The sequence below is a fragment of the Sminthopsis crassicaudata genome, chromosome 1, assembly GCF_048593235.1.
Source record: "Sminthopsis crassicaudata isolate SCR6 chromosome 1, ASM4859323v1, whole genome shotgun sequence".
Taxonomy (NCBI): Eukaryota; Metazoa; Chordata; class Mammalia; order Dasyuromorphia; family Dasyuridae; genus Sminthopsis; species Sminthopsis crassicaudata.
The window spans coordinates 47,622,431-47,766,609 of NC_133617.1; the positions used below are offsets into that span (position 1 = coordinate 47,622,431).

Consider the following 144,179-nt stretch of genomic DNA (forward strand, 5'->3'; position numbering starts at 1 on the left):
TACACCTGTCAGATTGGCTAAGATGACAGGAAAAAATAATGATGAATGTTGGAGGGGATGTGGGAAAACTGGGACATTAATACATTGTTGGAGGAGTTGTGAAAGAATCCAACCATTCTGGAGAGCAATCTGGAACTATGCCCAAAAAGTTATCAAACTGTGCATACCCTTTCATCCAGCAATTGCTGCTTTTGGGCTTATATCCCAAAGAAATACTGAGGAGGGGAAAGGGACCTGTATGTGCCAAAATGTTTGTGGCAGCCCTTTTTGTAGTGGCTAGAAACTGGAAAATGAATGGATGCCCATCAATTGGAGAATGGTTGGATAAATTATGGTATATTAATGTTATGGAATATTACTGTTCTGTAAGAAATGACCAACAGGATGAATACAGAGAGGCTTGGAAAGACTTACATCAACTGATGCTGAGTGAAACGAGCAGAACTAGGAGATCATTATACACTTCAACAATGATACTGTATGAGGATGTATTCTGATGGAAGTGGATATCTTCAAGTGGATAAGAGTTAATCCAATTCCAATTGATCAATGATGGACAGAATCAGATACACCCAGAGAAGGAACACTGGGAAATGAGTGTAAAGTGTTAGCATTTTTTTGTTTTTCTCCCCAGCTTATTTTTTACCCTCCGAATCCAATTCTTCCTTTGCAACAACAACAACAACAACAACAACAACAACAACAACAACAACAACAACAACAACAACATAATTCAGTTCTGCACATATATATTGTACCTAGGATATACTATAACATATTTAATATGTATGGGAATGCCTGCCATCTAGGGGAGAGGGGAAAGGGAAGGAGGGGAAAATTCGGAACAGAAGGGAATACAAGGGATAATGTTGTAAAAAATGTTATAATTATAAAATTAATTAAAAAATATAGTAGAAAAATAAATATCTGCCTCTATAGCCCTCAGAAAAGAGTTCCTTTCACCATTATAGTGGATGATTTCTCATGTAGATTCATGACATCATTCCTTGGAATAAAAGCAACTGCTTGATCTTAAGAGTTTAACTCCCTCATTTTTGAGGAGAGACTTGTATTTCTTTCTTAGTTTAAAATGTTCATACTTCTTAAAACAGTGATTGCTACATTTTGCTGTTTAGTTATTTCAGTTGCATAAAATTCTTTATAATCTGATTTTGGGATTCAAGCAACAGACTCTTACACTATTTCATCACCACCACTTCAATGAATATTCTGTCATCCTCTTGTACATCAGGGTTTTATTATTGTTGTATGATATGCCTGATTACATGGTGGAGATGAGAGACCCAAGTATTATTCTCTTGTTTGCTCTAATAGATCATTTGCTAAATATCAGTATTCACTGCTTCCTTGTGTATAAAGAAGTACAGGAGGATCCATGGGGAAACATATGGCTTAGAAGACTTTTCTCTAGCCTAAGAAGCAAGTGGAGCAAGAAACTGTAACCGCTTAAAGGATATGCTCAACCACTTACCACCCATATATATTAAGCAACTCCTTCAGTTAATCAACCAATCAAAAAGCATTTCTTAAGGATGAATTACATGGCCAGGCATTGTGCTAGGCAAATATTAGAATGATACTTTCCCTTCCTGTACTACATGTTCATATATAAGAACATACACAAGAACTACAAAATGACTTGAAAGAAGGAAGGCATTAAAAACAATGGGATATAAGGAAAGTTCCCTAAAATGTGATGATCAAGTATGAATACCAGACATGAAAGAGAGCCTATGTAAAGTTAAGGAGTATACCATGAGTGAAAAATAGTATACCATGAGTGAAAAACAGCAAGAAATTTAGTTTAGCTGAAGTATAGAGTGTATGAAGGGAAGTAATATATACAATTAGGACAAAAAGGCAGATTGGAATCAGACTGTGAAAGAATTTAAATGCCAATATGAGAAGTCTGTCTTTGAACTATGCGGTAACAGAGAATCACTGAGATTTCTTGAATAAGGAAGTGTTTTGAGAAAATGACTCCATCCAGGGGTGGTACTCCATCCACTGTGCCACCTGATAGCCCCCAGACTGATGATTTTCAAATATATCTATGCTTTCCTAATCTTTTGTTGATCTCCAATTACTTTTCAGACATTTCAAACTGTATGATCATCTTCAATTCAATATTTCCAAAAGAGAAATTATTATTTTCTTTCTAAATCTTTCCCCATTCCTATCTTCCTCAGTACTGGAGAGAGCACCTCTAACTTCCCAATTGTCCTAGACTGACATCCATCTAGGTGTCATCTTCTACTCCTCTCGCTCCCTACATCTAATCTCTTGCCAAGGCATCTCTTTGAAGCTTCTCTCAAATACATACCCTTCTTTCCACTGACACTGATTCTCTGTTGGTACAGGCTCTCATCCCACACATGGACTATTACCAGGTCATGCTAACTATATGATCTCAGATTGGACTGTACCTACTAGGTCACAGTCCTAGGGGCCCACCTTTTGGCAGGTCACACTAAGTAGTGCATAAGGCCCTACACTGTATATTGAGCAAGGAGCAAGTTTAGAAACAAGCAATAGCTGTATGGCTCTGACCCCAGGAGAAAGAGGAGTATCTCAGCTATAACCTTCAGCCTAGAAACATGCAAGAGAATAACCAGGGCAGGAATCTCATGTCAAAGGAGTCTATATCTCGGCCATTTGAATTATCAAACTTTCCAGATGACTGACAAGAGCTGAGTCTAGTAAAGGGCTATTGGAATTCTAAATGAAGCAAGCTTTCAGGCATGTTGCTCAGACTCCAACCAGGTCAGGAATTTGCATAGCTCAGACCAGAAGGAGCAGCATTGAAATCACTTTGGGAATACTGGGAACTTCCAGATGCCCAGCCTGAGTTATTGCTGAGATCCCGAAATATATATGCCAGACAGTTCTTCCAGAAGAGTGCTAAGTTTAGCTTTAACCTGACTTTATCACAGTCTTATGTCAGGAAGTAGACAGGGAGAATGAGCAAGCAAAAGCTACTATGGTGACAAGATATTCAAGACAGAGAAAGAGAAGAGAAAGACCCCAAAACCCAAGCCTCACTCTCAGACAACAAAAAATGTTTAAAGCAAAGTCAAAAGACTGAAAAAAAAAAAAGCAAATGTAAGTATCTTATAACAAAAACAATTGAACTGGAAAATAGATTGAGGAGATAAAATTCAAGAATGGACTTATAAGAATCATATAAGGAAACAGTTCAGATGTCAGACCAGAAGTTATAGTCAAAAACAGAAAAAAATTAACTTGTCATCTTCTGAAAACAAAACAAAACAAAACAAAATGAATACTTTAACATTATAGCCAAACTTTAGAGTTTTTCACGTCAAAGAAAACACTCTGCAAGCATTTTGAAAGAATTCAGTACAGGGGAGCTACAATACCGATTAAACAGGACTTTGAAGCCACCACATAAGATGTGGAGAGCTTGGTATTCTAGAAAGACAAAGAAAAAGGTTTTGTTGTTGTTTAATCATGTCTGATTCTTTGTGATTCCCTGAACCATACCATGTCAATACTGTCTATGGGATTTTCTTGACAAAGAGGCTGGAGTGGTTTGTCATTTCCTTCTATGGTGTATTGAGGCAAACAAGGTTATGTGACTTACCCAGGATCCCATAGCTAGTAAGCATCTGAAGTCAGATTTGAACTAAGATTTTCATGACTCCAGGTCTAACACTCTATCCATTGAGCAATTTATTACCTCACTGAGTCATGTAGCTGCTGCAAATATGGGCTTATAATTAAGAATTAATGTATCTAGCAAAACTTAGTGTATAATCTTATAGAGGGGAAAATAGACCTTTGTAATGAAATAGAGAATATCCATGCATTCCTTTGAAAAAAAGATCAGAATTGCATAGAAACTTTGAAGTACAAAACAGTCTTCAAGAGAAACATAGAAAGATAAACATAAATGACTAATCACAAAGGAGTAAACAAGAGTAAACTACTTACATTCTAATATAGGGATATACATATTTCTCCTCTGAATCTTGTCATCATCAAGAACATAGAGAGTCTAATTAGACAGGAGGACTGGGAATAGTTCTGTTACATTTTACTGATTAAAAAAAAAAGAAGAGAGGATTATATTGTGGGTGGTGGTAAGGGGGAATAAGGTTAGAAGACATTATTTCATAAAATTGTGGTGTATAAGTAGAAATCGAGAGAGAGAGAGAGAGAGAGAGAGAGAGAGAGAGAGAGAGAGAGAGAGAGACAGAGAGAGAGAGACAGAGAGTGGTGGAGAACCTTAAACTTGAAACTTGCTCTCATCTGAACTGGTCAAAGAACATACTCACATACACAAAGAGTTGTATACAGACTTAAATTTTGCTCTATGAGGAAATAGGAGGAAAAAGGGGAAAGGAAGGAGGTAAAATTAAAGGGAAATTAGATTAAGGGAGAATTAGTCTTAAGCAAAATAACCTCTAACCAAGAATACATAATAATGTACATAGCAACTCTTTATGAGGTGTCAAAGTTTTGAAACTGAAGAGAGTACTCATCAATTTTGGAAGGTGGAAAAGCTATGATATAGAAATGTGATGGGATTCTATGTGCTGCAAGAAATGATTAAGGGAATAGTTTCAGAAAAATCTGAGAAAACTTATATGAACTGATGCATTGAGAAAGGAATGCAATCAAAAAAAACCATTTTGTATAATGGGACAATATTATAAAAACTAGTAACTTAGAAAGACTTTTAAAAAATCTTCCCTTCCTTTGGCCTATGCCAGATTGGGTCCTGGGCACTAAAGTCTTAAAAGTATTGAGGACAAGGTAGAAATAGAATGCAACAGTATTACTTCTAGTTTTCATTCTCAAAAGGTTTGTTGTTTTTCAGTCACATTCAACTCTTCATGACTCCATTTTGGGATTTTCTTGGCAAAGATGCTGGAGTGTTTTGGTATTTCCTTCTCCAGGTTTACAGATGAAAAATTATCGGAAAGTGGATTAAGTGACTTTCCCAAAGTCATATAGTTAGTAAGTGTCAGACTTGATTTTAATTCAGGAAGATGAATCTTCCTTAGCATTTTATCCATTGTGCCACCTAACTGCTGCTTCCCAAAAGTAACATCCAAATATCCAAAATACAATGAGTAGCTTGAGATGTTATGTAAGATGTTGAGATGATATACCATGTGAATTGAGACACAGTCTCTAAGGAATTTGGATTTCTCTTTTCCCCCAAACAGGGAAGAAGTCTAGAGGATGCAAAGGTCAGTCCTACAAGATCCAAATTCCTCTTATTTCTAAAGGGAAGAAAACCAGAAAACATTACATGTGAAATTGAAGATGATTTTCATTAGGTAGGGAAAAATAATAAGATCATACGGAGCAGATACCTTAATGCTGAAATAGCTTGTTTTGGGAAAGTAGATTTACATTATTTTCAGACAAAAGAAGGTGGGGAATGAGTTAGTCTGAGGAGGGAAGTGGGAGTTATGAATTGAAAGCTCTAGCCATGATGGGAAGTGGAGTGCCAGGAAGCAAAGGAAATGAAGAATTCCAGGGACAGGGGCTTTAACCTAGTGCAAGGCTTGCAAATAAACAACAAGATAAGTGGAATATTGGATGAGTTAGGATAGCTCCTGTACTCTAAGGCTAGCTGATAGATTATCTTCAGAGACCCCAAAAGATTGGCTTGAACTAAGTGGTAGTGCCATTGATTCTGCATTTCCAACTAGGTTTAGTCTAAGTTGCCACAAAGGATTACTAGTATGTCAAGCCATTCTGTACCCTGATTAGTCAAATCAGGTCCATACAGTTCCCCTTAGTTACCTGGATAATTGCGGGGGGGGAGGAGGGGCTCAAATATATCAAGGTAGTTAGCATATCCATTTTCACAGTTGGAACAACTTGGTTAATGTATAGGTGAAAATGGAAAATAACATTAACTACTAAAAATATTTGTAGCCTAAAAAAATTATCATTATGGAAATTGAAAATTTCAGACACCATTCTGTCATATATGTATGGCCTACAATCTTCTATGAAGTTTTCTATAGGCTTTCAGCTTTGTAGCTAAAAGACCCAAATCATTATTGAAGAGCTCGCCCATGTTATGAACCAGAATCTCATCTTTTCCTCCCACTTAATATTATTTTATTTTTTCCAATTACATGTAAAGATATTTTTAAATATTAATTTTTATAAGATTGAGGTCCACTTTTTTCTTCCTCCTTACTTTCTCTCCCCCTCTCTAAGACAGCAAGTCAGATGATATAGGTTATACAGTATAATCATTTACAATATATTTCCATATTAGTCAAGTTGTGAAAGAAAAAATAGGAAAAAAGGGAAAAACCATGAGAAAGAAAAAAAAGTGAAAATGATATACTTTGATCTGCATCCAGTCTTCATAATTATTTGTCTAGATTTGAATGGCATTTCCAGTCCCAAGTCTATTGGAATTGTCTTGGATCACTGTATTGCTGAGAACAACTAAGTCAATCATAGGTGATCATCACACACTCTTACTGTTACTGTGTATAATGTTCTCCTGGTTCTGCTCACTTCATTCAGCATCAGTTCATATAAGTCTTTCCAAGCTTTTTTGAAATCAGCCTGCTCATCATTTTTTATAGAATAGTAGTATTCCCTTGCATCCAAATAACTTATTCAGCCCTTCCTCAATTGATGAGTATCCACTCAATTTCCAATTCTTGCCACTACAAAAAGAGCTGCTACAAACATTTTTGCAAACATTTTTGCACATGTGGGTCCTTTCCCCTCTTTTATGATTTCTTTGTGATATAGAGCCAGTAGTGGCTCTGTTGGCTCAAAGATTATGCACAATTTATTAGCCCTTTAGGCACAGAATCTCATCTTAAGTTATTTATGTAGTTGTATGTATGTAGTTGTATGAACTATGTAGTTCTCCCTATACTGAGAACAGTAGGCTTGATGTGGAAAGAATTCTACTTGAAACTGGACATCAAGAAGTATAATTTTTAAGCCCTAATTCCCAATACCAGAACAAACTATTCTCTTTTCATCAATATATTTTAGCTCACACATTTTTCTTGAGTTCTATTTCTTTCCTCACTTGCAAAATGAGTTGTATTGATTCCATCTTATGAACCTCTTAATACCATTCTAGCAGTAATTTTAAAAGTTAATATTAGTCATCCATTCAATACCTGTTGTTAAACCCAGGAACCTCATTTTTGGTAAAAACAAAACAAAAAAACCTACTAGGAAAACTGGTCATATATTTGGCAGAAAAATTTCAGATTAGAACCTGCACATTTCAACCATAAAGTCCCAAATAGATACTCAACTTAAATATAAAAGTAACAATGTTTTTAAAAATACCCACACATTGGGGTGAGATTAGGAGAATGAAAGGAGCTGTCTTTCATAATTATAGTTAGGAAAATTCAAAACCAAAGGATAGCAGTCATAAAAGAAAAAATGGAAATTTGAATTATACACAATTAAAAAGCACTTGCATAAACAAAACCAAGAGAAATGAGTAAGAAAAGTAGTTTATTCAAATAACTGAGAATAGAATCTATTACAGAAAATTTACACAAAAATTTGAGAACCCAAATCATTTCCTAATAGCTAAATGGTCAAAAGTTAAGAACAATTTTCAGAATTAAGAAATACAATTAACAAATAAACATTACAGCAAATCCTAAGAAAAATGAAAATTGTTACAGCACTGGCTTCATTTTGTGTTTAATTGGCAAACATGAAAAAAACCACAAACCAGCAATATTGAATGAGTCATGGGAAGATAGGAACATTAATATAAACTAGTAGAAAAGCTTTGCACTGGTTTAACAATTTGGAATTTTAACATCACTAAACTATTTTCACTCTTTGACCCAATTTGACCCATTTACTACCTAGGCACATGACAAAATGAGGTTAAAGATTGATTTATTTGGGGAAAAGCTCCATGTTTTTGTTGTAGAGACAACCAATTTGAGGTATTCAAAGAAACTGGGGAAGACTTGTATGAACTTATGTAAGGAAAAAAAAAACAGAATTAAGAGACTTGTTAATAGAAATAAATTATTAAAAAAACTTCAAATTAAGGTAAATAAGTAATAATCAGAAGATTGAGGAAACTTTTTTTTTTCTTTTCTCAGCAGAAGGTTGAAGGTTTATGGATGTATCAGTACTGTGCCAGTTTTACTTGCTTAATAGTTTTTTTTTTAATTATAAAGAGGGGTGAGGGCAGAGATATATGTATTAAGTAAATGCTGCTTTTTAAACTAATAAACTAAAAATAAAAAGAACAGTTCAGTAACTCTGATCAACATAATGACCAACCATGATTCCAGAAGATGTATCATGAAACATGTTGCTAGTTTCTTGATAAAAACATGAAAGAGTACAAGTTCAGAATGAGACATTTATTATTATTATTTTTTAGACATTGTATATGTGGAAATTTGTTGACTATCTTTGTAAGGATTTTTTTTTTCTTTCTTTCTCAAACTGGGGGGCTGGAAGTATGAGGAAGAAAAGATGGATTTTTGGCGATTGAAGAAAACATTCAATTAAAAAATCCTATGGTCTGAAATAAGAGGGAAATGTCTGCTTCCTAGGATTATAGTTGATTAAAGGAGATAGTATTTGTTAAGTGTTTAATACAGTGCCTGACACATAGTAGTATTTGAATAAATATTTGTATCTTTCTCTAAGGAGACCAATGAAGTTGCACTGAAAGCTCTTTAATGGATTTAGACCTTATCAAAACCCAATATGGAAAAGAGAATGAACACAAAATATTGACCTGAGAATTATGTTAGGAAGATCAAAGCTCAGAATGTACTGAGGATTGTGACAAATGTTAAAATGATCAAAAAAGTGAAGTAGTGTTTAAAAATAATTTGCTCTGCTGGAAGTAACAAAAGAAAGGAAGCGTCTGGCCTATCTCTTGGAAAGATGGAAACAAATGAATTACAAAGAGAAACAATTGGATTACTATGTTCAGTTTTGGATAATATACTTTAAGAAAGGCAATGATAAGTTGGAAAAGCTATTACTTAGAAGAGAAATTAGGCTAATTTTGTTTGACACCAGAGGGAGAAACTGGGAGAAATGAGTAAAAGTTGTTCAGTTACAAATTTAGAATCCATATTATGAAAAAGTATATTATTATTAAAGTAATCAGCAGTGGAATGAGCTGCATTGGTTAGTAGAAGCTCCTTCCTCTTTAAGCCAGAGATAGATTGACTTGTGTTAGCTACTGTTTTTTTTTTTTTTTTTCACTTTTTAAGTAACGATTTATTTTTTTTCCAGCTTCATCCAACTTTATTATTATTATTATTTTATATTTTAATAGTTTTTTTTTTTTTACCAGATATATGCATGGGTAATTTTACAACATTGACAATTGCCAAACCTTTTGTTCTAATTTTTCCCCTCCTCCCCCCCCCCCCAAGATGGCAGGTTGACCAATACATGTTAAATATGTTAGAGTATAAATTAAATACAATATATGTATACCTGGCCAAACAGTTGTTTTGTTGTACAAAAAGAATCGGACTTTGAAGTAGTGTACAATCACCCTATGAAGGAAATCCAAAATGCAGGCGGACAAAAATAGAGGGATTCTATGTAGTGGTTCATAGTCATCTCCTAGAGTTCTTTTGCTGAGTGTAGCTGGTTCAGTTCATTACTGCTCTATTGGAACTGATTTGGTTCATCTCATTGTTGAAAATGGCCACATCCATCAGAATTGATCATCATATAGTATTGTTGTTGAACTATGTAATGATCTCCTGGTCCTGCTCATTTCACTCAGCATCAGTTCATGTAAGTCTCTCCAGGCCTTTCTGAAATCCTCCTGCTGGTCATTTCTTACAGAACAATAATATTCCATAATATTCATATACCACAATTTATTCAGCCATTCTCCAATTGATGGTCATCCACTCAGTTTCCAGTTTCTAGCCACTACAAAGAGGGCTGCCACAAACATTCTTACACATACAGGTCCCTTTCCCTTCTTTAAGATCTCTTTGGGATACAAACCCAGTAGCATGTGTTAGCTACTGTTAAGCTACCAAGAAGGATTGTTGTTCAGGTATGGGTTGAATTAGATGATTTCTGGGATCTCTTTCAATTCTGACATTCAGTGAAAGTGGAGATACTTATCTCCTACATAGAGTCAGTTCAACAAGCTTTTATTAAGCATCCACTATAGATCAAGCACTTTGCTAAACACTGGGATTATAGAAAGGTAATAATAATAATAATAAACCCAAACCCATCACAGTCTTTGGTCCCAGTGAACTCATATTCTAATGGAATGGAGACAACATGCAAACAACTATGTGTAAACAAGCTATATACTGGACATCTCAGAAAATGTCAATCATCTTAGAAAGAAGACACTAAGAATAAATAGGAGTAGGAAAAGCTTCTTGCAAAAATAAGGTTTTCATTGAGACTTGAAGGAAGACATAGAAATCAAGAGGTGGTGATAAAGAATGGAAGCAACTATGGATGTTTAGCCTGAAGAAATGTCCCAGAAGGGACATGATTTCATATGCCTCTAAATTTCAAATGGATTATTATAGAATAAAGGAAGTAGACTAATATGTTCTTTGTCACTCCTGGAAACCTCTTGATGAATAGGAAAGAGAAGAGTATAAAAGCTGGCTTGAAGCCTAATATATATATATATATATATATATCCCCCCAAAACAAACAAACAAAAAACCTAAGATATTGGCAACTTCCTGGAAAAATTAAATAAAGTAAGGAGAAATAAATGGAAACAGTGTTGGGTTTCATGTTCTAGGGCTCAAAAGATCAATGCAGATAGCAACTACACCTATAAAATTAAAAGATCTTGCTCTCTGAAAGGAAAACTGAGTCAAATCTGGACAGCATACTAAAAAGCAGACATAACCATGCTGATAAAGCAGAGACAACTGTGACGTCTATATAGTAAAAGCTATGGTTTTTCTAGTAACAATATATGACTATGAGAGTTATACTTTAAAGAAAGTGAATGCCACAGAATGGACACTTTTGAATTGTGGTGCTGGAGAAGATTTTTGAATGTACCTTGGATAGCAAGATCAAATCACTTGGTACTTAAAGAAATTAAGTTAGGCTGTTCACTACAAGGCCAAATACAGAAAGTAAAGCTTAAATACTCTGGTCACATAATGAGAAGATGGGATTCATTGGTAAAGACCATGACATTTAGAAAGTTTGAAGGCAAAAGGAAAATGGGATGGTAGATGATGAGATAGCTAGATAATATCAAAGAAACAAAGAACCAGAACTTGCATAGAATTGGAGAGATAGTGAAGGATAAAACAGTTACAATCCATGGAATCATGAAGAGTTGGACATGGTTGAGCACTGGACAACAACAAAAGCACCTATTAGGTGTCAGGCATTGAGATAAATGCTGGAGATACAAAGAAAGGCAAAAAAGATACATATAGTCTCTTAAAGTGGAAAAAAGGTGGCTCCCCACTGATTGGGAAGTGGTAAAACAAATTGTAGCATATAAATGGAATAAGATATTACTGTGAGATATTAATTTTTACTGTTATTAAATTACATTACTTTAGAAATTATGAATATGAAGAATATAGAGAAGCATGGACATAATTATGTGAATTAACATATAATGAAGTAACTAGAAGTAAGAAAACAATACTGAAAATGACTATAGCAATGGCAATGGGAAGAACAAAAAGGAAACTAAATGTTGTAAGGGAAGAGGTATGGGACTATAGTTTCCTTCTTGGAAAATATGGGGAATTAGGGATTTTAACTGGAATTGGCTTGAAACATTTTCCCCAAACCAATTGTAACATTTTCAATGTGAGAGGATTTATACCTTGAAAATTGTCAAACTAGAAATTAAGGCTTGATTTATTGCTTTGTGGATTGTCTAGATTTAAGAAAATCTTGATGATATAAATTAATCTTAAAGATATGTTCTTCCCTTCCTCCCCCCAATATCCCTCTCCTCCAGAGAGCAGTTACTTAACATTTACTAGCACATCCCAGGAATAAAACACTGTGTATAATGTTTGTTTAGTTGATAAATGGTTTGCTTTTTTGTTTGTTTGCTGAGGCAGTTGGGGTTAAGTGACTTGCCCAGGGTCACATAGTTAAGAAGTGTTAAGTGTCTGAGGTCAAATTTGAACTCAGGTCCTCTTGACTTCAGGGCTGGTGCTCCATCCACTGCGTCACCTAGCTGTCCCAATGGTTTGCTTTCTAATTAACTTTTTTCTTTTCTTTATTTTTGTGATAGAGAATATATAGGAGGTATATTAGGAGGTGAGGATGATAGAGAAAAGATACCAATAAATTTCAAAAAGGAAATCTTTAAAAGAAAGAGAAAGCAATGTGGAACTTCTACTTTTCATTTCAAGCTCATGGTTAACAAGAAAACAAGCTCCAGCTCATTACCAACCTAGCAATATTTATAAATTCAAAAATACTTGGCAGACTTAGCAACTTTATTTTTTTCTTTCTCAAGGGTTTATTGTCTTTAACTGTGTTTTTATGTTTGCTCCCTGAGGCTCCAGGTTCCCATCTAAGCTCTAGGACTTAAGCCTCTCCCAAGTATTCTAACTTCTAGTTGCTTCATGCTTATAAGGCTCTAGCTTCTGGGCAACACTGGGTGATGTGTCCTTACCTGCCCATGTGCTTCTTAAGTCTTATGTAGCAGTAGCAGCCACAAATTAGCTATAGTCTGAATCACTTTCTTCTCTGACCCAAAAGTCTGAATTACAAGGGAGTAGATGTAAGGAACTGAAAGAGGATTTTGTAATTTAAATATATAACCTGAGTTCCAAACCCATTCAATATGGGACCCTTTTCTTATTAGTGGAAATCAATGATTTATACTTTGTGAAGTGAGGGGTAAAAATGGAGATTTGGGAAGAGGAGAGCTCCATGCTTTCTTTAATGCTTTTGAGTTTATTCAATCTCTTCAAATCTCTTGAGGAGGTCTTTAGGGCTCTTCTGATTTTTAGCTTCAAGAGAGAAGATAGCTTCAAGAGAGAAGATGGTGGATGCCAAAGTCATTTCAGGTTACTGAAGGGAGAATAAGAATCTGGGAGAATGCTGACACAAGAGGAGCTAGCCATCTTCATTATGTTTGCTACATTAGAGACCAAGGGAATTTCCCCTTGGATGAAAACTGGGACTCTCTCTTTCTTGGTTGAAGAGTTAAACAATTCCCAATGGGACAATTCCTTCACTATAGATAGGTATAAGTTTTCTATGTATAATGTCTGTTTGACTATTTATTTAAATAGTTTTTTTCTTTTTTCTTTTTTGCTAATTCTATTTATGTCCATATTAAATATATCTAGTATTTGATGGGAAGAGACAAATCTTTGATATAAAGATTGAGTTCTCCTTTTCCTCAATTAATGAACAGCAATCAGAAGTTAGCTTGCATCTGAAAACCAGATCCCCTAGGCTCATAATATTTAAGGAAGCAGATAGATATATCCCTAGTTTTAAAGTATCTCCCTTTCTCTGAAGAAAAGCAGAGTATTCAAACTTCTTGCCCCAAATTAATATTTCAACTCCTCAAAGGAATTAAAGTCTCCCTTGGAGAAGAATAAGAGTGGAGGGAAAGGAGGTGATGCTAGAGATTTCTATTCTGTCTCTCTTCAAGTCACATAATGACACTCTTAAGTTACATGTGAGGGAATGGTTCTTGCAATAAATATAATCTAATTTTCCTGCCTTGTGACTTACTTCCTGTGGCAAACAAGCTCCTTTGGGCCCAAGATGAGAGGGTGGAGTGGAAATAACAACTCTTCTGTATCAAGATCATTAATAATCTTAGTTTCTCTTAGTGAATCATCAGCCCTGCAGGGAAATTCTAAACTGCTGAGACTGCCAACTGTTATTCATCTCATTTTGTTAGTAAGCTAAGGAAGCCCATTTCTTTTTTTTTGGTTCTTGAACTTGATGTGAGACATAGAAACTCCTCACCATTTCCCCCACTTTCTCCTTTTAATTCATGATCTAAGTCTTTTACAAATCATGGATCAGGTATGCTGACAGATCTTAGGAGCATACTTCTATTGACCACTCTGTGCACTCTTATGTCCACAATTCTAGAAACTGGGGAATGAAATAGTTCTTCTCTTTTTCTTCTTAACAAACCATAGAGGTGAGTGTTAAGGTTTCTCCATTCCCAAAGATCTGGAAGGGAAATGAGAAGACATCTAAGAAAGGGGAGTAGAGAATAATACATTCTAAATAAATCTTTGCTCAGGTTTCTTTTTCAATCTATTCCTCATATAATAAATTTTGTGATTACAACCTGCTAGGCAAATAGAGCATATTCATGGAAGACTGGTGCTGCTGTTGTGGAGGCTGTTCATCTCTTTTCAAAGTTGCTTTCCACTTTGGTGTCTACTTGTTTCACTCACTCTTATCTATGGCTCCAAGAAACTGTAACAAGCTCAGTGTTCATACTCTGTTTTGGGCAAATGGGACAAACCAGATTGAGGGTTACTGAGGGGTCTCTAACCCTTTGGTTAGTTAGAGAGTGTCTACTCCAACATGCAAAGGCTTTCCCTGATGGAATTGCTGGATGAGAACAATTTGTTCCAATGACCATGAAGGCAACTGAATTGGGGATTGTGAAGCACTTAGAGCTTGGCTAGATACCCAAAATGCCAAGGTCATCTACTGCATCATGAGTCAATCCTAGTTGTCTTGACTTTTGTCTTGCTACTGGAGTCTAAGGACTCCAAAAGAGAGTGGTCCAAGATTTTGCCCAACTTTGCTACACTTAAATCCAATTTATCCTCAAGTTAAAATATCACTAATATAATTTTACTTTTTTAAAACCAACTTCAAAGTCCTGTGATGACAGACAAGTGATGGAGCAGCAGGTGAGAATACACTGGGAGCTATAGTGACATCCCTACATACATACATATAAATCACAGGATTGTCTTTTCACTAGAAGTAGTAATGGGAATTGGTAACCTCCTGGATGTTGGAGCACCTTTTAAGAACTGCAATGCTCACTTCCTTGTGTGAAGAAGGAGCTAGAAGAGGCACCCTAAAAATTATCTACTTCACTCCAAACTGGTCTGCTCACTATTTATAGGTAAGGATTTTAACATGCAGTTAAATACAATTTTTTTGCAAAGATGATTCCATTAACCATAGATGCATGGAATATGTGCACACATATAGATAATGCACAATCCAGTAGATCTCATTCTCTTGTTTTGAGAGCTTTCATCGGGTATTGCTTCCAAACAGCAATTAGGAGTGAAATAAGGTTGGCAAATGAAGCCCAGCTTATTGACATCAGAGCTCTATGCAAATTTTTCTGGATTAGCTGGAGTGAAGAGGAACACTGACACTGGCATAAGTTTTACAATCAAAACTAATCTATTCAACAAGCTTGTATGCCCACCCACAGGAGGGAATGATTGACTCATGAAGATGGGATCACCACTTCAGGAAACTGCATAATTGCATAAATTCCTACCATGATGAACCCTGAATATTTTAAAGAAGAATTTTATGAAGACCCAGAGAGATCCATCATTATCATTCTTGCTAATGCAAGAGTTGACACAGATTATGAGACATAATAGGAAGTCCTTGGGAGGAATGGAATCAACAGATAGCAACAACAATGGTCACTGGATGTTAGTATTACTAAGTGAGAACTGAGGTTTTCTGGACAATTACAAGGTGAGAACTCAGGTTGACTTGATAGAGGGGGCAAGCTCATTGGCTGGGGTGGTTCTTCCCAGAAGCCCTTGCATTATTCCACGCCCATTCTCTGGGAGGATAAAAAGAGACAGCACTGGGCGCAGAGAGCAGATCGGCCTGGAGAAGGATAAGAGCTGGAGGAGATTCAGAGCCAGGATTCAAGAAGGAAGACTCTGAATTGCATCAGGCTTGACGGGGCTCTCTGCAGGAAGGGAAGTCACTTCTTTGGACAAGAGTTAACAGCAACTGCCTGGAGACAACGGTTCATTACAGGAAGAAGAATCTGTCGGAGAGATTTGAGTAGAAGACACAGCAGATCTCTTCCCAGAGAGCGATCCAGCAGCTTCTAGAGACAACAGCTCGCTACAATTGGCGTCCACACGTGGGGCAAGGACTTTTGCTTATCCTGACAAGAGGAGCTAGACCAGACCTTTGCAATTTGGCGCCCGAACAGGGACAGACACAGTCCTGATTCCAGTGGAAAAGCTTCCAATCTAGATCTCAGTCTCTCTGACCCAGAACCGTGAGTAACGAGGAAACTTTGTTAAAGATTAAGTGAGCGTGCTAATAGATAAACAAGGAACTTAACTTGTTAAGGGCTAAACGAGGAATCTCTTATAGCTGAAATGGGGCAGATGTTAGCTATATTCAATCCCTGGACTTCAGCCGACTCATCCCCAGCCCCAGAAGCAACCTCAGCTCCACCCCCATTCAGGAGTGGTACTATAGAGAGTATAATCAACATAATTGAGGAGCAGAGTTTACTTGTAACCTGGGTACAGATTGCTAAACTCTTGGCTGCATTAAGACGCACATCTCCTTGGTTCTTAGAGGAAGAAAAGATAGATGTAGATAAATGGAAGCTAGTGGGATATGAAATGAAAGAATTTCAAGCAAAAAATGGGCCTCGTTCAATTTCTGCAGAAGTATTTTATATTTACAACATAGTTCAATTAGCCTTAAACTATCAAGCAAGTTGTAGGAGAAGGAAAAGTTCTAAAAATGAACAGAGGAGGAAGTGTGAGGAAAAAAGGAAAGATCAAGATCTTTCCCTAGAGCAAGAGGATTTAAATGAGGAATTATGGTATGATTCTCTTGAAGAAGCTTCAACCCTGCCTAGAGAACAGATTATTGACAGGCCCACATCAACCCCACCTTCAGAGATGGAGGAAGAAAGAGGGGAAGAGGCAGAAACACAAACAGAATTGCCTGTGAAGAAGCCTAAGCCTATGACAAGATTAGAAAAAGCATTGGTTAAAGCTAAGAGAGAAGGACAGGATATAAGTGATTTTATACATGCATATCCTGTGATTGAAAATACTGACTCTGTAGGTAAAAAAAGGAGAAGATATGCACCTTTAGATTTGAATACAATTAAGGATTTGAAAAAAGGTTGTACCCTTTATGGGGCTACATCAGCTTATGTCAAAATGTTACTAGATGGTTTGTCTTATGAAGTCCTAACCCCGAATGATTGGAAATCCATAGCAAGGACATGTCTGGAACCTGGAGAAAATTTATTATGGCTTGCGGAATTTCATGAATTATGTAAAATTCAAGTCAGATGCAATTTGGAAATAGGAGTTAACACACAATTCACTTTTGAGCACTTAGCTGGTGAAGGTCAGTATGGAGAGAATTCGGAACAGATTAATTATACCATGACAATATATGAGCAAATTGCTAAGGCTGCAATAAAAGCTTGGGGTGTCCTTCCTGGACAGAAAGATCGTGGAGAGGCTTTCACTAAAATACAGCAAGGTCCCAATGAACCATTTGCAGATTTTGTGGGACGTTTGCAAACTGCTGTCAAAAGAACTATTGGAGAAAATTCAGCTACAGAAATAATGACCAGACATCTGGCTAAGGAAAATGCCAATGAGATTTGCAAAAGAATTATATGGGGATTAGACAAAGATGCTCCTTTAGAGGAGATCATAAGACGCTGTGCTACAGTGGGAACAAATGCTTTTTACACCCGGACAATGATGAATGTGGAAAGACAGGGTCCCTCCTGGCAAGGGCCTTCTAGAGAAACTCGGCGATGTTTTCAATGTGGAAAAATTGGGCATCTAAGAGCTCAGTGTAGATATGGAGATACAGTGAGAAGACAGGGTGAGAGAAGACCTAAAACCCCATGTCCAAAATGCAACAGAGGACTCCATTGGGCATCAGAGTGTAAACTAATTCAGGGAAATAGGATGAGGGGCCCAGATCCAGGGCCCCAGGCAAAAAAGACTTGGGGCATGATGGCAGCTGATGTTACACCTAAAGAGCCTTTAGAAGGTCAGGACTCTGATTTGATCAACCAGCAGAAAAGCAATCACATGGCAGAAAGGGATTACCTGATAGGTGAGTCAAAAGGCAATCAGATTGCAAAAATGGATTACACTTGGGGAGAATACAGGCCTTTTAAACCAACAGGGCTGTGCCCAGTGCAAACAACTCCAATGTAATTGTCAGATGATGAGAAGAGATTTAGAAAGTGGTAAATAGAAGGTAATTAGATAGGTTAAATGCCTGGGAGAGAGGGTTTGCTTGTATTTCTTCAGCAGGAGAAGGAATCAGATGGGTGCCAACGAGTCATATTCGCCTTGTCCATCAGAGAGAGACAGAAAAAGAGATAAAGGCCTCAAAATAAAGGAGAAGATCTAAGAAACATCTGACACTGAAAGAGCATGGATAATAAGAAGACTGTTAAAGAACTTTAAAAACCAGCAGGAATCATTGGACTTCCTCACACAAGATGAGACTAATGGACAATGGACTTATGGACATTTATAAATTTTCAATTTATGATTATGTTATATACTTCTAGCATGTGTTACGTTACTATGTTACTATGTGCTTATGTAATTTATGTAATTATCTGTAATACTTCCCATATTGATGGATTTATGTTTCAAGGTCATGACTGTCCTATGTTCTAAATCAAAAGAAAGGGGGAGATGTTAGTATTACTAAGTGAGAACTGAGGTTTTCTGGACAATTACAAGGTGAGAACTCAGGTTGACTTGATAGAGGGGGCAAGCTCATTGGCTGGGGTGGTTCTTCCCAGAAGCCCTTGCATTATTCCACGCCCATTCTCTGGGAGGATAAAAAGAGACAGCACTGGGCGCAGAGAGCAGATCGGCCTGGAGAAGGATAAGAGCTGGAGGAGATTCAGAGCCAGGATTCAAGAAGGAAGACTCTGAATTGCATCAGGCTTGACGGGGCTCTCTGCAGGAAGGGAAGTCACTTCTTTGGACAAGAGTTAACAGCAACTGCCTGGAGACAACGGTTCATTACAGGAAGAAGAATCTGTCGGAGAGATTTGAGTAGAAGACACAGCAGATCTCTTCCCAGAGAGCGATCCAGCAGCTTCTAGAGACAACAGCTCGAGACAACTGGAGGCATGCATTCCATTATCTTCTCATCACCAATATTGTCTTCTGATTACGTAAATGAAATTAAACTACATGGAAGTAGCCTTGCAGCAAACATTAATATTTAATTGACTATGTCATTGTAAGAAAAAGAGACAGACAGGATGGGAGAGTGACAAAAGCACTGTATAGTGTGGAGTGCTGAATTGATCATAGACTTATCCTTTCCAAACTAGATATTTTCATTCAGGGATTGCCTGTCATCTAGGGGAGGGAGTAGAGAGAGAGAGGGAGGGAAAAAGTTGGAAAAATGAATACAAGGAATAATGTTATAAAAAAAAATTACTCATGCATATGTAATAAAAAATTATAATTATAAAATTAATAAAAAAAAAGATATTTTCATTCAGCAAAAGAGCCCTCCTTCAAACAGGAGCAATTCATTGCAAACTGGGAGAGAAAGCAGAGCCAACATGCAGTTGGCAACAATGGAGTAGAAAAGGAGTGAGCAGCTTTCAGAGATTTGGTATATAATATTGCATTTACTCATCTGGGCCAGAACCCTAACAAGCACAAACACAAATTAGTCACTAAGACTAATTTGATGAAAATAATGGAAAAATTCAGACAGCTTCTAAATAAAAAAATGAGAAGTCCAGAAGGTTTACCAGCAGAATACTTCATCTGCCTCTAAGAAGGTGTCATTTAACTCCATCAACAGTGAAATGCAAGCAAAGGTTAGAGAGTTCTTGACTCAGTGAAAAGGAAGATGAAATTCAATTTTGTGCTCATAGTTACAATCCAAAATACTTTTAGGATATCCTGAAGGTTATTTAATGGCCAGAGATCTCTGATGCATCTCAACCAATCAGTGCTTATGGAGCCATATTGATTAGTGATTAGGACATGATCTTGGAGATATGGGCTGAACTTCCATTATGTTCTCAACTGAGAATATCATTCATTGATGAAATCTTGACCATATACATCAATTAGAAGTCATTCCCTCTCTAGCCAAATCTCCAAATGAAGAAGAGGTTTTGAATGCCATTAGGCTCTTCTATAATAATACATTATAATTTTTGGTTCCCAGATGATTGATTCTGTACCCAATGCAGCTTCTGAAGCCAAAATGCAACAAAGTATGAATTTATTCTTTGTTGCTTGTGCTAATTTTGATTTAACAATTAACAACAACAAAAAATTCAGATTCTCCACCAGTCAGCACCACAGCACTCATCCATGGATTCATAAATTATAATAAATGGAGAAAATTTTAATACTTACCCACAGTATTAGTCATCTACCTTGGCAGTATATTCTCTAAGGATGCACATATAGATGATGAAGTTGATGCATCCAGTGCCAGAGCTATCTCAGTGTTTAGGAGGCTCTGAAGGAAAGTATAAAGGAGGTAGTAAGCTGCCTCCTAAAGTGACAATCTTCAGATTCATTGTTCTGACCTCATTGTTGTATGCTGGTGAAATCTGGGCAGTAAATTGCTACCATACCAGGAAAGTGAATTACTTCCATATGAAATTTTCTCACCTAGCAAGGTAAGGTACCATGTGAGGTCCTTTTTTGACCTAAATTGTCAAGCATTGAAACTATTGCAGAGAGCACAAGTATGATGGGTTGGTTACAGTGTTTGAATGTTTGCCTAAAAATCTATTTACAGAAAACTCACAAAAGGCAACTCACAAGGTTATTAGAGGAAGTGATACATTTTTCTGAACTCTCTGAAGAACTTTAGAATTAATCGCATTATATAGGAGATACTGGCAAAGGACTGCCCAATCTGGAATGCCTGTATCAAAGAAATTATGAAATATGATTGAAGCACAATTCAGTAGCTCAAAAGAAATGTGAAATGTATTTGGTATTGTTTAAGAGATAGATTAGTTGATCAGTGGAGTAGGTTAGGTTCACAAGACAAAATAGTCAATGACTATAGCAATCTAGTGTTTGACAAACCCAAAGATCCCAACTTTTGGGATAAGAATTCATTATTTGACAAAAACTGCTGGGAAAACTGGAAAATAGTATGGCAGAAACTAGGCATGGACCCACATTTAACACCACATACTAAGATTAGATCAAAATGGGTCCATGATTTAGGCATAAAGAACGAGATCATAAATAAATTAGAGGAACACAGGATAGTTTACCTCTCAGACTTGTGGAGGAGAAAGGAATTTGTGACCAAAGAGGAATTAGAGATCATTATTGATCACAAAATAGAAAACTTTGATTACATCAAATTAAAAAGTTTCTGTACAAACAAAACTAATGCAAACAAGATTAGAAGAAAAGTAACAAACTGGGAAAACATTTTTACAGTTAAAGATCCTGATAAAGGCCTCATTCCTAAAATATATAGAGAATTGACTCTAATTTATAAGAACTCAAGCTATTCTCCAATTGATAAATGGTCAAAGGATATGAACAGACAATTCTCAGATCATGAAATTGAAACTATTTCTACTCATATGAAAGAGTGTTCCAAATCACTATTGATCAGAGAAATGCAAATTAAGACAACTCTGAGATACTACTACACACCTGTCAGATTGGCTAAGATGACAGGAAAAAATAATGATGAATGTTGGAGGGGATGTGGGAAAACTGGGACACTGATGCATTGTTGGTGGAGTTGTGAAAGAATCCAACCATTCTGGAGAGCAATCTGGAATTATGCCCCAAAAGTTATCAAACTGTGCATACCCTTTGATCCAGCAGTGCTACTACTAGGTTTATATCCCAAAGAAATACTAAAGAAGGGAAAGGGACCTGTATGCCATAATGTTTGTGGCTGCCCTTTTTGTAGTGGCCCGAAACTGGAAAATGCCCGTCAACTGGAGAATGGTTGGGTAAATTGTGGTATATGATTATTATAGAATAGTATTGTTCTGTAAAAAATGACCAGTAGGATGAATACAGAGAGGCTTGGAGACACTTACATGAACTGATGCTGAGTGAAATGAACAGAACCAGGAGAGCATTATACACTTCAACAACGATACTGTATGAAGATGCGTTCTGATGGAAGTAGATATCTTCAACAAAGAGAAGATCTAATTCAGTTCCAATTGATCAATGATGGACAAAATCAAATACACCCAGAGAAGGAACACTGGGAAATGAGTGTAAACTGTTTGCATTTTTGTTTTTCTTCCCAGGTTATTTTTACCTTCTGAATCCAATTCTTCCTGTGCAACAAGAAATTTGGTTCTGCACACATATATTATATCTAGGATATACTATAACATATCTAACATGTATAAGACTGCCTGCCATCTAGGAGAAGGAGTGGAGGAAAGGAAGGGAAAAATTGGAACAGAAGTGAGTGCAAAGGATAATGTTGTAAAAAATTATCCATGCATATGTACTATCAAAAAAGTTATTATAAAATAAAAAATATTATAATTAAGATAAAAAATGTGAAATGTTTAAATTAATAGACATCTCTACTCCAAATGTTCATATGCACTATTTGCATGCTATTTGCATTCAACAAATAGTCCATACGAACTTCTTCCATATGGACTATTTGTATTCAATAAATAGATTGGAAGGTAAAGTCTTCCAATCTCATATTGGTCTGATCAGCCACAGTTGGACCCAACAAGTACCTTGACTTCAACAATATGGTGTCATTTTAATTCTCTGTAAAAATAAAGGACAATAACCAGCTAATACTAAATATTTGAAGTTATGAATGCATTAATTAGATTTCAAATTTTGTTACAAAATTGTAGTGTTCAAAACTCTCCAAATTGGTTAAATGGAAAGGTAGATCACTGGAGATAAGGTAGAATTAAAAACAAACAAACAAAAAAACCCAATTTCAGTAACCAAGAATTTGATAGACTTAGAAACATTAATTATTTGGGAAATAACTCGCTACTTAATTAAAAAAAAAAAAAACTACTCAGAATACTAGAAAGTATTTGGTTGAAATTAAGCCTAGGCTATATGCTTACCATATTCTATGATACATTCTAAATGGATATGAGAGCTCAATATCAAAGATTCCAATTTTCAAAGTGATCAGTGTGGTTATATCCTTAACAAATTATTGGGTAGGGGCAAATGCAAAAGAGAATAGGTCTTTTTAATGACTGAAACTGAAAAGTTTCTACAAAAGCAAAATCATTGAACCTAAGGTAAGAAAGGAAGTAGAAGCACATGGGGGAAAAACTAACACAATGAAGTTAACAGAGACAACAAAACAATATACCTAATAAACACAGCAATGTCAATGGAAAGAACAACAAGAAAAAAGACAAAAAATGACATTTGCAAGATTATAATAAAGAAGCATGGCTTCAAAGAAGATATGTGGTAAGACACTCCTAACCACTTCTTTGCTTAGGTGAGGGTCCATGAGTCCATTTTGCACATATAATGCATTAATTTTGTTGATAAAAAACTTTTTATTTAAAAAATATTTGTTATATATGCTGGCTTTTTAGGAAGATTAAGAGATATTCTAGAAGAGGAAGAAGAGGACAAATAATGGGAAATTTTTTTTTGGTGTTTTTAAAAAAAGACTTAAAAAAGAAAGAGATCTGAGAAAGCAGAAGTCACTATAAGGTAAGAAATCTGAATTAGGATGATTGAATTTTGTATTTTAATATAATGAGCAATATTCTATTCCATACTCTTGATTGAATTAAAAAATGACTCATGAAATGTTAATCAAAGCTGTTTTTTCACTGCAGATGCTAAGAGTATTGGGACTTTGGTGTTTGTAGTATGAACAACCTCCTACCATCAGATGAGATAAGCAGCATTTTAGGAAAGGATGATCTTGTACCATATACCAGAAAGAGTACTTTGGAAGGCCTGCCTAAGTAGCTTGAGTCCAATACAACCTGATACTGTGATCAGTTATTATACTAAGATAATGAAAATTTTTGGTTGAATAATTTGTACAATGTTATAATGTCTATCTGGAGGCTTAAAGAAGGCAGCCTTTGAATCAGCATAATCAAAGATCCCAAATGTAGGGTCAGGGTGACACAGTTTCCTTACACTGTGACTTCAGGATTCTGTGACTTGAAAAGAAAAGAACAATGTGTATTAATAGAATTTTTGAAATATGGCATCATCTAATGCATCACCTGGCAAGCTACTTTAGGAACAAAATATCTATGTTACTGTAAAAGACAAAGAATATACAATACAAGAATATGATTATAGCCATAGTACACAGCTCAAAAATCACTAACAGCAAAGCAAAACTGACTCCTTGTAGCAATTACACTTTCGATAGATGTTTATTCAAAAAGTATAACATTATTATCATTATAGGTATTAATTAAATAGAAATAAAACAAGAAGTAGACAATGTTATAGCAAGAACATAGTCGAATGAACTTAATAGCTAAACAATATCAAAAAACCCTCAATGATTCAAATATGCAAATAATCAACATGTGCAGCAATAAATATGCAATTACATGTGAAGTATGATTCACATAGCCAATCACCAGTATTGTTGCCTCATATATGTGTAACTATTCTTCAGTTTTACCTGCAACACCATAATATTAGCATTTATATGCTGCTTTAAAATTTGCAAAGTATTGCATAAATGGGATTTCATTTTATCCTTTTAAGAAACCTGAAAGAAAGATGTTATATTCCTATTTTGTAGATAAGGAAACTGGGGCACACAGTGTCAGACTTTCCTAAGGTCATACAGCTAGTAAGTATCTGAGAAGTGAATTTTTTTTGACTTTCACATTTAACTTTATTTTCTTAATTTAATGTAAACAATATTTTAGAACATTTTACATTTAATTTTATTTTCTCAATTGAACATAAAAATTTTAAACACTAATTAAAAAAAAAACATTTGAGTTTCATATTCTTTTCTTTCCTGCCAACTATGAGCCTCCCCTCACTCTTTGAGGAGAGTACTTTTTTGTAATGTTCTGTTGTCTCCAGAAACTGCTGATCGCTCTCTGGGAGGAGATCTGCTGTCTCAACTCAATCTCTTGGTCAGATTCTTCTTCTTGTAGAGAGCCGCCAACTCTGACCTAGAGTAGAGTCCTACTCCAGAGTGCTACCTTCTGACTTAGCACTTAGTAAGAACCTATCATCTCATTATCTCTTTAACACTTAGTAAGAACCTAACATCAGTGGTCCTCACACTTTTAAAATAGGGGGCCAGTTCACTATTGGAGGGCCAGACTATAGTAAAAACAAAACCTCATATTCTGTCTACACCCCTCAGCCCATTTGCCATAACCCAATGGGCAGCATAAATGTCCTCAGCTAGCTGCATTTGGCCCACAGGCCATAGTTTGAGAACCCCTGATAGATTATATAGATATAGTCGTGCCAAACATTTCCACATTAGCCATGTTACCAAAAAAAAAAAAAAAAAAAAAAAAAAAAAAAAAAAAAAAAAAAAAAAATGCTAACCATGGATAATAAAGGTTTTTTTTTTTTTTTTTTTTTTTAAGTATGCTTCTATTTGTATTCAAACTCCATCAGTTCTTTCTTGTGTATAGACAGCATTTTTCGTCATAGATCCTTTGGAATTGTCTTGGATCACTATTATTGCTAAGTCATTTCACAGTTGATCATTGTACAATATTGCTTTTACTTTATACAGTATTCTTCCCATTTCACTTTGTACCAGTTCATGTAAGTCTTCTAAAGCTTTTCTGAAAGCATACTGCTCATCATTTCTTGTAGCACAATAGTATTCTATTAGAATATTGTTCAGCCATTCCCCAATTGATGGGTATCCCTTTAATTGCCATATATATTTTGGTATAAAAATGTCCTCTTTCTTTTTAAAAAATCTCTTTGGGATATGGAAATAGTTACATTGCTGAATCAGAGGATAGGCACAATTTTATAGTTCTTTGGACATAGTTCCAAATTGTTCTTCAGAATGGTGGGATCAGTTTACAATTCCATCAGTTGTGCATTAATGTATCATTTTTCTCACATCTTCTCCAGCATTTATCATTTTCCTTTTCTATCATTTTAGCTAATTAGATAGGTGTAAAGTGGCATCTTAGAGTTGTTTCAATTCACACTTCACTAATCAATAGTGATTTGGAGAATTTTTGCATATCACTATAGATAGCTTTCATTTCTTCATCTGAAAACTGTCTTTTCATATCCTTTGACACTTAATCATTTGGGAAATGACTTGTATTCTTATAAATTTGACTCACTTCTCCATATATTTGAGAAATGAGGCCTTTATTAGAGACAATTTGCTATAAAAATTGTATCCCACTTTTTGATTTCTTTCTAACTTTCATCACATTGGTTTTGTTTGTATAAAACCTTTTAAATTTAAATTGTCCTCTCTCCCCATCAATCTTTTGATACCTTACTACTTGTCATTACATATTATGATTTCTTTATTATTCAGAGAGTATTCTTATCTCAAAGCTGTTAGCATTTTCCCTGCCTATCCCTCAATAATTAGAATTCTCTTCTTTTTTATTTTTATCTCCTATTTTCCTGAGTTTCTTTTAAGTTCTAGCTAAAATTCACCTTCTCCAAGAAGCCTTTCCCAATCCCATTTGGCACTAGTTCCATTGCCCTCAGAGTATCTCCAATTTAGCTCTTCCCAATTTATCTTGTATATATCTTGTTTGATTCCTTATTACATTGTGAACTCCTTGAGAGAGGGACTATCTTTTTCCCTTTCTTTGTAATCACAGTGCTTAGCATAGGGATTGGCACATATCAGAATCTAATAAATAAATAAATAAATAAATAAATGTTATTGATTGACTGAAGACTAGAATCTAAGAAAAAACTTTCCCCAAATCCCTCAAAACCTGAGGATTTACTTAAACTGATAAGAATCCAAAGAGACATGATACAAGATTTTACCACAATTTTAATTGAAATTAAAAGATGGACTTAAAGAAAAACAAGAAAAATAATGTGGAAGTTACATGGAAACAAGAATTAGACTTTTATCATTCTTTCACTGAAGACTGATAAATTAATTTTTTAGCATTAGTTAGAAAGGTAAATTCACTCCTGAAGAAAGAAAAAAAAAATAGATTGTCATTGGCAGTTTAAATTTATCTCGTACTTAAGAACTGCCTCTTATAAACCCCTTCCTTCAACCTGAAAAAAGAGGTTTGTTTGAATCAGGAAGCAACTAAAAGTAATTGAAATTTAATTCAAAAAAGTCTTTTGATGTTATTGCTGTATTTTTCTGTAAATAATAAAACAAAATTTGTTTTATTGTTCAGGTAGAGTAGAAACAAGGTCACCAAAAGAAATTGCATAGGACCATGTGTTTGGTAAGAACCCCAAAGTATTACAGTATTACAATTAGCTGGGGTTGTGTAAGAAACATTTTGTGCCAAATTACAAAGGAGAAATTCAATAGAGTGAATGAAGATGGGCTCAATAGATAGTATGACATGTAATTGAGAAATTAAAACTGGAGGAATTGAGAAAGTGGGAGAGGAGTCAGATTAGGACAAGAAAGAACAAGAGAGATCTACTTTTAAAGGACTTTGTTTAGAAATAATTCAGAATTTTAGCAAAGTTGCAGGATACAAAATTAATCCACATAAATCCTCAGCATTTTTATACATTAACAACACAATCCAACAGCAAGAGATACAAAGAGAAATTCCATTCAAAATAACGGTCGATAGTATAAAATATTTGGGGACATATCTACCAAAGGAGAGTCAGGAATTATATGAGCAAAATTACAAAACACTTGCCACAAAAATAAAGTCAGATTTAAATAATTGGAAAGATATTCAGTGCTCTTGGATAGGCCGAGCAAATATAATTAAGATGACAATACTCCCTAAACTAATCTATTTATTTAGTGCTATACCAATCAGACTTCCAAGAAACTATTTAAATAACCTAGAAAAAATAACAACAGAATTCATATGGAACAACAAAAGGTCGAGAATTTCAAGGGAAGTAATGAAAAAAAAAATTAAGTGAAGGTGGTCTAGCTGTACCTGATCTAGAACTATATTATAAAGCAACAGTCACCAAAACCATTTGGTATTGGCTAAGAAATAGACTAGTTGATCAGTGGCATAGGTTAGGTTCACAGGGCAAGATAGTGAATAAAAATAGCAATCTAGTATTTGACAAACCCAAAGATCCCAAATTTGGGGATAAGAATTCATTATTTGACAAAAACTGCTGGGAAAACTGGAAATTAGTATGGCAGAAACTAGGCATGGACCCACATTTAACACCACATACTAAGATTAGATCAAAATGGGTCCAAGATTTAGGCATAAAGAACGAAATCATAAATAAATTGGAGGAACATGGGATGGTTTACCTCTCAGACTTGTGGAGGAGGAAGGAGTTTGTGTCCAAGGGAGAACTAGAGACCATTATTGATCACAAAATAGAAAATTTTGATTACATCAAATTAAAAAGTTTCTGCACAAACAAAACTAATGCAAACAAGATTAGAAGGGAAATAACAAATTGGGAAAACATTTTTACAGTTAAAGGTTCTGATAAAGGCCTCATCTCCAAAATATACAGAGAATTGACTTTAATTTATAAGAAATCAAGCCATTCTCCAATTGATAAATGGTCAAAGGATATGAACAGACAATTTTCAGATGATGAAATTAAAACTATTTCCGCTCATATGAAAGTGTTCCAAATCACTATTGATCAGAGAAATGCAAATTAAGGCAACTCTGAGATACCACTACACACCTGTCAGTTTGGCTAAGATGACAGGAACAAATAAGGATGAATGTTGGAGGGGCTGTGGGAAAACTGGGACACTGATGCATTGTTGGTGGAGTTGTGAAAGAATCCAACCATTCTGGAGAGCAATCTGGAATTATGCCCCAAAAGTTATCAAAATGTGCATACCCTTTGACCCAGCCATATTACTACTGGGCTTATATCCCAAGGAAATACTAAAGAAGGGAAAGGGACCTGTATGTGGCAAAATGTTTGTGGCAGCCCTTTTTATAGTGGCTAGAAGCTGGAAGATGAATGGATGTCCATCAATTGGAGAATGGTTGGGTAAATTATGGTATATGAATGTTATGGAATATTATTGTTCTGTAAGAAATGACCAACAGGAGAAATACAGAGAGGCTTGGAGAGACTTACATCAATTGATGCTAAGTGAAACGAGCAGAACCAGAAGATCATTATACACGTCAACAATGATACTGTACGAGGATGTATGCTGATGGAAGTGGATATCTTCAACATAGAGAAGAGCTAATCCAATTCCAATTGATTAATGATGGACAGAATCAGCTACATCCAGAAAAGGAACACTGGGAAATGAGTGTAAACTATTATTTTTACCTTCTGAATCCAATTCTTCCTGTGCAACAAGAAATTCGGTTCTACACACATATTATATCTAGAATATACTGTAATATAATTAAAATGTATAAAACTGCCTGCCATCTGGGGGAGGGGGTTGGGGGAGGAAGGGAAAAAATCTGAATAGAAGTAAGTGCAAGGGATAATGTTGTAAAAAATTACCCATGCATATATACTGTCAAAAAAAAGTTATAATTATAAAATAAAATAAAAATTAAATTAAAAAAAAAAAGGACTTTATAATCAAAGTCCATTGGAGGCATATAGAGAGATTGAAAGGAAAAGAGAGAATTTAAACAAGTAGGATTTGAAAGTAAGACTTTTAGCATTTTGAAAAGAGATTTTTAAGGAAGATTTTGATTTTGTTGAAATAAGGATATGATAGACTATTTGATTTTTTATTTTTTTTAATTAAAGCTTTTTATTTACAAAACACATGCATGGGTAATTTTTCAACATTGACTCTTGCAAAACCTTCTGTTCCAAAATTTCCCCTCCTTTATCCCACTGTCTCCCCTAGATGGCAGGTAGTCCAATACATGTTAAATATGTTAAAGTATATGTTAAATCCAACATATGTATACATACTTATACAGTTACGTTGCTGTACAAGAAAAATTGGAAGGGAAAAAAACCAAGAAAGAAAACAAATTCAAGCAAACAACAATAGAAAGAATGAAAATGCTATGTTGTGGTCCACACTCAGTTCCCATAGTCCTCTCTCTGGGTGTAGATGGCTCTCTTCATCACTGAACAATTGGAACTGGTTTGAATCATCTCACTGTTGAAGAAAGCCATATCCATCAGAATTGCTCATAATATAGTCTTGTTGCCATGTATAATGAATGTGAGAGAATTTATGTGATCATTCTTTCTGATACAGAAATATGATATATTTGAAACATAGAATTATTTGAAGATAGTATGTTAAAATTAGAATGGTATGTTTTAATATTTATGTGAGGAATATAAGATCCTTATGAACTCTACAAGAGGGGATAAAAATACAATACTGCCACTTTAAATCTTTGACAATAGACTAACTGAAAATATTAGGCACTATAACATAAAGTGCCAGCAACAAATGGCCGTGGACATTTTTTTTTAGCTTTTAAATTGTACCATTTGTGATTAGAAATCCATATTTGATATGATCAAATTTTGTACTGAAATTAAATAAATAGGATTATCGTGGTAAATTAGACCCAAATACAAACTACATTTACTACATAGCCTTAAAATAATCATGGTTCAGAAAAACCAGAGTCAAAATTTGATCTCAGAAATTTGTTAGCTGTGTGATCTTAAGAAAACTGCCTTACCACTATTTCCCAGTTCTCAGATCTATAAGGGGAGTGATTATCCATCTCCCCAGGTTGTTGTAAGAACGACAATAATATAATGACTGAATTGCTTACCAGTGCCTGATATATGGAAATGTTAACTACTGTTATTATTGTCATTATAAGTTCTTCAACTGAATATAATTGCTCCATTCTGGAAAACTATATATTGGGTTTCACATGTGATTAATATAAAATGCAAAGGATAATAAAATTATTTTCTATGTAAGATAATTTAGAAATGTATTAAAATTGATGTCATTTGACTGAAAATAAATTTTTCATAATATTTTAATCTCATGATACTGTTTATGCTATTATTGTATTTCTAAAATTTCGTGTATTGTGTATTTGGGGAAACCCATTATATAAGAAATATTGTTAACAGTCTTGATGCTATTACAACCATGTCCTTGAGTTTTCCTGTCATTGCAAAGCTTTCCAACTAGGCAAAGTCAAATTTATTTATTTTATTTTATTTTGCTGAGGCAATTGGGTAAAGTTGTAATTAAAAAACAAACAAACAAAACTACGATGACTCTTTTAAAAATACTCCTACACCTTTGAATTTCTAGAATAGAATGCAAGTCTTTTTTCCATTACGAATTAGTAGTCAAAACCATATGCTAAGCAACTAAGTATATGTAACTGAGTTCTTGGTTTGCTATCCCCCAGCTAATAGTTATGATATGGAGATAACACAAATATGGGTTATATGGGAGGAATTAAGACCAAGACACAAAAATTTTTCAATATGACAAAGATGTAAAAACATTTTCTAAAACTAAATGGAATGGTAAACTTTGAGAAAATAACAGTATTTAACTATTTTATCTAAGAACTAGAATATATAAATGCATATAATTGGTTTCCAAATGTTTATAATGGCATAATACATTTTAAAAATAGGATTAAGGATTCTACACATAAAATTAATAATTGTGTTATTATTATTATAGTTTTTTAATTTACAAAACATATGCATGGGTAACTTTTCCCCTCCTTCTCCCCACCCCCTCCCCCTAGATGGCAGATAGTTCAATACATGTTAAATATGTTGAAGTATATGTTAAATCCAATATATGTATACATATTTATACAGTTTATCTTGCTGCACAAGGAAAATCAGATCTAGAAAGAAAGAAAAAAAAACCTGACAAGGAAAACAAAAATGCAAGCAAACAATACCAGAAAAAGTGGAAATGCTATGTTGTGTTCACATAGTTTTCTCTCTAAGTGTAGCTGATTCTCTTCTTTCCTGAACAACTGGAACTGGTTTGATTCATCTCATTGTTGAAGAGAGCCACATCCATCAGAGTTGATCATCATATAATCTTGTTGCCATGTATAATGATCTGGTTCTGCTTATTTCACTTAGCATCAATTCATGTAAGTCTTTCCAGACCTCCCTGAAATCATCCTGTTGGTCATTTCTTACAGAATAATAATATCCCATAATATTCATATACCATTACTTAATCAGCCATTCTCCAATTGATGAGCAGCCACTCAATTTCCAGTTTTTTGCCACTACAAAAAGGGCTGCCACAAACATTTTTGTACATGTGGTCCCTTTCCCTCCTTTAAGATCTCTTTGAGATATAAGCCTAGTAGTAACACTGTTGGGTCAAAGGGCATGCACAATTTGATAACTTTTTGAGCATAGTTCCAAATTGCTCTTCAGAATAGTTATGATTTGTTCATAATTCCACCAATAATGTATCAATGTCCCAGTTTTCCCACATCCCCTCCAACATTTGGTGTTATCGTTTCCTGTCATTTTAATCAATCTGACAGGTGTGTAGTGGCATCTAAGAGTAGTCTTAATTTGCATTTCTCTGATCAATAATGATTTGGAGCACCTTTTCATATGACTAGAAATAGTTTCAATTTCTTCATCTGAAAATTGTTCATATCCTTTGACTATCAATTGGAGAATGGCTTGATTTCTTATAAATTTGAGTCAGTTCTCTATATATTTTGAATGTAAACAATGTTTTCCCAGTTTATTGCTTGAATTAATAATTGTGAAGAGGATGAAATTATTTTCCCATCTCAAGCATTTATTTGATAATTTTAAGAAATGGAAGGACCTATTTCACAAGTTAGGCCCTCAAAATTATCTTGAATATTTTTTTTTCAACCTGTTAATAGCAGTTTCTTATCAGGTATAGAGGTTAGGTAAAGAAAGAAATGGTAAGTCATATATAATAAGTGAAATTCTATGAAGTTTCAGATGAATTATGTCTTCTTAATTTGTTTCTCTTCTTATATCTTTGTTGTTAACAGGATTAGAAACATAAGACTTGCTCTGGTTTTCACAATAAAGTAGTAACTAGAAAGGTAAATTTAAGAGGTTGCATTAAATTTTATTAAGTCTTGTCACTGGCAATAATACCTAGGATCCTCTGCAACTTGGAACCAGAGAAGCAAATTGATTTAGGAAGCATCTTCTTAGAAGATGCCCTGAAAATAAATTCATTTCAGAATGTCCAAGAGATTCCTTGTCTGATCTACCTTTGGGACAAGATATTCCTAAGGAAAAAGATCCGTATCTGGGCCAGTTTGGGCTGTACCCAGCCCCCAGTTGGTTTGGGTTTTCAGCCCCCTTTGATACAAGATCTGGTCAAACTAGTTTGGGCTTGTACCCAGCCCCACCACCAGATCTGAGCTGGCTTAGATAAAGCCTGACAAAAATCTGGCCTTCAAAGAATTAACCTGAGCTCCGCCCATTGCTTCTTCAAACAGATAAAAAAGAGCAAAGCTGGAATCATCGGGGGGTCAGAGATTTGAAAGATGCCAGCCAAGATGCTTGCATCAGAGATTCTCTGTCCCCGCCGCTTTCGGTGTATATCTTCCTCTATCTAATGCCTTTTACTAACCAGACCTTAACCTTGCTTCCAAATCTGGCAATAAACATCTTTTTACCCATCTAGGTTTTCGGCCTGTAAATTCATTTACAGGGGACTCTCGCCACCACTAGACCTGATTTAACTTTGTATCCTTGTGCCGAATCCTAAGGGGGTTGCAGGGGAGCTCCATGTGACTCCCTGTACCCTGAATCCTGCCACTAGACCTCACTTAATCCTGTTGAGGTATATACCTCATCATTAGGTATTTACCTCATGATTTGGTTCAAGTTACCTCATCATTTTGAGGTTCCCTATTACCTCATCAGTTTGACTGGTTAAGACTTGATTTATGAGATTTTAAAGTAATATATAATTAGTTAAAGAAGATATTTAATTTACAGAAAGTGTTCTCTCCTTCCTCAGATTTCTCTGGAGTCTTTCCTTTTGATTTTTTGTCCCCATCACTCTCTTCTTATTTATAAATGTACAAGCTTCACTCATTCCTGATAGAATGTAAGTCCTAATCACATTGCTTTTTTAAATACCTGACACTATCTTTGGTGCATAGGGCCAAGAAGAAGCTTAACTTCATTGATTGAATTTGGTCTTTCCTTTGTCCATTTTGGTAAGGAGTATTCTAACCCTTCCCCCCATGCAAATTAAGTCTAGTTTTTTTTTTTTTTTTTTTTTTTTTTTCTAAAAGGCTGTAAGGCTATGAGATTTGATTGACCCACTGGGTCAACAGTCAAACTGTGCCTCCTTTGATTTAGTTTCCTTGTGCTTTTGACCTTAATTACATGGTTTCCTGGCCATCCAAGCATATAAAAGGCTTGTTCAAGTGAAGTTAGACTTGCCAAATATCCCAATGCTGTTCCAGTCACCAAAGCCTGCCCTATTGACTCTTTTCAAAATGTAAGTAAGGTCAAATTATTTCCCCAAGCCAGGTGCTATAGTATGCATAGTAAATATCCTTTCTATGGTATGGCTAAGTAAACTTCCTTCCTATAAGATCCTCTGTCCCACTGTCTCTTGTGTTATGCTTCCGTGTGTCTTCATTGCAAGATTATCCACTCCTCAAGGGAGACATTATCCTTTCTTTTCTTTTCTTTCTTTCTTTCTTTCTTTTTTTTTTCATCTCAGTTATTGGATTATAGATTTAGATGGAAGAGACTTCTAGATTACATAATTTCACCCTTTCATTATATAGATGAAAAATTTGAGGGCTAGCCAGTAAGGCTAAGTGACTTGGTCAAGGACACACAATGGTAGCAGTAGGATAATTGAACCTAGGTCCTCTGAACCCAGTGTCCAGCTTACTTTTAGTTGGATTGAATCATGTTTCCAGACCAGAATGAGTTCACAGCATTATCTGTGGTCAATCAACTGACAGAATTTATATCTTCCAATATCTTGCTCTCTTCTTCTATTGGGCTTTACCTTCTTGGGATGGTTTTCTGAATACTGTTTGACCCCAGAGGAAGTTATAGAGCTGTTTCTGCAGCTGTATCTGGAAAAGAAGAACTGGGAAGGCTGTTCAGGGAATAAGGTCAACTGTCTTAACTTGGTCACCCTGATTTTTGCCTCCCCCAACTTTGCTTCCTCCTAGACAGTTAGAGGGGTGTATGTGTGTGTGTGTGTGTGTGTGTGTGTGTGTGTGCGTGTGTATGAGTGTTTTAAAGAACAACCTTCTGAAAATTTCTTCTAACTGGCAGCCATCTTCTCTTTCCTTCTATTTCTCTCTTCCTTCTCCTTTTTTTTTTTCTTCAAGAAGCCTTTCAAAGTTAGCTCTGTTTTATTTCCCAGTATCTCCCTCTCTAAAACCCACCCTATCCTATTTAATTGGCTTCAGTACTTAATAGCTGGAGACAAATACATTTCTCTCAGTGTCTGTTTCCTTATTTATCAAATTCAAACAAAAATCCACTTCCCTCAAAGAATTCATCTAAGGAACATTCAATCAGCAAACATTTATTAAAGATCTACTATTTGCCAGGTACTATGTTAAATGCTGTGGATAGAAAAATAGACAAAAGGCAATCTCTGCCCTTAAAAACCTTATAATCTAATGGGGAGACAAGATACATACATATGCACACATATACATATAAATTTTTTTCAAAACAAGCCATTTACAAATTAAAAATGAAATAATTAAGAGAAGGAAAGCAGAAAAAGATAAGATTTTAATTTGGATTTAAATGAAATCAGGGAAGTCAATAGGTAGAAATGAAGATGGAGATTGTTCCAAAACTAGGGGAAAACCAGAGCTTAGGGAAGTATTTTGTTTGTAGAATAGTCAAGAGTCTAGTGTCACTGGATCAAAGACTACATGTCAAGGAATAAGTTATAAGAAGATTGGAAAGGTAGAAATGATTTAAATTAAGAAGGACTTTGAATGCATTTTATATTTTCTCCTGGTAAAAGGGAACCAATGAATTTAGGAAAATTATTTGTTGGTTGAATAGAGGAGGGATTAAAGCAGGAAGAGACTTGAGGCAGGCTGGTGCAATAGTCTAGATGTGTAAGACCTGCACCTGAGTGGTGGCAGTATCAGTGGAGAGAAGAGACCATATCAGAGATATCATAGGTAAAATTGACAGACCTTGGTAATGGGATATAGGGGACTGAAAGATAGTCTGAGATAATTCTTAATTTATAAGCCCGAGGTACTGGCTTGCTCTCTGTAGTAATAAGGAAGGAACGGTTTAGGGGAAAAGATAATAAATGCTTTTTTGGACACATTGAGTTGAAAATGTTTAAGAAGAAATTATTTTAGGAAAGTAGCATTATGTGTTCTGTGCCCAACTCTTGGCTCTGCTCATTTACCTTCCAGGATCTTTAGCTAAATGCTCTCTGATGGATATGAAAACTGATCTAAATTATTATTGATTAGAGAAATGCAAATTGAAACAACTTTGAAATATCATCTCATACCCTTCAAGTAGACTAAAATGATACATGGGAAAAATAACAAATATTGGAAGGGATGTGGAAGAATTGGAAATATTAATGCACTGTTAATGAAACTGTGAACTGATTCAACTATTTTGGTGAACAATATGAAATTACACCAAAAGAGTTATAAAATTGTGCATACCCTTTGACCCAGTAATACCATTATTAGATTTGTTTCCCAAAGTGATTGGAAGATAAAGGAAAAGCACCCATATGTCCTACAATATTTATAGTAATTCTCTTTGTGGTGGGAAAGAACTAGAAATTGAGGTGATACCCATCAATTGGAGAATGTCTAAAGAAGTTGTAGGTATATTATTGTGATGGAATACTATTGTCCTTTAAGAAATGATGAACTGGTTAATTTTTAGAAAAAACATGAAAAGACTTGCATGAAATAAAAAGTGAAATGAGCAGAACCAAGAGAATGTTATCTAAAGTAACAGTACTCAAGGAATAATTGTGAATAACCAAGTCATTCTGAGTGCTACAAATATTCAAATTAATTATAAAGGTTCAATGAAAGAAGATGCTATACACTTTCAGAGGATAGTTGTACATGTTTGTAAATCTTGTCAAATAGTGGCTTTTCTAGGGTAGAGTGGGAAGAGAGAATGGGAGATTGTTCAGAACTTACAATGTATGGGACAGTGACCCTTACCCAAATTAAAATCAGACTCTCAAGGTAAAAAGCAAAAAGGAATTTTTACGATCTTGTGAGAAAGGGGAATTCCCCACAGACAAGGTGTCATCAATAGAGAAGCAAAAACATAAACTGCAAACACAGGATTATATAGATCCTAATTGTAAAAGCCCCTACCACCTGTTTCTGAGCTTTTTCTCATTGCCTGGGGGAATTCAGGATTACATCCTAATGCAGAAATCAACCCAGAGATTAAAAATCTGGCCTAGAAACAAAGAATACTAGCTAAGGACACACTCTTCATTATATTAGGAACCCAGTACTAATTGTGGCAAAAAGGGAAAGGGAAACATGAGGGAAATGTATGTTTATTTAATATAAGTGAACATCTGTGGCTTTTGGCTATAGCACAAGTAACAGGTTATAATTAGAATATAGGTCCAAGCCACATTCTTATGAGAGGTCTTCACTCAGTTTATCTCATTCATGTAACAAAAAAATTATAAAGAGAAAGAAAGGAAAAGAAATGAGTTGGTGGACAAGTCCAGCTTTCTTAGTATTAGAACTAAAATAGAATAAAAATCTGAAAAGACAATGTTGAACTTTATTCTGCAACTTAGAATCATTAACTAATTGGGAAATCTCCAGCTCACTAGTACAACAGGATTCCCCATTCAAGATAGTTGGCTGCATGCTGCATCATTCTTAAAGCTATACTAACTTTCCCTATGCTTCTATCTGCTACTCAAGGCTCCCTTATTGGTGTCCAAGACTAAAAACATCCCCCAAGGTTACTGGCTTCTAGTTGCCTCACTCTTTTGGTGCCCCAACTTCTGGTGTAAGTGTCCTTGTCTTTCTTAAACATCTCCCTAAGTCAATGGCAGCAGCAGTGGCAGGAATCACAATATCCACAGCTGCTTTCCAGTTTGAGAGACAAGGACATTTTTATTTGTCCTAGCCAGAAGTTGTGGCACTGGTATTTGCCTGTTTCTTCTAAGGGTCTGAATCACAAGAAAGCAAAACAGAGTGGAAGGGGGGACATAAGATATAAATGCAATTTGGTTACTCTTTAGGCCATGTGATGATTTTTGTGCTGTAGTAAATAAGACTTCACTAATGGGTAGAGAAAAGGGACTTACCAGACTCTTCTGAAACCTTTATGGGAGTTTCTTTCTTGATAATTCATTATCCCTGGGGGAAGTTGGGAGGAAACAGAGCTAAATTGGTGAGGCTGCAAGCAAATGTAAATTTTGTTAAGCTACTGGATTTGAGGAAACCGATTTTTCTTTTAGTCCATGAGACTAAGATGGGGATGAAGAAGGCAAATGAAGAGGGTGGTAAACTCTGGGCAGAGATGGGTCAGTGGTTCTTTCCTGGCTGTCTATCTCTCTCCTCCTCCCTCCAAAGTACCAAGGTCAGATGTGTAGCGAATGAATTCGCCTACTCAAAGCTGTGATAAAATCTTTATTGATTAGGAAAGGAACCCCTGATTAGGAAAGGGACACCGCAGGGTCGGTGGGCAAAAAGTTTCCAGGTAGAAAGCCTAGTGCAAAGAATAGAATTTTGGAGGTTCATTTTATACACAAACAGGATCATAAAACAGAATTTGTATTTACAAAGGACTTTTCTCCTTTCTTTGGATATAGAGAAGTTTGTATATCAAAGAAGTTCCTCAGGAAGCTTGTAAATCCTTTGAAATTTGTATAAGACAGGAATTTCTCTTGAGGATGTAAGATTCCGTTAATCATTTGCATGTTGGGCTATCCACTTTGACCTCTTCAGGGAGAAGTCATTCACAGCCTTCCTGACATTACCTTTTGGTCCATGATTCCATAAACCATAGAAGTGTGTGTTCTAGTTCCTCAAACAAAAAGATCTCAGAGGGAAATGAGAGGAAATCTAGGGAATGAAGCTGATGAGGAAAATCTCCTTATAGAGTGTTCAATCTAATCTCTTTTCTATTTCATTGTAGGTACAGCAAATTGTAATCACCACATGTCGAATCTTGGAACCTGTAAACATATTGGAATTTGATTTGAAAGAGCAGGGCCCACTATGGAGTGGGAGCCCTGATTAAAAAAGAGGATTTCATATTTTAATATCTTGAGCAATATTCCATTCTATCATGTAAATCAAGGGGTCTTAACTTAGGGTTTAGGGATGGATTTCAGGGGCTCCATGAACTTGAATATGCATAAAAAATAATATGAGTTATTTTAATTAACCTTTAAGTAAAATTTAGCATTTTCTTCAATTATGAATGCAGGCAACAAATATTGCTGAAAGAACTCTCTAGCTTCCACACTATAGGCTCCTGGACTTTGCCAAAAAGGTCTAAGATAGTAAGATTGCATACCTTAGATTAAAATTGAAATGATCAAAGATATTTTTGCAGTTCAGCTGCCCAGTGACCCTGATTGGGAGAGAGGGGGGAAGCAAATTGAAAAGTCTGTGTTTGCAGACTGATTCTCTTCTGATGGTCTGAGTTTCCTCTGGTAGGGATATCAAAGGGTCTTAGAAAAGTGCTCTCATCCAGAGAAAGGAGCTTTCTTCCAAGGTCTGACTCAAGTGGAGTGTCACTTGATGGACCAATTCCAATAGATGTGCTCAACTAATTAAACTCCCTTGCTGAATAATTGACACAAAGACACAATTGTTTTTCTAGCACCATAAAGATAGTTTCTCTAGAGCCACACAAAGGGCTACATGTGAGGTCAGTGTCACACAAACATTTTCATATTGTGATGGGGTAATTCAGATATGGGAGACAAATAATTAAACTCATACTTCATAATTGACAGAGAGACACATTGACTTTCTATAAACTTAACAGTGAACTAAATTAAACTAAACATTGGGGCCCCATATGGACTCTACGTCACAGAAACATTTCTGTCTTGTAACCTCAGTATCCTACTCTGGTTTAAGATTGGCAAAGACTTCTGTGTGTGTTTATATATGTGTGTATGTGTATACATATATAAGTGTGTATGTATATACACATATGTATATATAATATTTCATTGGATCCTCACAAAAACCGTTTGAATTAGCTGCTGTTATCATCCCCATTTTACAGATGAAAAAACTGTGTCTGAGATTGTGCCCTGCCCAGGCTTGTACAGCTATTAAAATATGAACTTATATCTTTCTCACTTTTAGTGATCTCATTTTAGGTGAGATCATCTATTTTTGGCACCCTTTGCATCTCTAGTTTAGCTTTCTGCCATTGTGCTAATGTTTCAATAACCTACCTGTACCCAAGATGTCTTTGCCAACAGGGGTAGCAAACATGATCTCAAAGCAAAAATCAAATCAATAAATAATTAAACAAACAAACAAACAAGCAAATAAGTAAATAAACAAACAAATAAATGGGGGAATAACATTCTGGTGAAAGGTATTACAGGCAATGAATGAATATAAATACTAGACATATATGCACAAAATAGCACAGTGCCTAAATTTTTTTTTTTAAACTGAGGCTGGGGTTAAGTGACTTGCCCAGGGTCACACAGCTAGGAAGTGTTAAGTGTCTGAGACCAGATTTGAACTTGGGTCCTCCTGAATTCAAGACTGGTGCTCTATCCACTGCGCCACCTAGCTGCCCCCAGATGAATTATTTTTAAAAATCCATACTAAATAAGTTACAGGGAGAAAGTAAGTAAAACTATAATAGTGGCAATTTCAATTTATCTCTCTCCAAGCTAGATAAATCTACATGCCTCCTAAACAGTCCTAAAGAATGGGTAAATAATAGAAATAATAATAGCTATGAGATACCACACCAACATTTGGGAGATATAGACAAAACAGTACAAATTTATATCTTTAAATATTTTTTTCCATTAAAATTTATTTTATTTTTTTATTTTTAATACACATTGCTTTATGAATCATATTGGGAGAGGAAAATCAGAGCAAAAGGGATAAGCCATGGGAGAGATAAAACAGAAAAAAGAAATGAACATAGCATGTGCTGATTTACATTCAGTCTCCTTATATCTTTTTCTGGATACACATGGCATTTTCTGTCCAAAGTCTATTTGGATTGCTTTGGATAAATATTTTTGTTAATAAAGAGAAAAAACTAATCAACAAAATGGACATGAAACTAAAAAAATCTAGAAAACAAATAAATTAAAAGTATCCCCTAAACACCAAAATAGAACTCTCTAAAATCAAAGAGAAAATTGAAAACAAAAAAAATTTTTCATTAAATTAATAACTAGAACAAATAGTCAATTCTTCAAACAACAATAATAAAACAGACAAAACAATTAGATAATGAGTTTAAAAGTCAAATTACTAGCATGAAACATGAAAAATATATTTATAATCAATAAAGAAGAAATAAAGGAAATATTTAATTTCTATCCTATCCAATTATATACCAATAATTATTCATTGTTCATGAGTAGGACAAAATAATATAATAAAAATAGCATAGTTACCCAAATTGATTTACTTATTCAGTGCTTTATCAAAATATCAAAGAAAAACTTCATAAAATTAGGGGGAAAATGACAAAATTCATTTGGAGGAGCAAAAATGTTATTAAAATTAAGGATATTAATGAAAAAAAGTAAAGTAAGAAATAAGAGAGCTTAGCAATAACAGATCTTAAACTATATTGCAAAGCCATAATCATCAAAATAATTTGGTACTGGGTAAGAAATAAATTGATAGATGAAAAAGATCAGGTACAATGCATAGAAGCCACTGATCCCAGTAGCTTAGCATTTGCAGTTGATAAATCCAAAGATCAGGCCAAGCACTCACTATTCTATTAAAAAACTGTTGGGAAAATGGAAACACAATCTGGTAGAAATGGCATATAAACCAATATCTCATACTATATTTCAAAATAAGCTCCCAATAGGTATGCAATTTGGATATAAAGAGTGACATAAATTAGAGAAATATGAGAGAATTCTCAGAATTATGTGTAGGTGGAGAGTTCATGACCAAAAAAGAGATTGAGGGTTCCTGGGAAATCAAACAGAAAATTTTCATTATATGAAATTTAAAAGTTTGTGTATAAATAAAATCAAGAAAGCTAAGGTTAAAAGAGAAATAAGAAGTTATAGAAGGTAAGTGAACAGAAAAAAAAATCTGAATTTTTTTCATTGCCATAGGTAGAATTAATTCTTCTGAAAACTGCCTGTTCATATCCTTTGACCACTTGTCAATTGCGAAATGGCTCTTATTTCTAGAAATTTGACTTAGTTCTCTATGTATTTGAGGAATGAGGCCTTTCTGAGGGGAATTTGCTGTCAATTATTTTTTTTCCCAAATTTATGATTACTATATTATCCCTCCATCCTATTTCTCCCACATTTATCCTATTTTCTCTCTTGTCTATTCTCAAAAGTGTTTTGTTTCTGACTTTTATCTCTCCAAATCTGTCCACTCTTCTATCAGCCACCCACCCCTATCATCTTCTCCTACTTTCCTACATGGTAAGATATGTCCAAGTGAGTGTATGTTAGTCCCAGTTTTGATGAGAATAAGGTTCACTGTCCCCCACCGCTCTACCTCTCCCATTCTCCCCTGTACTGTAAAGGCTCTTTTGTACCTCTATTATATAAGATAATTTATTTTATTCTATTTGTCCCTTTCTCCTTCCCCTAGTGTATTCCTCTTTCTCATCCCTTAATTTTTTTTGTTTTAGATTACTATCCCATCATGTTCAATTCACACCCTTGTGCTCTATTTATGTACATTCCTTCTAACTGCCCTAATAATGAAAAAAATTTCAGGAGTATCATTTTCCCATGTAGACATATAAATAGCTTAACCTTATCAAATCTCTTATGATTTCTCTTTTCTGTTTACCTTTTTATGCTAGAGTCTTGTATTTGAAGTTAAATTTTCTACTTGGATCTGTTTTTTTCATCAGGAATGCTTTAACAATCCTCTATTTCATTGAATGATTATTTTCCTGCCTGCAGGATTTTATTCAGTTTTGCTGGCTAGATGATTCTTGGTTGTAATTCTAGCTCTTTTGCCCTTTGGAATATGATATTCCAAGTCCTCTTATCCTTTTATGTAAAAATAACTAAACCATGTGCTATCCTCATTGTGGTTCCATAATAGGTTTTATTAGGGTTTTTTTTTTTTAATTTAAAAAAAAAATTTTCTTTAGAACATTTTTTTCCTGAGGAAATTGGGGTGAAGTGACTTGCCCAAGGTCACACAGTTAGTAAGTATTAAGTGTCTGAGGCCAGATTTGAACTCAGGTCCTCTTGACTTCAAAACTTCTCTATCTACTGCACCACATAGCTGCCCTGGTTTTATTTGGTTTAATTGGGTAAGAAATAGCAAAGTCTGGAATTAAACCCTTGACTTAAAAGTAGGTTTTCTTTTCACTTTGGCAAGAATGAGTAGAGGGGTGTGTGTGTGTGTGTGTGTGTGTGTGTGTGTGTGTGTGTGTGTGTGTAGGAAAGAGGTAGGTAGCCTTTTGAAAGATAGGAAGAAAAGTTCAGATTGGCTAATCATATAGATCCCTTTGAGGAGAGAGAGAAATGGAATTAGAATTGGGGAAAATGGTCTGTATTTATAATCTGGAAATTTTTGCCATTCCACAAAGCAACTTGGAGAGTGTGCATACTCTGTATGCTATGGTACTACTAGATATAACCCCAAAGTGGACAAAGACTTGGCTGAAAGAAAATATTTAAAGTCGTTATTATTGTACCAAAGAACAAGAATAAAGTGGGTGACCATCTGTGGGGAAATGGTTATATAAATTGTGGCATATGAATGTAATATATTCCTAGCCCATAGAGACTATGAGAGAGGGTATCAGAGGATAGAAGATAGTATGTGTATGAGGGGGGAATAAAGGGAAAAGTGGGGATGGAGGAAGGGAAGAGAAAAAATTACAAACATGCCAGAACGGGACTAGACCATGACTAAAAAATTGAAGGAACAAAGAAGGCATGCTATACTAAAGTAATTTCATGCTGCAAATTTATTTCTATGGTTTCCATTTGGTAAATATTATAACTTCATAGAATATAGTCTAAGATTGTTAATAGGCATTCCCCTGGAAAGATTTTATAATGTCATATTTCCTCTATAAAACAGGAAAAATATTTCTGTCCTTTTCTTGTCTGTCTTCATCTCTGTAATCTCTAATCTGGCCAAGGCTGTGAAAGCAGGGAGAAAGAATCTCACTTTTTTCATAATAGGGAAGGATCTTATCATCCAAGTCCAAGGATAATGGTTCAGAGAGAAAGGCTGTTCAAAAGAAGTTCAAAAAATTCATCATAAAAATCCTCTTTTTCCTTGAGATCCAGTAAAAGTGGAGACAGACATGGGGATAGAAGTGAAGGGCTTCATTCAGCACAGGTCTGGTTCTGTAGAATCCATATTCAATCAGAAGCTGGGCCATTTGCAAAGGTGATTCAGTTATCAGGAAGTCAGGAGAGCATTCGCCCAGGGATTCCCATTGAGCTAGACTAGGTTATGCCACTGGAACAGTTTCAGGGGCAAGCTGATATTCCTTGAATGCTCCTCTCTCCAGGCTCATATGTTTGTGATATCATTGCATAAGTTTCACTGTCAATTGCTCATCACTCATGTCCTCCTCCTCTAGGTCACTTCTCACATCATTTGTCACCTGAGAACCAATAGGGACAATCAATAAGCATCTATTAAGCCCCTACCATGCACCCATCACTGTGGAAAGCAATGGAAAAACCAAGACAAAAATACAATGAATCCTGCCCTCAGGAGAACCAATCTGCACTTATAAAATTATATACAAAATATATGCAAAATAAATAAACAAGGAAATTTTGGTGGCAGTAGAAATTAGGAGTGACGAGGAAATCAGAAAATGCCAAATTTAGATGATGTTTGAGCTGAGTCTTAGATTAAGAAATTCTAGAAGTGAAGGTGAAGAGATAGAAATTATATTTTCAGGCATAGACAGACAAAATGTATACAGCGATGAAGATAGTGTTTTAAATGAAGGACAGCAAAAAGCTGATTTGGTCAAAAAGAATCATGAATGAAACAATAAGAGCATTTATAGTGAGACTGGAAAAGTAGACTGGGGCTCACTGGTACAAGGTTTTGAGTGACAAAGAGTCTATACTTTATTTTGGTGGTAATAGGGTGTTAGGGATGGCCATTTTTATGTTGTCATTGATCCTGCTTGCTGTTCTACCTTCTGAACTACTAGACCTTATATTTTTCTCTAGCATTCTATGGGTTCTCAAATCCCCTTTTACTGATTTCCAGCTTTGCAACATGCATTCAACATTCCATTGCTCCTGGATCCATATCTCCAGTAGAGGGCATGTTGATTGATTGTGACTCCATTCACAATCTCAGTGGGTTCCCAAATGAGATAATATTCATAAAAGGTTTTTACATACCTTAAAGCTCTACATAAATCCTATTATTCTCAAACCAAAACATCCCTCTCTGGCCACTACTGCTCTCTATGTATTATCTTCTACTCTTTAAGATAGGCTCAGTTTTGTATCAATATCCCTAGAGTTTAGTACAATAACTGTTTAGCTTAATAAAAATTTTTCATCCATTCATTGAGCAGGAGAGTTTATTCTTTACTCAGTGAAAGAATTTGTTACCCAGTCCAGGTCATTGTGACTGTTATCAGTCAACAATCAAATGATTATTTTTCTTCCACCTTGGATGAATTCAATGTTTCCACAACCTCCTACTCACCATAAACTTCTATACTTTTACTTCCATACATTTGAAATTCAATATACCGATGATATTCCCTTAAATACCCTAACTTTCCAACTCAACTGCTCAACTCCACTCTTCTTCACCTTAGCCACACATAGAAATAAATGGTCACACCTTTGACCTTGTTATCCACAAATATTCCACTTACTTGTATACAAACTCTGAGATTCCCTTATCCAATAATCAACTTTTATGATTCCATCTTTCCCTAGGCTTTACATTGCCCAAACTTGTTCATCTTCACTGTTACCTCCAATTCCTCTCTTTCTTCACCTTCTTATCAGGTACGCTGATAAGACTACATCTCTTTCTTTACTATTTTGACCCCTTGGTAAATCAGCCCAACTCAACAGTGTTTTCTCCACTTGAATTTCTTGCTTCCTTGTCCTATTAGCTATCAGACATTGTCAATCCCTAACTTTGGATTATTTCCAAAATCCATTTTTTTCCTATTCACATGCTACTGAACAGAGTTTGAGAAAAACCACAAGACCATAATAACTAAGATTCCCCAATAAATTTGTTATACACCCTCAATTGAGGTTGTAACTGAAGAAGAGAAACCTGTTGTGCTTTCCTAATTGATTTGCTAGACCACTCACCATGACGGAAATTCCAAACCTTTTTATCCTTCCTCAAGACTTTTACAGTGTTTTTCCCTCTATTCTCTCAGCTGAGTACCTCACCTCCTTCTTCACTGAAACAATTAAAGTCATGCAATGATATATTCCTCTTCTTCTTTCCTCATATCATTCAGGCATCTTCTTCTACTATCTTTTCCTTCATCATTCTTTCACATAAAAATAATGGTCTTTATCCTTGCCAAGGCTAACTTCTTCATAAACCTTGGATTCCATCTCTTTCCAGCTTGTTCAATATACAGTTCATCCTATTATCTCCTTTCTCTCCAGTGTAACCTGGGCTTTAAGGAAACCAGTTTTCAGGTCTGTGAAGGATGAATTAGATACTTCTGGTGAAAGGCAGTGAGATTCTGCACTAGGATGATGGGTGTTTGAATTGAGAAGAAGGGCTTAAAAGGGTGAGATATTGAAGAGGTAGAAGTGACTGAATATGCAAAGTGTGACAGAGTGGAAAAGAAGGAGGGAAAGGTATGGAGTGAAAGAAATTAGAGAGAGGCAGGGGAGGAAGAGAGGAGAGAGGAGGAAGGGAAGTAGAGGAGAGAAGAAAAAAAGAGAGAGACAGAGAGAGAGAGAGAGAAAGAGAGAGAGAGAGAAGTACACATACATATACAGAGACAGAGAGACAGAGAGATAGAAAGATACAGGCAGATACACACACAGAGGGACAAAGAAAGAGAGAGATAGTGAAGAGAGATTGACAATAGGTAAGATGCTTGCTGGCACTATTGGGTGCCTATTGGGACTATGATACCTTGAGTCCCTATATCACCTTCTATCTCCAGATAATTTCCCCTTTTTTTCTAGTCTCCTTTGATGTTGGTCATGGATTGGGGGAGGGGATGTCAATGGGTCAGAGCTAATATTGTACCTACCTGACCTTCTGATAAAAACTTGCAGACCATTTTGAGGATGAGGAAAGACCAAAAGACATTGAGACCCTGCAGAGCCATCAGGAGGGCAATGGAAAAATAGTATCCAAAGAAGAAGGTCTTTTTTTGCTGGGCAACATAGTACGTTGTGTAGAGGACTCTGGAAGAAAGTAGTCAGGGTATGAAGCAGGCTACCAGGGTTTAAACATCTTAATCATCAAAAATAACCCTCTGCCCCCAAAGAAATGGAAGGGGAAGAGTAAAACTCCTCTGGGATGGGAGGAAGGGTAGAACATCCTAAAAGGACTCCTAGCCTCCCCTGACCTGATCTCATTCCACTTTTTTCATAAATGGAAGGACTTGTCAGGGAGCAGGTTTTCTTCTCTTTCTAGGAGGCAGCTCTTTTTCCTCCTCCTTGTCTTCACTCTACTCCACCTCCTAGCCCTGGACTTACTTGATTGGGAAGAGAATGAGTCTGGTAACCAAGAACACCAAGGTAAAGAGGATGAATATGGCTTCCCGGGCTTGCTTCCACTGTGCATAACTTAGCATCTTATAGGCCTGGAAGGGGACAAAAGAGATAATTTTAGAAAACTAAACCCAGAATTGGGAGAAGTCTTAGAAGCTATTTAGTATAAACCTACACATGTCCAAGAGTTCTCTTGGATAAGGAATCATTTCCCCTCGAGGCCTATAATAATGGATATCTCCTACATCTTGCAGACCATATATTTTATTTTCAGACGCTTTGCATGTTAGGAAAGTGTTATGGGCCAGAAATCTTGTACTTAAAACAAGGATTTTTACAAGGTGTAAAGTCAGTGGAATTGATGAAAAATGGTTATCTAGTTTAGCATGGTGCTTAATAGTTCTCTAAGTTCAGTATGACTGATTTAATCTGGTTTATACTCAGTGTAGAGCATATAAGCTGAGACAAACTCAGCCAAAAGAGGCAGAGACAGATTCATTCTATGGCCCACCTTTGTGGTGGCTAGAGGTTGAAGCAAAAGCCCTTGGACTGAGATTCATTCCATCATCGATCAGGCTCCTGGTGGCCTGGCCTCCTGCACTTCCTCCGCTAAGACCATGCTTGGTCTGAAAGGCTCTTCAGAAAGCTGTCCTGAGCCCCAAGTGAAGGAGATAGGACTTTCAAAGAGAAAATAAAGGAAGGGATTACATGATCAATCAGCTGAAAAGCAATCAGATGGCAGAAAGGGATTACAATTGGGGAGAATATAGGCTTTTTAACCCAACAGAAGGGCAGTGTCCAGTGCGAGCAGCTCCAATGTAATTGCCAGATAATGAGGAGAGATCTACAAAGTGGTGAACGGAAGGGACTAGATAGATTAGCTGCTTGGGGGAGAGGGTTTGCTTGTATCTCGACAGATAGAGAAGGAATCAGATGGGTGCCAATGAGCTGAATTCACTTTATCCATTGGAGAGAGATAGAAAAAGAGAAAAACCTCAAAACAAAGGAGAAGACATAAGAAACATTTGACACTGAAAGAGCATGGCTGATAATGAGACTGTTACAGAACTTCAAAACCCGCAGGGATCATTGGATTCCCTGAGATAAAAAATGGTTGATAAGACTGTTGCAAAACTTTAAAACCAGCAGGAATCACTGGATTCCTTGAGGCAGGATAAGAACACATAATAAGACTGATGCAGGACTTCAAAACTTGCAGAAATTATTGGATTCCTGACACATAAAATAATGGACAATAGTTTGGACAATTGGTTTGGAACTATTTCTAGGACTTATGGACATGTACAATTCCTCATGTTGTTTGTTACATCACTACTAGCCTGTGCTATATTGCTATGTGCTTATGTAATACCTCCCATGTTGATGAATTTATATATACCTGTTTCAAGTGAGACCCTTCAGAAACTCACTAATCTGTTTTGATTCCCCATTTTCCTTTGGTTTTCATCTCCCTTCCTGAGACATCAGGGAGGGCATGATCACCTCTTCTATTGGTGTTTTCACCCCTATTTCAAGGAGTCAGGGAAGGTGTGATCACCTCTATTTTGGGGTTCTTGCTTCCTTGAGAAGTCAGGGAGGATGTGACTACCTTATGTTCTAAAACAAAAGAAAGTAGGAGATGCTATGGGCCAGAACTCTTATACTTAAAACAAGGATTCTTACAAGGTGTTAAGTAAATGGAATTGATAAAGACAATGGTTATCTAGTTTAGCATGGTGCTTAATAGTTCTCTAAGTTCAGTATGACTGATTTAATCTTACAACAAATAATGGTTTCCTAGTGATATAATGATTGGTTTATACCCAGTGTAGAACATATAAGCTGAGACAAATTAAACCAAAGGAGGCAGAGACAGATTCATTCCATGGTCCACCTCTGTGGCGGCTGGAGGCTGACGCACAAACCCTTGGACTCAAATTCGCTTCATCTTACACCACTGTGGTGGCCTGTCCTCCTTCATTTTCTCCACTGAAACCAAGTCCCCTCTGGAGGCCACAAGAAAGCTAAATGAACACCAGGGGAAGGAGACAATAAAGACTTTTAGACTTTAATACCTGGCTGTTCTTGTGGTGATTACTTTGCTGAAAGGAAGGCTAGTGCAGAGACTCCAAAAAAACCAAATAAGAACATTACAGGAAGGTTTTCTTTATATGTAGCCTAAAGATTCCTCTTGGAGGATAGACTGAATTTCAAGACATTGACCAGTGAACCCTACCCCATCCTTTAAATTTTGGGTAGAACAGAGCTAGTCATAATATAAACATACAATGGATGAGTTGTGACATTCATCATAGCAGTGAATATATTTCAATATAGCAACCTAGAGCAGTGGTGTCAAATTCAAATAAGATCATAAGAGTCACTAAATTTGACATCAGGTTTTCTTAGCTTCATATTGATTTAGAAAACCATATATTAACTTTGTCTATTTTTCTATTATGCTTTTATTTATTATGCTAACTATTTCTCAGTTATATTTAATATGATTTCCACTGGACTGTGGACTGTTGCTTGCTTTCATCTCTTGTTTAGAGCACCAAAATATTGAGAGCCTTGGCCAAGGTCACAGAGACTGGGTATGTGTCAGAGGTGAGACCTAAACCCAAGTTCTTTTCTTATTAACAACCAAGGCATAGATGGGATTAAAAGCAAAAAAGCATAGTCAATTGTATTGATTTCAAGAGAATAAGGGTTTTTGTATAGTGACAAATAATTTTTAAAATTTTTATTTAATTTTCTCCATTTTTTCAAAGTTTATATTTGTGTGTTTTGTTGATATAAGTCAAAGGGACATGAAAATAATTTATTAATAAACACACATATGAAGGAGATGTAAGCTCAAAAAATGTTTTATTGAGAGGGACATGAGCTCATAAGAACTTGGCAATTTCTATGCTAAATGTACTTGAGTTTGTCAATTCTAAAGCTCCTACCTGACTACTGATGATCCTCAGTTAGTGACATGGAAGAAGATGCAGCAAAGAAGACCAAGAAAAAAATGGTTATCCAGGTGGGAGGAAATTCAGGGGAGGAGAATTATATAAATCCAGAGAGGGGAGTATGTTAAGGAGAACTGAGCACAGTATTCTGTATTGGACATTGGATTTTTCTGAATGCAGCCCAAACTGCATTAACTTTTGTGACTGTCAATGCTCTAACTCATTTTTGATTAAAAAATGCAAAGTAAAACAATTCCGAAGTATTATCTTATACTTATTAGATTGGCTAATAGGACAATAAACAAAAATGACAAATATTGGAGGAAATATGGAGAGAATAGATTTTTGAACTAATTCAGACATTCTGTAGAGCAATTACTTTCTATCTGTAAGGGTTAAAAAGCCTCTAGGAGCAAGGAATGCAGTTCAAGACATGTGGGAGGACCTGAGGGATGAGAGGTACTGAGACTCAAGAGAGTCCTACATGGAGGTGGGGCATCACCCCAGGAGGCGGTGTCTGACCCCAGGTACCACATCTCCTTCCTTAGTGCTCTCAAAGCCTCTTCTCTGGCCAATCCCATTATGTCAGGTTCCTAGAGGACTTCCCCCTTCCCCCGGATCCTGGGTGTGTGTGTGTGTGTGTGTGTGTGTGTGTGTATAAATATATGCTATCTAAGAATGAAGTTCTCTTTCACTTCACCCCTACCTCCTAGTGGTCTGTCTCTATGTTATCTGGATTGGTGTCCGAAGACAGGTAAGTGTGGCCTAGCCGTGCCATCGACAGACTGGCATTAAAAGTAGCTTAAAGGGGAGCTACAAGGTTAGGGTAGCATTAAGGAGACAGCTACATCTATCCACTAATAATTAGGTTTTTCAGAGAAAGTGTTGCCCACACACACCTGACTATCTTCTGCTTGCAAAATTTATTTTTGCCTTCTCATCTACATCCCTTTGCTCTGTGCATCCTCTGTCCTAATGCTGGATTTTTTAGGACCCTGGTGGATATCCAACTTGTTATCCAGCCTCCTCCATTTTCTGCTATGAGCACATTATTTAGAACCTATGTAGGTCTGCCCACCTTACCCAACTTTTTCCCTTTTTCAACTTTATCCCCTGCCCAGACTTGTATGTCTTCCTTTTTAACCCTGCCTTACCCACAATTCCTGCCATGGCTGACTATATAGGGAAGAATAGAAGAATCCTGGGCTAGAAGAGGTCTTAAAACACAGATGCACAAGCCCACAAGAAGGCAAGAGGTCTGGTGATTACACTGTTGAATGACTCCCTCAACTATAGGACTGGTTACTAGGCAATTACTTTGGCCTTTTATGGAGATTCATAGACTATTCTAGAATGATACAGCAATTTATGATTAGTTTTTATAACTGGTGTGTTGGCTGTCCCTAGAAAATGAGGAAGACAGGCTTGAAATTGAAACTTATTTCCTAAAATGAGCCATAATAATTGTGGAACCATCTGTTCCCACTTTCTTTTGATACCCTTCACGATTGGGCTCTTTGCTAACACTTTTGCTCCCTTGGACTTCCAGAAAGAGATTTCTCAAATATCCATCCTTCAATAGCACAGGTAATAGACCAGTGATCCCGAGAAGTAGTTATTTTCAAACTTAGAAAGTTCCAGAGTTCTGAATTCAGGAATCAACTTACCAGAAGGAGAAGAGTTTCTCAAAGATAATTATTCTTATGATAGTCCTGTAATCAAAAGACAAAAGCAATACTTTCCCTGGATGGTTAAGAGATCTGGACCTTGACAATGAAAGCCTTTATGTGAATATCACATGTGAAATATCTCACTGTTCCATAAAGGATATGTGCCTTTCAGGAGAAGCAAAATGAGTGCACAGAACTAACTGATGTTTTAAATTTCTGTGTGATCAGTTCTTTATAATGAATCTTTTGAAAATAATTTGTTCTAAAATAATAGATATGTTAGGGAACACTTTCAGCAGAACAGGAATTTCAAGTTTTTTACTCAATCCCTTCTGCAGGAAATAGTGAAACAACCCAGAAAATGGCACCCCTTCACAATGACTGAGAAGCTGCAAACTTTCTTTTTCTTTTGAATTTCTTTTGCATTTTATTTTCTCTTAACTACATGTAAAAACTAATTTAAAGACCTTTTTTTAAACTTTAAGTTCCAAATTCTCTCTTTCCTTTCCTCCCTCATCACACTTTTCAAAGAGAAAGCAAACAATGTGGTCATGTAAAATTTTCCATTATGAGTCATGTTGTGAAAGAAAACATAGACCCAAAAATCCCTCAAGCAAAATAAAGTAAAAAAAAAACAAAAAAAACCAACAACTTCCATCTGTATTCAGATCCCAGCAGTTCTTTCTCCGGGGATGGATAGCATTATTCATCATCAGTCTTTCAGAATTGTCTTGGATCATTTTATTACTGAGAATAGCCAAGTTACTCATACACTGATCATCTAGCAATATTTCTGTTACTTTGTACACAGTACATTACATTTTGCATCAGCTCATGTAAATCTTTCCAGGTATTTCTGAAAGCACACTGCTTACTCATCATTTCTTATACTACAATTGTATTCCATCATAACCACATGCCACAATTAGTTCAGCCATTCCCCAACTGATGGTTATCCTCTCAATGTTCAATTATTTGCTACCAGAAAAAAAAAAACTGCTATTAATATGTATTTTCATATAGATTTATATATATATATATATATATATATATATATATATATATCTTTTTTGGGATATAGATCTAGTGGTGGTATTGCTAGGACTTGCTAGGACAAAAACCCAGTCACTGGCCAAAGATTATGGCAAATACCCATATGTCTGGGATAGGAGGATCAATAGTAGCTAAACTTAGTGCTACCCCTTTGAGATGGAAATTTGAAGATAAAACAGGAGTTTTATCACTTTTGTAGCAAAAAAAAATCCCCATCAATCTATGGGAAAGAGACATCTTACAACAGTTAGGATTACAATTAAGTACTTAGGCTTTTTAGGTACGGCTGCTATCCAAGGCCTATCAGCACTCTCATCTGTTCCCATTCAATGGAAAATTGATTGCCAATATGGGTGGAACAGAAGCTCTTAACAAGGGAAAAAATTCAGGCCTTATTAGATATAGTACAGGAGCAACTTGACCAAGGACACTTACAACCTTCTCTCTCTTAAGTCCTTGGAATTCCCCTGTATTTGCTATAAAAAATAAATCAGGAAAATGGAGGATGATAACTGACTTGAGAAAAGTAAATGAACAGATGGAAATTATGGGAACTCTTCAGCCTGGATTTCCGTCTCCTATTCAATTGCCTAGAGAATGCCTCTTTGGATTATAGACATTAAGGACTGTTTCTATTCTATCTCTCTGGATAAGGAGGATATGAAAAGATTTGCCTTTTCAGTGCCCAGTATTAATTTAGCTGAGCCTTATAAAAGATTTGAATGGACAGTTTTGCTATAGGGGATGAAAACTAGCCCAACCATGTTCAAATGTGTGTGGTGGCTGCTCTTAATCCTGTAAGAAAAGCATTTACAAAAGTTATGTTATTACATTACATGGATGATATCTTGGGATGTGCACTGGAGGAGCAAACATTAGAAGCATGCCTACAAAAGACAATAGAAACACTAAGGAACTACCACTTGCATATAGCTCCACAAAAAATTCAAAGGCATGCTCCATTTCAATATTTAAGATATGAAGTATATCCTAAGGTACTCATAGTACAAAAACTCTTTAAGAACAGAGAAGTTGAACATCTTAAATGACTTTCAGAAACTGATAGGAGATATCCAATAGATGTGTCCAGTGTTAGGCTTAACTACCAATCAGTTATAACTATTACATGACATTTTAAGGGGAGACACTGCTTTAGACTCACCATGCCAGCTTACAAGAGAAGCTCAAGAGGCTTTGAGAGTAATTGAACTTCACCAAGGAGACAGTGTGATTGAGTGGGTGACTCTCCAAGCATAATCAGACCAAAGCTTTATTCTTTATCCAGTGCTTGTGGCTAAAATCTTGTTAAAGGCCATTAAGTGAGTAATACAATTATCTGGGATAAGACCTGACAAGATATACATCTTTTATTCCAATGCACAAATTAATATATGCTGTGAAACATCCCAGAATGGCAAATCTTATTGGCCACACCTCTAAATTTTACCTAAGGTCTTGTATCTTCCTTAAAGATAACCCAGCTACTACATAATTGGCCATGAATTTTTGAAGAAAAGATTTCTAAGGTTCCTCTTAAAGGACCAACTATCTTTACAGATGCATCCAAACGTAACATTTGTGCTATATATTCTCCTGACTTAGCTATAAAAAAGTAGTCAGAACTTCGTTTCAATCCACTCAGCAGAATGAAATGTATGCAATCATTCTAGCTCTTACTTATTATCCAGGAGACATAAATATAATATCTGATTCAGCTTATTCAGTAGGTGTGGTACAAAGAATTGCCACAGCCCAAATAAAATTTGTAGCCTCTAACATAGATCAGCTCTTTAAGGAACTTCAAGAGCAAGTGAGAAAATGTCCAGGTAAGTGTTATATCTTACATGTCTACTCTCATACAAAACTTCCAAAGGCAGATTACCTTCTAACCATGTTAGCCAATATTACTTTATTTGAGGCAGCCCAAGAATCTCATTCTAAATATTATCAAACTGCACAAGCTTTACATCTGCGGTTTGGGATAACAAAGAGGATGCTAGGAGCATAGTAAAAGCCTGTAAAATTTGCCTTCCTTTCCATGCTCCTACACTTCCTTCAAGGAAGAATCCTTGTGGTTTGAGACCCAATAAAATCTGACAAATGAAAGTGATCCATTATAAATCTTTTGGTCATCTGTCTTTTATCCATGTTGTGGTAGATGCCTTTTCAGGATTTACTTTTGTAATAGCAGCAGCAAAAGAGACAGTCCAAGTGGTCACTGAATTCCTTATACATAATTCTTTATGCAATTATGGATATGCCACAAGCAATAAAAACAGATAATGGACCTACATATACTTCTAAACATTTTGCACACTTTTGTGCACAGTATCAGATTTTATACACCATTAGCATACCTTTTAATCCTCAAAGACAGACAATAGTAGAGAGGAGAAGCAGAGACATCAAGATGCTCCTCCAAAAACAAAAGAAAGGGGGAGCCACGGTTAACCCCAGAGAACTCCTAAATTTAGCCCTCTATACCATTAATTTTTTGATTTTTGATGTAGATGCACTAGCTCCAGTAGACAGTTTTCATAACCTGTCAGAAGGGCAGTATCCAGTGGGAGCAGCTCTAATATCTTTAGATAATTGCCAGGTGATGTGGAAAGATCCAGAAAGTGGTGAATGGAAGGGACCGGATATGTTAATTGCTTGGAGGAGAGAGTTTGCTAGTATCTCAACAGATGGAAAAGCATCCCAGTGGGTACCAATGAGCTGTATCCACCTTGTTCCATCAGAGAGAAATGGAAAGAGAGAAGACCCTCAAAATGAAGGAAAAGACCCAAGAAACATCAGATGATTCCATCACTGATTGTGCCTACCACTGAAAGAGTCTAGAAGTTAACTCTATGTGTATGGCAATTAACTCATGAATATCAAAAATAATTGTCAATGAGACTAATGCAGGACTTCAAAACCTGCAGGAATCATTGGATTCTCTGACATATGAAATGTTAGATAATAGATTGGTTTTCGACTAAATCTTGGCTGTTGGAGGAAGTGTATGTGTGGTTGTGAATTTATAGTTATTTTCTATACCTTCCTTCTGGGACTCATGGAAATCTTTTATAGTATCTTGTTTGTGGTATTACTACTTGCTTGTATGATATTACAACTTGCCTGTGTGATTCCTCCCATAGTGATGGATTTAACCACTGATATATACCTGCTTCAATTAAAACAAAAAGAAAGGGAGAAATATAGAGGGACACAGATAGTGGAGGAACTCTGGGTGAGGTATAAGACTCTTCAGCCCAGAGGGAACCTGCTAACAATGTCTGGTTCGGCTCCCTATCTCCATTAAAGGCTCTTGGCTTTCCTGAGAACTCAGATAATGGTGACAACCTGTGTTGTGTTTGAAGCAGAGTGATATCCAGTGGCAATGAGTGATATCAGGTGGCAAACTACATACAATAGCAAGTTGTTCATATGGTCCCACGTGCACAGTATATACTTAGCGCATGCATATTAGGGCATATAAAGGGGGGAGATGTTGGAATAAATGGACTCCATATTTTCACCATCCTTGTGTGTCTCCTGCCTTCTTCTTTCCTCCACTAAGATGATATCTTTTAGCATCCTAGCTTGGGGGCTTTAGAAAGCACACTACATTTTCCCATGTAGAAATGTAAACAGTTTAATCTTAAGTCCCTTATGATTTTCCTTTTCTGTTTACCTTTTCATGCTTCTCTTGAATCTTATATTTGAAAATCAAATTTTATATTCAGCTCTGATCTTTTCATCAAGAATAATTGAAATTATTCTATTTCATCAAATGTCCATTTGTTCCTCAAAGGATTAGATTCAGTTTTGTTGGAGAGATGATTCTTGGTTGTAATCATAACTCCTTTGCCTCTAAAATATCATATTCAAGCCCTCTACTCTTTTAATATAGAAGCAGCTAAATTTTGTGTTATCCTGATTGAATTGTTTCTTTCTGGCTGCTTGCAATATTTTCTCCATGGTCTGGGAGCTCTGGAATTTGGTTATAATATTCATTTTGGGATTTCTTTCAAAAGGAGATTGGTGGATTCTTTCAATGTCTATTTTACCTTCTGCTTCTAGAATAAGCAGTGTTTTTTCTTGATAATTTCTTGAAAGATGATATCTAGACTCTTTTTAATTATGATTTTCAGGTACTCCAATAATTTCTAAATTATCTCTCCTATATCTGTTTTCCAAGTTAGTTTTTTTTTTTTTTTTTTTTTTTTTGCATTGAGATATTTCACACTGCCTTCTATTTTTTCACTCTTTTGCTTTTCTTTGATTATTTCTTGACTTCTCATTAAGTCATTAAATTCTATTAAGTCAATTTTGTTTTTTAGGGAATTATTGTTTTCACTGAATTTTTGTACTTTCTTTTCCATTTGGAGTCTTTTTTTTTAAAAAGGAGTTTTTGTGTCTCTTTATCCATTTGGTCAATTCTGCTTTTTAAGGCATTCTTCCTGTCATTGGCTTTTTTGTGCATCTTTTTCACCATTTGGTCTAGTCTGTTTTTTAAGGTGTTATTTTTTTTTTTCATTTATTTTTTGTCTCCTTTATCAATATCTAATAATCTTATTGTATAAGGAGAACTTTTTTTCTAAGGATCCTGTAAATATGGCTCTTTTCTTTTTTGGGGGAGATCCTACCTATGAACTCTAGTTAAATCTTATTTTTAGAGATTTCCCTGACAACTTATTCTCTGATAAGGATAGAACCAGGAAAAAAAAAAGTTATCTCTCTATTTTGTGTCATTCCCCTCTTTCTCAGGAATAGTCAGATCCTTGTGATCTTGACTTTCTCCTTCAATTAGGCCACTAGACACAATGGATTACAATAAAGGCAAAGAATTTAGGGCCATGCCCATGTAACATATGAAGCTCCCAGGGACTCAGGTTGATGTGAGCTTCACTCCTCCATGCTGGATTCACTCACCTCCAGGAAGATATCTGATACATCATGTAGCAGCAGCACCAGGGCACCCACATTCACGAAGTTGGCAGAATAGGCAAAGGAGATCAAAGTGATAGTAACAAAATGGTGGATGACCTGTCCTATAAAGTCCTGGGAAGAAGAGTGTAGTCATGAAGCCAGGATCTCACAAACTTCCAAAAAGTTATAGTTGGTTTTATACATGCTCAGGGTTAGACTCTGACCCATAGTCATACCATTCTTTCCACTACTTCTGTCCTGACTATGTGATAGTCCTTTGGAAAAAGGTTCAAGTCTACTGAGAGAAGTCAGAGATTGAGTTACAAGATAGGAGATGAGGTACAAGGAGTAGATGAAGGAGCAGGTTCAAGTGGTTAATAGCATGGTGGAGGAAAAGCTGGAAATTGAGTTGGATATGGACCCGTGGTAAAAGTTCCAAAGAGAGCCACTTGGCCATTGAATTAAATTTCCCCATGAACTTCTAGTCCCTTATCCAATCTCCCACAGAGAACACAAAGCTCAGAGAGACTAGGTGTGTCTTTACTGCTCCCCATGGGAGATGGCCCTACACTCAACCCTATTCACTGGTTCTTGGAGCCAGACCCAAGTATGATATTTTACTCATGGGGTAGACACTAGAAACCAAGTTCTTCTTCTTTCTGCTTTTCTCCCTTCTGACTGTGAAGACAAGAATTTTTCTCAAAACCTGGCCTCCCTCCAAACTCACCTTCCTCTTCACATCAAGGGTCAGAGTGAGCAGCAAAGAGAGGTAGAAGCTGAGCTCCAAAAGGTACCACCAGTATATTGTAGTTTTCAGAGGCTGAGGGTAAAAGCAATCACTTGGTCATTGGTATTGCCCATAGACACAAAGTTCAATAGGGAAGCAAAAGTTCAGGAGTTCTGGTAGAATGGGGCTAAGCACTCTTCCTTTTCCCATTTTCTTGTCATGCTAGGCTGTGGCCTATGGGTAGGACACACCTGGGACCAGTTCTCTGTAAGTCTGATCATGTTCAGCAAACAAAGATCTATTAAACTTACTTCTTATATGCCAGCACTAATGATACAAAGATACAAATGAAACAATTTCTGCATTAAGAAGCTTATATTCTATTAGGGGAAACTATATACATACATGCATACACACACATATATGTTCATTCACACACATATATGCATACATTCACAAGGCACACATATATACATATATGCTGAAACCTGAGAAAATGAAACTGATTTCATTCTATAATTGATTTCATTTTGTATCTGTACTGACATTTTGTATAACTACTAAGACACGTATCATTTATCTCTGAGTTAAGTTTGGAAGTTTGGCTTTCTTATAAATCACTCATCGTCTCTGCAGTAAGTTCAGGAATTCAGTTTTCTTGCTAGTCACTGTTTTATTCCTGAATCAAGATAATCTCTTCCTTGAATGATAGTTAGATGTCAGGGAGTTTGGTCTGTTATCTTGATAACCCTGACTGTTCTTCAAGAAGAATTGATCTGTTACTATTGTGGCAATAAGTAGCCATGCAAGGTGCACGAGGTGTACAGGAGGACTAGTACCTCTGATGTGGGCTTGCTGAGTCCTGTTTAGGTCTGTTCAACCACCTTTGGTGTGCACGTTTTCACCCAACTCTCAACCTGTGATTCAAAAAAGCTATAGCATCTACAGTAATCACAATCCAGTAAAGCCATCTTGGCAAACAGGCTAACTCAGATTAAGGGAAATTAACAGATCTCAATCTCATCAATCAGTTTGGGGGATGTCTTCCCCCAGCATATGATAATGTTTCCTGGTGAAATGGAAAGAGGGGAATAATTTGTTCCAAATGTCATGAAAGTGACTGAAATCATTCCCTGGAGTGCTTAGAGTTCGGTTAGGCAGGCATCAAAAATGCCAAGATCATCCACTGCATCCTAAGCCATCACCAATCATCCTGACTTAGATCCTGCCACTGGATTTTGATACCTCAGGAAGAGAGAATGAGGCTGATGACTTTGTGTGACTGTGTCCCATTTAAATCTAGCCATTGTGCAAATAAAAAATGACAACAACCACAACTGGCCCCATGCAGGTGGACACCACCAATAACAAAATCCACAGTAACAAAGAGGAAGAGAAGTTATTGTTAACTTTACACTCCAAACTTCCAGCTAATCATATTGTCCTTGGCGCTATAATGCTTCTGATTCTGTAATCAGTTGTATTATTTCCCTGTCTATGATGCTATTTTCTTATTAGTGGATTTTGTCCTTGAAAATAATGTCAGTCCTCATCCAGGGTCTTTTGATTTATTGAGGAGATAAAGACTCCTTTTTATTGGCAACTACCAATAAATTGAACATGCTTCAAACTTTGTTGCTCCAATTTACCTTAATTGCAATTGCTTCTTTAGAAAGTCAGGTAGGAGTCAATAGGGTAGAGTGGTCATAAATGTCTAATTCCTTTAGTCTTGAATCCATCTGAGCTAAGATAAGTCTCCCTTTTGGAGGGAAAGGGTATCCCTGAGAAATAGGAATAATAGACAGAAATAGGGAAATAGGTGAGCTATCATGCTATTGGGAAATTATCTAGCTAAGGCTATCCTTTATTCTGTTGGAATAAGCTATCCTCTACTCTGGTGGAATAACCGATAACTGGTCAATTTGATGACAATTTAAGATCTAAAAAAATCTTGACAGTCTATTTTGTCTAGATAAGATGAATAAGGTGGAATTTATGTGGATAAACATAAAGCTTTAAAACATAAAAGTTTAAAAAATCAATTTTACAAGTACAATTTAGGGTAGATATTGTTAGTCTGATCTGAAGTTTGGCTCAGAGATAAATGATACATGTCTTAGTAGTTATACAACAATATCTGAAAATATCTGGGTTTTTTTCACATTGTGAAGATCAAATGAGATAGCATTTGTGAAGTGCTTTGCAAAACCTTAAAGTGCTATATAAATGCCAGCTTTCATCATCATCATCACCATCACCATCACCATCATCATCACTATCATCACCATCATCATCATCATCATTGTTCCTAGGTGTTCTCTCAATGGACAAATCTGACACCAGTCCAGGAACAGCTCACCTGCTTAGGGTATCCATTCCAGACTGTTTCTGGCTGGCTAAACCAGGTTTCCTGGAAGAAACAAAGACATGTTTTAGACACTGCTCTCAGGATCACTAGATGCCACAGGTAATGGCTCTTCCCCAAAACTTTCAGTTTTTCTCCAGAGAACTTCAAGCTCTCAGCAGGAATAACTGCAAAACTATTACGTTATTGCCTATCTTTGTCCTGACTTCCACTTTCTCTCTCCTCCTCAGGTTCAGAACAAGTCAAAATCAAGTTTAAGAGCTATAATCTCTGATTATAAGAGGATTGATCCTTTGTCCCTTTTTACTTCCTTCCAGGACATTAGCATTTTGGTCCTTCTATCACCTTTGGACTAGATAGGAGATTAGAATTGGGTTGGATAGGTCTGTCAAAGTAGGAAGTTATTAAATGATTGGAGCATTTAGCCAGTCTTCCTCTCCCCTCTCATACATTATGTATATACATATGTGTTTTAATAGTATAATATGGGGCCAGCTAAATGGTGCAGTGGATAGAACATCAGCCCTGAAATCAGGAGGACCTGAGTTCAAATCTGTTCTCAAATGTTTAACACTTTCTAGCTGTGTGACCCTGGGCAAGTCACTTAACTTCAATTGCCTCAGCAAAATAAATAAATAAATAAATGAAATAAACAGTGTAATGTGGCAGCCAAAAGAACTAAATGCATTAACAGGGGGATAGTTTCCAGGAACAGGGAGGAATAGTCTTGTTATATTTGACAGTTGGGTACAGTGCTATGCAACATGATTTAAGAAGGACATCTATAAGCAGGGGACAGTGTAGAGGAAAACAACCATTAAATAGATGAATTTGCCTAGAATATGACATTTGTGTAGGGACTTAGAAGTGATATGCCTCAAAACATAGATTAAAGCCAAACTGTGAAGGGCTTAATAGGTCAAAAAGAAGAGCTTGCATTTTATCTTAGAGCCCATAGGGAATCATTCAAGTTTCTTGATCAGGGAAGTGATATGGTTAGAAAGGAATTTTAGGAATGTCTGTATGGAGATGGACTGTTAGTAGAGAGATAACGGAGGCTATAGAATCAATTAGCAGGCTGAGAGCAAGAGGAATGAGGGCTTGAATTGGGATGACTGTGGTGGGGTATAGAGAGAAGGAGATGGTTTCAAGAGATGTCATAGAAATAAAATCAAGAAGACTTGATTGAATGGGATTTGAATTCATGTTATATAAGTATCTACTAGAGAAATTGATCCTGTTTAACTTGGAGAAGATTTAAGGAGAACATGATGACTGTCTTCAAGTCAGTTGTCATGAGGAGGAAGGATTGACTTTGTTTTCCCTTATGGTGAATATTCCTGTAAGGATTTGACAAAATGGCTGCTAAGGTCCCTTCCAATTCTCAATTGCTATGATTCTGTGATCTATTCCGTCCTGTTCCCCTCCACTAAGCCTGACCTTGCTCCTTCTGAAACCCTCATTTCTATGGCTGAGTGGCACTATTTCTGTTTCAATTCATATTTCACTCAGGGTTTCTATGTTTATCAGACTGACCAATCTAACTTTATCACCTCAGAGATTCTGTGATCTTGACACTACTATCCCCAACAAAATAGAGATTGAAAAGTGGAAAGGTAAAAAGAAAATGGAAAACAATTCAGAGTTAGCAGGAGGAAAAGTGGATCTAGAGCAAGAAGAAGTGGAGTGATGAGGAAATAGATAGGAAAAGAGGGAAACAAGATGAAAAAGGAAGAAAAAAGGAGGAGAAAGAAAGGAAAAAAGTGTGTGTATATGTGTGTGTGTATGTGTGTGTGGAGGGAGAAGCCTAAGAAGGCAGTAGGATTGAGAATGGAAGAGCAGAATCACAAAGAGAAGAATCAAGGCAATGGAAACAGAAATAACTTGGGATGGAGGAGGGAGAAAGATGAAGAGAATAAAACATGGAGAGGTCAAAAAATTCACAAAAGGTAAAGGAAGAGGGATGATGAGTACAGGAACATGGGAAAGGACAGGAAGAAGGGAAAGCAAGAAGAGACAAAGTGAACAGCATGGGAACAGAGCACAAAGAGGACTGGGAGAAAGAAGATGAGAGACAAAAGTATTGGAGAAATATGAAAGAATGAATGGATAGAAAAAGGCAGAAGACAAAGACAATGGGAATGCAGAGGAGGAGAAATCAAATGAGGAGGGATGGTCATGTGGGAGGGATGTGACAGAACATACTCACATTGCAGAAGATGAGAAAACCTCCAAAGAAAGAACAGGAGTAAAATAAAAATCTCCAACTGAAAATACAGAACAAGGGTAGAAATGAATGGATGAGATCATATTGCTGGGAGTGAGAGGGAATGAATGGAGAGATGAACAAGTGGGGTCACTGGTTTCCAAGTCAGTCCTGGTCCCCATGGCCCACTGACCCAAGTCTAGATACCTTGGGACCAGTCTTCCATCAGGTCCCCCCAGCTCACCAGGCTTCAGAGAATTTCTTGCTTATTAATGGTCGCTCTTGGTTTCTCCGGTGTCGAAACCAGCGCTCAACTTGCCTCACAGAGAGGTTGCATTGGCTGGCCAGTCGATTCAGCTCATACTAGGACAACAGGAGAGGATTAGGGTCAAAGTAGACAAAGGAAGAATCTTAGCTTCTAGTCACCACCCTCTCCCCTAAGTTCACATAATCTCTTTAATCAGGGAGCACCTCCTCTGTCCCTCAGGGATCCAGAGGCTTCCAAGAACATGGTAGAAAGCATGTTTTGGTCCACAAGGCTTGAGCCTAGTCTACAGGGGCAGAATCTATGGAGTTGCCTTCTCCCCTCCAACCCTACCCTGCAGTTTTGGAGGGCATGACCTCTCAATCAAAGCATTCCCTAAGCCATAGTCTTATTGTCCTTTGGAAAAGAGGAGGCCCATGTTGTGGGGGTGGGGGAAGGGAGGAGAAAAGAGTCTGCAACTAACTTGCCAAGTACTGTGGAAATATGAAAACTAAACATCCCCTGCCTTCACTGACCTTACATTCAATTAAAGGGAAACAACATGTGTATATATTAAAATATACATATAATATTATATATTTGTATATGTATTTATGTATATTATATATGTGTATTTATATTGTATATAAATATAAAATAGAAACAAATTGCAAAATAATGTCAAGAGAATATTAATAATTGGGGAAAGTTTCTCAAAGAAGCAGAAAGCTTTGAAGGGATTGGGGTTTCCAAATTGAGGAAGAGCACCTGAAGAAGGTGAGTATTCCAGACATAGCATGGGGGTGGGGGATGGAATATCAAATAAAAATAATAATAAATAAGTGAATTTGACTAGAACATAGTATGTGTAGTGTAATGATATGCAATAAGTCTTGAAAGTTGGATTGGAGTCCAATTGTAGAGGGCTTTACTTGAATTTTCTTTTAGTCAAGAGAGTCACTCAAGGGAGCAGAGAGGTGACACACTCAGACATGAAATTTAGGAATGTCTGATTACTGGAGCATGAATTTTAGAAGGAAAGATGATGGAGGCAATGGATCAAATTAGAAGGCCATTGTAATAGTGGGAGTAGGTGCAGAAGTGATGAGGGGCTGAATTAAAGTGACTGTGGAAGGAGTAAAGGGATGGTTCAAGAAATATCATGGAAACAATAAAACTTAGCAACTGATTGGATATGGAGATGAGATATTGGAAATGATTTTTGGGAGGGGGAACCCCATGTCTACAGAATGCAGACTGGAAAAACTGGGAATGATGTTGGAGATCATCTCTTCACTTTACAGATGAGAAAATCAAGACTCCATTCAAAAAAAGTCATGTGACTTGACTAAAATCACAAAGCACATCAGGGTAGAAGTAGAATTAGTAAAGTTCTTTTGAGTTCTTAATCCTCTCTGATGTTAGAGATTGGTAGAACTTGATTCCTCTCTAGAAGAAACAGCAACATAAAGAATGGGGTATCTGAGTGAATTCTGAGCACATAGCATCTCCCATCTTCCCAACTCCTTATTCATGGACAGCATAACAATAGGGATTATACTGTTGAAGGAAATGGAGGCTTAACTCTTCTGGGATCCTTAACAGAATCCAAATCTGGAGCCTGCTCACCTTTTCAGGATTCTTTCTCTGGCTTTGAAAAAATGATTCCAGGATGGGGTTGGGAGTAGCCTTGATCCTGATGGGGTTACGCACACCGAAAGCTCTGCTCAAAGGTAACCCTACCATCCTGTGAGAGGAGATAGGAGGAGTTGAATATATAGGAATTCTTAGGCTTATGGCCAGATCTTGCCCACCGACTGACCTAACATAGCTAAATTGGCATAGCTTGAAGGATCACTGTCATCCACAAGGCAGAGAAATGCTAAGACATTACTTCATTTCTCATGGCTCAATTACATCCCATCATATCTATATGAGCAGTATTCACTCATGAACAAGCCAAGAATGGATCTGAGAAAAGTAGAAACAAGCATATACTTTTGGATATAGATGACCTATGTATCTTTTTCAACCTACTCAAATACATGGGGATAACTGGAGAAATTTAGGGTCTAGGGAAAAACTCTGATTCTCAGAAGTATTTGATAATCATTTGGCAAATAAACAGTCTGATTCATACCTAAATCTTCAAAAAGATGAAAATTAATTTCAATAGAATAGTCACTCCAAGCTAGCATGAAGTTTCTGATATAAGTGATCAAGTACCATAAGTTGTGTAAAGGGAAGACATAACCAAAGGCATTAAGTGCTAAGAAAGACCCTGTTGTTTTTTTGTTTGTTTGTTTGTTTTGTTTTTTTTAAATATATAAATAAAAAGCCCTAGGGTTGAAAATGTCTTGCAGTGAAAATGAAAACTTCAATAGAAAATAAAGCAGGATGGGTAGGTAGGTGGCTGAGCAGATAAAACACCAGTCCTGAAGTCAGGAGGACCTAAGTTCAATTCTGGCCTCAGACACTTAACACTTCCTGGTTGTGTGACCCTGGGCAAGTCACTTAACCCCAATTACCTCAGAAAAAAAAAAAAAAAAAAGGAAAAATAAAAATAAAGCAGGAGAGCATTCTTCTGATCCTAGAGCTTTTTTTCTAAAGGATCTAGAAAAAGAAAACAACAGTAACAACAATAAAAACTCTAATAGAATGGTAGTTGAAGAAACTAGTCAGAAGCTGGAAGTATAAGAAAGAAACCACAGCTAATTTATCAGACCAGAATCCTGTGGGGATTGGACCTAGCTTATCTAGTAAACTATGAGACTTAAGTTACGGAGAAAACATCAACAACCCAGCAGCATCAAAAATATGAGTTTTCTTCCCACGCAAATAATCTACTCATATGAAATACAAAATATGTCCATTCTTTCTACTGATTTGGGGAGATTAGGTCCCACATATGTGAGGTTACTTTTTTTACCCTGACATTTTATTAAATGTTTTTGACGTGAAGTATTTATGTATTTTGGCTGACTAAAAAAGGTGAAAGCATTAGTGAAGGCTCATGAACTATATAAATTAGGGACATGGACCTACAGAACCCCTTGAACCTGGGATAGTCATCTCCTGGAGGACCTATCAACTTTTGAATTGAGGAGCTTCATACATGCATTAAATATTCAAATACCACAATCTCACAAATTTTTGGAGGAAAAAATTTTTATAAAACTCCTTTGAATGGTATGATATTGTGAGAAGAATGTTAAATTTGGAGTTAGAGGGTATAGGTTGTAATCTCTGCTGTTACATATTATGTAAACCTGGGTAAAACACTTTATCTCCCTGGGCATCAGTTTTCTCTTCTGTAAAATGAAAATAATGGACTAAAAAGAATGCATATGGGTGATCCAAGGGAGATTTCACTTAAACACAACAGCATGAAATAAGTGTAAGCAAAATCAAACTTAAGGACATGTCATCAACTTACAAGAAGGGCATACAAATTAATTATACAGAAATAAATGGAAGAAAATGAACAATTATAACCTTAACTATGAAAAAAATCTTTCAATCAAAAAGTCCTATATGCAAGATAGAGATCTAAAACACATAATGAAAGCTGAAACAATTTTCCAAGAGATTAGTCATCAAAAGATATGACAGACTGTTCTCAAAAGAATTATAAACTATCAGTAGCCAAATAGAAGAATTTTCCCACATCACTAATAAGAGAAACACAGAACAAAATAACTCATTTCTTATTCATTAAATGGTTAAACGACAAAAGGTATAAATTGTCATTGTTGGAAAAGGCTGTGGGAAGACAGGCATAATAACACAATATTGGTGGAGGTCTGAATTGGTTTGATTATTCTAGAAAGAAATTTGAATTAATGCTACAAAAGCCAATGAACTGTTGGCATCATTTGACTCAGATATCTGATTGCTAAGTACATATAGTATCCTAAGCATATCAGTTATATAAAGAAAGGTCTCACATATAATGAAATCTTAATAGTGTATTTTGTGATAGCAAACAAAAGAAATTGGAAACATAGTAGATTTCCATTGATTAGGGAGCAACTATATAAATTGTGGTGTGTGAATTTAGTGGGATAAACAAAAATGATAAATGTGTGGAATTTAGAGAAACTTGAAAAAATTTGAATGGATGTAAAATGAAACTTGTAAGAACAGCATATACAGTGACTACAATAAATGTAAATGGATCTGAGTGCTAGATAATTCCATAGTAATTCTTTCTTACATTTTCCTTTGAAGAGATTAGGAAATTATTTGGTCCCTGTTTTCCTTACAGATATAAGACACTATGTAAAATGTTGTATACATTGTCGTATGTGGTTGATGCATTTGTTGGTCTTGATTAATTTTTTTCCCCTTGTTACAAAGAAAGGTGTATACTGAGTGAGTTGGGAATAGCAGAAAGTTGGGAATACCCAAAGGTAAAGGGAGAACTTTGACAGTTGACTCACCTTTCAATGCCATATCTAATGATTGTCATGACAAATGTCAGGGGAATAGTTGCCAGTAGATCCTTGGGATGAGGGTATATGATGCCATCTGAATCTTCCAAGTCAGCCCATGTGTTCCCAGGGGGGATCCAATATTCAGTGTTCCAAAATGACTCATACAGGGTGGTCAGCATCCTGGGGGTAAGGCATCAAATGTCTCAAGAAGGATTTCTAGGGAAAAAACATGTGTTGATTATTCAAAAATTCTCTTCAACAGAGTCAGTGCATCTAGATCATTAATTTTAGAAACAGAAAGTGTCATAACTATAAGGGACCTTAGGAATTATAACCCCTTCATCTTATAGATAGAAAAACTGATGTCCCTATATAGGAGGAGACTCATTCAGGTCTCTTCATTCCATGTCCTGGGATGTTCCTAATGCTTATGCTACTCAAAGATCCTGGTAATTGGGGTCAAAGATTAGGTGAGAACATATTGGCTGGGCAGTTCTCATTTAACATGTTGGCTGCCACCTAAATCTTTCTTGGCATAAAAGTATGCCAGTCTGTCCAGCATCTGCCTTAAACAGATTAACCCAGCTATTTTTGATGTGACCATGGATTGTCAAGATGTCAGAGGTCAGGGAATACAGTTTCACAAAAAGGAAAATAGATGCTAGAATCAAAGAACTGGTAGGGTAGGGTCCTGAGAATCCAGAATGCTAGAGGTGGAAGGCTTAGTGAATGCCAGAATTGAGAGGGTTCTCAGAAGAAAAAAGATAATTACAAAGCAAGGGGTAACCATTCATTTTGAGCAAGAAAAGTGATCTCACTTTCAGGGAGAGGATGGGTGATAGCCCCTGTTGTTGAGAGATGCTTGGATGTGGAAGAGATGCTTGAGCAGATAGAAGTTGTACTCAACCTCATGTTGGGAGTTTGGGACATGAGTTCTGTGTTCAGGGAGACCAGGTGCCTCCATCCCCTGAATGTTCTTCCACTTCCAAAGGATAGTGATCATCTTTTCTGCTGTAAAGTCTACTGAAACTGCATAATGTAAGCCCCACTGTGGGAGACAACTATGCAGAAGAACAATTTCTTTTCTTTCCCCCCAACTAAGGTAACAATAGATTCAAAAAATGTGTCCTTCATATGAAAGGACCTAACCAAGAGTAACTGTAGAGGATCACAAAAAAATGGGGGAACTCTCGGTGAGATATAAGACCCTTTAGCCCAGAGGAAACCTGCTGACAGTGTCTGGTTCTGTTCTATCTCCCCTTGGGGGGGGGGTGTCTCAGCCTTCCTGAGAAGTCAGGACAACCTGTGTATACTTGCAGAAAAAAGGTATTTACATAATAATAGCAAGGTGCTTATAGTTAGCATGGGCTTAGTATGCAGCAGTGATGTAATCATATTATAGTTAGCACATGCTCAGTGTGCTATGGTGATGTAATTGTACTAAGGTATTTAAGGCTGAGAGAACTTGAAATAAATGGACTCCACATTTAACCATCCATGTGGGTCCCTGCCTCATCACTCCTCTTCTAAGACCAAAGACTCAGGCTGTTACTAAGATCCTCTAGAGAGTCAGTCTGGACAGTACATTTGATGTCCAATGTGGGGCACCATTTGTTATGGCAGCCACCTGATAATGGCTTCTGGGGATCTAATTCTGACCAGAAGAATAGACACCTTCATGTGAGAGGATGATAATGATACAAAAAGACAAAGGCAATTGTATTCTCTGACCTCTCTCCTTTTCCCTCTTGCTTCCAATTTATTTCATTCCCAATTCACAAGCAACATCTGTATCAGTAAAGGCTGATTTGCAATTCCTGCAAATGTTATGATACATAGCTGGTTTTTTTTTTTTGGAGAATTGTCCTGCCTCTTCACACTTACATGTGGTCCTTAACAATTTCCTGTTTTTTGTTTTATTGGAACATGATTATTTTTCCTCCAACAGCATAGTCAGTAAATTTGTCCAATATTATGAAGCAGCTGGACCATACCTGCTCCTGTAACAAGTAACATTTGCAAAACCTGCTCTCAATATCTGTTTAAGATCTCGGTAGCCTTAACTCATCTCTATAAAGACTCAGATCCTTCAGTAAATCTTATTGATACATGAAAGCTGTATGGACTATTATTTGAAGGATATATGTTATCTTCTGCCTTCATTTTTCAGAGGCACAGGCCTTACAGAACTATTCAATTAGCACTGCCTGCTAATTGTTGGGCAATAGTCAAGAAATCTTGATCCCTTCTTCCTTTGAAATTAGCCTCCACAAACAGAGAATAAAGGGCTTGCTTGAGTTCACTCAATAAAGTTATTGGCATATTTCCAGAAACCAGATATATTGGCTCCCCAAATTGGTCTCCTAATTGCACTGCCTCTTTGGAGGAAAAGATTTTCCTAAATCCAGAGGGCAAAGCTGAATTCAAATGTTTTCTAGATGAATTCATGTCTATTATAATTCCTTCATTTTATGTTTGGGAAATTAATTTTTGAACCCATGGGTAAGACAAGTACAAGTACAAATCCCGGGAGTGCTCCCTTGGAAACTTCTAAATTTTCCTTTACTACCACCACCACCACCACCATCATCATCATCATCATCATCAGTATATCTAAAAGTTATATAGCAACTTAAGATTTACAATTTTAGAGATATTAACTCATTTTATCCTTATAAGAACTCTGGAAGGTAAGTACTATTGTTATGTCCATTTTATTGTTGAGGAAACTGAGGATGAATGATTTTCCCAGAATCACACAATTAATATATGTCTGAGACAGTATCTGAATTCAGGTGTTCCTGACTCCAGTCTACTGTTCTATCTACTGCAATGCTAAAGTGTCAAAAACCATTAATCATTATTTTTTTGTATCTAGCAATGCTATTAATTCTGAATTCATCAAATTTTCATAGTCCATATAGTCCATATTTCTCCATTTTTTTCCATTGGCCTCCTTGGAAAAAACACCACATCTGCCAACTATAGACAAATGCACTGACTAATCCCTATGCCTGGAATGCTTTCTCTCCTTATCTCTAATTTCTGGATTCCTTGGCTTCCTTCAGGTTTCAGTTAAAAATCAAACCTATTGTTTTAGACTAGTTCCAATGGTCTTGTGATGAAGAAAGCCATCTGCACCCAGAGAGAGAATAGTGAGAACTGAATGTGGACCACTTTTGTTGTTGTTGTTTGCTTGCATTTTGTTTTCTTTCTCATTTTTTTTCCTTTTTGATTTGATTTTTCTGGAGCAGCATATTTGTGGAAATATGTATAGAAAAATTGCACATGTTCAACATATATTGGATCACTTGCTGACTGAAATGAGGGGAAAAATTAGGACACAGGGTTTTGTAGAGGTGGATGTCAAAAATTATCCATGTATATATTTTGAAAATAAAAAGCTTTAATTAAAAAAAGTAAAACAGAAAAAATTAAAACCTCTTACAACAAATCTTTCCTAATATCCATTAATTGTAAAACCTTCTGTCTGCAATTACCTTGAATTTATCCTGTTTATGTCATCTGCACACAGTTGTTTATATGCTGTCTCCCTGATTAGAATGTTAACTCTTGGGGGGCAACTAGGTGGAGCAGTGGATAGAGCAACAGCCTTGAATTCAGGAGAATCCGAGTTCAAATCTGATCTCAGACACTTAACACTTCCTAGCTGTGTGACCCTGGGCAAGTCACTTAACCCCAGCTTCAGAGAAAAAAGAAAAAAAAAAGAATGTTAACTCTTGGAAATAACTTTTTTTTTTTTAAAATTTATTTCTAGCACAGTTTCTGGCACATAGTAAGCTCTTTTAAAATCTTGTTTATTTGAAAGACTTTATCAATTAGTTAATTAGTTAAATTAGTTAAATATCTCTATGACAGTCTTATGATTTAAAAGGTGAGAAATACAGGAACTCTCTTGTTATCTCAGTCCAGATATCAGGGTTACCAAAAAACTTCCTATTAATGACTAGTTTTTAGCTTTCCATGAAAGCTTCTTTTCTTTGGCAGAGAAAAAGAGAAGCAAAATCAATCCATCAACAAGTAGGTGTTAAGTGCTTATATTTCTGAAAGGCTCCAAGATATGACAGTTCAAAGAAAGACAAAAAGATGAACTCTGCCCTCAAAGAGCTTACATTCTAATAGAGGAGACAATATACAAAAAAGTACATATGTACAGTAAAAGGAAGTAAAAGTAATATACTGTAAAAGGAAAGTAAGTCTCAGAAGGAGAAAGGGAAAGGGATCAGGAAAGACTTCTTATAGAAGATCACAGAGTTGAGATGTTTTGAAGGAAAACCAGATTTTAAGTGGCAAAAGTGATGGAGAACATTCCAGGTATAAGCCAACTACTACAAAAGCACAGATCCCCTGTGTGTGAGATATAGCAAATAGGTTAGTTAAGGTATACAGTGTACATGGAGAGAAGTACTGAAGAGGAAAGCAATTACAGAGTAGATTGTTAACTTTCAGTGTGAACATTTATACTTTGAAAATCCCCAATACAACAAATTTGGGTCTGATTTATTGTTTTATTGATTTCTGGACTTAAAGAGAGGAAGAAAATATTAATAATGCAGATTAAATTTAAAAATGTGTCATGAGAACATAATTCTTTGGAGACAATTGGTTTAATATTTACTAAAATTTTTTTAACTTAAAAAAGTAAAATGATTTATATTTGATTTTACAGATAATATGGAGCCACTGAACTTTAATTAGGGGAAGATGACACTACCACTTTGGCAGGTATATGGTTCAAAGATTTTAGTTCAGTCACTTATTAATTGTGTGATTTTGGGCAAAGCATTCAAACTTCCTGATTCACAGTTCCTTGAATGAGGATTTTAGGACTCAGAAGGAGATAATCTCATTGTTCTTAGATTCAGATGATCTCTTCTCTAACCTAATCAAAACATATCTGGGCTACAAGGTATTGGCTAAGTTCTGTTTTAAGTAGGGCACTGATAAACTGGAGAGGATCTAGAAAAGACCTATAGGATGTGCTATGAGTTCATAGCACATGTAGATTGCTTAGAAAAACTGGGAGTATTTACTTTAGACAAGTATTTGAGGGTCTGTCACGTGTATTAGTCTTGTCAAGGGTCAGCCTTATCCAATTCAACCTGAGGACAGAATCAAATTGGTGAAAGCAAATTTTGGCATGATGTCAGGAAAAACAACTAGAGTTCCTAACAACTAGAGCGAAGTCAAGGTAGAAGGGCTACTTCAATAGACAGCAGGTTCCTCCTCACTGGAATATTTGAACAAACAGATGATTATGATCTCTTGTCAGATACTAGCAATTATACAAAGAACTTTTGTGCAGATACAAGTAAGACTGGCTAGAACCATTTGAAAATGGGTTTTTGGAAGACCATGAATAATTCCACCTTGTTCTATAATCATTTTGCAGTTAATGGCTCCTGCATAAACTGCAACATCTGGTTCTGAAACCTTCAATGCCTCTTGTTCACCAAAAAACTTAATTGCTTTAAAGAAGACTTCAACAGCATAAGGAATGTTCTTATTCCTTATCTATCTGATGGACAGTTCCTTTTGATTTAGTGCAATTTGTTTTACTAACAAGGACATATCCCTTCTCAATCTCCTGAAGCTAATGATATACATTCTCCTTTTTTATTTTGTATGACCAGGAGCACTACAGTAAGAACCCCAATTTTTTTCTGTGTTTCATGTAATGTAAAAATAGTACCGGCCAAATTGGGAATGTCACACATTTCTATCATGTGTTATAGGAGTGTGTCATACTTTGAATAAACTACAATATATTTGTCTCTGATTCATACTGGCTTATTAGAATTCACTAGTCCAGTGAATTAGAAAACTAACATGAGAAAACCAATGTCTCAAATCTGAAATTATGGGATTTTTATCTCAGACCTTGCAAATTTACCATCCAATGGAATCCATATTACTTGCCTAAAGGCTTGGGATCCCTGAATCTCAGAAAGGGGAGATCTAACTCATATATGAAAAAGAATCCTTGTCTAACTTTCCCTGTAAAAGTCAATCCATCATCTCCTTGAAGGAGAACCCAGGATCCCCTAAGGCAATCTCAAACTGTTGAAATGGATTTTCTAAAATGAAGCTACAAATAGAGAAAGAAGGAAGAAAGCATGGGAAATACTCCTGATTTAATTTTGAAGTAAAGATCTCATAGAACCAAAATATTTAAGGGAATGCCAGATTGTGGGCTGTTGACAAAAAAGGTTGAGGAAGCCCAGAAGAAAGCAGAGCAGTCATGGAAGTCATACAAGAAGATTACCCTGTAACTAATTAGCCATCTTACTATCTAATTCCCTTGTCAACTCTACTTTTGATTTTCTAGATTTTTCCCACATGCTTTAATCTTACCCTGGAATTTATTCCAGTTCTTGGGGTAAATGCTTCCTTTACCTAGTATATCCATTCCTCCCAGAGCCTTCTCATCCCAGATTATCCCTCTGCTATTCTGGCCTTCTTTTCCCAGAAGTGAATTTTTCCTGGAGTCTCCATTTTGAGGAGGGGTCCAGGGTAACCATCCTTCATTCTCTTGTTGGCTCTTCTGATTGTCTAGACTTCTAGACCAAACTTCCTAACCTTTTTAGTTCCCTTTTGTGTCCTTATTAAAATGTAAGCTCCTTCAGGACTGAGAGGAATAGAAGAATATCATGTGGCAGGCATTGTGTTAAACACATTACAAGTTTTCTCACTAGATCCTTACAATAATTCTGGAAGACAAGTGTTGTTATTATCTCTACAATCAAGGAAGCTGAGACTAAATAGATAAAGTAATTTGCCTGGATTTACATAGCTATTAAGTATCCAAGGCATAATTGAACTCTGGTCTTCCTGAATCCAAGTCTAGGGACTCTATCCATTGTATCCCTAAGTTGCATGGAGTATTTTTTTGTCTTCTTTTGTCTCAGGAATTAGTATAGTGTAAGGATAAGCACATATTTCATAAATGCTTCTGGTTTCTCCTTGTCTATTTTACAGGTTAAAAAAATATGGTTCAATAAAGGGCAGTGATGTAAGTAAGATCACACAGCTCACTAATGCTCCAATATTAAACTCAGTTTTCTGACTTCAAGGCCAGGATCAACTGGAAATAACATGGTCCCTACCCTCAAGACTTCCTAGCTTTACTTCCAATCCTTCAAACCAGTCTCCCTTATTCTTCTAAACTCAGTGCTCTCCAAAGTGGTCAAAGAGCTTAATTTGAAGTGAAAAGATTTAGGTGAAATTCTGGGCTTTAGCACTTCTTAGCCTTTAGTTAAATGATCCTGGACCCTTAGCCCTTCTTAATCTTGGGCACATCATTTCCACCCAGTTTCCTCTTCAGTTGGAGGAGGAAGTTTATTTGAATGATAACTAAGGTCCTATCAGCTTTCAATCATATGGTCTATGATTCATGTTCTAATGAGAGAGCCAATCATTAAATAATTATGTTCATACAAAATACATTGTGCCAATAGGAGGTAGTTTCAAAGGGAAAGCATTATCTTAAGAACTTTTGAGAGGAAAAACTTTTGGCTGGAAAAAGGCTCTCTCAAAAGGACCATAGGGAAGAAAGTGGACTGAAATGAGAAGGGAGAACATTCTAGGTATGAGGGATAAGCAAGAAGAAATCTTAGAGTTGGGAGAGGGAATGGCCTTTGAGGAGTGGTAGCTGAGAAACAGAAAAACACAAGGGTCACATTGGAGAGAACCAATAGGATGAGTCAAGTGCCAGAAGAGTAGAAGAAAGAAGGGGCCTGCTTATGAAAAAAACAGGTTTTCTATTTGATGCTGAACCTGGAGAAGGTTTTGTTGAATTAAGTGAGTGTTGGTAACCATGAGCCCTAGAACAATTCCCACAAGATACTCTCTGAGGTAAGCAGGATTTTCTATCCTTTAGCAGGCCTTTTGTTTTTAAGTGGGCCTTTTTGTTGTCCTTGCATTGACAAAATTATCAGAACCCCACAGTTAATAGTATCCAATCAGAAGGCCAATTTATGATGTCAACCCCTGAGGTTTTCTCAGATAAAAGAAACTATGTGAACCCCACTTCTTCACTAACTCCTTTTAGGATACTAACTCATTTTGTAACTATTTTGCTTACTAAGCTTTCCCATTGTAAATGGCAAGTTCAGCTAGGGAACTTATGAGTTTTTCTCTTTGTTAATTGCTAAGACTACCTTTTAGAACTTGGCCATCAGTCAATGCTATAATAATAAAAATCTTTGCCTCTTGATTAATAGAAGGTCTAAGCCTACAAATTATTTTGAGATACTTTGTGACACCAGCCCATAACTCCAATATATTTTTGGGTACAAATCCTATTCCCCAACATTTGGTGGATAGTATGGGGAAAGTCCTGGAACCTCAATATATTTTTTTGATTCAGCACTTTTGTATCCTAGTACCACATCAAAATATTACTTTTAAGGAGACACTAGATTTTATTGAGTAGGAGTAAAGGGTAATAGAGGCAATCCTGTGTTTGAGGAAAATTTTTGTATTTGCATATCTAGTGTCAAGTTTGCACAGAGCAAATCTATTGATATTGGTAGGAGGCTTTATCTCCATTTCAAGTCTGATTCCTATCTGGATCCTCAGGAGGCTGTAACTCCACCTTCTGAAGGGAACCCCAGGTGGGTCCCAGTATTCAACAGCCATTTCCATTAATCTAATTGGAACAGCTGTTCTCCCTTTCCATGGATCTGAGCATCTGGAAAAGCAAGGGTGTAATCCCAAGTTGTAGAGCAAGAAAGCCTCCTTGACAACATTCTCCAGTATTTTTCCCAGACTATCTTCTAGGAGAGGGGGATATTATATCTCACCTGGGAGCCAACTGGAATCAACAAACTTCTTGTGAATTTTCTAGTGGAGGGTGAATTCACCCAGACTAAATTGGACCAGTAAGTGGGGAAGGGAGGTGAAGCCATTTCACAGTGACTTCCCCTAGAAACCTTTCCCCTAGAAACCTTTCTTAGCTGGGGATGGGAGTGGAAGAAAGGGGCCTTGTAACTGCAAATGACTGTGGTGGTTCTTCTCACCAGCTTAGCAAGTATCACTGCCCTAGAAGACATATGGTATAGTGCAGTGACCTTCTCTGGGTTCCTATTTCCTCATCTGTAAATTAGGTAAACTCTTACTTGCATGGCATACCCCACAAGATTGTTATTTGATGTATGTATCTATATAGCCCAATAGAAATGAGCTAGAGATAGAAAATTGTCCATATTTCCCACCCAATGTTTATTCATTAAACAAATACTGATTGAGTCTCTGCTGGAAATATAAAGATTTAAAAATATATATATATATAAAACTCCTGCTGATTGTTTGTTGATTACATTCTCCTCTTTTGAGGTCCAGTCCTATATCACCAACTATTTGAACATTTCCAACTGGATGGATCTCAAACTCAATATGTCCTAAATAAAATGTTTTATCTCCCGCCTACCCCAACTCAGTTTTCTTCTAAATGTATCTTTTTCTATCCAGAACATTATTCTCTTTTCTGTGCCCTTTGTTTGAAATTTTGGAGTATTCCTCAACTCCTCACCCTTCCTTATCCTTATCAACCACACACACCTTTAGTCACCAAGTGTTGTCAATTTTGTCTCCTTGGTATATCTTGAATTCACCCCTCTCTGAGTTCACACAGACTCCTAGAATTCTGGCCCTCATCCTTCTGATCATATTGATCCTCTGTAACCTCCAAGAATATAATTCCCAGAGGAATGTTCAAATGTGCCTAACAGATGGAATATCTGTGCAATATGAAGCTAATAGGATGTTATTATGTGTGATATGTGTGACACAAGATGATGTGTGACATGTTAGGTATGTTTGACTCAGATATGTGTTTTGCATATGGATGTTCTAACTTGTATTTCATGGGATGATATCATAGGAATAGGGGAAAGCACGAAGGGGTGTAGGATGGGGAAGTGAAGTCATTTGGGAGCCACAGAAGCAAAACAGAGAAAAGATAATTAAGAGTGGAATGGAGAAACCAGTAAGGCCTTCCTTGGGAATGGGGTTCTTAGCTCAGCATTTACTTTTAATATTCACAAGAAGGCAAAGGAAGGCTACCCCTGGATAGGGAGGAGGGTGCCACTGTGGTTCTTCTCTTCACACCTCTTTAAGTCTGAAAACTAGGCTTTATCCTATGCCATCCCATCCAGCACCAGCAGTTCAGACCATGGATGGTGCCCTTTGATGAGCACCAGTCTATCCAATTTCTCCTCCAATAAAACATTGTCCTGCCTCTAAGCCAACCAAGATGAAAAACTGAATCCAGGCTGGAGTCCACCTTGTCCCTCAACCATCTAACCTGGGGACTTTGAGCAGATTTCTTCAGGGTTTAGGACTATCTACCTGGGAGCAAATCTGGATCAGCCTCTGGACAGTTCCATTTGGGATTGTTCCTAGGAATATACTGTGAAAGACACTCAAGAGGATATGAAAAAGGGATTAAATGTGTAACCTGAGAGTAGCAGAACTTTGGAGGAACTGGATTTGACCCAAGAATGACAAAGATGTATCATACACACACATATATGTATATATATGTTTGACATGGGTTTGTATTAGTGATATGGATACATAGCATTTGAGATATGTGTAGTGTGTGTGTGTGTGTGTTTATGTGTGTATATATATAAAATAGGGATATCACAGGAGTGTGAATAACTCAGAGGAGGAAGCTTGTGTCATGGGGAGTTGGGGTCATTTGGGAACTACAAGATTAGAATAAAGAGAAAAGACAAAGTAGGAATAGTGTGTGTGTGTGTGTGTGTGTGTGTGTGTGAAGAACCATAGAGTTTCCCTTGAGATTTGAAAGAAGCATGTGGCAGATAAATTAATCATCAAGCAATAATTTTTTAAAGCCCAACCATATGTTAGTCACTGTGCAAAGGCAAAAGTGAAATATTCACTTTTGAGGGGTAGCTAGGTGGTGCAGTGGATAGAGCACCAGCCTTGAATTCAGGAGAACCCGAGTTCGAATCTGGTCTCAGACACTTAACACTTCCTAGCTGTGTGTCCCTGGGCAAGTCACTTAACCCCAGCCTCAGGGGGGGGGAAAAAATTCACTTTTGTTGTTAGTCATATCTTACTCTTCCAAACCCCCTAGAGGCCTAGACCATAGCACACCAGGCCCTTTTAATCCACTATCGCTGGAAGTCTTAAATTGATGTTCATTATTTCCATGACACTATCTATCCATCTCAAACTCTGCTTCCTCCTTCTCTTTTTGCCTGCAATCTTTCTCAACATCAGAATCTTTCCCAATGAGTCCTGTCTTACCATTATGTGACCAAAGCATTTAAGCTTCAGCTTCAACATTTCAGCAAATTCCAGACCTTCCAACAAATTTCTCAATTAATTTCTTTAAGTATTGACTGATTTGATGTTGCTGTCCAGGGGACTCTCAAAGGTTTTCTCTAGCATCACAATTGGAGAGAATTGTGTTGATGAAGACATTACACATAGAACTATATACCAGACAGATGCAAGATAATAGGGGAAGGAGAGACACTGGTGGGTCGTGGTGGGTGCAGGAGTAAGAGCAAATATCTCAGACAGGAATAAGTGCTTGATAGGATCCTTAAAAGAATATGTTGATTTGTTTTCTACACCTCTTCATAACTTCACTTTGAGGTTTCCCTGGCAAAGATACTAAGTGGCTTGCCATTTCCTTCTCCAATTTATTTTACAGATGAGGAATTAAGACAAATAGGATAATGTGACTTTTCAGGGTTCCGCAGCTAGTGAGAATCCGAAGCCAGATTTTGAATTTAGGAAGCTGGATCTTCTTGATTCTTAGCCCATGTCTCTATCCACTGGGCAACCTAATTGTCTTATGAGTAACAGAGAAAAAATGCTTTTTGAAAGAAGAGGAGCCGAAGAGAAAGAATGTTTCAGCCATGGAGTGGGGGGAGAGACAGAGAGTGCTACCGAGAGGACAAATCTAAAGGATCCCCAGATTCATCTTAGTTGAGCAGCAGGGCGGGGGTCCTGCACATGGGGTTGTGAGCCCTAGCTGCCTAAATGTGAGTTGGAGTAACCCCTTAAGGAACCTTCTTCCCAGATAAGGAGAATAAAGGATCTAGCGAGGAAACGCTTACCTGATACTGAGGTGCAGTGAGATGGAAAACAGTTGAGACGGATTATGCCCTCCACTTGAGCAGTCCTGGTTCAAGGGGCACGGTATACATCTGTGTCTCCGCTGCCCAGGCAAAAGGGTCTCTCACAATCACGCGGGGACTAGTCTCCGAGGAACTTCTCTATTACCCTACGGCTGCCTCTCTGAGGAGGGAGGACTCTGGCAGAAGGAGGCGTCTGGGGCTCCAGGGAATGGGAGGAGCATCCTAGAGGAGGGTGGGGGCCCGCGTACACACTTGAGTCCTGGAAGTCCTGCAGGCTCAGAAGGAGAAGGGGACCCAGATGAAAGACTGGGAAGGGGGAATTTACCAGGAAAAGAAGGGAGTTCTGGGAGGAAACGTTTTCCTGGGGGATTGCGGGAGAATGGAAAATGGAAGGCAGAGGAAAGTTTAGAGCGAAATAGAGCCTGAGTTCGGAATGGGAGGGATGGGAACACAGGGAGAACTTGGGACGTGTTCTGGAAGGTGTTTTTTGGAGGGAGGTGGGTGGATATCGCTGGCCGGGGACCTGGGGCTGGGGCTGAAAGTGTAGTCAGCAGGAGAGGGTGTGGGGGCGGGGAGGAGAAAAAGGAAGAAGCCGCTGGGGAGCGGGAAAAGGAACTATTGGAGCCGATAGGTTCCAAAGAAGCATCAGAAATCGCGAAACCTTTATCTGATTCATCTTCACCTATTCGGTCTGGCAGCTGGCTCTCTAGTTCAGTACTGAAAGCGGGAATCAACCGATCTTTCCACCCACCGCCTCTAGCCTTTCAGGAACTTAACCAACCTCCGACCCGCACCCGGTCCTCCATACACCTCCACCCATCCCCCTCCCCTCAGCATCACCATTCTGCCCTACACTGGGGCACCCTCCAGAAATAGGGGTACCTTCTCCTTTCAGACACCTCCGGTACTTCCAAGCTCAAGACACCCCCTTCCCACTCTGAACACAAAGACATACAGCCTCTTGCTACCTTTCAAGCACTTTACACTTTTCCTTCCCTACCCCCATCCCCCACCCCCGACTCCATATTCTCAAGGATCCAGTAACAAGCTTTGAATCTAGGGAGGATCCCATCTTTGGCATTTGACCTCAACTGAAGTGAGTGGCTATCTATTCTAAAGGGTCAAAAACTAATTTACATTTTTTACAGATAGAAACAAATTTGTTTCGTGCCCATGAAATATATGCATCGATGGAGGGGTGGGGAAAGGCAGGCAGCTGGAAATCTCTCACAAGTTTTAAGTTGTAACAATCTCAGGTTCTTTCAGGGACTGAGGGTCCCCAGCCAGTTCTTCAGTGTGAGTCAAGGCTAATGTTTCCTAATATTGCTTTGTAATACAATTTGAGATAAGGCATTGTTAGGCCACCTTTCTTCTCTATTTTCCCCAATGATTCTTTTGATATTTTTGATCTTTTGGATTTTTTTAGGTGAATTCAAATTTTTTTTTACCTCTGTAAAATAATTGTTTGGTAATTTAATTGATATGGGGCTGACTAGGTAGGTTAATTTAGGTAGAGTTGTCATTTTTATTATATTCTCTTAGTCTACTGAGAAAATGGGGTATCTCCTAATATTCTGACATTTCTCCCTTTTGGTCAAAGACAGGGGGTCTGCATGAATCCCTACCTCTCTGGTCAATTAAAGAGAGGCAAGTATAAGCTAAGATGCTATGAGAAGCCAGATGGGCCAGGATGAAATATTGCCTAGGGGGTAATAAAGGTAATCTATCTGGGAATGTGTTCCAGGTATCACTGCTAGCCATTGTTTGCTTGCAATCAGAAAAGAAAGGGAGGGCCAAGAATGTAGTAGGAGAAAATATCAACACATGCTTGAACCGGGCCTTTTTGTTGGTTAGGTACACAACCAAAGGGAAGAGGACAGTATACTTAACCCTTGTGGAAAATTTTTGGACCACTCTCTTATCTAGGTATCTGCTTGTGGTTCCATATTAGAAGAACTTTGAGGGCCCCAGAGGGTTCTGTTGTCCACTCAGAAGCAGAAACTTTCTTGAGATGATCTAGGAGTCTACATCTACAAGTATGACAGCTATAGGGGTAGTCAGAAGGACCTTAGAAATGATTGATTGATCAGTACTGGACCAGTTTTCAGATAAGAAACTCTTTGCTTCAATCTTTGGATCTGAGTTTCTGGTCAACATAACATAAATCCTTGGTTAAGGATTTCTAAACAAAACATAGAGATCCAATTTCCTCAGATCAGGTCTAAAGGGGATCTACTTCTTTGATTCCAAATCTAGAGGTTCCTAGATAATTCTAACTTAATATAATTTAGTACAATCTTTTAAATGTGGTTCTTCAATCTTGAAACTTCAAAGAATTTCAGTTTATACATTATTTGCTGTTTTTATCCTTACCCAAATCCTACATCTGATATAAGAATCTTTTAAAAATTTATGAGATCCAACCATAAAATGAGTTCTTTTGCCTTTTAAAATTATCAGGCAGATACTTTAATAATAGAAAAATAATTTCATTTTCTTTACAATAGTAAATCATCATAATTTATATGTAAAATCTAATATTGAGCGCTTAATCCCTAAACATGCTCAAAGGGTAAATTTCCATGATAGACAGATTTTGAAAGACAGTCATATGCATCTGTATATTTATATTGCATTTTAGAGAAAATACTCTAATCCTATTGTTTTTCTCAAAATTCCTATTCCATTTCATTAGAAAACTTTCATGTTACATTTTTGTCTTATTACATTATTTAGTTATTTCCTCTTAGGAAGATATCATTGCTATATTATAATTTAGCCACAAATAGGTAAAAATTTTAAGATATTTATACTTGCATCTTATTACAGTAGTTCAGAGATGTTCCTGTATCAATTTGTTATTTAATAGATTTAGAATTATAGTTCTAAAACTTCTTCATTATAGAACTTTGCTATGAAAGGAAAAGAGAAACATAGTTATAACAAGTGTCATAACAAAGTGAAAAATTTCCTTAGCTCTCTTTGATTCTAGTATAAGTCATATCTGACAACTTATCATTTAGTCACAGGGTATTAAAAACAAAATTTAGGATTATCCAGGTAGAATTTTTCTTTTTCAGAAAGGAAATAATAATGCAGGGAAAGATTCCAGGAGTCTGTAGGGTTTTCATTTTTTTCCAAGATGTTTATGATCTAATGAGAAATATGTGCATTGTTTTCCTGGCTTTGCTCTGGTCTCTGTGTGACCACAAACACTTTTCTCTCCCACTCCCTGCCCTGGAACTCTAACAACCATTCCTGCACTCCTACTTCCACAAGTTCTAATGAGTTAGTGCTTCTCTTAGTTCTGAAACTGTGACCTGGAGTTATGTATGCGCAATACAACAGATGACTATACCCAGAACAAGCAAAGATTCCCCTGTAATCTCTGACCAGCTGTCTTACCCCTTACCATCTGTGACTTGAGAATTCCCAAAGCTGCTGCCACCAAATTGCCTCCAGGAATGATTCTGGTGCCTCTGCTTGGTCTGCTCTGGGCTGTAGCATGACCATAACCCTGCTGGGACAGACCTTTCTTGATGATTTCTTACGCTGACTTGGGGTGAAAAATTGTTTACTCCAAACTTTTGTTGGTAGTACTTCCCCAGAATCGATTTGAATCCTTATTTTAAAGTAATTTGGAGTGGAGCTTGGGAGAGCTCAGGTGAGTCCCTCCCTTTCTCCTAACATCTTGGCTCTGCCCTAACCTAGGCCTCTTTTTTTTTTTTTTTTAATTTATTTATTAATTATAACATTTTTGACAGTACATATGCATAGGTAATTTTTTTTTTACAACGTTATCCCTTGTATTCCCTTCTGTTCCGAATTCTCCCCTCCTTCCCTCCACTCCCTCCCCTAGAGGGCAAGCATTCCTACATATTAAATATGTTTTAGTATAGCCTAGATACAATATATATGTGCAGAACTGAATTTTGTTGTTGTTGTTGTTGCAAAGGAAGAATTGGATTTGGAAGGTAAAAATAACCTGGGGGGAAAAAAAACAAAAAAAGCAAACAGTTTACACTCATTTCCCAGTGTTCCTTCTCTGGGTGTAGTTGTTTCTGTCCATCATTGATCAACTGGAAGTGAGTTGGATCTTCTTTATGTTGAAGATACCCACTTCCATCAGAATACATCCTCATATAGTATTGTTGTTGAAGTGTATAGTGATCCTCTGGTTCTGCTCATTTCACTCAGCATCAGTTGATGTAAATCTCTCCAAGCCTCTCTGTATTCATCCTGCTGGTCATTTCTTACAGAACAATAATATTCCATAACATTCATATACCATAATTTATCCAACCATTCTCCAATTGATGGGCATCCATTCATTTTCCAGTTTCTAGCCACTACAAAAAAGGGGCTGCCACAAACAGGTCCCTTTCCCTTCTTTAGTATTTCCTTGGGATATAAGCCCAGTAGTAGCACTTCTGGATCAAAGGGTGTAACATGCTGTGCTGTTATCTCCAGAGACTGCCCATCACTCTCTGGGAGGAGATCTACTGTGTCAACTCAAATCTCTCGGACAGATTATTTTTCCTGTAGAGAGCTGACTTCCTTTCCTGCAGAGAGCTGCCTCAAGTCTGATCTAGAGCAGAGACTGACTTTTTCCTCCAGAGCTGCCCTCTTTTATCCTCCCAGAAAATGGGCATGGGATAATGCAAGGGCTTCTGGGAAAAATTACTTCAACCAATGAGCTTGCTCCTCCTAAGCATGCAAGCTCTTCCCCAGGAATTCAAAGGGGTTGAACTAGAGAATTGTTAAGTACTGACTTAGCACTTAGTAAGAACCTAATATCTCATTATCTCATTAGCACTTAGTAAGAACCTAACAAAAGTTTGATAACTTTTGGGGCATAATTCCAGATTGCTCTCCAGAATGGTTGGATCCATTCACAACTCCACCAAGAATGCATCAGTGTCCCAGTTTTCCCACATCCCCTCCAACATTCATCATTATTTGTTCCTGTCATCTTAGCCAAACTGACAGGTGTGTAGTGGTATCTCAGAGTTGTTTGAATTTCTCTGATCAATAGTGATTTGGAACACTCTTTCATATGAGTGGAAATAGTTTCAATTTCATCATCTGAAAATTGTCTGTTCATATCCTTTGACCATTTATCAATTGGAGAATGGCTTGATTTCTTATAAATTAAAGTCAATTCTCTGTATATTTTGGAGATGAGGCCTTTATCAGAACCTTTAACTGTAAAAATGTTTTCCCAATTTGTTATTTCCCTTCTAATCTTATTTGCATTAGTTTTGTTTATACAAAAGCTTTTTAATTTGATGTAATCAAAATTGTCTATTTTGGGATCAATAATGATCTCTAGTTCTCCTTTGGTCACAAATTCCTTTCTCCTCCATAAATCTGAGAGGTAAAATATCCTATGTTCCTCTAATTTATTTATGATCTTGCTCTTTATGCCTAAATCATGGACCCATTTTGATCTTATCTTAGTATGTGGTGTTAAGTGTGGGTCCATGCCTAGTTTTTGCCATACTAATTTCCTGTTTTCCCAGCAGTTTTTGTCAAATAATGAATTCTTATCCCAAAAGTTGGGATCTTAGGATTTGTCAAACACTAGATTGCTATTTTTATTCCCTATCTTGTCCTGTGAACCTAACCTATTCCACTGATCAACTAGTCTATTTCTTAGCCAATGGTTTTGGTGACTGCTGCTTTATTATATATATATATATATATATATATATATATATCTCAGGTACAGCTAGGCCACCTTCATTTGATTTGTTTTTTTTTCATTATTTCCCTTGAAATTCTCGACCTTTTGTTCTTCCATATGAATTTTGTTGTTATTTTTTCTAGGTCATTAAAATAGTTTCTTGGGAGTCTGATTGGTATAGCACTAAATAAATAGATTAGTTTAGGGAGTATTGTCATCTTGATTATATTCCCTCGGCCTATCCAAGAGCACTTAATGCCTTTTCAATTATTTAAATCTGACTTTATTTTTGTGGCAAGTGTTTTGTAATTTTGCTCATATAATCCCTGACTTTCCTTTGGTAGATATATTCCCAAATATTTTATACTATAGATAGTTATTTTAAATGGAATTTCTCTTTGTATCTCTTGCTGTTGGATTGTGTTGGTAATGTATAAAAATGCTGAGGATTTATATGGATTTATTTTGTATCCTGCAACTTTGCTAAAGTTCTGAATTATTTCTAATAGCTTTTTAGCAGAGTCTATGGGGTTCTCATATCATCTGCAAATAGTGATAGTTTGATTTCCTCATTACCTACTCTAATTCCTTTAATCTCTTTCTCAGCTCTTATTGCCAAGGCTAGCGTTTCTACTACAATATTGAATAGTAATGGTGATAGTGAGCAACCTTGTTTCACTCCTGATCTTACTGTGAAAGGTTCCAGTTTATTGCCATTACATATGATATTTACTGACGATTCTAAATATATGCTCCTGATTATTTTAAGGAATAGTCCATTTATTCCTATACTCTCAAGTGTTTTTAGTAGGAAAGGATGTTGGATTTTATCAAATGCTTTTTCTGCCTCTATTGAGATGATCATATGGTTTTTGTTAATTTGATTATTGATATAGTCAATTATGCCAATAGTTTTCCTAATATTGAACCAGCCCTGCATTCCTGGTATAAATTCCACTTGGTCATAGTGTATTAACTTAGGCATGATTTTCTGTAGTCTTTTTGCTAATATTTTATTTAAGATTTTAGCATCCATATTCATTAGGGAGATTGGTCTATAATTTTCTTTCTCTATTTTCAGCCTACCTGATTTAGGTATCAGTATCATGTCTGTGTCATAAAAAGAATTTGGTAGGACTCCTTCAATCCCTATTTTTTTTTTCAAATAGTTTATATAGCATTGGAGTTAATTGTTCTTTAAATGTTTGGTAAAATTCACATGTAAATCCATCTGGTCCTACTCCAGGCCTCTTTTTTAATAGTTTTATATTGAGACATAATATGTGAGTTTCTTCTCTGGGTTGACAGGTAAATAGTTGGTATATGAAATTTTAAAGTAGTACATAGTAAAAGAAGATACTGTGTAATTTTTAGAAAGTATTCTCTCCCTCCTCAAATTCTCCTGGAGTCCTTTTTCTTTTCTTTAAGCCACCATCACTCTCTTCTTATCAATGGACAAGTTGCATCTCCTCCCACACCTGTTAGAATGTAAGGATTTTGAGGGTGAGTATGATGTTATTTTTTTTTTTTTATCCCAGCACTTGGCACAACCATTGGCACATAAGGCCAAGAAAAAACTTAATAAATGTGATTGCATTTGCTCTTTTCATTGTTCATTAGGTGAGAGGAACATCCTAATCTTCCCTATGCAAATTAGGCTTTTTTTTTTCCCAGAAAGATTATAAGAGACTTAAATTAATCCAGACATCCAAGCTGTGCTTCCATTGATATAGTTTTCTTGTAGCCTTTGACTTTATGAAAGTAAGGAAAAACTATGTTTCCTTAAGCCAAGTGTTTGAATATGCTTAGTAAATAGCCTTCCCATAGTATCATTAAGTAAACTTTCTTTTGTTAATTGTGGAGAGAGCTATAAGTACCTCATTTCATTCCAACATCATACCTAAACTAATAGGATATTGAGTCAAGTCATATCTGTCCATAAGTGACTCTATCACATTGTCCTCTGTGTTATGCTCTTGTGTGTACTCATTGCAAAGTTATTCACTCCTCAAGGACAGAGACAATTCCCCTTTTGTCTCAGCTCTGTCTAAATTAATAGATTTAGAGCTGGAAGAGAATTTTAGATCATCTCATATAATCCTTTCATTCAATAGATGAAAAATTTGAGGCCTGCACAATAAGGCTAAGTGACTTGGCCAAAGTCATACAATGGTAATAGCAGGGTAATTGAGCCTAGATCTTCTGAACGTGGTATACAGTTCACTTTCTATTGAATTTAATCAATCATTTTCCCAGCTCCTAAAAAGGACACTGAATAGTCAATCAACTGACAAAGATCTATTTCTAAGCCTGCTTGCATCCTTTTCTCTTTCTTTCTTAGATTTAACCCTCTTGGGATAGTTTTCTGGATACTATTTGACTACTGAAAGAGTTCTGGAGCACTCTTTGCAACCATATCTGAAAGTGAAGAGTTAAAGCAGAGTAAGGGCTATTTGGGAAGATTGCTTAAGGAATAAGATCAACTGAATTGATTTGATTAACCTGATTTTTTTCTCCTCCAACTTTTCTTTCTTCTAGAGCAAATATTTAGTATCTTTTTATAAAACAATCTTCTGGAAACATGAGACCTTTCTTTGAGCTGGCAGCCATCCCCTCTTTCCCTATATTTCTATTCCCCCCATTTTTCTTTCTCAAGAAGCTTACAGGGCTTATTTCTACTCTGCCTTATTTCAGACTACCTCTGCCTTTGAAATCTACCCTACTCCAATTAGTTGGCTTCAATACTTCCTAGTTTTTTTTTGTGATCCCATTAGAGTCCATTATCTTATCTATAAAATTCAAACAACAATTCACATTCCTCATAGAACTGATCTGAGATACACAACTTTATCTTGAATCACTGATTAGGCCTAGTCTCAGACTAACTGAGATGGTTAAAGATTTTAGCTTAAAAAGGCCAAGGTCTTCCATGGCATCCGAAACCATCACCAGTTGTCCTGATCTGTATCTTGCCACTGGATCAAATGACTGATTCCTCCCCTCCACTCCCCTCCCTTTTCCATCTATTCCCTTCCCTTCCCTTCCTAAAATGTTGGCCATATTTGAGACCATATTTGAGAAATTCTATAAAAACAAAATGGACAGGCTTTCACAACAGATTGGATATGGAGAGTGAGGGGAGCCTAATATAACTCTTAACTTATGATCTCGATACGAGCAAAAATCATGTTTTCTTCTGTGATAATAGAGAAGGTAGCAGGATGGAATGGTTTAGGGTCATGATTACTATTTTGAACATATTGAGCTGAAGATGTTTAAAAATACTTTCAGAAAATGGCATTTGTTTTGTGTTCATCTCCTACCCTTGCTAACATTTACCTTCCAAGATCTTCAGGTATGGCTAGAAGAGCCTTAATTAAATGCTCTGTCATCACTTTGAACATTAAAGGAAACGGTGGGGAGGTATTCACTCCTTGTCTCAGATTCAGAACCAGAATAAAGGAGAAATCTGAAAAGACAGTGATGAATTCCCATTTTCCACTTCAGACTCTCATTAGCTAAATGAAAAGTCTCCAGTTCACCAGTCTCAAAGGATATTCCACAGGAAAGCATCTTTTCTTAAAGCTATGCTGGTTTCTCCTTGTTATTTCATCTGCTACCTGAGAATCCCCTATTTGTGCCCAAGAACAAAATATCCCTCAGACATTCTGGCTTCTAGTTGCCTCATCCTTGTGTACTCCAACTTCTGCCTGGAGGGAGTGTCCTTGACTCTCTTATTCTTCTTTGAATCTAGGACAGTAACAGTAGCAATATCAGGACCCAAAATGGTCCTAGCTACTGATGTAATCTATGGTGTGGGATCAGGTGCTAAAATTTGAGGTTTGGTCATATGAATGATGTATTACAATAATGATTTTGTGGTACCCTAATTTTAGTGTGTGGGGGGGGGGCTTCTGTTCTAACAATAAGTCAGTAATCCTAAATCTTCTGGTTTTGGAATCTTCCTCAGGAAACTCCCAACATCCAATATGTCTGATTCTGAACAGACCACTCTTCAATTCCTTTCTGATTGATAATCTTGTCAGTGATAATCTGGTCAGTGATAATCAAAGTTTGGAGAGCATTCCTCTGGCCATAGAATTAGCTTGTCAATGATAGAAAGCTGGATAAATGTGTGTCCTTGTTTCTGGTTTCTCTGATAATTTCTTTTGGAATTCAGCCTGCTTGTAATGACCTTACTGTTACAATAAACTTTGTCACTTGACTAGGAAATAAGTTCAAGCCTGCAAATTCTTTTGAGACACCTGGCAACATCAGTCTATGACCCCAAACTTTTGAGGTCCCCTTCCCAACCTCAACATTTGGTGGCCCGAATGGGAAGAATCTGGATTCCCCTGGCTTTATTCTCTTCTTGTGAAGATAAGCGCCCTTTTTTCCCTCCCACAATCCTACAGTGAAATACCTGAAGCCACTGGGAGAAAGCTTGTCTGGGTTGTTATGAGCTCCATGCTCATCAAGTTTTCCTTGTCTAGGGACAGCCAGACTTGGAAATTCTTGCAATTTTTTGGCAAAGTTCCTAGGGAAACTGCTATCTTTTAACCTTCTTTGGGATGCCAGAAGTTGAAAGTGCCATAGGATACCTTTTGGCAAAGTTTTATTGCTTTTGGCAAAGATAGGCCAGTCCTCTTTCATGTCATTTTCTCTGTGTCTATGGCTCTGTGCAGAATGCCTATGTCATGTTTGTTCTGTGAGCTAGATTTTGTTACCTGGAAAGATTTAAAATGCAACCAGCAAGGAAAAACAAAAGAATAAACCTCTATGCTGTAGTTAGAACGCTGAGAAAATTTTTTTAAAAGGCTAACTTTTTTCTGTTGACTTTAACTCTGGCCAAGGTAGGGGCTACACAAAAAGTTAGCTAATTAAAATTAAAATAACATCTTTGCATATTCTCAAAGTTTTGAGAGCAAACTGTTTTAGCAAATTCTCAATTCTGAGAGCAATGATTCAGAAGTTTGGCAATTAGTCATTTTAAGATTGCAAGAAAAAATTCCTGAAACATTGGGAATAATTCCAGGAATTTACCCCATTCTGAAAGAAAAGAAAAGGAAAAAACAAACTAGGTAAATAGCAAGCTTTTGCTAACCCTTCTTTGACTTCTACCTTGTCTGAAGTCCTCCTTCTGATCCTTTGGGAAAGCACCCCAGAGAGTATTAAGGGACCCTCTTAATGAGTGATCCTGAGTGTAGCTCAGTTGTAGGGATTGCTAACAAGATCAATATAGTCCAAATCCCTCTGTTGTTAATCCCTCTCATCTCAGATCAGATTAAAACTCAAATTCTGCTTCACCTGTAGAAATAGGGGAAGTAGCCCCTGGGGAACCCACACAATCTTGTTCAAACACCTGCCCAACCCAGTTTTGGGAGAGTGGGGGTAATATCCAATAGCTGCATTCCCTGAGCCCTGGCACCTGAAATTTCCATCAAAGGGATATCTAAGCATCAGTCACCCCAGCTTTCAGCAGATTCTGTCCAGGAACTGCCTGGGAAGAATTCGGGTACCTCTGGTACCATCTAGCATGGCAGTGTGAGGTGAGAAAGCAACTCAGCCTCTGAATTTGGTAAGACCATCATTCTCTGTCTCAATTGTGGATATATATTAGCTATATAATTTATGGGAAATTATTTTCTCTCTGCTGAGTTTTCCAATTTGTAAAGAGAAATAATAGTTGTTGTGAAGACTACATGATTGCAAAAGTTCTTAGCATAAAAGTGTTATGTGGAACTGATGCTGAGTGAAATGAGCAGAACCAGAAGATCACTATATACTTCAACAACAATACTGTATGAAGATGTATTCTGATGGAAGTGGATATCTTCCAGCTGATCAATGATGGACAGAAACAACTACACCCAGAGAAGGAACACTGGGAATTGAATGTAAACTGTTAGCACTACTGTCTATCTACACAGGTTACTTATACTTTCAGAATCCAATACGAAATACAAGAAAATTGGATTTACACACATATATTGTATCTAGGTTATACTGTAACACATGTAAAATGTATGGGATTGCCTGTCATCTAGGGGAGGGAGTATAAGGAGGGAGGGGAAAATTTGGAAAAATGAATATAAGGGATAATGTTATAAAAAAAATTACTCATGCATACATACTGTCAAAAATTTATAATTATAAAATTAATTTTAAAAAAGTGTTATGTGAATGTTAACTACTTTATTGGATTATAATTGTTTCATATTTGAAAATTTTATGGTTTTTTTTTTTTTTAGATGTGATCAATTGAAAAATGATTTCTAAAGTAGTTTGGAAATTTATCTGAGATGATAATAAAAGCAATTTTAAAGGAGCTCTAATTAAAGCCTGATAAAGGGATCTATTTACATAGAGTGTTAACATAAGAGTTTGGTACTATAAAAATTCTAATTATCTAGAGTCTGATATCTGAGGGCCTTGTCAGTAAAAACTGGCACCTTAACCATTTTCCTGGTTCACAAAAGAGAAACAATTTTCATAAATTGCAATTCAGTTTGTCTAGGACATTTAATCAGAATTTAGGGAATCTCATTAACTAAAGTTGATTTTAAATCTGTTCTATCTCAATTTTAAGAATTTTCTTGTTGTCTCCCTAAAACAAAAAGGAAACTTATTTAAGGGAATAGAAACTACAGCTAAGACTATCTGGCTATTATTTAGGAAAATTCTAAAAATATTAACTAAGTTACTGGGAGTTATTGTCATCATGTTAAGCTTTATCAGTTTACTTCCGAGTTTGAAGTTTGTAACACCTTTTTCCCCTTCACAGAGTGGGGAGAAATATCAAACAGCCCAGCCCACGAAAACACTAAGAATACGTGGGGTGGGCAATAGCAAGCTCAGCCCATTCCCTGGGATCTCTGTCAATTCCTTTTAATTTGTAAACTTGTCCGTTTTTTTTTTTTGAAACCATCAGACTAAGCAAGATCATCAGCCCTGAGAACTGAGCCTGTTTGGGATTTATAGTTTCTAAACAAGGAATGCATCTACTAAGAATTTATAAGCTTGTTTAATGATTGATCCTTTGCACCAGAATTAGTTTAAACCTGTAAGGCATGTTAAACAAAATCTCCTGTGTGTAAGTCCTGATAAACTTTTAAAATAATGTATCTAGCCCTACACTGTGATTGGTAGAATTTGCTACTAGAGATAAAATGTCTTGATTCTTCTTTTGAGTTCTGAATTTGATTGCCTGATCATTGAGTCAGTAGCCTTCCTTCCTTCCTTCCTTCCTCCCTCCCTTCCTCTCTCCCTTCCTTCTTTTCCTCCCTCCCTCTGTCCTTCTTCTTCTCTCTCTGTCTGTCTGTCTCTCTTTTCTTTCTTTCTTTTCTTTCCTTCTTTTCTTTTTCCCACTTTTTTCCTGGTGTACTTTTAACAATATTCCAAGGATGAGAGCTTTGCTCCTACTATTTTCTCTACAGCTCTCTTAGTGTCACTCTATGGCTCCTATCAGTGGGGGATAACTCCTTCTTTTTTAATTAGGCTAAGGAACTCCATGGACCTTGGGAGCATTCAGAATTGTTGGATGTGCCCTCAGCATCCTCAAGGCAGCTCACACATGTGACCTGATGCATTATTTGCAAAGGCCCCATTCCCAATTGTTACCTCCTCACCCTGGATGCTGCCCTATTTGTACCAGCTATCCTCAGGGAAATAACTTTAACTTGACTATCTCCAGTCTTCTTGCCAGAAAGGATTTCTTACCCACATAATAATTATGGGATATCCATTTCACAATTATACTGGCAAACTCACTCATAATACTACTACAGCTAATTAATTCTGACATCCAGTACCCCTCTGAATGCTGCTGCCACCATCTTCAAGTAACATGTCTCCCCTCCTCGGTCTGCACCCCTACTAAATAGGGACAGTTCTGAGTCCCTTGCATGAAGCAGCTTCAGAAGATGAGCTCTTTGTCCTTTTGTCCCAAATGAATTTGGAGTACAAACTGTTTGAGAGGGGGAAAATGATGTGATATAACAATGATTTTGTAATCCCCTGATTTTAGGGCAGCTTCCGTTCTAACAATAAATCAGGAATCCTAAATTTTCTGGCTTTGGAGCCTCAAGGAACTCTTATGCCCAATCTGTCTGATTCTGAATAGACCACTCCTCAATTTATTGCTGACTGATAATCTGGTCAGTGATAACCAAATCTGGAGACCAATCCTCTGGGCCATCGAATTAACATGTCAGTGATAAAAAACTGGATAAATGTGTCTCCTTGCTTCTGTTTTTCTGCTACTTTCTTATAGAATTCAATCCTTTTGTAATGGCATTACTATTACAATAAACTTTGCCCCTTGAGTAGGAAATGGATTCAAGGCTGCAAATTCTTTTGAGACACCTCACAACACCAGGTTGTGACCCCAAACTTTGGGGGTCCCCTTCCCAATCTCAACATGAAGAATTGAAGAATTCACAATGGCCATTTCTTTGGCAAATTTATTTAGGGAATAGATTACAGATAAAATGAAGGCATACAATAGACACTAGGAACAATATGAAATAGAGTGGAAGAGCATATGAGAGACAAGTTCCTCAGTGGAACTCATAATTACCTAGTAGTAGAAAGGGACTATTCAATGAGATTGGAGCATGCCCTTAGTGGGCAGACTAAATCCTGAAAGGGATTTAGCAGCCTGAAAGAGTTAGCAATAAGGAGGAGAAGTGGGGTTGAGAAGTATAGTGGAAGTAAGGGAGATACCATCTGGCATGGGGGAAGGGAAAGAGGAAAGACACCACAAGGCAGAATGCCAAAGCGGGCTGACCCAAAGGAAGGTAGCAGCCATGAAATGTCCCACAAGTAGGTTTCATAGGGAAATTTTCAGGGACATAATTGGGATTTCTATAGAGAGTGGGTCTCAGGAGTTTGACAAAATTTGAATTTCAGATTGGACCAGATCCCCAAAGGGTGGGACTCTGAAGTTTAACTGATCTCTATCAGAGCCTTCTGTCAGCTTGCCTCAGGGATCAATTCCTCTATTAACCACACCTAACACTGAAGACCTCACCAGCTACTGTTGCCATAAAGACAGTCAAGATAATTCTTGTCTTGGATGGAAGTTGAGGCCCCTTGGTTTTTGTTTCTTGTTTCTTCTAAAACTCTAAATCTCAAAAGAATAGAACAAAGGGAATAAAAAGGGGATTATGAGGCATAAATGCAATTTAGTGACTCTTTAGACTTTTTGGTAACTTTTGTGCTGTTGCAAAGAAACATTTGATCTAGTTAGGTGGCTCAGTGGATAGAATGTTGGACCCAGAGTCAGAAAGACTTGAGTTAAAATTAGGCCTTAAACAAATACAAGATGTATGACCCTGTGAAAATCCTTACCTTAGTTCCCCCATTTGTAAAATGAGCTGGAAAGAAAATGGCAAATCCCTCCAGTATCTCTGCCAAGAAAACCCCAAATGGAGGTCATGAAGATTGGGGACAAGACTGAGCAACAAGAGTAAAGAAGAGTTCACTAGTGGGTGGAGAAGAAGGAGGTACAAGGCTATTTAGAAACCTTTTTACTAGTCTCTTCCTTCATGATTCATTATCCCTGAGGGAAATTGGGAGGAGATGGTGCAGCTGCAAAAACCATGAATCTTGTTCAGCTGGTGATGTGGGTAAACTACTTGTTCTTTTTAGTTCATGATGATCCTAAGATGAGGAGAAGCCTTTCATAGCCTTCATGCTAAATCTTGGATACTGTCCAGGTATTGGAATTTGACTTGAAAGAGTGGAACTCACAATGGAGTGGGAGCTTAGATATAGGTAGAAGGTATATTCTGTATTTTACTAATTTGAGCAATTTTGCATTCTATCATGGAGATCAGTGGTTCTTAACATAGGATTTAGGGATAGATTTCAGGGGCCCTGTCAACTTGAATATCCGGGCCCAGCCCCCATCAGATTGACAAAAGACAGTACCTTTCTATAACTATAAGGATAGTGGCCCTTGAACCACACAAAGGGCCCCCTGTGAGACTAGTGTCACACAAATATTCCTAGAGTGTAATGAGGGCAACTTAGATAAGGCAGACAACTAATTAAACTCATACTTTATAATTGACAAAGAGACACATTATCTTTTTATAAGCTTAAGAATGGTTGTCTTGAAAACCACATCCAAAAGTTTCCATTTGGAACTTGTATTATACAAATATCCCCATCCTATAACCTCAGTACCCTATGACTTCTGGTCATATGTGAGGTCAAATGTAGATTCCTAAATAGCATTTATATAGCACTGTAAGATTTGCAAAGAACTGCACATATATTATCTCATTATATCCTCGCAAAAAACTTTTGAATTATTTGCTATTATTATCCCTTTTTTACTGATGAAGAAACTGTACAAGAGAGGTTCTGGTTTGTCCAGGGTCAGAAACTTTCTAAGTGTAAGAGTCAGATCTTCCTTATTTCAAGGATTTATCTTTAGTGGCTTAACAGCTATTTTAGTGTATGTTGCATCTATTTAACTTCATATCTTTGTTTCAGTATCCTCTTATTCTCTTTTACCAATTGAGAAATTATTTATATGCATATAAATTTGACTCAGTTCACTGTATATTTGAGAAATGAGACTTAAGAGAAATGTCATAATTTTTTGATATTACTTCATTGCCTATAGAAATTATTAGTAAAATCTAATTTTACTGATTATCTTTTTAAATTAGATCCATATTTGCCTTTCCTTTGTCTGAGATCATGACTGTTACCTTTACCTTTTTGCATTCAGCCAAAGCTTATTACATTTTACTCTAGCCCTTATATTTTAACTTTCAGTATGTTTCCTATTAACCATACTTTGATGGATTCTGGTATCTAATACATTCTGCTATTGGCTTCTTTTTGTGTGTATGTGTGTTGTGTATGTGTCTATTCTAATTCCATTCATAGAGACAGGCATGACGATGTGTATTTCTTTCCATCCCATTTTATTCTCTTTTATCCCTCCTTAAATGCCCATTTTGCTTCTAACCACTGCCTCCCTTATCATGCTCTCCTTTTTATCAACTCCCCTTTCTCTCTCCAATTTCCCTTTTGGATAAGATAGATTTTTACACAGAACTGAATATACGGATGCTTTCTTCCCTCTTTGAATTAATTCCTATGAGAGAAAGGTTCAAACATTGCTCATCTCTCCATTTTCCCTTCTATTGTAAAAAGTTCAACCTTATATACCTCTTTCATGTGGAATAACTTTCCCTATTCTTCCTTTCCTTTCCCCTTTTTCTCAGTGCATCCTCATTTCTTGCCCCTTCATTTTTTTGTAAGATCATTTTAACATAATCAACTCATACCTTATATCCTCTATTTATGTAAACTAATCTAGTGATAATAAAGTTCTCAGGAAGTCCATGTTTCATCTTCCCATATAGGAATATGAATAGTTTGATTTTATTGAGCCCCTTACAATTACTTTTTCATGTTTATTTTGTTATGCTTCTTTTGAACCTTGTGGCTGAATGTCAGATTTTTTTTATTAGCTTGAAATCAAGCTAATCAAGAATGCTTGAAAATTCCCATTTTCACTGAATATTCACTTTTTTCCACTAAAGGATTACACTTAGTTTTTCTGGGTAGATAAATTTTGGTTATAATCCTAACTTCTTTGACTTCCAGAATATCATATCCCAAGGCTTGTCATCCTTTACTATAAGGACTACTAAATCTTGGGATATACTGAATTTGGATTCATAATTTCAATTGTTTTTTCTGGCTACTTGAAATATTTTTTCCTTGACCTGGGAACTCTGTTATTTTGTTATAATATTCCTAGAAGTTTTCATGTTGGGATTTCTTTCAGGAGGCAATCAATGGATTCTTTCAATTTCCATTTTACTTTCTGGTTCTCATGTATCAGGGTAGTTTTTCTTGATAATTTCTTAAAAGATGATGTCTAGATTCTTCTTCTTCTTCTTCTTCTTCTTCTTCTTCTTCTTCTTCTTCTTCTTCTTCTTCTTCTTCTTCTTCTTCTTCTTCTTCTTCTTCTTCTTCTTTTTAATAGTTTTTATTTATCAGATATTTGGATGGGTAATTTTACATCGACAATTGCAAAACCATTTGTTCCAATTTTTTCCCTTCTCCCCCCCCCCCCCCCCAGATGGCAGGTTGACCAATACATGTTAAATATGTTAGAGTATAAATTAAATAGAATATATGGGGGCAGCTAGGTGGCGTAGTGGATAGAGCACCAGCCTTGAATTCAGGAGGACCTGAGTTCAAATCTGATCTCAGACACTTAACACTTCCCGTGACCCTGGGTAAGTCACTTAACCCCAGCTTCAAAAAAAAAAAAAAAAAAAAAAATACAATACATGTATACATGACCAAACAGTTGTTTTGCTGAACAAAAAGAATTGGACTTTGAAATAGTGTACATTTAGCCTGTGAAGGAAATCCAAAATGCAGGCAGATAAAATTAGAGGGATTGGAAATTCTATGTAGTGATTCATAGTCATCTCCCAGAGTTCTTTCGCTGAGTACAGTTGGTTCAGTTCATCCCTGCTTCATTGGAACTGATTTGGTTCATCTCACTATTGGAGAGGGCCATGTCCATCAGAACCAATCATCATACAGTATTGTTGTTGAAGTCTATAATGATCTCCTGGTCCTGCTCATTTCACTCAGCATCAGTTCTTCTTTTTTAATCATGGTTTCCAGATAGTCTAATAATTTTTAGATTGTCTCTCCTGGATTTATTATCCAGGTTAATTGTTTTTCCAATGAAAGGTTTTATATTTTCTTCTATTTTCTATTTTTTCTTACTTTGATTGGTTTTTGATTTCTGATGGGGTCATTAGCTGTTATTAACCCAATTCTAATTTTCATGAGATTAATTTTTCAAATAAGGATTTGAACTTTTTTTCCCATTTGGCCAAGTCTACTTTTTAAGGTTTTTTTTTTTTTTTTTTTTTCCTTCTGTGAGTGTTTGTGCCTTTTTTTTTTTTTTAACCATTAGTCTAATTCTATTTTTAAGATGTTATTTTCTTCAGTAATTTTTTTGTGTGTACTTCTTTCACTAAGTCATTAATTCTCCTATAATTTTCTTGCATCGCTCTGATTTATTTTTTCTACCACTCATTTCTTTTTGTAATTCTTCCTATAACTCTTGTTTGGCTTGTCTCCAATTAGCATTTTTCTTGGAAACTTTGTAACAGTTTTTGAATTTGTGAAATGCTTTCTGCCACCATAGTAGACCTTTTAATGGTCAATTCTTTTGTTGTTGTTGGTTCATGTTTAAAGCCTATTTCTTGACTTTGAATTTTATGTGAGAGTTGACCTAAGATTCAGGCTTTTTGGTGCTATTTTCAGAGCTAGTTGTGGGACATTACAAGTTTTTCAGCGTTTTCAAGATGGTGTGATTTGGGAAGAAATGTGCATTGCTTTCCTTGTCTTAACTGGTATAGGGAAAAGAGCTGTGTTGGACCTTGGGCTGTGTACTATATAAAAAATTGAAACAGTATGAGTCTGCCTTTAATATAAGAGTAAAATCAAGATCCAGGAAAGTGAATTCAGCAGCAAAAGAGCCAGGGTAGAACCAAGCCTGAAGTTCTTTTCCATTTCTGAATTTTCAAAGCCTGGAAGCTAGCTGAAGGTAGTGGCATAGAGCTATAAGCAGCTGGGGCTCCAAACAGGGATGAGGTCACAGTTCTTTATCCTCAGACTCAGGAACTTGCAAAGTTCAGACTTAGAAAAACTGATCATACTTTGGCCAACAACAAAAACAAAAACAAAATTCCAGCTTCTAGGATAATAACTCACTATCTGACAAAAATTCCTGGGAAAACTGGAAAATAGTATGGCAGAGATTGGGCAGAGAACCATTATTCACACTCTATGCCAAGCTAAGGTTGAAATGGGTTCATGATTTAGACATAAATGTCTGTGGATATAATATGGACATGGATAAGGATAAGCACCTGTCAGATATTTGGAGTAGTGCAATACTCTTGTTCTATAAGAAATGTTGCCTTGGGGAGGGGGTGGATAAAAGACAGAGGGAGAGAAAAATTAAAACTTAAAACAAGTGGGAAGGAAAGAAACCTAATGTGCTATATTAGATCTCAAATTACATTAAAACACAATAATTATTGAACCAATTTGGTAACCACAAAGAAATAGAGAGGCCAATTCATGGAACACAGTAAGTACACAATATGTGGAAGCAAATGAACACAATAACCTAGTGTCTGATAAAATTAAATATCTCAGGTATTTGGCATAAAGATTCTCAATTTAGGCTGAATAAATTGTGGTATATGAATGTTACGGAATATTATTATTCTGTAAGAAATGACCAGCAGGATGATTTCAGAAAGGCCTGGAGAGACTTACATGAACTGATACTGAGTGAAATGAGCAAGACCAGGAGATCATTATACACTTCAACAACAATACTACATGATGATCAATTCTGATGGACGTGGCCCTCTTCAACAATGAGATGAACCAAATTAGTTCCAATAGAGCAGTAATAAACTGAACCAGCTATACCCAGCGAAAGAACTCTGGAGATGACTATGAACCACTACATAGAATTCCCAATCCCTCTATTTTTGTCCACCTGCATTTTTTATTTCCTTCACAGGTTAATTGTACGCTATTTCAAAATCCGGTTCTTCTTGTGCAGCAAAATAACTATATGAGCATGTATACATATATTGTATTTAATATATACTTTAACATATTTAACATGTATTAGTCAACTTGCCATCTGGGGGAGATAGTGGGGAAAGGAGGGGAATAGTTGGAACAAAAAGTTTTTCAATTGTCAATGCTGAAAAATTACCCATGCATATATCTTGTAAATAAAAAGCTATAATAAAAAATTTTTTTTAAAAAAATTCTCAATTCAACAAAAACCCAAGGAAACTGGAAAGTTCTCCAGATCACTAATAATTAGAAAATACAAATTAAGGTAATAGTGAGATTTAAATTCACATTATATCAAATTTGCAAAGTTGGAAAAAAATGAAAGTGTAAAAATCTAGAAAGGATGTGGGGAAAAAGTATTAATTAAAAAAAAAGAAAGGATGTGGAAAACCCAATACATAAATCATTGTTTATAAAGGTAAGAATTTGTATAACCCTTCTGGAAATCTATTTGAAACGATGACTATAAACTTACTATGCTATTTGTATCTTTTGACTTAGAGATATTACTACTGTGTTTCTAAATCAAAGAGATTAAAGAAAGAAGAAAAGAGCCATGTGTTGGCTGATTTTTTGGGCCTTCAATCTTAAAAAGGACCATATCACTATATTGGAATCAAGGTACACTGTGTTTGTGGATGATAAGACCAATATGAGTTTGGAAAGCTCTACCACAGGTTGGGTACAAATAGTCAAAAAAGACATTTGGAATAAAGACATCTTTAAATTTGTGCATCTCACATTTCTTTTGAGCTACTGTAATTCGGCTTTGCTCATAGAACACAGTGCCTTCCTTCTTGGGGGCACACCATTGTGGGCAGTCTTTTGCCAGTCCTTTGATGTGGGAACACACATGATCTTGTGTGTGACACAAAAGAGACCTTGAGAGTGTTTTTGCATCACTTCTGACCATGTAAGCACTTGCCTAAAGTGAGTGTTCCATAAATACTTTTAGACAAATGTATATTGAACATTCAAACAACAAATCCAATTTATCAGATTTGCACTTTCTATAATAGAACTTAAATGCTTGGCAGTTTACTTAAAGAAAAGACCTTAACATCCTGAACCTTTTCTTGTCAGGTGATCTTTAGAATCTACTGAAGACAATTCAAATAGAGACAAATGAATTTCCTCCTCTGGTGCTAGTAAGCTGTCCAGCTTTCACAAACATACAACAATTAGATCAGCATAATGGTTCTGCAGACCTTTAGTTTGGTAGGCATTCTAATACCTCTTCTCTCCTACTCTTTCCTTTGGAGCCTCTGAAATACTGAACTAGCTCTGGCAATGTATGTATTACTTTCATCATCTATGTGTACATCCTTGGAAAGTATATTGCCTAGGTAAACAAACTTATCCACAATATTTAAAATTTAATCATTGCTGTAACTGATGGCTTGATGAATGGATAGTGGTGCTAGTTGGTAAAGAAACTGTTTTTTTTTTTGTTTTGTTTTGTTTTTTTTTGGTGTTAATTATTAGGCCAAAATTAGCATAAGCAGCAGAGAATTAACCCATACTTTTTTTTTTTTTTTTTTTTGCATCTCAGCTTTAGAGGTCACATTGAGTGCACGATTATCTGCAAACAAAAAATCATCCACCAATTCTCCATCTACTTTAATCTTAGTTTGCAGCCTTTTCAAGTTACATAATTTGCCATCCATGTTGTATCTGACCTTGATGTCATTTTAGTTTTCTTTGAAGGCATCTGACAATGTCCCTGAAAACATCATGCTAAAAAGGGAGGAGTTAAAAAGGAATTTTAAAAATCAAATAAGAGAGAATGAGGAAAAATTAGAAAAAAAAAATAAAAGCAATTCAAGAAAATTATGAAAAAAGTTAACCAATTAGGAAAAGAGAAACAAAATTTTAAGGAAGAAAAAAACTTTTGAAAACTAGAATTTGGGGAGGATTCTGGAAGATGGTGGGTAATAATATTAATATATGCATAATTATATAATATATACTATATAAACAATATATATATTATTAATACATAATACATTATATATCATGTTATATATAATGTTATAATTATATATTATATAATTACATATAACATTGTAATTAATAATAATATAATATAACAAATAAATAAAAATAAAATAAATAAATTTCAAACTCTCTAGATTTCCTCCATAAACAGAATAAATTTGCACCGCAGGATGAACATAGATTGGTAAAAAAAAATCAAGGAAGATTTGGGGCAGACAAGAGTACTTCTGGAACAACCCAAGAAAATTAGGAGAAAGGCCTCAGGTTGGAGATTAAGCAGTATGATGTGCAAATACCTCCAGGCTAGCTCTTTCTAGCTGTTTAGCATATGAGGAATTCTGGTGTTAGCTGGGTTTGGCTAGAACCTCAGTAGGAACCACAGAAACTTTCATTTCCTGGTTGTATGCAAAGCCGCTCAGGGTTCTGAGTCTGGGAAGACTGAGGGAACCTTGGCTGATTATGAATGCCAGGTCCAGCTGTTCTGCAGAGATGTAGCCATGGGAGAGAAGAAATCAGCACATCTGGAGAGTGCAGAAGCAGTGGGGAAGGGATGCTACTGGCTGCTGGCATTTGCAAGAGGGTGGAGCTTTTGGTTTGGCGTTCCAGGTCAGAGAGGAGAGCCAAAGTAAAGCTAGAGGCACCATTCCTCCACCCCACAATTAGAGGTGCTTATACTAATACTTCTCATTAGTATAAGTATTAATACTAATACTTTTATACTTCTCATAGAAAAAAAATGAACCAGAAAAATGAATCACAGACACTGTGGGAATAAGGAAGACTGAGATTCAACTTCAGAGGACACCGAAATAAAAAAAAGCTTCTTCTGTCCCAAATGGACCCTTGCCCAGAGAGAATTCATGGTCAAACTCAAAAGAGAATTTAAAAATCAAACGAGAAAGACTAAGGAAAAACTAAAACTAAGCTAAAATAAAAACCATCAAAAAGAAAAAAGAAGATTGTGAGGTAATTCAACTAGAAAAGAAGATACAGAGTCTTAAAGATGAAAATAACTCTTAAAAAATTAGAATTGGGAAAGGGGAAGTCAGTGGAGTCATAAGAGAACAAAAAAATAACAGAAATATAAAGAATGAAAAAATAGAATAGAATGTAAAACATAAAAAAAAAACCCAACAGATTTGGAGAACAGATACAGAAGAGAAAATATAAAAATAAATTGGACTATCTGAAAGCTGTGACCAATAAAAGAACCTTGACAAAATAAAGCAAGATATAATCCAAGAAAATTGTTCTGGCGTGATAGAAAATGAGGGGAAAGCAAAAATGGAAAAAAAAATTCACTGATCAACATGTCAAAGAGATCCTTTGTGGAAAACAAATAGAAATATCACCATTTCAAAACCCCCAGATCAAAGAGAAAATTTTGCAAGGAACAAGGAAAAAATAACTCAAATATGCTCGAGTTAAACAATTATAATTTTAGGATTTTTTTTTTTTTTTTTTTTTTTGAGGCTGCGGTTAAGTGACTTGCCCAGGGTCACACAGCTAGGAAGTGTTAAGTGTCTGAGACCAGATCTGAATGCGGGTCCTCCTGAATTCAAGGTTGGTGCTCTATCCACTGCGCCACCTAGCTGCCCCTACAATTATAATTTTACAGGATTATCAGCAGTTACCATAAAAGACTGCATGTCCTGGAATCATATATACTGGCAATTAAAACAACTAGGTCTGTGACTAGAAATATCATAGCCAGCAAAATTATTCATAGTCTTGAATAAAAAAAATTGAACATTTAATGAGTTTGCAGAATTTCAGGACTTTCAAATAAATCCAAGCTCAATAGAAAATTTAACACAATGGCAGAAATTAGATATGGATTCACACTTAACACCATATACCAAGATAAGATCAAAATGGGTCCATGATTTAGGCATAAAGAATGAGATTATAAATAGATTAGAGGAACAGAGAATAGTCTACCTCTCAGACCTGTGGAGGAGAAAGGAATTTATGACCAGAGGAGAACTAGAGATCATTATTGATCATAAAATAGAAGATTTTGATTACATCAAACTAAAAAGTTTCTGTACAAACAGTACTAATGCAAACAGAATTAGAAGGGAAGTAACAAATTGGGAAAATATTTTTACAGTTAAAGGTTCTGATAAAGGTCTCATTTCCAAAATATATAGAGAATTGATCCTAATTTATAAGAAATCAACTATTCTCCAATTGATAAATGGTCAAAGGATATGAACAGACAATTCTCAGATGATGAAATTGAAATTATATCCACTCATATGAAAGTGCTCCAAATCACTACTGATCAGTGAAATGCAAATTAAGACAACTCTGAGATACCACTACACATCTGTCAGATTGGTTAAGATGACAGGAACAAATAATGATGAATGTTGGAGGGGATTTGGGAAACTGGGACACTAATACATTGTTGGTGGAGCTGTGAAAGAATCCAGCCATTCCGGAGAGCAATTTGGAACTATGCCCAAAAAGTTATCAAACTGTGCATACCTTTTGGTCCAGCAGTGATACTATTGGGCTTATATACCAAAGAAATACTAAAGAGAGGAAAGGGACCTGTATGTGCCAAAATGTTTGTGGCAGCCCTTTTTATAGTGGCTAGAAACTGGAAGATGAATGGATGTCCATCAATTGGAGAATGGTTGGGTAAATTATGGTATATGAAGGTTATGGAATATTATTGCTCTGAAGAAATGACCAAGAGGATGAATTCAGAAAGATTTGGAAAAACTTACATGAACTGATGCTCAGTGAAACGAGCAGAACCAGAAGATCATTGTATACTTCAACAACAATGTTGTATGAAGATGTATTCTGATGGAAGTGGATATCTTCAACATAGAGAAGATCCAACTCACTTCCAGTTGATCAATGATGGACAGAAACAACTACACCCAGAGAAGGAACACTGGGAAGTGAATGTAAATTGTTAGCACTACTGTCTATCTACCCAGGTTACTTATACCTTCAGAATCGAATACTTAAAGTGCAACAAGAAAATTGGATTTACACACATATATTGTATCTAGGTTATACTGTAACACAATGTAAAATGTATGGGATTGCCTGTCATCTAGGGGAGGGAGTAGAGGGAGGGAGGGGAAAATTTGGAAAAATGAATACAAGGGATAATGTTATAAAAAATTACTCATGCATGTATGCTGGAACTCTATCTTTCCAGAAATCAGCAAGAGTCAGGATCACTAAACGTCTTTATTCTAGATCTTTACCGTCGCCTCCAACGCCAGGTCACGAGTGCAAGTGAGCGTGAGTTCCACCACCCAAGTTTCTCTTGCTCCTCCCACACAAGTCACTTCCCTCTCTTTGTCTCACCAATCAAGTCAGCACAGAACAGCTGGGGAGGGTCAACCTTAAACAAGTTAATAGGGAACCGTCCAATTGGCAATTAGTCTCACGTGCTTCATCATCCAAGTGCATTGCTCAGTTCTAGCCCTTTACATCTCCCGCTTTCTTTTGTTTTAGACCACAGGAGGTCGCGCCATCCCTGACCTTTCAGGGAGATGAGAACCCCAAAAAGGAGGTGATCACGCCCCCCCTGACTTCTCAGGAGGGGAGATGAAAGCACTAAAAAGGAGATAATCACGCCCTCCCTGACATCTCAGGAAGGGAGATGAGAAGCACCAAAGAGAAGTGGGGATTTGCTAGCGGGTTTCTGGATTGAAGGGCCTTATTAGAGACAAGTATGCACAAACCCATCAGCATGGGAGTTATTACACAAGCACATAGCAATAACGCAGAGGCTATTAGTGGTGACTCTCCCCACAATCAGTGCAGACTCGATGTGGTGTAACAAACAGGAATTGTACATGCAAATAGTGACATAACAAACAATATAAATCAACATGGTATTGTAAGAGATTTCCAGAAGTCCTAGAAGGAGGGTATGTAGACACCAGACACACATACCCCTTCTTCAGCAACCAAGAAATAGTCCAAAACCAATCTATTGTCCATTGCTTCACTGTTAGGGAATCCAATGATCCCCACAAGTTTTTGAAATCCCACATCAGTCTTTTTATATGTTAGGGAATCCAATGATCCCCACAAGATTTTGAAGTCCAGCAACAGCCTTATGATGCCTCAGAGAATCCAATGATTCCTGAGGACTTTCAGTCCTACAATAGTCTTATGATGCCTCAGAGAATCCAATGATTCCTGAGGACTTTCAGTCCTACAATAGTCTTATGATGCCTCAGAGAATCCAATGATTCCTGAGGACTTTCAGTCCTACAATAGTCTTATGATGTCTCAGAGAATCCAATGATTTCTGAGGATTTTCAAGTCCAACAGTTTTTGATGTCCATGGGTCAAATGCCATAACTGCCAGGTTCTTTCAGTGGTGGGCACAGTCAGCAACAGAACCACCCGATGTTTCTTGGGCCTTCTCCTTCGTTTCAAGGGTCTGCTCTGTCTCTCTCCGATGGACAAGGCGAATACGGCTCGTTGGCACCCATCTGATTCCTTCTCCATCTGTAGAGATACAAGCAAACCCTCTCCCCCAAGCAGTTAACCTATCTGGTCCCTTCCATTCACCACTTTCTGGGTCTCTCCACATCACTTGGCGATTATCTAAAGACAGTGGAGCTGCTCGCACTGGACACTGCCCTTCCGGTGAGTTATAAAACCTGTCTGCTGGAGCCAGTGCATCTTTGTCAAAAATTAAAAAATTAATGGTATAGAGAACTAAATTTAGAAGTTCTCTAGGGTTACCCGTGGCTCCCCCTTTCTTTTGTTTTTGGAGGAGTGTCTTAATATCTCTGTTTCTTCTCTCTACTATTGCCTGCCCTTGAGGATTAAAGGGTATGCCCGTGGTGTGTAAAATCTTATACTGTGCACAAAAGTGTGTAAAATGTTTAGATGTATATGCAGGTCCATTGTCTGTTTTTATTGCTTGTGGCACGCCCATAATTGCAAATGCTTGTATAAGGAATTCAGTGACCACTCGGGCTGTCTCTTTTGCTGCTGGTATTGCAAATGTGAATCCTGAAAAGGTGTCTACCACGACATGGATAAAAGATAGACGACCAAAAGATTTATAATGGGTCACATCCATTTGCCAAATTTCATTAGGTCTCAAACCACGAGGGTTCTTCCCTGGAGGGAGTGTAGGAGCATGGAAAGGAAGGCAAGCTGTACAGGCTTTTACTATGCTCCTAGCTTCTTCTCTTGTTATTCCAAACTGCAAACGTAAAGCTCGGGCAGCCTGATGATATTTAGAATGAGACTCTTGTGCTTCTTGAAATAAAGGAGTACTGGCCAGCATGGTTAGAAGGCTATCTGCCTTTGAATTACCATCAAAAATAGGACCTGGAAGTCCACTATGGGAGTGGACATGCAAAATATAAATCTTACCTGGATGCTTTCTCACTTGCTCTTGAAGCTCTTTAAAGAGCTGATATATATTGGAGGCTACAAATTTTATTTGGGCTGTGGCAATTCTTTGTACCACACCTACTGAATAGGCTGAATCAGATATTATATTTATGTCTCCCGGATAATAAGCAAGAGCTAGAATGATTGCATACAATTCATTCTGCTGAGTGGACTGAAAAGGAGTTCTGATAACTCTCTTTATGGTTAAGTCACAAGAATACACAGCACAAATATTATGTTTGGATGCATCTGTAAAGATAGTTGGTCCTTTAAGAGGAACTTTAGAAACCTTTTCTTCAAGAATCCATTGCCAATTATGTAGCAGTCTGGTTATCTTTAATGGAGACCCGTGTGCAAAATTTGGAGCCATGGTTAATAAAATTTGCCACTCTGGGATGGTTTCGCAGCACACATTAACTTGTGCATTAGTATAAAAGGTATATATCTTGTCAGGTCTTGTCCCAGATAATTGTACTGCTCGTTTAATGGCCTTTAATAAAATTCTAGCCACAAGCACTGGGTAAGGAATAAGGCTTTGTTCTGGTTGTGCTGGGAGGTTCACCCACTCTATCACACTGTCTCCTTGATGAAGGACTGCTGTGGGGGCCTCTTGTGTAGCAAAAACTGATATTTCCAAGGGTTTTTGAGTGACTCTTTCAACCACATTGGATAAAGCCAGTTCAACTTGTCTCAAAGCCTCTTGAGCTTCTTTTGTAAGCTGGCGTGGTGAATTTAAAGCACTGTCTCCCCTTAAAATGTCATATAATGGTTGCAATTGACAGGTAGTCAAGCCTAGCACGGGACGCATCCATTGGATATCTCCTATCAATTTCTGGAAGTCATTTAAGGTGTTTAGCTTCTCTGTTCTTAAGGAGAGTTTTTGTACTGTAAGCACCTTAGGATATACTTCATATCCTAAATATTGAAAAGGAGCATATCTTTGAATCTTTTCTGGAGCTATGTGCAATTTATAATTCCTTAGTGTTTCTATGGTTTTTGTAGACATGCTTCTAACATTTGTTCCTCAGGTGCACATCCCAATATATCATCCATGTAATGTAATAACATTACTTTTGGAAATGCTTTTCTTACTGGACTAAGAGCAGCAGCAACATACATTTGACACATAGTAGGGCTGTTTTTCATTCCCTGTGGCAAAACTGTCCATTCATATCTTTTATAAGGCTCAGCTAAGTTAACGCTGGGCACTGAAAAGGCAAATCTTTTCATATCCTCCTTATCTAGAGGGATAGAATAGAAACAATCCTTAATGTCTATAACCCACAGAGGCCATTCTCTAGGCAACTGAGTAGGAGATGGAAGTCCAGGTTGAAGAGTTCCCATAGTTTCCATCTGTTCATTTACCTTTCTTAAATCAGTCAACATCCTCCATTTTCCAGATTTCTTTTTTACAACAAATACTGGGGAATTCCAAGGACTTAGAGAAGGTTGTAAGTGTCCTTGATCAAGTTGTTCCTGTACTATATCTAGTAAGGCCTGAATTTTATTGTTATCTAAGGGCCACTGTTCTATCCACACTGGTGTATCAGTTTTCCACTGGATAGGAACAGGTGAAAGTGTTGGCAGGCCTTCAACAGCAGCCCTGCCTAAAAAACCGAAGTACTCATTTTTAACCCTAATTGTTGTAAAATGTCTCTTCCCCACAGATTGATGGGGATTTTTTCAACTATAAAAGGAGTAAAAACTCCTGTTTCACCTTCAAATACCCATCTTAAAGGGGTAGCACTAACTTCAGCTGCTATTGATCCTCCTACCCCAGACATGTAGGTGTCTGCCTTAGTCTTTGGCCAGTGACTGGGCCAGTTGGCACCTCTAATGACTGTGCGATCTGCACCTGTGTCCACCAGTCCTTCTAATGCTATGCCATTTATATAGATGGTAAGCATAGGTCGGTCAGCTGTCACAGCTGCTGTCCAGTATATTCCTGGGTTTTTCTGCTTGGAGTCCGAACATGGGTGACTGTCACCAGGTTGCTTATTAGGAGTCTGTATCAATAAACCCGATGCTACTACTTCCCCTGGTTGATAAGTCACACATTGTCTCCCTGTGTTAGTGACTGGGATATTATCTACACATTCCCCAGTTTCCCACATCAGTGTATGAATGAACACTGTCTTGTAAGTACTCTCAGGAGGTGAAATGGTCAAGCCTACTGTGCCTGGAGGCAAGGGATCCATAGGTTGGAGAGGAACAGATTTCACCTCTCCAGGGGGTATCTCAATTGTCCCAGCTGCATACAACTCTATCCTCCCTAATTGTAGTCCCTTTCTCCCATCATGTTGCTTCCTGGCTGACTGATTGTGTAATCCCTTTCTCCCCTCAGATGGCTTCCTGGCTGATTGGTCATGTCTGGGTATTGGACTTGGAGGCACTCTCTGGGTGTGGCATCGGCTGCCATCATGCCCCAAGTGTTTTTTGCTTGGGGCCCTGGAGCTGGGCCCCTCATCCCGTTTCCCTGAATCAGTCTACACTCTGAGGCCCAATGGAGTCCTCTGTTGCATTTTGGACATGGGGTTTTGGGTCTTGTTCTCCCAGCCTGTCTTCTCACTCTGTCTCTGTGCCAACATTGAGCTTTCAAATGGCCTACTTTACCGCATTGAAAGCATTGACGAGTCTCTCGGGAAACCCCTTGCCAAAAGGGATCCTGTCTCTCCATGTTGGGATCTTGGGAAGTCTGCACCATAGCCTGGCTATAAAAGGTATTTGTGCCCATTGCGGCACAGCGTCTTATGATCTCCTCTAAAGGAGCATCCTTACGTAGTCCTAGTATAATCCTTCTACAAACCTCATTGGCATTGTCTCTAGCAAGTTGCCTCACCAAAGTGTCTGTTACTTCATTTTCACCATTGGCCTGTATGACAGCTGTCTGCAAACGTGCCACAAAATCAGCAAAAGGTTCATTTGGTCCCTGTACAATTTTTGTGTAGGTCTCACCCTTGTAGTTTTTACTGGGGAGAGAAGCCCATGCTTTGATAGCAGCAGCAGAAATTTGCTCAAATGCTGTTATGGAGTAATTAATCTGTACCAAAGCGTCTGCATAAGAACCTATACCCATTAGTAGGTCATAGGTGATGGAAGTATTAGCTGCATTTTGACTATTTTGTTGGGCTTGAATTCTACAGAGCTCAGTAAATTCAGAAAGCCACAACAAATTTTGTCCAGGTTCTAAGCACACTTTTGCAATGACTTTCCAGTCACTAGGGATTAAGGTTTCATAAGCCAAATTGTGTATTAACATTTTAACATAATCTGATGTAGCCCCAAAGACAGTGCAAGATTTTTTCAGGTTTTTAAGGACATCCATATTAAAAGGAGCATATCTTCTACTCTCTTGACCTGCAGAATTACGCTGTTGAATCACGGGAAAAATTTGAAGTTTGAAATCATTATCTACTTCTTTTCCATTTTCAATTGCTTCAATAAGCCCTCTTTCTAATCTAGTTACAGGAGTGGGCAGTTGTTGGGAGGGGGGGCTCTGTGTGGGAGGAGGGGGGGGCGCTGATGAGGTCGCCGCCCCTCCCACTACTCCTCCTCCCTCCGTCCCTGAAGGTGGAGTGGATGTGGGCTGATCAATAATCTGCTCTCTAGGTGGGGTTGAAATTTCTTCAGGACAATCAGAGTCTACACCCTCAGATTCCTCATTCAAATCCCCTTGCCCTCTGGCAATGTCCTGAGTTTGCCTATCTTCTATCTTTTGTTCCTCACGCTTCCTTCTCGGAGCCTTTTTAGAACTCTTCCTTCTTCTAAACTCTTCTTGATAGCTTAAGTCTAATAGAATCAAGTTGTATAGGTAAAATACCTCTGGGAAAATTTGACAATTCCCATTTTTTGAGTAAAATTCTTTCATTTCAAGTCCCACTAGCTTCCATTTATCTATACGTAGTTTTTCTTCATTTAAGAACCAAGGGGACGTGCAAATCAATGAGTGTAAGAGATTATTCATTTGTGGGATGGGAACAAGTAAACTTTTCTCATCAATTATCTTAATTATATCCTCTATAGCATTGCTAGATGAGGCAGGGGCTGGGGTTGGAGCAGGGTCAGCTGAGGCCCAGGATTTACCCAACATCTGCCCCATCTCAGTTACTAGAGATTGCTGATTTAGTCCTTAACAAGGTAAGTTCCTTATTTCTATTAGAATACTCACCTAATCTCCTGGTCACAGGGGGACTTCGGTGGAAGTAGGGTGCCAGCCACACGTTGGACGCCAAATGCTGGAACTCTATCTTTCCAGAAATCAGCAAGAGTCAGGATCACTAAACGTCTTTATTCTAGATCTTTACCGTCACCTCCAACGCCAGGTCACGAGTGCAAGTGAGTGTGAGTTCCACCACCCAAGTTTCTCTTGCTCCTCCCACACAAGTCACTTCCCTCTCTTTGTCTCACCAATCAAGTCAGCACAGAACAGCTGGAGAGGGTCAACCTTAAACAAGTTAATAGGGAACCGTCCAATTGGCAATTAGTCTCATGTGCTTCATCATCCAAGTGCATTGCTCAGTTCTAGCCCTTTACACATGTATACTGTCAAAAAATTTTATAAGTATAAAATTTTAAAAAATAAATAAAAATTTAACACAAGAGAACCAATATCAATGACTAATTTCAAGAAACTTAACATGAACAAATTGTTTATTTTATTTTTTATTTTTACATAGAAATGTATGCTTTATTGGCATCAGCAATTGGATAGCTCAAAAAATTGGTACAGAGTTGAGTATGATCTAACTTTATTTATTTTTTATTTTTTAAAATTAATTTTATAATTATAACATTTTTTACAACATTATCCCTTGTATTCCCTTCTGTTCCGAATTTTCCCCTTCTTCCGACCACCTCCTCCCCTAGATGGCAGGCATTCCCATACATATTAAATATGTTATAGTATATCCTAGGTACAATATATATGTGCAGAACCGAATTTTGTTGTTGTTGTTGTTGCAAAGGAAGAATTGGATTCAAAAGGTAAAAATAACCTGGGGAGAAAAACAAAAAAAAATGCTAACAGTTTACACTTATTTCCCAGTGTTCCTTTTCTGGGTATAGCTGATTCTGTCCATCATTGATCAACTGGAAGTGACTTGGATCTTCTCTATGTTGAAGATATCCACTTCCATCAGAATACATTCTCATACATCATCATTGTTGAAGTGTATAATGATCTCCTAGTTCTGCTCGTTTCACTCAGCATCAGTTAATGTAAGTCTCTTCAAGCCTCTCTGTATTCATCCTGTTGATCATTTCTTACAGAACAATACTATTCCATAACATTCATATACCATAATTTACCCAACCATTCTCCAATTGATGGGCATCCATTCATTTTCCAGTTTCTAGCCACTACAAAAAGGGGCTGCCACAAACATTTTGGCACATACAGGTCCCTTTCCCTTCTTTAGTATTTCCTTGGGATATAAGCCCAGCAGTAGCACTGCTGGATCAAAGGGTATGCACAGTTTAATAACTTTTTGGGCATAATTCCAGCTTGTTCTCCAGAATGGTTGGATTCTTTCACAGCTCCACCAACAATGCATCAGTGTCCCAGTTTTTCCACATCCCCTCCAACATTCATCATTATTTATTCCTGTCATGATCTAACTTTAAAAAGCAAAATAATCCAGCAAAAGTAAAAATAGCAATTATGTTATACAAATGAGGTACAGAGAAAGAATAGACACAAATGCATTAGAGGGAGGAGGAGGTATATAGTTTTGAAAACCTACTCAGTAATGGGTTTAATAGGCAACTATATATATATATATATATATATATATATATATATATATATATATATATATATATATATATATATATATATATATATATATATATATATATACACTATGAAAGGTATAGCTCATAGTTCTGAAAACCTATTGACATCAGGAATGGGTTAAGTAGGCAACACTACATATATACCATGAAGGTTATAGCACCCTCCAAAATCTATAAAGAAATAAGAGAGAGGGATGAGAGGACAGGGAAGCAAAGGGTTGGAGAGGAAGACTAGGGAGGCATCCATGGATGGGAAGAAGTTAAGTAATAGCAAGGCAAGTTAAGGAGCAGAATTAAAGAGACTTACATGAACTGTTGCTAAGTAGAGTAGAATGAAGAGAGGATGGTATACAGCAACAGCAAGATTATATAATGACTATTGATCATAGAAATGCAAATTAAGACAAGTCTGAGGTACCACTACATACCTCTCAGATTAGTTAACATAACAGGAAAAGGTAGTGATGAATGTGGAGGGGATGTGGGAAAACTGAGACACTTTGTCCCATTGCTGGTACATTGCTGGTAGAGTTGTGAACTGATCCAACCAGGCTGGAAAACAACTTAGAATTATGCCCAAAGGGCTATTAAAATGTGCCTACCCATTGATCCAGAAATGTCTCTACTGGGCCTATATCCCAAAGAGATCATAAAAGGGGAAAATACCCACATGTGCAAAAATGTTTTTAGCAGCCCTTTTTGTAGTGGCAAGGAACTGGAAACTGAATGTATGCCCATGAGTTGGAGAATGGCTGAATAAGTTATGGTATATGAATGTTATGGAATATTGTTGTTTTATAAGAAACAATCAGCAGGATGATTTGTGAAAGGCTTTATTTCTCCCTCCTTCTCTCTCTCTCTCTCTCTCTCTCTCTCTCTCTCTCTCTCTCTCTCTCTCTCACTTGTGTTTCCTTTCTGACATTATTAATGCAGAAATGTGTTTTGCATGGCAACACATACATAATCTGTATCAGATTGCTTTGCTTGTCTTTTCAATGATAGCACAGAGAAGGAGGGGGAATTTAGAACTTTTGAAAAATGTTAAAAATTGTTTTTACGTGAAATTGGTAAAAATGAAATATTAATTTAAAAAAATGAATGAGCAATCTATGCTATTTGATGCACATATTTCATTAAAAATTTTATTATAGCTTATTTACAAGATATATGCATGGGTAATTAATTATTCAGCATTGACAATTGCAAAATCTTTTGTTCCAATTTTTTCCTCCTTCCCCCCTCCCCCCATGGCAGGTAGACTAAAACATGTTAAATATGTTAAAGTACATGTTAAATACAATATATGTATACATGCCCATACAGTTATTTTGCTGCACAAGAAGAATTGGACTTTGAAATAGTGTACAATTAACCTGTGAAGGAAATAAAAAATGCAGGTGGACAAAAAATAGAGGGATTGGGAATTCTATGTAGTGGTTCACATTCATTTCCCAGAGTTCTTTCACTGGGTGTAGCTGGTTCAGTTCATTACTGCTCTATTGGAACTGATTTGGTTCATCTCATTGTTGAAGATGGCCACATCCATCAGAATTGATCATCATATAGTATTGTTGTTGTTGAAATGTATAATGATCTCCTGGTCCTGCTCATTTCATTCAGTGATGCATATATTTTAAACTGATATTCATTTATTGCTTATGGTACCTTTCAGGAAAATATACTGTTCTCATGCATGTCTTTTAATTAAGTCAATTTTTGCTGTTGCTTTGTTTGAAATTATGATCACTATTCCATCATTCATCTGAAACATAACATTATTTTCTAGTCAATTATTTTAACTTTGTGCATATTTTTCTATTCCAATTATGTTTATTGTAAATAATATTGTTTTATTCTATTTTATGATCCATTCTGCTGTCTTCTTTTGATTTATGAGTGAGTTCATTCTATTTGCATTCAGTTATAATTGTTAGTTGTGTATTTCCCCCATTCTATTCTCTTATATTTTTACTTTTCTCTTTCCCACCTCCTCTTAAAGTTATTTTATTTCTAATTTTTCCTTTAACCTATCCTCCCTCACATTTAGCTTCATTGCCTTCTTTCCTCCTGTTAAATGAAAAGTTTATGTGTGTGTGTGTGTGTATTATTATTTTTTTTTTTTTACAGTTCAGAGAGGTTCAAGGGTTATCGATTCTCTTTCCATCTCTCCCTTCTGAAGCAGTATGAATTTCTATTTTGTACTCCATGTATGTGAGATAAATTCCCGCATTCTTCTCTAGTGCATTCTTTTTCAACTCTTTTTCTATTATTTTAAGATCATCAAAACATTATAAAAATGACTCAAACCCCCTCTAATTAGATTTCCCTCTGAGATCTCTGATGATGAAAAGAATTCAAAGGAGACAAAGATATCATCTTCCCATTTCAGAATGTTTATTTTACTTGGTAAATTACAATTGCTTACTTATATCTACCTTTGCATTTTCCCCTTGACTCCTGTATTTGCTATTCAAAGATTCTCTGAAGCTCTGTTCTTTTTAGCTGAAATATTTGAGTTCTCTTTTTCACAAAAGATTCATTTCCCTTTCTAATCCAACCCTATGGGATTGTATTCAGTTTTGCTGGGTAAATTATTCTTGATTGTAAGGCTATGTGTTTTGTTTTTATTTTTTGCCTTCTGGAACATCATATTTCAGGCTCCACAAGTCTTTATAATGATGGCTGCCAAATCTTGTGTGACCCTGCTCATGGTTCTTGGTACTTGAATTCTTCCTATCTGCTTGCTTTCAGTGACTTTTTTTTTTTTTTTTTTTTTTTTTTTTTTTTTTTTTTTTTTAAAGAACTTTGACTGTTCTGGCTATAATTTCCTGGATGTTCTCATTTTGAGATTTATTTCAGAAGGTGACTATTGGATTCTTTCTATTTCTGCTTTGTCCTCTGGCCCTAGGAGATCTCAACAAGATTTCTTTTTTAATGCTTTCTTGAAATATGATATTTAGACTCTTTTTTAAAAAAAAAACTATAGTTTTGAATTAGTCCAGTGATTCATAAGTTAATTTCTCAATCTTTTTTCTAGGTCAATTGTTTTTACTATGAAATGCCTTATATTTTCTTTTATTTTTTTCTTTCATCTAACGTTGTTTTACTAAATTTTTTTGTTTGTTTGTTTGTTTGTTTTGTTTTTTTGTTGAGGCAATTGGGGTTAAGTGACTTGCCCAGGGTTGCACAGCTAAAAAGTGTTAAGTTTCTGAGGTCAAATTTGAATTCAGATCCTCCTCACTTCAGGGCTGGTGAGCTCTATCCACTGCACCACCTAACTGCTCTGTGTTTTACTAATTTTTATTTTTTATTTATTTATTTTTTTTTTACTAATTCTTAATAACTTGAGTCATTAGCTTCAACTTGGCCAGTTATAATTTTTTACAGTTATTTTCTTTGGTGAGGTTTTATGCCTCTTGTTCCATCTGTGTTCAGAGCCACAGAGCTATTTGCTTCTGAATATGTTTCTTATTCAGTATACAATTAAGGCCTATATGGTTGCTTTCTCTCACCAAATCTAAATGTAAGTTCTCTCCTCAGGTTGCACTGGATTTGTGATCCAGAATTGGACAGTGATAGAACTGCTAAATGGTACCTGTTCCCACAATCTCTGGGCCCTCTTACTACCCTGTTACTTTCTGCTCCAGTTTATAGTATGCTCCTATTTCAATTCCTGGGCCCTGGAATACTTTGTATGTTGTGCTTCTGGTCAGACCCTGTCTCCAAAGTCCACAGATCTTTCTGTGTCCCAGAAAAAATGAATCATCATGATATTTTTCTTGGATTTTCAGATCAAGATTCAATCTCGTGCATTTTCTAGATCTTTATGGGAGAACTTCATGAGTCTTTTTGCTATATCTTGATTCTGGCTTCAGCAATTTTTTAAATAGAAGGAGAAATCAAACAGTCTAAAATTAGAATTATATATATTATGCATAATATATATAATCAGAGTTATAAATCCACAAAATATCTGCATGGGAATATCACAGTAGGGGAGCTGCAAAATCAACCAGCATAATCTACAACATTTCAGCAATAAATCAGGGACACAAAGGGGTCTTCAAGGAGGTTTTATTCTAGCTGAGAAACATACACATAAATAGATGAATATCCACAGATGTGAAATAAATATGAGGTCATCTGTGAGGAATGAGAACTAGCAGTTAGGATAATCAAGAAAAGCTTCATACAGAAGATAGTCTTGAATAATTCTAAGAGGGATAGCCAGAGATAAATCATGGAGGCAAGAATTAGAGATCCTAGTATGTGGAAAAGTAAGATCCATTTAAGGAGTAATTCTTAATAAAATTGTACAAGTAGGTAGGAGATACAACATAAAACAATATAATATCATTTAGCCACAGTCTCCAAGTCAACTATTCTCAATCCCTTTACTTGATTCATGATTGCATAGGCTTCAGTCTTCCCACATCCATCCCAGACACCCTTCTATCACCAAGAGATTTGAGATCTATCAGTTATTCTCAATATGGTTGAGCCTATCTATGAAGATGATTTTGCAGGGTGTGACCACTGTGAATGCTACAGTTTCTTGGAGCTACAAGTGAGAACTGAGTGCCAGGTGGACACCAAAGGTGCATGAACAGCCCTGAAGAAGTGCTAGTCCTCTTTGAACACCCTTTCCCCACATAGATGAAGAAAGAGAATGGAGTTCCAAATATTAACATGAGGCCTTAGCTTGACAACAAGGTAGAGAAGTCCTAAAAGTGAGAAATGGAGCCAGTAGTGAAGTGAGCATGGTTTGGAACTCTTATAAAGTGATAGTTTAAGCTAGGGCCTCATTACAAAAGAGGAACACAGCAAAGGAACTCAAAGGTGAAAAGGATTCTGGTATGGAAACAGAAAAGTTTGGAAAATGAAGAATGGAACTGAAAATTCTTAAAATGTCCTTTCCCTGCTATAAGGAAGCTGGACTGGAATGAAGTAGACAGAGAGCCTAAAAGGCATCCCTTTAGATAGGGATGGGTCTAGGATATTTTGAGCTGAGGTGAGAAAGGTACCATAAATATTTCAGGACTTTCTGTGTGTGTAGCCACCTTATGATTGGTCATTGCTTGCCCCTTCTCTCAGCCCCTGTAGTTAGTGTTTGGAACCTCATTCCTTTTCTTCATCTTTACTTTTTGCTTAAGCCTGAAAGGGAATCCAAATTGTCAGTTATGGGAGGGGAGAAAAAACAGAGTAACTCAGTGGACAGACTTTTTTAAAAACTAGAAGATTAATAAGAAGGAATGAGATAGAGGAACAATTTTAAACATGGAATCTGAATAAAGGCTGCTGGGCCCCAGCCCCTGAATAGTGGACTAAGCCTCAAAAACCTCAGGATGTGGTTTTATTCTCTATGCTAACTTTGTATCTAGCAAAATTTTCTATAATTTTTAAAGTGCCTCCAGAGAATTCAGTCATTCCCTGGACAACCTTGTCAGTCATGGAAGAAGAATAAAGAATAGACTAACCCAGTGAACTCTCCAGGCCTCAGAAACCCCAAGTAGGGATAGAAGCAACTTGGTTAGAGTCATCTTAAGTATTCAAAAATAAGAAAAGTTAGAAAAATCTGAGTATAGATTAGAAAAAATGAAAAGATGGAAACAAAAAAAGTCTGAGACAATAGTCCAATTCTCTTATCTTTTTACTGGCTGACCCACACTTGATATGTTTTCCCTCCTCACCTTTGCCTACTGACTTCCCTGACTTCTTTCAAGATTTCTTTCAGGAAGCCTTTACTGAATTCTCCCCTTCCCCCACTACTATAAGATTGCCTTCCATTTATATCACATATATCTTGTATATACATAGTGATTTGCTCCTGTTGATATATGAATAAACTCTTAATTAATTAACCCCATCTCTACATTATTGAGGCCTTGAACTGGTAAAATGCTAGTAGATCCAGTTTATCTGTTCCTACCAACATTTTGTTATCTTTGAGAGTTGATTAAGTGGGTCAGCAGTGAGAAACAGAGATAAAGGTAGCCAAAGCAAAGGAAAAAGGTAGCTGAAGAAAAAGCAGTGAAGGAGGAAGAATGAGTTGTATTGGAAATTCCTTGAAAGGAGAATGAACCTTAAGTTTAACATTACATTACCTTAGCAATGAAGGAACACATGAAGAATCACTGTAAATATCTTATTAAGAGGATACTGCACTTAGTCCAATAAGCCAAATCCTGGTAAAAATTTGTAGTTTTATATATGCCCCAAACACACATACACATGTATATATACATATTGCCTATTTATATATATAATGTGATTTGGGGCAACTAGATGGGCAGTGGAAAGAACACCAAGCCTGGAGTAAGGAAGACTTAAGTTTAAATCTGGATTCAGACACTTAATAGCTGTGCAACCTTTGAGTCACTCAATTCCAGGTGCCTCAGTTTTCTCATCTGTTAATTGAGCTGAAGAAGGAAATGGCAAGCCACTCCAGTGTCTTTTCCAAAATAACCTCAAGTAAGGCCATGAAGAATTGGATACAAGTAAAACAACTGAACAACAAAAATGTAGCAACCACTAAATGACTAACCTAAGGTATAGGATGCTATTACTATTTGAAGTCATCCTTTAGGAAATTTGAATAAATCTGGTAAGAGAAATACTTGATATATGTTCACAACTTTGATTTTGCTTCAGTCTTATGATAATTTTTCTAGGAAAATAAAAATTCCAGAGTGATAGAGTGATATTATTTGGAAATAGAGAAGCTAATGTATGTAGAAGCACTGACATTGAAGACAGTGTGATATAGCCACATGGCTCTAGCTAGGAATTAAGAGAGCTCATTTCTTTCAAGTATGGGTTCCATCCTTCACTGTGTAACTTTGGCAAAGTTACTTCCTTTCATGATGCCCCAGGCCCCTCATTTCTATAGTGATAGGGTTAGACTTGATAATCCATAAAGTCCTTTTAAGACTTGACATTTACTGCCTGAACATGAAAGGTCTAAAGAGTCCTTGCTCACCAGGATATCAATAACATTGGAGCTATTGGTTACTCCTCATCAATAAATCTTCCATCTGAGGGGCTTTCAACATCCTGTTTTATAAAAAAAAGAACCAAGGTCAATAACTGAGTCTGCAAGCAGTATCATCTGAGTTATTGGTCTGATGAAATGACTATTAGAGCACAAAAGTTGGGGTTTACTTTGAAAAGTGTCAAGATAAAAAGCAACTACTTTGGTCTAAGTAAAAGAAAGCATGTTGCCTATGGGACTATATTATTTTATCCAAAATCTTAACTTTATTGCTGAGCTACAAATGGTCACAACATTTCTTGTTGGTTTTGTCATCTAGAGTCCATTGACTGCAGGCATAGGACTTGATGATGAACGCAGTACCCAGTAAATCAAGCGTTCAGGTCCTTTGGACTCTCCACTCTGAAATGGACACCATCAATACTGAGAAATAACTATCATTCATGGTGATGTGGTGTGTGTGTGTGTGTGTGTGTGTATAATTAGCCTGGATTATTATCAGCCCAGAATTATATATGAAGATAAATTTAAGTACACTATTAACAGAAAGCAATCAGCAAAGGTACCAGGGTGGGTACATCTGATCCTTAGAATCTTTACTTTGGACCACTTCTCCTCATGAAGTCTTGCCTCATTCCTGGAAACTGTTATAGGTAGGTATAGGTGAAGAAGGAGGCAAAACAATAGACTGGAACTGGAACCAGGTATACTAGATACAAGGTTGAGGGAGTAGCTCTCCTAAAGCAGATTTGTTAATTTTCTTAATTAAAAGGAGAATTAAATAATCTTTAAAAAGATTTAATCAATTTAAATTAATGTATAAGATGAAATAAAACAAATTTTCTTTCACATGTTAAAAATTTTTCTTTCATATGATAAAAAAACTTTAGTATCAACAGAAAATAACAAAGATTTTTCTAGTAGTATTGATAAATTTTATCTATTTATTTGCTATCCATTTACTCATTTATTATTCATTTATTTTGCTGAGGCAATTGGTTTAAGTGACTTGCCCAGGGTCACACAATTAGGAAATGTTAAGTGTCTGAGGTCAGATTAGAATTCAGGTTTTCCTGACTTCAGGAGTCTTTATAAGGGTCCATTAGAGAGGCCAGGAAAGCACAGTTAGGATATAACACAGGTCTATGCCTGGAGGTCCCCCAGACATAATGAGTACAGAGGGATTTCCTTCGTAGGTGGGACCTCCAGCCACAGAGGGAATCCTAAACACTTTGAAATTCCATCAGGAACGGGAAGTCTCTATCTCTGATTGGCTATGTCTATGACTTCATGGACCCGATATAAGCTCAGTGGAGGAAGAGTTCAGCTCTTTTCACCTGGATCCCAGCCTTGGGGAGAGAGACTAAGAGAGTGCAGGAGGTCATAGGGTGAGGTGTAAACCACGTGAATAAATCTAAGCTAGCCTAATAAAACTCTCAGGTGCTCTGTTGTGCTCAAACTGTATCCATATGAAATGGCAGCCGGAGGATTTCTGAAGGCCTCAGGAAGAGCTGAGATTGATATTAATATTTACTAGAGATTTCTCTGATGCCCTGGGAATTAGGAGAGACTGGCAATAGCAAATGCAATGATAGCCTGTTGCAAATCTCTATCCACTCTGTGGCACCTAGCTGCCCCTGATGTATTGTATCTTTCCAATTGTATAATCTTTTAGAATTTTAAATTTTCTAACATAAACTAGAAATCAAACAGTTTCATATACAAGGAAGGCTAGAAAATGAAGCTTGTTTATAAAATTGAAAATCTATTAAATATAACTTTGAATATGTTCATGTGTGTATATATTTGCATAATCACATTAAATTACAATGCTATATATAGAAATTACCTTATACATATAATTTAACATGGTTACATATAAATTTATATGTAAATCATATACTACATATATTTTATATATCATATTAGACATATATATAGAAACACCCACAAATTTAACATAGCTGTGCCAACATTGCCCAGTTTGTGACACCTTCTGATCTTTTTTCATTTTCTGTTTATCTATGTATATATATTACACTGTATTTTATGATTAAAGTATGCAACTGGGAACTATTGGTCATGAAAAAAAAAAACAACTTTTCCAGATACAACTCAACCATATAGTAGTCATTATTTTGACAGACTAATTTCAAAGTTGTAACCCACTAGGTTAACTGGAGATAGTCAGATGTGTTATACCATAAGATCAAATACTGAACTAGTTGCTTTACCAAGCCTGACTTCATCCTGTTACCATATTTTAATTCCATTCTTTTTATATTTATTTTCCCTCCATTGATTGAACTGGGCTATCCATGGCTCCAAGAAGCTGTAGAATGCACAGTGGTCACACTCTGGTTAAAAACATCTTAGTGGTTAGACTAAACCAAACTAAACTGGGTTGAGTGTAACTTACAGGTATCAAATCCATCAGCAAATTAGAGGATGTCTATATCAAACACTTCATGAGTTCCCTTGGTAGAAATGGGAAGATGAGGACAATTTGTTCCAATGGGCACAAAAGTGGCTGAATTACTGTGCTGTGCAGTGCTTAAAGCTTGATCATTCATTGCATTCTGGGTCATCACGGCATTTTGACTTTTGTCTTGTTACTGGATTTTCATGAGAGAGCAAGGCTGACAACTTCATGAGAACACTACTCCATTTAAATCCAATTTATACACAAGTCAAAACATCATCTCATGATGTCATTGGTCCTCTTCAAAAATGAAGGATAAACAATTTAAGGTTTATCGAGCATGTTACAAATATGATCTCATTTTATCCTCACAACAACCCTGAGAAGCAGCTGCTAGTATTATCTTCACTTTACAGTTGAGACTGAGAGTGGTTAAGTGATAAGTCTAGGATCACCCAGTTAGGGTTTGTAGTTGGATTTTGACTCAGATCTTCCTGATTTCCTGACTTATATCACTTAGTTGCCTAATAATTACTACATTGAATGGGAGATGTAGTAAGCTTGGGAGAATGAGGCCACAAAGTACTCTGTCATTAGTATAAGACTATTGTGGGTTCTCTAAAATGCCAAATTGTTTCTCTAGCAACATTGCAACTATTGTAACACTATAACATGAGGTTGTTCAGGTTTCAGGCTGCATTCAAAATAAACCTTAAAGATGATTTGATAGTCTCCTTTTCTCCAGTTGCAGCACATCTCTGTGACAAGTTCTATTCCTGACATTTGGAGGTGACAATCCTCCTGAAAAGGAAGGGAATCTCCGATAATGGTGTCTGTGTTCTGACTTGACTCTAGTTTGCTTTATTCTTTCAAATATAAACTTTTTCCTCATCTGTATGGGGGAGGAAAGAAAAATTTATTAAGTATCTACTGCATGCTAGACATCATATTTGGTGCTTTGCAACTATTTCATCCTCAGAACAACCCTGGGGTAGCATAGATGCTATTATTACCCTCCTTTTACAGATGAGGAAAGTGAGGTAGAAAAAGTAAAAGGGTCACAAGCTAGTACACATCTGAGGCCAGATTTGAATTGAAATTTTTATGATACCAGTCCAAGTGCTCTGCCCACTACTTTACCTAGTGGCCTGGGAAATGTGAGCAGCACTCTAGTCATTGTAACTATGTGAATGAACTAGGCAACAAATTTAGAGAGTTCTTTCACTGGCAGAAAGATTGTGAACTTTATTTCAAACTTTTCTTCTTCAACGAGGAGTTTAATAACTGGTTTGCAAGTATTTTCCCTGATCATAATCTCACTAGGGTTGTTAGAATATGCACAGATAGAGACACTGAGTACTTCACATCTTTCCAAATTATTAAGTATTGCATTCTTATATTGATTACTATAATTTGATGATATTAGTATCTTATTATCAGAATACAAATATTATCAAGTGAGATGACATTTTTATTTACCAACATGCCTGGCACATAGGAATTTAATAAATACTTTATGTTTCCTTTCCTTTTCCCTATCAAATTATTCATTTTCCCTTATTTTGTTGACAATGTCATCAGAGACACTCTTAGCACCAAGTGTCCTTGAACTGAAAAACTTCATACTAATGCATGTACTTATTAAAAATATGAATTTCCATAATCTCCATTTTATTTTTAAATTATACTCTGTATATACAGCAATGCAAGACATAACAATAAATAGCAAGATAAAGTGCCGAGAAAATGCACACATGAGGAAATTCATTAGCTATATGTTTTTAGAACAAATTACCTTAGTTTTTTCATTCTGTAACATGGATAAAGATGGTGCCTAACATTTATTGGTAATTTATTGTATTAGAAATATTGTACTTGCTCTTTTACTCTGTTTTTCCTTGGGTTGTGGATTATATTGATAAAAAAAATGGTACAAAGTATTCATTTACAAATGTAATAAAATGATAATGTTTTGACTCTGAATTTAGAGTAGCAGAAATCTCTTTAGGATGTCCTCATCTATATAAGCAGAGTAAGCAGATTTGTGTGGCTGTGACCTTGGAGGATTTGATTATACTTATGGATAGACGATGATAGTGGACCTGTAATCTTCTCTCTTTTTTTCAGAATGACTGTTTTATTATTTTACAAATAAGAGAGCAAGATTATTTCACTGATTAGAAAGAAGCAAGTTTGAAAATGGTATAAGTAAAATTTTAAAGCAGAGGAAAAAATAAACTGCTTGGAATAGATCTGGCACTTTAAAATTACTTGCTTATTGTTAATTTTTTCCTGGTTCACTGTTAGGTTCTTACTAAGTGCTAATGAGATAATGAGATATTAGGTTATTACTAAGTGCTAAATCGCTACTTAACAATTCTCTAGTTCGGGCCTTTCCGGGGAGTTTTACTTGTGAACTCCTGGGGAGGAGCTTGCATGCTTAGGAGGAGCAAGTTCATTGGTTGAAGTAATTTTTCCCAGAAGCCCTTGTGTTATCCCACACCCATTCTCTGGGAGGATAAAAGAGGGCGGCACAAGAGAGAAAGAGAGTCTTGTCTGGACCAGACTTGAGGCCGTTCTCTGGAGGAAAGAAGAGTCTCTGCTCTAGGCCAGAGTTGAGGCGGTTCTCTGGAGGAAGAAGTCTCTCCTCTAGACCAGAGAGCGATAGGCAGTTTCTGGAGACAACAGCACATTACAATTCACAAATAAAAGAAGTTTGTATAAATTAGGAAATAACCAAAATGTGTGTTTTATTACAATATCTATTTAGAATTATCTTGCCTCTTATGTACAAAAAGAAATAAGCAAAATATAAGTGTTTTATTATATAATTTATAAATATTATAAATATTTATTATAATCTTTCTTAGAATTGCCTTGCCTCTCATGTACAAAAAGAGAAACTTATTTAAGAGAGAAAACTGAATGGAAGTTAAATTTAATTGGAAAATGCTTTGTGTTACTTCTCTGAATAATATAACAGTCCTTAATTGTTGTTTAAATAGAATAGATTTTTGTAAGCTGTTAAAGATTTTTATAATTGCTAAAGAACATCTTACTGGATTTTTAAGAAGATTTCAGCAAGACTAGAACTAAAATTGTGTACTATATTCCTCTCTTCCCTTCTAGGAAAATGAGAGAAAGATAAAGTGCTTTCATTCCTTAGGGAATAACTAACTAGTTAGCAATAATTCATCAGTATGAGCAAATTAATGGCAAAACTGCACATTAAGAAATCATAAATTTAATAAATTGTTTGTTCTATTTAATAATAGCATACACTAAAAGGAGAGAATCCAATGAATTAAAGATTAGAAAATAATAGTCTATGATACTATTGAAATAACAAGAAAAAAATTAAGGGAGGAACAAAATAGGACTATGGATTTTGGTAGAAGTAAAATACTGGTTCTCCCTTGGATAAATTTTTGATAACTTAGAAACAGAAGATGCTCCTGATGGTTAAAGAATGACTAAACAGTGCACAAGGAAGGAATATCCTGCTGGCCCTGTGAAAATTACAAATTACTTGGCACATTCTAAGAACTGAAGTTCCAAGAAACTAGCTAAGAAGAAAATGAGACACTAACTTGTTTTTGTGACAGACTATATAAAAGTACTAAGCAGTATGCTGTGTTAAAATCCTCTTGATCTAAGAGACACTTGAATTATTAATGCATACTCTGTAAGGCAATCACTGCCAGAAATATGAGAATATTTTCTAAAAAATTCTCATAGATGTCATGAAAGAGTCATAGAACGCAAAAGTATTGCTCTATATGCATATGAAGGAAAAGTTAAAGATAGGGAAAAACCTCAACCAACAACCTAGACACCTTAGCTCCCTTTCAGGTTTGGTTTCCTGCCCAGTTCTGTCTAGTATCCCTCCAAAACTTCAGTTCCTACTCAGACATCCCCATTTCTTTCCCCATCTTGGCCATCTCTCAGGCATCTTCAACTATTTTCCAATCTTCGCCCCCTGCCTAAACTCCTACAAATTCCTTTCATTTTTGGGCTCCTGGCCAGTTAGCTTCACTACCTTTCCAAATTGCACCTTCTAACTGTCTATGCTTTTAAATTATAATGTAGACCATATAGTCAGGAGTTGGAAAAAGAAAATGGAATATAAAATATTAAAATAGGAATAGAGGAGGCCCTAGAAGAACTCACACAGAGTCTTTACTATGAAGATTCAGGGAAGTTAGGGAGACAATTGATTTTTATGAGAATCCTTTCATTTTCCCTGATCTTGACACTGTTGCTGTTATTATTCCTCCTGTCTCTACTCCTCTCCAAATTAGTGAATCCTATATCATCATTAGGGTGAGTGACACAGTTTATAATTACTTACTGGATAGTGAAGCTTCTAATTCATTGTTAATGAGTAATTCCAGATTCTATTTTTTTTTTTTTCCTTTGGATCTCTAGATGTTGTAGAGGTCTTGGGAAAGCACTACTCTTTCAGTGAAGCATTTCTTTCTCTTTATGCTTGAATCTCCAATTAACCTCATAGATCATGATTTTCTTTGTAAATTAAGACCACTATAAGAGCATGAAGTTACTTCTGGGATTATATTCCTGTTGCTGCACATCTTTGTTCTTGTCCTACTTGTCAGACATTTAACCAACGTGTATTCCATGCTTTCAGAAGCTACCCTCTAGCCTGTGCTATGAGCATTTGAAAACTGGAAAATTTGTGAATTAATTTATTAACATATCTAAATGAAGCTACTACAAAGTTTGTCTTATTTGTTAACTGGCTGACTCAATGAGTTGAAGTCTTCCCTAATGCAAAAACTATTGCTCATTTTGTTGCTAAGATTATTTTCACAAAAATTGTACCTTTGGTTTGGGACTCCAACTTGAATTGATTCAGACAAGAGATCTTATTCCAACATTTTCCTAAATTTATTTTTGTCTCAGGGAAACTTCAAGATTCATATCCCTTATTACTTTAGGAGTTCTGATAAGTCAAATATATGGACAAAGCATTTAATTCTATGATTGGCAAGCTATGTTCATACTCACTTTAAGTGAGCTGATATGCTCCCCCTTGCTCTTCAGGAGCAGATTGAGATGGGAATCACAGGAACTATGTAACAGATTGAGAGAACTTCATGACAGGAGTTGCAGTACAAACCGGCCCTCTGGACTTTTCGCTGTATGATTTCTATCCTGAAAATAAAGTCTACATTAAGAATTTTCAGCAAATCAAGATAACTCAGCCTATCTGGGAAGGCCCTTTATAATATTTGCTGCAAACAAGATTGGAAAAAAGGACTCTTGGGTATACTGTTCTCAAGTAAAATTCTTTAATGAAATTTGTAATGCATTTTGTGATTTGCCTAACCTTGTCATGTACTGTTCTTCTTCTGTTCACTCTTAGAAGAGTGGGGAAGCAATAAATGCCTATCTTTCTGAAGAGGAAGAATGGATACTTCCCTTATATTTTACATTTTTTGAAAAAATTTTTTTCAATAATATTTTATTGTTTCAAATACAGCTTATTTTCTTTTTCTTTTTCTTTTTAAATTATATTTTTATTTACCAGATGTATGCATGAGTAATTTTACAGCATTGACAGTTGCCAAACCCTTTGTTCCAGTTTTTCCCCTCCTTCTCCTCACCCCTCCCCCAGTTGGCAGGCTGACCAATACATGCTAAATATGTTAAAGTATAAATGAAATATAATATATGTATAGATGTCCAAACAGTTATTTTGCTGTTTGAAATAGTGTACAATTAACCTGTGAAGGAAATAAAAAATACAGGTGGACAAAAATAGAGGGACTGGGAATTCTATGTAGTGCTTCATAGTTATTTCCCAGAGTTCTTTCGCTGGGTGTAGCTGGTTCAGTTCATTACTGCTCTATTGGAACTTATTTGGTTCATCACATTGTTGAAAATGGCCACATCCATCAGAATTGATCATCATACAGTATTGTTGTTGAAATATATAATGCTCTCTTGGTCCTGCTCATTTTACTCAGCATCAGTTCATGTAAGTCTCTCCAGGCCTTTCTAAAATCATCCATACAGCTCATTTTCAGTATTCACCTTTGCAAAACTTTGTGTTCAAATTTTTCTCCCTCTCTTCACCTCACCTCTTCCCAAGACGGTAAGCAATCTGATATAGGTTAAACAATGTTCTAACAACATTTCCATATTAATCATGGGGCACAAGAAAAATCAGATCCAAAGTAGAGGAAAACATGAGAAAGAAAAAAACAAACAAGCAAGCAAACAGTATTTTTCACATTTTTAATCATTGTATTTGAGACAAATGGTACTGGCAATCCTTGAATTGTTTTGATTTACATACTATTATGTATTGTTTTTCCCTCTCAGTCAACTCTTCTCAGGATTTGAGATTATAATAACTGTTCTTCTAAGATGTGTAAAAGAGTGACACCTAGTGGTATTTTCTCAATAGGCAATTCTTGACTAAAAAGCCATGACAAACCTTACAGATCAATGATTCATGGACTGACCTTTCCTTCATTAATCAAAACTGTAGAAGTAGCAAAATCGAAGACCAGTTACCAAATGAAGTTGTTTTGGCATGGAAATGGAGAGAACCAATGAGATTCAATATCACAAACACTGAATCTATCTTGTGCTGCTACAGGTTTTATTCTTCATCTTTTTTTTTTTTTTTTTTTTCCTGTAAATCATCCATGAGAAACTGAAGTTGAAGTCATCTATTGTTTGCATAAATGCAAGTAAATGCAAATAATCAACACCTTTCATTTATGGGAAAATTAAGACCCCCTGAAAGTCAACCAATTGGGAAAAAAATCCTAAAAGTTATGGAAAAAATAGCTCCTTAAAAATTAGCACTGGGGGGCAACTAGATGGCATAGTTGATAGAGCACTGGCCCTGAAGTCAGGAATTTAAGTCTATGATTGGCAAGCTATTCAAACTGAATTCAAATCTGGCCTCAGATACTTAATACTATCTAGCTGTGTGAACCTGGGCAAGTCACTGAACCCCAATTGCCTCAGCAAAAAAAAAAAAAAAAAAAAAAAAAAAGAAGGAAGAAACAATTAAAAACAAGAAATATACATGGTTTCAAAATAAAGAGCTAGAGTAGGATTTATTATGTTTTAGCTAATGCCAAAAAAAAGCAATCATAATCTTTGACAAAGTAAAAACCAAAATAGATTTAATTAAAAGAGATAAACAGAAAAACTATATTATGAACAAAGGTACCATAGATAATAAAGTAATGTGAATACTCAACCAATAAGCCTTAAATTCTTTAGCATCCAAATATTTTTTTAAAGAAAAAGTTAAATGAATTACATATAGAAATAGCTAACAAAACTGTAATGTTGGGGGAACTTCAATCTTCTCCTCTTAGAACTAGATAAATCTAACAAAAATTAGAAAAGAACTAAAGAAGAGGAATAGAATCTTAGATAAGTTAGATATGATAGATACAGCTAGAGAGAATCGAATAGAAATTTTTCTTAATAGTATATCAATTTTAGAAAAATTGATGATATAGTAGGACATAAAATAGTTAAATTTAGAAAAACCAAAATATTATATGCATCCTTTTCAGATAATAATGTGATGAAAATTGTATTTAATAAGGAAATGCACATTATAAATTAATTGGCGGCTAAGTAACCTAATTCTAAGGAATGAATGTTAAAGAACAAGTCATATTGCCATCTTTATTAAAGAGTATGATAATAATAAAACAACATATCAAAATCTATGAAATGTAGAAAAAACAGTAATAAGAAGAAAATGTATCTCTATCATCAGTAAATATAGAAAAATATAGAAATAGCAGACAAATAAATTGGATAAATAGTTTTAAAAACTAGAAAAAGAACAAATTAAAAATCTCCAGCTAAACATCAAAACTGAAAATCTTAAAAATTTTACAAATTTAAAAAATTTTTAGTTTACTATTTTTGTTATTATTAGAGCTTTTTCTTTTCAAAACATATGCATAGATAATTTTCACCATTCACCCTTATGAAACCTTGTATTTGAAATTTTTCCTTCCCTTACTCCCAGCCCCTCCCCTAGACAGCAATTAATCAATATATTTAAAAATGTATAATTCTTCCATACATATTTCCACAATTATCATTCTGCACAAGAAAAATCAGATCAAAAAGGAAAAAAAAAGTGAGAGAGAAAACAAAATGCAAGTAAACACAACAAAAAGACTGAAAATACTATCTTGTGATCCTCAGTGCCTACAGTCCTCTCTCTGATGCAGATGGCTCTCTTCATCACAAGACCATTGGAACTGATTTAATCATCTCATTGGAAAACCTTAAAAATTAAAGATAAAATGAATAAGATTGGATGTAAAAACTATTGAATGAATAAGACTAAAAGTTAGTTTTATGAGAAAAAATAAAATAAACTATTGGTTAATATAATTATAAAAAGAAAAGGCAATCATATTACTTTATCAGGCACATTTCCAATTCTCATATCAAAAATGAAAAACAGATAAATATATCAATAATGAAGAAAATATCAAGACAATTTTAAGAGTTATTTTGCCCAATTATGTGTCAATGAATTTAACAATTTAAGTGAAACAGAAGATTATTTACAAAAACATAAACTATCTGGATTAGCAGAAGAAGAAATAGAATATCTAAATAAATCTATTTTAGAAAAGGAAACTGAATAGGCTATAAATGAGCTTTCTGAGAAAAAAAAGCTTCAGGATCAGATGGATTTACGGGTTTTTCATTTAAAGATAAATTAATTCCAATACTATAAATTATTTGGAAAATTAGGTAAAGGAGTCCTACCAAACTCCTTTTATTAAATAAATATGTTCCTGATAGCTAAACCAGGAAGAAGAAAAACAGAGAAAGAAAATGATAGATCAATTTCATTAATTAATATGGATGCAAAAATCTTAAATAAAATATTAGCCCAGGGACTACAATGTGTCAGAAAGATTATACATAGTGACCAAGTGGGATTTTTACTAGGAATGCAGGGATGGCTTTACCATGATTGATTATATAAATTACAAAACCAATAAAAATCATATGATTCATTAATATTTACAAAAAAAGCTTTCAACAAAATAAACACTCATTCTTATTAAAAAACACTTAATGCATAGTTATGAATTGATTTTTCCTTAAAATTATGAATCACTTAAAGTGATCAGCAAACAATATCTGTAATGGGAATAAGCTAGAAGCCTTCACCATAATATTGGAGTAAAACAAGGATACCCATTTCAACACTATTATTCATTACTGTACCAGAAATACTAACCGTAACAATGAGGAAAAAAAAAAAAGAAATTGAATGAATCAGAATGAGCAATAAGTAATAAAACTACCTCTTTTTTTCAGATGACATAATTATATATTTTGGAAAAAATAAACTAGAAATTAAACTAAAGATTTAGTTGAAAAAATTAAGTTTTAGCAAAGTCAGGATATTCCCTTCATACAGAAATCATTAGCATTTCTATATATCACTAACAAAACTGCAAGAAGACAGACCAAGAAATGCTCTATTAAAAAAAAATTGTAGACTGGATAAATACCTGGATGTATAGCTGCCAACACAAGCCTAAGAACTACTTGAATACAATTATAAAGCTTTTTAAAAATAATAAAAAAAACAATTAGATTTAAATAATTGAAGACATATTAATTATTCCTGATGGGCAGAGACAATACAATAAAAAATGGCAGTTTAACCTAAACTAATCTATTTATTCAATGCTACTCCAATTAAATTACCAAAAGTTTATTTTATTGAATTAGAAAAAAATAAAATTCATTTGAAACAACAAAGTCAAGAATATCAAAGGCATTAATAAAAAAAGTGTAAAGGAAGAAGGTTTAGTTTGTTAATGACTATGATATAAATCATTAATTATCAGAACTATCTGCTACTAAGTAATACAACTATGGATCAGTAGAAAAGAGTAGATATGGAATATATAGTAGTAAATGATGATAGTAACTTTGTATTTGACAAATGTAAAGATTTAAATTTTGATAATAAAAATTCATTATTTGGTAAAAAAAAAAAATTGGAAAACTGGAAGGCAATGTGGCAGAAATTGTGTATAGATCAATGTCTTACATCATCTTCCAAGATAAGATCAAAATGGTTACATGACCTAGATATATAAAGGGAGATAGCCAAAAACAACTAGAAGAAAATGGAATACATCACCTCTCAGACTTAAGATAGGAGAAGAATTTATGAATAAACAAGAGTTGGAGAGAATTGTGAAATAGAAATGGATAATTTTGACTAGAGTCAAGTTATAGTATGTCAGACCAATATGAATGTTCTGCCACAATTTGGAACTATGTCCAAAGGGCTATCAAACTGTCATACTTTTTGATCCAGCAGTACTGCTATTAGGTCTGTATCCTAAAGAAATCGTTAAAAAAGAGGAAAAGATCCAGATGTACAGAAATATTTATAGGAACTCTTTTTATGGTAACAAAGAACTGGAAATTGAAGGAGTACCATCATTTGGGGAATGGTTGAACAAACTATAGTGTATGAATATATTGGAATACTATTGTTCTATAAGAATTGATGAGCAGTCTAAAGCAATCTTAATAGACTTTGGATAGGAAATGTAATCTGTATCCAGAAAAAGAACTAAAGAGATTGAATGTATATCAACACATGCTATATTCACTTCTTTTTTCCATTTAAAAAAAAATCTCTTCCATGGTTTTCTCCCAACATGATTCATAAAGCAATGTGTGTTAAAAAAAAAAAAAAAAAAAAAAAAAAAAAAAAAAAGAAAAGAAAAGAAAAGGAAAAAAAAAAAATGATGAGCAGGCTGGTTTCAGAAAAGGCTGGAAAGACTTAATGAACTTATGTTGAGTGAAGTGAGCAGGAGAACATTATATATATAGTAATAGCAAGATTGTGTGATGATCAACTATGATAGACTTGGCTCTTCTCAGCAAGATACTGACCCCAAGACACTTTTAAAAGGCTTGTTATGGAAAATGCCATGCACATCCAGAGAAAGAAGTATGGGGGGGGGAAGCAAAAGACAGAAGGGGGAGGACACAGGAATGGAAAGAGACTTCCATGGGGGAGTAGAGAGTGTCAAGAGGGGTAAGGATATGTCTATGCAGGGTACAGATGCTGAACCTTGGGGGAGAGAACATGCCTATGGTTCTCAGAGAGAAAAATTCCGAGCTGTCAGAAAGGGAGCATTTGCTAGTAATGTTGAAAAAGGCCTTCAGAGTTTCTGAGACAAAAGAAAAACTCCCTCACTCAAATTCAACAATCTTCTATTAAACGTATAAAAGCCTCTATTAAACTATATGCTCAATGCTGAAAGGGAGAGATGAGATGGTGAGGGAGATTCAGACTTGAGATAAGATGTTCTATCTGCCTTCAGGTGATCAACAGTCTAATGTGAAGTGCCAATCAAACAGATATGCTTATCACATAATAGTATACAAAAAGTACATCAGAAATTGACTGAGTTCAAAACAAAGACTCCAGGATGGGGTTTGGAGCAATCTTGAACCTTTGAGAGTCACGAACACATATAAACCTGTTCAGGAGAAGAGCAATCATCCTGTACAACAACATGAATACTTCTCATTTCTAGCCCTTTGCCAGTTCTCTGTCAAATTCTGCCTATGGGTAGGGGGTAAGAAGAAGAGGGATAAAATGTATGGCAATGGAAACAGGATGGGGAGAAGTATAATATGACACACTTATCAGTGATCTATTCAGTGTCCACTATGTGTCAAATCCCTTGCTAATCATAGGGATAGAAGGAAAGGGAAAATAGTTCCTAACTCAAAGATTTCATGGTTCAATGAAGGGAACAAATTGCAAACAACTATATGCAAACAAGATATATATAGGATATATTGGAAGCAGTCACTAAGATTAAGGGAGATTAAGTAAAGCCCTTTGTAAAAGAGATTTTGGGCTGGGTCATAATAAAAGCCATGGAAGTCAGAAAGTAAAGATAAGGAAGGAGAAAATTATAGACCTGAGAAACAGCCAGTGAAAATTCAAGCACAATGGAGATGGAGAATGACATTGGAGAAACAAAAAGAAGGCCAGTATTACTGGATTACAAGGTAGGTGTTGGGAAAGAAAGTGTAAAAAAGATTGGAAAAATATGAGGAGACCAGATTATAAAGGGCTCTTGTTCTATAGCCTGATATGTGCTTGACTCTTAGTCTTATTTTATGCATCTTTGTGTTACTTTTCTGCCAATCTAGTCCTACCTTTTTATTCTTTATCAGGCACATTTCCAATTCTTTTTCCCTTGGCACTGGAGAGTTTTCAACATCACATTACATGTCCTTAATTTATTCTGGTGCTACTCTTATCATCCTCTATTTCAAGATAAATAAATAAGGAGATGAATTGATTACCCAGAGAGAATACTGGTAATTCTTAAAGTTTTAATTTCAGTCAACCAAGAAGAGAAACAAAGAACAATATAATAGTGACCAAAAATGGTCTTCCCATCAATTTGGCAAAAACTATGGGCTGGTTACTCATGTTATTCTCTTACTTTTAAAAAGTTTTATCATGTATTCTATTGATCAGATTGAGAATATTTGGTGGCTAATTCTAGGTCAAGAGCAAGGTTATCTAGAATAATAATATAATGGATTCAGAATAAGACAGATATTTTGATACAGAATTTTGCTCAATTATATATACTTGAAAATGTGAATGAGGGTATGTATGTATACATACATATATATATATATGTGTATATATATACACACACACACAAATAAAATTTGTTTGTAAAAATTTCATTCCTTTTTCCCCAATGAGTAAGAAATTGAAGAGAGTGATAGAGATGGATGGGCATAAAACTAACTCTCCCAAAAATAAATTTTAAAAAATGAGGACCATTGCAGCATTTTTTAAACACACACACACACACACACACACACACACACACACACACACACACCAGAAGGAAAGCCAGAATGAAACAAATAGGACAACTTTAAAAGTTGCTTGTTGAATTGATGTATATTTAAAAGGAAGAGCAAACTATATATAAAAGAAATTTGTGGTTTCAAGTGCAGCCCTCATTTTTTATTTTTCTCCTCTTCAAAATTGCCTCAACTCCTTAATTTTTTTAAAAATGGTGTTACCTGCCTAGTTGTCGTTGCTTCCCTTTTTCCTCCTTGTTCTCAATTCTTCATCATCCTTATAAGGGTCAAGTCTCTCTTTTATTCCTTTCCATTGAAGCAAGTTTTTATTTCTTTAAGCAATGCCTGATGCTCCCATTTAAATGGAGTGTGGAAATGTATTCTTTTGGTACTTTACCCACCAGGAAGGAATTTTTTGAATAATTTTTTTGAATAATAATTATAATAACAAGCATTAAAGTTTGCAAAGCACTACATGAGCTCATTTACTCCTCCCAACAATCCTATGAGGTAGGTACTATTTTGCTCCCTTTTTACAGTTGAGGAAACTGATGCAGACAGAGGTTAAATGACTTGCCCAGGGTCACATAGTAAGTGTCAAAGTTAGGATTAAATCTCAAATTTCATTGAGTCTAAGTGCTATGTTTTCTTTATTAGATCACCTGAGGTCTTCATTAGATATTTGATAAATATGGACATCGCACACTTGATAAAAGTCACTACATAATTTTCCCTCCTCTTCATAATAGTTAAGATTTTCAACCTTCTTTCTTTGGTCTACTTGCAGTTCAAAAGGTTCCATTTATTTCTTAAAATGCAGTAACATTCCAATCCTGTCATATGACAAAATCCTTCTTATTATCTACAATTTATCTTTTTTTTATTATTATTTTGATTCATTGATTTAGAGGCTATGGGCAATGGTAGTGGGCACAAACTTAAAGGTTATGGATAATGGTAGTGGGCCCAAACTTATATCCTCCTCCTGTTTGTGTGTGTTTTGTGTGTATGTATGTGTGTGTGTGTATGTGTGTGTAGTGACAAAATGACAACTGTTATATTAACCAGCTACCTTAGAAAAGATATCTGCCACAGATACATAATAAGAGTAAAGTCTATTTAAAAAACAACCTTACCCTAGTTATCAAAGATATGCATACCAAATCAGTAGCTTCATATAACTATTGTGAGGAAAACTCCTTATTGACATACTTAGAATGATATAGGAAAATGAAAAGAGATTGAGGTTTGTAGTATCTGAATCTACGATTGAATATAGCTCTATAACCTTCTATTTATGTGATATTGGATAAGTAGCTTTACCTCTCTGGGTGTTAGTTTCCTCATTCATAAAATGAACACACATTTCTGTGTGAGACAGGATGCTGTGGAAATAGATGAAAATCAAATTAGTGTAAGCAAAAGTAAATAAAAGTGAGGTCTAAAGGTAGTGAATGGAAAATTGGCCTTGGAGCCATAAGATCTAGATTTGGTACTGTATGAGGACGTATTCTGATGGAAGTGGATATCTTCAACATAAAGAAGATCCAACTCACTTCCAGCTGATCAATGATGGACAGAAACAACTACACCCAGAGAAGGAACACTGGGAATTGAATGTAAAATATTAACACTACTGTCTCTCTACCCAGGTTACTTATACCTTTGGAATCCAATACCTAATGTGCAACAAGAAAATTGGATTTACACACATATATTGTATCTAGGTTATACTGTAACACATGTAAAATGTATGGGATTGCCTGTCATCTAGGGGAGGGAGTAGAGGGAGGGAGGGGAAAATTTGGAAAAATGAATACAAGGGATAATGTTATAAAAAATTACTCATGCAATTATACTGTCAAAAAATGTATAATTATAAAATTAATTTAAAAAAAAAGATCTAGATTTGGGTGGTGACTTTGAGACATACTACTTGTAGAACTTTGGGTGAATCATTCAATCACTCAGAACCTTGGACAGCTCTCTAAGAAGACAATGTTGCAATTAATATAAAGCTTTATATTGGTAGAAGTTCATGCCCAGAAACTCATTATAAGGATGAAATCACAATCTCAATCAAAACCAAAAATCAACCAAAACCAGGGAAATGGTACTGACTTGAAAAGAAAAAATGAGAATAAAAAGTAATATAAAAGAAATAAAAAAGGGAAAATATAAACCTGACAAATGTAACTAAATGTGAAAAATCTTTGTGTTAAATATCTCTAGCAGAAATCTAATATTTAGGGAAGTAAAATAAATATGTATAACTAAAAGCCATTCCTCAATGATTAAATAGTAAAAAGTAATGAACGAAATGTTTTCTTTTGTGGGAATTTGTTTAGTATTTTATTTTCCCTCAGTTACATGTAAAAACAGTCTTTAACATTTGTTTTTGAAACTTTGAATTCCAAATTCTTTCCCTTCTTTCTTCCTCACCTCACCTCATTGAGAAAGCAAGAAATTTGATATAGCCTTAGCATGGATAATCATGCAAAACATTTCCATATTGATCATATTGTGAAAAAAAATGTAATCCCTCCAAAAAAAAAAAACCCTCAAGAAAAATAAAATTAAAATAGCATGATTCAGTCTGTATTCAGTCACCATTAGTATTTCTCTGTGGTTTGATAACATTCTTTGTCATAAGGTAGTCAGAGTTTTTTTTTGGAGTCATTGTATTGCTGTTAAAAATGAGTACTTTGATTTATAGCTGAGGACAGCTAAGTCATTCACAGCTGATCATTTCTTACAATATTGCTGTTACTTTGTACACATTTGTAAATGTAAGTCTTTTTAGCTTTTCTGACGATATCCTGCTCACTAATTTTTTATACCACAATGATATTTCACTACAATCACATACCACAATTTGTTTAGCCTTTTCCCAATTCATGGGAATCCTCTCAATTTCCAATTCTTTGCTACAGACAATTCCAATTCTTTTGCTATAAACATTTTTGTACGTATAATTCCTTTTCCTTTAAAAAATCTAGGAATATTCTGGACTGCAGCTATGACTGCTGACTGATTTATGCTCACTATCTGTATAAAAGGCATACCATTAGAAGGATTGGTAGACACTGGTGCAGGTCACACAGTCATTAGAGGTGCCAACTGGCCCAGTCACTGGCCAAAGATTAAGGCAGACACCTACATGTCTGGTGTAGGAGGATCAATAGCAGCTGAAGTTAGTGCTACTCCTTTGAGATGGATATTTGAAGGTGAAACAGGAGTTTTTACTCCTTTTATAGTTGAAAAAAATCCCCATGAATCTGTGGAAAGAGACATTTTACAACAGCACAACCAGAACAAAACCTTATCCTTACCCAGTGCTTGTGGCTAGAATTTTATTAAAGGCCATTAAGAGAGCAGTACAATTATCTGGGATAAGATCTGACAAGATATACACCTTTTATAGTAATACACAAGTTAATGTGTGCTATGAAACCATTCCAGAGTGGCAAATTTTATTAGCCATGGCTCCAGATTTTGGGGTCTCCATTAAAGATAACCAGACTGTTACATAATTGGCAATGGATTCTTGAAGAAATGGTTTCTAAAGTTCCTCTTAAAGGACCAACTATCTTTACAGATGCATCCAAACATAATATTTGTGCTGTATACTCTTGTGACTTAACTATAAAGAGAGTAGTCAGAACTCCTTTTCAGTCCACTCAGCAAAATGAATTGTATGCAATCATTCTAGCTCTTGCTTATTATCCAGGAGACATAAATATAATATCTGATTTGGCCTATTCAGTAGATGTGGTACAAAGAATTGCCACAGCCCAAATACAATTTGTAACCTCCAATATATATCAGCTCTCTAAGGAACTTCAAGAACAAATGAGAAAGCATTCAGGTAAGATTTATATCTTGCATGTCCACTCTCATAGTGGACTTCCAAGTCCTATTTTTGATGGTAATTTAAAGGCAGATAACCTTCTAAGTTTGTTAGCCAATATGCCTTTATTTCAAGAAGCCCAAGAATCTCATTCTAAATATCATCAGGCTGCCTGAGCTTTACGTTTACAATTTGGAATAACAAGAGAAGAAGCTAGGAGCATAATAAAAGCCTGTACAGCTTGCCTTCCTTTCCTTGCTCCTACACTTCCTTCAAGGAAGAATCCTCGTGGTTTGAGACCTAATGAAATTTGGCAAATGGACGTGACCCATTATAAATATTTTGGTCATCTGTCTTTTATCCACATTGTAGTAGACACCTTTCAGGATTCACTTTTGCAATACCAGCAACAAAAGAGACAGCCTGAGTGGTCAGTGAATCTCTTATATTAGCATTTGCAATTATGAGTGTGCCACAAGCAATAAAAACAGACAATGGACCTGCATATACTTCTAAACATTTTGCACATTTTTGTTCACAGTATAAGATTTTATGTACCACTAGCATACCTTTTAATTCTCAAGGTCAGGCAATAGTAGAGAAAAGAAACAGAGACATTAAGGCATTTCTCCAAAAACAAAAGAAAGGGGGAGGCACAGGTAACCCTAGAGAACTTCTAAATCTAGCCCTTTATATTATTAACTTCTTAATCTTTGACAAAGATGCACTGGCTCCGGCAGACAGGTTTTATAACCCATCGGAAGGGCAGTGTTCAGTGTGTCCCAAAGAGGTCATAAAAAAGGGAAAAGGACCCACATATGCAAAATGTTTGTAGCAGCCCTTTTTGTAGTGGCAAAGAACTCACTCAGAGGTTGTTGTTTATCCTTCATTCTTTTTTTTTTTTTTTCACATGATTTTGAGTTCTTTTTTTAAAAATTAATTTTATAATTATAACATTTTTTGACAGTACATATGCATAGGTAATTTTTTTTACAACATTATCCCTCTCTTCTGTTCCGAATTTTCCCCTCCTTCCCTTTCCCCCCTCCCCTAGATGGCAGGCATTCCCATACATATTAAATATGTTATAGTGTATCCTAGATACAATATATGTGTGCAGAACCAAATTTGTTGCTGTTGTTGTTGTTGTTGTTGCTGCAAAGGAAGAATTGGATTCGGAAGGTAAAAATAACGTGGGAAGAAATGGGGGCAGCTAGGTGGTGCAGTGGATAGAGCACCAGCCCTGAATTCAGGAGGACCTGAGTTCAAATCTAGTTTCAGACACTTAACACTTCCTAGCTGTGTGACCCTGGGCGAGTCACTTAACCCCAGCCTCAGGAAAAAAAGAAAAAAACAACTTGGGAAGAAAAACAAAAAATGCAAATAGTTTACACTCATTTCCCAGTGTTCCTTCTCTAGGTGTAGCTATTTCTGTCCATCATTGATCAATTGGAACTGGATTAGATCTTCTCTATGTTGAAGATATCCACTTCCATCAGAATACAAACTCATACAGTATTGTTGTTGAAGTGTATAATGATCTCCTGGTTCTGCGCTTTTTACTCAGCATCAGTTGATGTAAGTCTCTTCAAGCCTCTCTGTATTCATCCTGTTGATCATTTCTTACAGAACAATACTATTCCATAACATTCATATACCATAATTTACCCAAACATTCTCCAATTGATGGACATCCATTCATTTTCCAGTTTCTAGCCACTACAAAAAAGGCTGCCACAAACATTTTGGCACATACAGGTCCCTTTCCCTTCTTTAGTATTTCCTTGGGATATAAGCCCAGTAGTAGCACTGCTGGGTCAAAGGGTATGCACATTTTGATAACTTTTGGGGCATAATTCCAGATTGCTCTCCAGAATGGTTGGTTTATCCTTCATTCTTAAAGAGAACCATGACATTAGTGAGATGATGACAATAAATGCAAGTAAATCAGTTTTAAGTTGAGGGGGACTGTGCAAAGTCACCTATCTCATTTTCCCTTTCAGATTCATCTGGGTTCAGTAGGAAGATATAGATAAAGACACCTGGAAATTGCCCTGCATGCAGTGGGAGACCTTAGCCTTTTTAAGCTAGGATTTTCAACAGGTCTTAGTTTAACTGAGGCTGAACCCATTCAGTGAGTAAGGCTAGATAGTAATTGAGGCAAAGAATCTTCTCTTTTAACTAATCCCTCCTCCCCCTCAAACCCCCCCTCCTTAACGAACTAAATAAATCTTCGAGGGTAAGACTCTCAAGGTTTCTGGCTAAAATAGAAATGACTGCTATTTACATTAAATATGAGACAATCAGGACCCAAACTGTGACCAAATGGGGCTTGGCCTAGGACCTATTGGTGCTCATTGAGAATCAGATTGGTTTTGGTTTAAGGCATGGTCCTTAAGAAAGAAAGATATCTTAGGAGGATGGATGTTCATCTGTTAGGAAATGGTTGAATAAGTTATGGTATATGAATGTAATAGAATATTATTATTCTATAAGAAGTGATGAGCAGCTGATTTTAGAAAAGTCTAGAAAGACTTACATGAACTGATGCTGAGCAGAACCAACAGAACATTGTATACAGTAACAAGTTTATCTAATGATCAACTATTATGGACTTGGCTCTTTTTTCAACAATGTGGAGATTCAAGGTAATTCCAATAGACTTGGCTTGGAAAATATCATCCACAATTAGAGAGAGAACTATGAAGACTGAATATGGGTCAAAACATAGTATTTTCATCTGTTTTGTTTGGTTGTTTTTTTTTTTTCTTTCTTTCTTGTGTTTTTTCCCCTTTTGGTCTTATTTTTCTTGCACAACAGGAGGAATATGGAAACATATTTAGAAGAACTGCACATTTTAAAACTACATTGGATCACTTGCTCTCCAGGGGAGGGGAAGTGAAGTAGGAAGGGAGAAAAATTAGGGAAAAATTCTTTTTTAAAAAAATTAAAGCTTTTTATTTTCAAAATATATACATGGAAGGGCAGAGCCAAGATGAAGAGAGGAGATACATCTTTTTCTGAGCTCTCCCCATAGCCCTCAAATTAACAGGAAATTAAGCCTTGGTTTTGGAGTGACAGAACCCGCAAATATTTGGAGTGTAACAAATTTCTGGCAGAAAATAATTCGGAAGATTTTCAGAATACTTCTGTTTCAATTGGGCACAGAGGGAGGCCAGCCAAGTGCAGGTATCCATGCAGAAACTCCAGCACAGGCAGTGCAGAGACCTAGAGTGGTGTGGGCTTCATGTTCCAGGGAATCTACTGGGAGGAATCTGCAGCAGTGTTGGCTACTCTGTCCTGGTTGCAAGCTGGTAGATCATCAGATTAGCTATAAGACATTCAACACAAATACAAAAGGCAAACAGTGAGGTCCTGAACCCTAGAATAACAAGGGACCTGGCTATGCTCACCCAGCACCAGAATTTAGTCAGCATTGATCCAGCACAGCCACTGTTGCTTATAGAGGAAGTTTGGACAATTTTCCCTTTGCCCTAAAGCAGACCTCAGCCTTTTAAAAAAAATGAGCAAAAAAAGCAAAAAAAGCAAAAAGAACTCTGATCATAGATAGTTTTTATGGAGAAAGAGAACAGATTTTTCCCAGTTTATTGCTTTCCTTCTAATTTTGTCTGCATTAGTTTGGTTTGTACAAAACCTTTTTGTCCATTTGGCATTTAATAATGTACTCAAGTTCTTCTTTGATCACAAATTCTTTCTTTCTCCACAGATCTGAGACGTAAATTATCTTTTGTTCTTCCAATTTGCTTATAATATCACTCTATGTCTAAATCATGATTCCATTTCTATC

The 144,179-nt window shown here is 36.2% G+C and overlaps 1 protein-coding gene across 1 annotated transcript; it reads right to left on the minus strand.

The window, feature by feature from the left end:
* Positions 1–44,183: 44,183 nt before the first annotated feature.
* On the minus strand, positions 44,184–80,807 carry LOC141561682 (ceramide synthase 4-like). Its single transcript, XM_074301587.1, has 11 exons — positions 80,635–80,807; positions 68,519–68,728; positions 65,706–65,823; positions 64,077–64,195; positions 63,836–63,893; positions 61,621–61,671; positions 59,262–59,354; positions 58,538–58,666; positions 47,920–48,026; positions 47,469–47,625; positions 44,184–44,852 (listed from the first exon to the last, which is right to left on the minus strand). Exons 2-11 carry the CDS (start codon positions 68,689–68,691, stop codon positions 44,775–44,777), a joined length of 1,083 nt encoding a protein of 360 aa, XP_074157688.1. The 5' UTR covers positions 68,692–68,728; positions 80,635–80,807; the 3' UTR covers positions 44,184–44,774.
* Positions 80,808–144,179: the final 63,372 nt, after the last annotated feature.

What these genes read in the sequence shown, in the direction of transcription:
- LOC141561682 (XM_074301587.1), bottom strand. Translation starts at nt 68,691, where the DNA reads ATGCTGACCACCCTGTATGAGTCATTTTGGAACACTGAATATTGGATC. An exon ending in TATCAGATATCTTCCTGGAG is followed by an intron (nt 48,027 to 58,537) that starts GTGAGTGAATCC and finishes GTCCCCTTCCAG; the next exon opens with GCCTATAAGATGCTAAGTTA. An exon ending in CTCATTCTCTTCCCAATCAA is followed by an intron (nt 47,626 to 47,919) that starts GTAAGTCCAGGG and finishes ACTTTCTTCCAG; the next exon opens with AGTCCTCTACACAACGTACT.